Below are 144,179 nucleotides of genomic sequence, written 5' to 3' on the forward strand. Positions count from 1 at the left end.
TGTTCAATTTCTCCTAATCCTTAATCACAGTAGCAACCTGATCACTGAAATACTTCAAATAAACTGGGCACAGTGACAGATGCCTATAATCCCAACTACCTGAGAGGTCAAAACAGGAGAATGACAAGTTCAAGGCCAGCCTGGGCAACTTAGTGAGATCCCGTCTCAAAAATAAAATAAAAAGGGCTGGGGATGTAGCTCAGTGTTAGAGCACTTGCCTAGTATACAGGAGGCCTTGGGTTCAATCCCCTCTACTGCAAAAATAATTGAAATAGTTCAAATAAAATTGCTCGATAGAGTGAAATTAATCAATGTTGGTTGTGGCACTCTGAGAAGACTGATTAGATACATGAGCTGGGGTTTTGTAAGAATCTTGAATGATGGAAGGATTTTATAAGATGAAAAAAAGGTAAGGTCATATTTGTTGTTAGTAGAAAGAAGCAAAGCAAAGATTTGGACTTGGCAATCTCAACCCATCAGTGGCATTGTGAGCACAGACACCCAGATAGTGTGTGTCAAAGTATTTTTCTCTGGACCAATGTATGAAATGTATAGCCCTGAGTTCTATATTCATTCAGGACAGTGACTTTGCGTAATTTTTTCCTTTGGTTATCATGGATCATTCTTTTAGAAGACTCGTTATGATACTGAGAGTGTGCTGAATTGGCAAAACATCCTGAAAAATGTAGATGTACAATCAGCATGCTTTTAGGCAGGAATCATCTATATACAGCAGTATGTTTCTTTATTTTGAACAGATTATTAGGTCTTGCCACACATTTTTTTTTCTTTCTCAACTGCAAGTTTAAGCTATCTTTAGAAGTTTTCCTTGGGGCACCATTTTGGGGAGTACAGTGTTACTCCATATAAAACACTTTCTTGGTTAAAACAAGGATGAAATGAAATAGATAGTTCATGAAGACCTTCCCATTAAAGGTAACTCCAATGTTTTCAAGGAAAGTTTCTATTCTCTGAGAAATCTTACCTAGAAATTTAAGGATGGCAGAAACACTCCATCCTCCAATAACACAATAGGTCAGTGTTATTGAGCCTGGGATGGTATAAAATAATGACAAACACATCATGACTGATTATCACCCTCAATTCAGCCTCCCCAAACATGATTTGCATTATGCTGCTATGCAAAGAGATTTCATGGTTGACCTAGAACTGTTTAGATTTAAGATACATGCAGGAAAATATTTTGCTGTTTCTCAGGCAGAAAACAGTGGTATAATTGAAATCTAAGTTTGGCACATTTGCTAAACGAGAGTAGACCCTTGTTTCTAACCTTATAAGACCAAATAAACTTTTCTCCTGAATCCCTCACCATGATCAATTACTACAGTATCTCTGAGCAAGACTAAGCCAACAGACTGATTCTAAATGTAACAGATGATAGAAATCTCTGTGAAGTGGGACTAATTCAGTATTTTATCAAAGAATTTAATCCCTCTGAAGGAATGTTCCTGTCTCTTCCAATTTAACAATAATTAGAAAGGCATCTGTTAGGAGTATGCTATTCAAAATGTGAATATTTGACCCTAAAAATGATAGAGATGCAGTCAAAAATTTATGTATAGGATGTTTGGCTTATCGTTATTTATAATAGTAACATTTAAAATAAACCAAATGTTCCACAATATAGGTTAAGTTAATTAAGGTTCAGCCATACGATGGAATTCTATATAGCCATTAAAATGTTTTATAGCAATATTAACTGACATACGAAAATGTTCATGACCTTAAAAATGGTTACCAAACAGAATATTTGGCATGAGCTTCTTTTAGAAAAAAAAGTATATAAACATTATATATACATGGTTAATATAAAAGACTGTCAGAACCACATCAACAATTGGTCATGCTGGGTTTATTTTCCATTGTATTAAGGGAGAACACATCATAGAGAACTAAGGGGCACTTCAATAAGAAAGGGTTGGAAAGAATATAGGTTTGTATTAAATGATTTTGGGAAAGGTTTAAGTTGGTGGGACTTGCTTGGATTGGATGTCATCAGCAAGGAGAGATGATTTTATGATTTGGGTGTTTTAGTAAATCTTTATCTAGAAGGAGAGAAGACCATAACAAGACTAAAGCTATAATTTTTTAAAAAGACCAAAATAGTCATGGACATTAGCCAGGCTAAGTACCTGCTAGGTTATTTGGACAAGATTCATGTTTTGTCTGGGTTCAGATATGATTATGAAGTGGTCCTCATTTTGCCTTAATCCATCATAGTTACAAAATGCCCTTATCTGACGTTAATGTTTTGGGAAATGGTTTATGTTCAACAAAAGAATGCCAAAGCTTAGTTTGTGAGTGCTAGCCCAAGGCCCAGCTGATAATACAAGGTCATATCCTGGATGTCAGGGACTGATTTTCTTTTCACACACACATATAAAAAGAAGACTATAATTATAATTAATATCGTTTATTATATGTTTGTGATATTTTAGGTGCTCTATTCTAAGTGCTTTACATCTTCTATTCTATTTAAATCATCACAAAAACTCTGTGGGGTAGCTGCTATTGTTATTCCCATTTTCCAGAAAGGAAAAACAGCGTCATAAAGAGGTGAATCTACTCACCTGATGCCTCACAGATAGTAAGTAGTAGAGCAAGGATTCAACTCAATGGCTATAGGAACAATAACTATATTATATTGCTTATATGCACAAGTAATTATCATCAGAGGTTACCCTTGAAAGGTGGTGGGTATACCAGGATACAGCTGTTTTTGTTTCCTTCTTGTTATTTTCTAAATTATCTTACATTAATATTAATTTTAATCATAAAAAGTAATAATTTATTAATGGACTGATGAAAACTCTTTTCCCAATGTTACTGTCCCAAATTCAAACCCAAGTCTTTGGTGGTGGCAATACTCCCTCCCCTGAAAGTATGAATCAAAGGAGAAGAAAAATAGTGAGTAGACAATTTCTCCCTCCCTGTCTCATTCTCATTCTTTTCCTCTCTCACCCATCTCCTCTATACAATTTAGACAACATAAAGGGCATTGCCGGCAATAAAAGATAAAAAAGGTGGCAGAAGATCTATCCTCAAGAGATTCCCCCTGAATCAAAACAAGCAGAGTGGAAGTTCCCCCCCAATATACATAAGGACAGTTAGGAATGGAGTTGGAAGGACTAGAAGACAAAGTCTTGGTCTCAAAGGAAAGGCCCTTTATGTGTGGGAGGACAACACTCCCACCCCTGCCAGCTGAGCAATGCTGAGTGTCTCCTGCACTAAAATGCAGCCCAGGCACTGAGAGAAGGCACTTCTGCTCTTCAGCCTGTGTAAGGGCTGGCATTAAAAGGCCGGAAATTCTAGGGATGAGGTTGAACCAAGGCTGGGGGGGGAATCATTTGGAAAGACAAAGACTTCAGAATGAAAAAAGCTTCGCCAAAATGTTTAAGCATCCCAAGTAGACCTGTGAGTTGCTTTTCTTTCTCTTACTTTTGTCCCTGCGCTGGTATCAGTGCACATGAAACAGCCTGCTCATTCTATGCGCAGAGAACGATTTTAGGCCTCTTGATAGGTGCCCACCCACTAGCTGCCGCTGGCTCAGTCGCAAAGAGCTGGGCTCACATTATTTCTCACTGCTACCCCCACCCCCAGCCCTTACAAGCCCTTACATCTTTTCGTCTGCCCCGGCTGGGAGCCACGCAGAGCATTCACCCTGCCATTTAGCACCTCGGCTACTCGACGCTGGGTAGTTTCTCAAAGCGCGTGTCCTAACAGTCACTCGCGCTCGCCTCACCGCTTGCAGGGGCACAAGTCAATGAGGCTTTTCCCTCCGCGATCATCGTGAATCAGCAAAGCGCTGCAGAGCAGCGGCGTCTCAGCAAGCAGAAATTAAGATGCTGGGGGAAGGGTACCAATGGAGTGTGGCAAGGGAATTTCTAGCCCCTTTCACTGTGTCCCTTCTGAGGATGGCAATAACGGTGCGGCACAGGGGGATGTTGGCTGGAATCGGCTGGACTTTGGCTTCCTAGGGACCCTTCAAAATCAGAGAGCCCAGTGCGGAAGAGCGAGGAAAAGCAGAGAAAGTGAATGAGATTCTGGTAGAAGGACCAAGGTAGCGCAGGCCGGGTAGGGCGAGAGTGCCCCCAGAGTGGGCAGCGCAGCGGTTGCAGGTGCTGCTGAGGAAATGTAGGGAACTGGGTTTGGTATGGAGGAAGGGATAAGAGGATCAAAAAAGGAGGATTTCCCAGCCTGCGGCTTCCTGTTTCCAACGTGCAAGTTCCCAAGTTCAGTTTGAGAAGTGCAGGGCCGCTCTGCGTTGGGGAGTCTGGGATACGAGCCTTACAGACATGCCTCTCTGAGTCGCGTTCTCCCACGGTGTCTGTCAGTCTCTCTCTCTCTCTCTCTCTCTCTCTCTCTCTCTCCCTCCCTCCCTCCCTCCCTCCCAGCCTCCCTCCTTTCCTCACTCTCCTTCCTTCCTTTTCCTCCTTCCGTCCCTATTCCGACTTCCTACAGCTTTAATTAATATGCATGTCCATGCTCAGTAGTACGGGCCACACTCCAGGGGCCGCGCCTCCTGCCGCCACCACCTCCCACTGGACCCTTGGCATTGGGAGGCCAAGCAGAAGCAACCAGAGGCGTGGAATGAGAAGGCTGAGCGCTTGGAGCCTGAGGACCCCTCCTTGAGCCCTGGTCCCCACCCCACCCCCAGTCGGATAGGGCGCCTCAGTGACCCAGTCTCCGGGATCTGGCTCTGTTTGCTTTGCAGCGAACCGACCCAGGGGCTTGGAGCGCGCAAAGAAACGCGCTAAATTGTACCTGTGCGTGGCCGTTCCCGCCGCCGCCGCAGGTCTATCTCGGGCCGAAGCCGGCGCCCGCCTTCTTGGGGAATTCTCCCGAGGGGGAGTGCGAGGGGAACCACAGTGGCTGCCTGCTAGCTCACTGCTGGCGCGCACACGCACACGCCCAACTTTGCCAAGCCGTCCGCGCCCCCCGGGCTCCCCCGCGCCCCCTGCGGCTCGACACTCTAGGAGACCTGTATCTCTCCAGGTCTGACATGAGGCTTCCCCCCACACACATGCACACCCTCCGGTGTGGAGGAGTAGAGGGCGGGGTGAGGCTAAAAAGGGGCTCATCGCTACATACTCCCTGACCAGACCAGCATTTCTCAAACACTCTATACCCGCAGGGGCACCCGCGCCAGCCCCGCCGCACCAGGTCCCCCAGACCTGCCAGTGACGACAGAGAGAGGAGGAGGGAGAAGGCAGGGCAGAGAGCCCAGAGCCCGGGAGCCCTGGCGACAGACGGTTCAACCGACTGTCATTCAGCACTTTTATTATCGGGGAACTGGGTGGGAAGGTGTGTGTGTGGGGGGGCGTTTGCAAGCAGAACTGCCCACTCTGGAGAGACCCAAAATTAGGGCGCTGGAGAAAGATTCTTCACGGACACATGTGGGGTGATTATGCTTCAGATGCACACCCGGACCCTGTGGTCCCGCCGAAGCTGCAGTGTTGAGGTTTCTTACAGGGCTCTTACTTGGGAGGAGGCGTGATTTCCACGCTTGAGCGTCTTCGCTCCCCACCCCCTCTCGGCACCAGCCAGTGCGCGCCACCACCTGAGCCAGGGAGAGCCAGGGCGCACGCAGTCTTCAGCTTGCTCCCTTCTGCCTCTAGGGAGACTTGGCTCTAAGCGGGTCTGCCCGACGCACCGCCACCCCGTCCCCCGCAAAGGGAGAACTCTTTTACTTTTTGTTTGGAAAATACGGGCCATTTCTTTATTTATCTCTGGGTCTCCCAGGAGGAGGGCGAGGGAAGGGAGGGCAAGCGTGGCGGGCCGGGCCGGGGGAGGGGATCTTGAGGAGGGGAGGGGACTGGGTGTAGCCTGGAATTCTCTGTCCTCGTGTTCCTAGGCTAGCGCTCAGAGTCTCCTGGCAATAGCGCTGCCGCCGCTCCCCGCGCCACCCCGTCGTTGGCTTCGGGGGTCGGGTGAGTGGGGTCATGACGCGCCGCTGGGGCTACCCAGGGCCCCGCCCGCGCTGAAAAGAAACGCGGTAGCGCCGCCCGGAGCCCCCCGGGCGGGGAGGCGGCGGGGGTTGGGGAAGGTGCACGGGGTAGGGCGGGGTGGGGGCGGCTCGGAGGCCGCCAGGCTGGGGGGCTCTCCGGGCGGGCGCGGCCGCGGGCAGGAGGGCGTGTCTCCAGCCGGAGGGGACCCTCCAGAGGCGCGGCGCGGGACTCCCCGATGGTGGTGCCGCGGCTCCAGGAGAGCTCAGGGTCTTGCCTCCGCCGCCGCCGCCGTCGCCGCCGCCGAGGGCGCCACCACCACCGCCGCCGCCGCCGCCGCCGCCGCCCGAGCCCGCGCCGAGCGTGCGCCTCGCCCTCCTCCCGCGCCCGCTCTGCTCTAGGATGCTGCGGCAGGTTCTGCACAGGGGCTTGAGGACGTGTTTCTCCCGGCTCGGCCACTTCATTGCCAGTCACCCGGTCTTCTTCGCCTCGGCGCCGGTGCTCATCTCCATCCTGCTCGGCGCCAGCTTCAGCCGCTACCAGGTCGAAGAAAGCGTGGAGCACCTGCTGGCGCCCCAGCACAGCCTAGCCAAGATCGAGCGCAACCTCGTCAACAGCCTCTTCCCGGTCAACCGCTCCAAGCACCGGCTCTACTCGGACCTGCAGACCCCTGGGCGCTACGGCCGGGTCATCGTCACCTCCTTCCAGAAAGCCAACATGCTGGACCAGCATCACACCGACCTGATCTTAAAGGTGAGAGGGGGACGGGTGCAGGCAGCCTCCGCCAGCGCCGCTGTCGCGGCAAGGCTGGCACTGCGCGGGGTCCCAGCTGAGAGCGCCGCCTCTCCTATCCCAGGCGGTTGGTGCAGGGGCTCCCCTGCATTGCCTGCCCCAAGGCGGCCGCTTGGAGCCTCCCAGCCTACCCGATAGGGAACATCGGGGTCCGGGCCCGGCCCTCTGCGGCCACCCCACAGCTGCTGCAACAGTTGGGGCGGCGGCGGCGGCCACGGTGCTGTGGTCGGTGCGCTTGTTTTGGTCACAGCGGGCTTGGGGGCAGGGAGGCTTTGGAGTAACTGGGCCAAGGAGCAGCTGAACGAATGAGAAGACATTCAAAAAAGTCTTGCTACTTGACAACAAAATAGTCTGTTTGGCGGCGGCGGGGGGTGGAATGGGATTTAGAGACACCTCACCCCTTTCCTCAGTTTTGTTTTTTTTTTTTTTCCTCCTTTCCTCTAATCCCGAAGTGTTTTGGGAAAGGCTGCTGGAGGGGGATTGGGAGGGGCAGAGAAATTTGAAGCGGGCTGGTGAGAAAATGCCTCCCACCAAGAAAAAAAAAGTACGGTCTCAGGCGAGGACGGGAGCTGCCCTGCTGCCCTCTCCTCCAGGAGCAAGGTAGCCATATCTGTATTAGGGGGTAGGAAATGATGTTTGTAATTTGCAGTTATTTCGTTTTTCACAGTAGTTCCACTCCTCTGAAATGCAAAAACTTCCTTGGGAAAAGAGGAAAACAATCGATCTACTTGTATTTGTGTGCATTTGAGCGTCGGGTCGGGGTAAGGGGCACAGGCAGAAGGCTGAGGGCAGCAGCCAGGTTGTGTGGCTCTGAGAAGAGCACAGGAAACGGAGCAGCTGGTTAGAGGGTGACACAGAAATCCGTTGTGCCATCAGCCCAACCCGAGGTGGGAATCTGATGTGAAAAGTAAGGTTAATTGTGGTAACTTTCAAGAAGTTCCTAAGAAAAGCAGAGGAGTCAGCACTATACATGGAAAAGTAGAAACCTTGAGGAACAAAAGCCAAAACAGGTGAGAATGTTCCATCTGAATCCCTGGGGATTGTGAGGTTTGTTTACTTCAAGTTCTCCTCTGGGGAGGGCAGACAGGAACCAGTCCCAGATGTGATATTTGTGCCAAAGATGGAAGATGCTGCTTTTGTGTGGGTTTCTCTGGTCCAGATCTGAGACTAGAAACCAGTCAGATTTTTAGTCCACTTATCCCAAGGAGAGACTGCTAGTGAACCTAGGGAACACTATCTACCTCTTTTCCTCTCCAGGTAACTGCTTATCCCTAAGAGAAAAGCTAATTTTCCTCTATTATTTCCTTCCCCTGTTAACACATTATCAATCAGCAATTAGTAGAGAGAAGAATCTGGCTGGGGACTCCACAGAATTAGCACCTTCCACATTGAGTGGTTCATGATATTTTTAATGGCACAAAAATCATCACACACGTTCACTTAAAGCAGAACCTTATTAACATTAATCCTGAGATGTTTGCTTTTCTCATGATTATACTTTCAACATCAGAGTAGGGTTTTTTTCAGTACTTCAGTGAACATATTTTGACACACAGATAAATACTGCTCCAAATGCTCTCCCAAGAAATATGTAGTAGATTCATCACAGGCTAAAGGAAACTGTAATTTAGCCAGTTCTGACAGTTGGAAATGACCCATTTTTTGATCGATGATCTACTAAGTGATGTTTCTCTTTGTATTTTTTTTCCCTGAGATGCTTCCATTGGCTTTTTCCCCCCCTAACAAACCATCACGCCACTGTGACAGGCAGTCACCAGTCACATTCATTCTCAAGGTTAATGAGACATCAACAGGCATATCAAATCTTTTTTTCAACTGGATTCTTTCTCCCTATTTAATTTTGATCAGTTCAGGACAGAAAAGCTTATTATAAGAGAAGGTTGAGACTAGATAGAGTGAAGCTGGCTTTGCCTCCTTGTATAAAAGGCAACTTTAAAGGACAGTGGTCGAGTCAGTGGACTGTTTTAAGAAATGAGGTGCGTTTTTCATGTTCTAGATGTCTTGATAAAATCAAAATCAAGGCAAATAGCAGTCAGTACTCAATTCTAGCCAATGGCTCTGTGGTCAAATGAGTTCATACAGTTTATAAAAACCCATACTTATGAACCTAGGGAACTGCCTTCAAAATATGCATTTTTCTTTCTACATCCAACCCCTATTTTTGGTAGGTATAGAACAGGGGGATAGGAAAATGGACCTTCAGTAGTCATGGTAATGTAAAGTGTGGGAGTAAGCACTTATTTTTTTTTTCTCTTTTATTTTCCATTTGGAAACACGATGACTTGTCCTTTACAAAAAGTGTTAGGAGTGAAAGAGTCATTGCTACTGTATTACTAGGGTTATTCTGAAACTTTGTTGCTGGCATCAAGGACAGCACCAACAATTAACACTACACAAAACCCAGCAATCTCTGTTTTGTGGCATCACATTTGAAATAAAATGAAATGGTCAGAATATAAGCAGGGCTTGGGAGCTTTCTCAGGACTACCAAATCAGAGGAAGAAACTTATAGGGCTGTGTAGGGTACTTCACAGATAATGTTCCTCTCACAATGTTTTGGAGTTGAACCTATTCATCGAACCTACCCTTCTTAGGATATTAGTGTAGCTACTTGATGACCTAAAATAGACTGGGGGGGGGGGGTAATGACAGAAAATGAAAAAAAAACCAAGTTGACTTTTTATAAATGTAATTGAGAATATCACAGAAAAAATATTTGAAAATCCTAGTGATCTGGTTCAAAGGTGTATTCTCAAATTTGTTCAAGTAACACAATTATACTCTGATTCTATAATCTAGAATTTGACCTCATACTATGAGGGAAGTCACTCTCCCTAGCAATGGTTTCCTCTGAAGATTTCGGAGCAAAGATGTAATTTTGGGCAAAATGGATGGAACCTAAGGGTGCCGGTAAGGGTTCAACTATTAATTTCTGAACCTCTTTCAATAAGTGTTGATCTTCAAAGTCTTCATTTCACTAGAAAATTAAGTTTGGCTCATTATATTTTTGACAGAAAATCCACAGGGTTCATGTCATAGCAAATTTCAGAGTAGGGCCTCACAAGCTTTATGGATATTTTTTCATAATCAGCTAACATGAAATAGAAGATCACATTTATAATTGATCTGGGTTATAACCAAGACAATATTTGATTTATCCCAAAATCATATATGTCAAATATTGGTGTAGCTAACTCCTTATGCTTATATTATCACCTTTATACTACTTTTTAGGTTATAAACATATAGTATGTTTAGATGTAATATACTTGGGAAAGTGTCATTATCTCATTTTATAGATGAGAAAAGCATTCCTTAGAAGTTAACTGACTTATTCATGGAAAAAACACAAGGACAGAACCAGGACAGTGATACAGGGTTTTGGACTCCAAGCCTAGTGCTTTTTTTCACTATAATTCTCTGCCTTTCATATGATAAACTACTTGAATGAATTAAAATGTACATTTTTGTTACCCAAGTTAAATATATTTGACCCAAGTCTTGTATCCCATCCCACACTACCGTTCTTTCAGTGATCATTGGATGATAAGTATATTTTCATGATTTTGTCTGATGTCAATAAATTCTACATATAGAAATTTCAGATGCTCAAAGTAAAGCATTAGATATTTGTATTTAGCTATATACAAGATAGAAAGAATATTTACTGGAAAAAAATCACTGGGTATTTGAACATAGCTGTTTCCTATAGGCATGTTTTTCTTTAGCAGGGTCCAGGTGGATTCAAGTCCAGTGCATCAAAAAGTCCCTGGCAGATAGTCAATAAATACTTGTTGAATGGACCTTCCCTAGTTTGCTAAAACATTTATGTGATTATTAAATAAAATTATCCATAAACTACTTTAAAATATATTTTCAAAATGACATTTTTATTTTTACAGTTTTACTGGCAACTTTTAGGCTTTTTTTTTTTTACCAAGACACCATTTTCCATTCCTTGATAATATCTATAGGCATATCAAAACATAATTTGGTTTTAAAATTGGGTAGGAACATTTCCTTTGTTCAATGCCTTCTTCAGAGGATGTTTACTCCCAAACCAAGGGAAGGACACATCCTTACTAAGCAGATGTTCTTCCACGTCTGTTCAAATATCAAGTCTGTTTTATTTGTCCTTTACATTTAAATACATTAAATAGAATTAAATTATAAGCAAGATTAATAGAATTTAACTTGGAGTTATTTAAATCAGGCTTTCCAAGTAGGACAGCATAACTGCTAGCTAAGGGTCATGAAGACCTGGTAGCTACATTAAGATCCTAATATTTCCAAAAACTATCTGAACACTTTCAATTATTATGGCAATTCATCATTTCTTCCTTTACAATCTAAGTTAAGCACCTAAGCAACCTACCAAGACCCTGCCTCAAAATAAAATAAAAAGGGCTGAGGATGATGCTCAGTGGTAAAGAGCCCCTGGGTTCAATTCTCAGTACCAAAAACAAAAACAAAAAACAACTAAGTTCAGCAAATTCAAGCCTAGTTTTGAACTTAAATGCTTTTACATTTTTAAAAGATTTTAAAAATATAAAACAAAGAAGGCTATGCAGCAGGGTCTATAGGTGGCTCACAAAGCCTAAAATATTTACTATCTGCTTCTTTGCATACAAACTTCCCATGCTGAGTTCCAAAATTCCATTACTGGAGCCATTTTAGGATGTCAGTACTGATGAATTAACCTGGAAGGCAGTAATTCTCAGCTGGGGGAGGTCATTTTGCAATGCCTGAAGACAATTTTTGGTTGTCACAATGGTGGTGATGGGCAGGCTGTACTTTTGACATCTAGTGGGAAGAGGTCAAAGATGCTGTATGGTGTAGTGCACAGCATAGCCCCCAGAACAGATAATTGTCTTTCCTCAAATGTCAGTAGTGCCAAAGTAGAGAAATCCTTCTTATGTTTTTGTTTTTATTAGGATTTTTTCAGCTACATTGATTATGTAAAATTTAAAAATGCCAAAGAAAAAATAAATCTTATAGAACTTTGGGGACAAATATATTACAATCTCTAAGGTGATGCTATCTTTGGCAATTAGGCAGACACCATATTTTCCAATGTAATCTTCCCCAAGATGCAGTAATCTTGCTCCCTCTATAACTCTGTCCCTTTTGGTTTAAATCCTGCCTGCTATAGAAGAACCCAAGAAACTGAATGCAATCTAACTTATTGAATGGCAAAGCTGCTGAACTGACACAGGCCTTTAAGACATCTCAGTTAGCAGAGTGCCCATTATTAGCACACCTAAAGGCTCAATCTGTAGCAGTTGCCCACTTAAGACAGGATTCTTCTAAGAGTTTAGAAGACTACTGTGAGTGGTGACCTGTCAAGGGGGCAGGAGGCAACACTTTGTTGCCTAATCCAGCTGCTTTGCTTTTCTGAGTGTAAAAGGACAAAAGAAGAGCTTGCATCCAAGGAGCATGTTATCAAAGATCCTTGGGTTCTTAAAGGTCATCTCTGCAGACATTGATGCAGGAATCTGCTCTTAACATCTCAGGGTTCTTTGTCTGATGACAGGTGCTATGATGCCTTGGGCAGTCCAGTCTCTTCTGTGAGTTATTCAAGTGGCAGATACTCTTTTTAAAAAGATTGAGCCCAGACCTGAAAGGGCAGCATTTGTGCATTTGCCCAGCCAGTCAATTGCTTTTTACACTTTATTTTTGCACTTAGGGGAAAATTAAGAAGAGATTGAGGTCACTTTTCAGTCTCCTTTCATTTTATAGGAAGTATGTCCAAATAACATAAGTACAATTTCATTCTAGTGTTGCCTGACATTTAAGTACATTTCATTTATGTGACTAAGTATCTCAAATGCCCACCCCACTTAACTCATTTAGATTTGAGGATCAATCTTTTTCTTTATCCATGCAGGTAAACATTTTGGGCAAACACTGGTTATTCATTTAAACTGAAATTTCAGTATAAAGCCACAAGAGGAAGCCCAATTTTTTAATGACTCATGGTATCTTCATAGATGTCATATTAGAGTTAGGAAAGGATGATTATTTTTCTAAGTGGACACAAACTCTAAACCTCTCAGGATTCAACAGACCTATAAATCTCACAGAACAGTTGAGAATTAACTGGCAACACCTTATGATAAATAAGAGGAGAAGTAAGCTAACAGGATTTATTTGTTTTCTTCCTGAGAGTTTGCAGCATCCCATGGCACAGGAGCTAGGGCACTGTGAGATGCGGGTGAGCTGATCAACATTGAATTGTGGGATGTGCCATCTGGTATGTGACTTTGGGGCTCAGTATGAGCCCCAAGTGATACTTGAGATAGGCTTAAAACAGACTTTTGAAGTCACCTGCTTGGTAGCACATCACAGCAAGCAGGCCTGTCTGCAGCACTGCCTGTGTCTCCACCACATACCCAGAAGGCCACAGAACTACTGAGGAATCCTGCCAGACTGATTTAATGACCAGCAGGGGAGGTGAGTAATCTCTAACCTTTAAAAGACAAGGGGGAAAAAGGAAATCAACACCAGTTGTTATTTCATATGGGAAGCCCTGAATAATATGTCATAACATGTCATGCCTTCAACTTCAGAATTCATTTTTTTTTAACAAAAGAAGGCAACAAGGGAATAGATAAGCTATTTTTATCTTCTTGCTGTCTAAGAAAGTCTCTTGAGAATATTGTTTCTGGTATTTTAGAAGATCCCCATTGTTAGGACTTCCACTTTAGGTTTAACTTGCACCGAGTCAAGATGATTTATTTGAGTGTAAAGCAGTTATCTTGGGAGGTGATATCAGAAAATGCCAATAAAGAAGTGGGGAACTAAAAGTAGGGAGTAGCAATTAGCCCAACAGGAAGGAAATACCAAACAAACATCCACTGTGGGCATCCAGGGCTCATTCTCACTGGGACTCTGGGAAACACTGTAGAATAGTGTCTGAGAAATCCCAACTTATGGGTAAAGAAGCTGGTTATTCCCCAACTCCAGTCTATGTGTCTGCCTGTGATGGCAATAAATCACTGGCATTTCCATACACTGAATTAGTCCTTATGACTGGATTTTTTTCAATATTCAGACAGAGCACTACAAATGCTTGCAGTAAATAAGTCTGGCATGTAGAAGTGAGCGTGAACTGAGAGGATATGGGTGGAACCCTAAGAACATCTGTCTTAAGGGTCTCAAACCCAACCAGAGTTATACCTTTAGGAATTTAGGGCCAAGTTTCCAAAGGATATCCATCCTTCACTCTACTAGATGTCCACAATCCCATCTCCATGAAGCTAATAAGCATAGCTTTTATTTTTTTTAGTTTGACAGAAACAACTGGATGCTGGTTAAGATTATTCTAAACACATGGTTTTAGATGCCAAACCTCCACATTTGAGAGGCATATCCATTCTTTATGAATACAGAAGTCCGCACGTCCCCATCTCTTAGCCCCCATCTTCACACGTATACTGTTTTTGTTCTCCCTAGAAATAGACCCCCTCCATTTAAAGTCCAACTCACATGCTTACTACTTATGAGGCTTTCTCAGATTCATGTCTTTCCTAAATCTACCTGGTTTACACTTATATTCACATTCTTTAATGCTTAACTGCAGACCAATATATAATTTGCTATATGGTCATGCTATAGTTTCTCTTGCGCAAGATCACAAATTTTTCTAAGATAGGAACAATGTCTGATACTGCCAAATCTCTCCTAGACCCTAGCATAATGTGGAGTGTGCAGCAGGTGCTTAATAAATTGTTGCTGCTTGATGGCTTAGAGGATGGGAAATGTGTTCTCCTTCGCTATTGATTTTTTTGGGGTCAAATAAATGTTTTGCCTGGTAGCATGAACACATGATTTCTTCAGATATATCTTCATCTTTCATCCTTGACAAATCTTGGTTTCAAGCTTGTTGATAAGCATCCATTCTGGGCTTCCCTGCTGGCATTTACTTTATGAGGAGAAATTCTTAGAAAACCAAACACCTAACATCCTCCCTTCCTCTGGTTCAAGTTAAACTTGACCTTAGTCCCCATGTAAGAAGGGGGACCACTCTGCAGTTCACATAAGTATCCTGGAAGTCTGCTATTCATACTACAGAAGGATTTATTTGCTTGAAGCAAAATCTCAAAACATTGGGCCACACTCACACTCAAAAATAAACATGACACACACTTTAAAATCAAGGACAGATGGTTTTTCCAGCCATACCAATCAATGTTAAAGTGATCAGCATTCTGATGTTATTTAGCCCTGCTTTTCTTTAGAGTGAGCCCAGGATAACAAAAAGTATTGTCTATGAGGAGAACTTAAAAAATGATACTGGTACAAAGCCAGCATATGTCTGAGCTTAATGAACATACTAGAACTATCAATTTTTCAGCTTTGAAGGTGAATATTCTTTTGCCTATTTGTCTGTGAAGCTCTCCCACTGTCACTAATACCATGACTTTGTCAATTCCAACTGTCAGAAGAAAAAACACATCTCTGCTATAGAGCTATCAATATAAGTGCTCAAAATATTTTTATGATATTTAATACCTAACTTTTGTGAGATCTGAGTTGTTGGATTTTGTTTTTATTCTTGTTGTGGTATAACATCTAGGCAAGTGGTCACACTGAAAGAAGTTTGATTGAACTCAGACTTTTTAACATGCACACACATCCCTTGTTAAAATACTGATTCTGATTCTGTGGGCTTGGGGTGGGAACTTCCAGTCTGCATTTGTGTCAAGTTCTCAAAAGAGATGCTGATGCTACTGGTCAGCAGACCACACATGGAGTAGTAAGGCTTAAATTAGCTGTTGTGAATAGAACACTGGATTTGGAATTAAAACAACAAAGTTCAGGTCTCAGTTCTCCTAAGTATGTAACTTTGGACAATTCACCTCAACTTCCTGAGAAACAGGTTCCTCATTTGCACTGGTGTCACAGTATCTTCTTCACCGACTTAAGGTAAGGATACAATGAGATAAGGTATGTGAAGGCCCTGTGTAACCATAGCCTTGTGTAGGTTGTGTTATCATTATTACTCTTTGCTTTGAAAATGACAGTTATTTTCTCATGTACTAGCTCTTTCAGAATGTTTTTTGCCTGTTGAGTAAATACACATGTAAGCATTTTTTCTTTGATCCAACAGGCAATAATGGGTGCTCAATCTACATTCTCAGTACTCAGATTGGCAATTTGCTGGTCTTTTAATGACTCCATCTGAGGCATTACAAATGACTGGATTCATCCTACTGCTGAGCACACAGCTCCTCCTCCTTTATAAAGTTCTTAGGCAGGCCTAGATGTCAGTAGAGCCGAGCCCTTTGCATTCCAACTCCAGATAGTTTCTCTGTGCTCAGAAACTTGTATTCATGCTTGAAGGCACCTTGCATACAAAAAAGCCTTCAGTCCCTGCCCAGGGAAGTGCCTTTGGAATTAAAAGCTCTAAGAGGCTATATAGGCTGTGGTTTCAAGGTTCTCTTCACCACTATCTATAGCACAGCATGCCAGAAAAAGGGATTCTCTAGCAATTTAGGTGGGAGAGTTGATAATTCTCCTCTCTCACTTAATTTACATGACTACAGTGTTTCCCTGGGAAATCTTGCCCACATGAGTAGATCTACAAGCACTTCAAAGGGAAGAGTGTTGTCAGAATTGCCAGAGATCAGGAAAACCAGGCAAAGTGATAATTGTAAAGCCCTTTGAAACTAAAATGTTGTAAAAATTTGCTGACTGAGGATTCTGATCATTTAGGTCAGTGTGCTTCCCCCCACCCAACACTTCTCAAATTTTCTTTTTATAGGGTTCTAAAAGAAATCAATAATTAGGCTCAAAATTAAATCCATCAAAGAAGATTCCTCTGTCTACCTAGTTCTCTAAGCCTAATCTCCTCAAATACAACTAGCCTTAGTGTGAAGGTTACTACTGCTTCTCAAGTTTGAATGAGCTTCTGAATTTCCTGAGAATTTCTATCAACATGCAAATTCTGACTTAGTAGATCTGGAGCAGCAGGCCCAAGATTCTGCACTTTTAACATACACCCAGGAATGCTGTTTCCAAACCACACTTTGAGTATAGTAGTGGCTTGGTGGACCTGAAGAACTTTTCTGAAACTTTGTGTATCCTGCCTAAATAAATACTCAGTGCTATTCAGTTGCCTCCATAAACTAAAGCAGTGAGTCTCCAACTTGAGTGGCTAGCCCCTGAAAGGCCTATTTAAACATACACTGTGGGCTCCACCTTCACAGTTTCTGAGTTAGTAGGTCTGGTATGGATCCTAATAATTTTCATTTCTACCAGTTCCCTAAGGTGATGCTGTTCCTCCTGGTTGGTACAGGGACCACACTTTGAGAGCACTGCTGTAAAGCATCCTAGTAATTAGCTGCCAGGACTAATTCCAAAAATGCAGTCTCTCCCTGTAGAAGCTGGCCAACAGATACAAGCAGGGTGAAAAAGTTATTTGTTCAGTAGTTAATTCTGAACAGTGCTATAATAGCTAGTGTACAAAGGGTACTACATAAATCTGAATATTTGAAGTTTACAGAGTAAGGCAGGTATATTGCACAGAGGGATCTGCTCCATTGCATATCTCCAGGAGCTGGAGTTTGGGAGAAAGGGGCTAAGTAGAGGAAAGGACATGCTGAGATGGAAGAAATCACATCCCCTACTCACACACACATAGTAGATGTTGCTACTGTACCCACATACATGATTGCCAAAGTTTCCTTTCTTCCAGAGATTTCCCACAAAGTCACCTGCCATTTGCCTTTGCAGAAACTTCCTTTGAAGCAAACCAGAAGTCACAGCAGACACAAATCAGAACTATGTGTTGTGTTTCTGACACAGTGCCCCAGTTGTGTTAGAGAAAAAAAATTACTCACAGCACTTGTTAAAGAATGATAAGGCAGACTTTATAGAGAGAAATGAGGAACTTTGGCAGATACCCAGAGTAATCAGATGAGGAGTTAGGGGATTCTGGCTAAATGGAGTTAATTGCATTCTTGATAAAATCGGGAATTCTAAAAGCCAAGGCCTAAGTGGGAAGAGAGTTCAGAAGCTTGACTGGAGTTTGGTCAAAGACAGAGCCTTTGTCAGTTGTCAGAGGTGAGGTGTCCACAGGGACAGACCTGGTACCTAATATTCAGTCTAAACAACTGTTAAGTGCTATTGGAGATGAAGAAATTCAGTAAGTACTGGTTTGGGCCTAATAGAGTAAGCATTGCTTAGAACCACAAAATTCTCTGTTTTAAGGCAATAAACTATTAAAGTGTCCTTGATCAAGTCACTTAACCTCTCTGAAAGTCTCAATTTCCCTGCCTATAAAATGAGATGAGCAATAGATGTTATGAAACCCACCTAGTCTTCTCCATAACAAAGGTCTGCTCTCCAGGGCAGGGGACCTACCAGAGCACAATTCTGAAACTTTATCTTATAGATTCTTCCTAGGGCAGTTCCTTCAATCCCCCTGTCCTACCTAATGAGGTTTCAGGGATTCAAGGAAGTAGATTTAAAGCACTGCAGCCAGGAAAGAGAGTAGAGGACAGGATAAAACATCTATGCCACTGGAGAAGTACTTGTTAAGGTCATATCCCCAAGGTACAGGCCCACTAAAAGAATGAGATTACTTTGGAAGATTTTATAACATTTATTTGACTTCTTACACTTTACCACCATATCAATAGGGCTGAAAGAGCAATAGGATACAAATTCTCTAAGGAGGAACATGTAAGGAAGCCCAAAGACAAAAACAGGACAATATAGGAATTTGAATCATCTGGTACCTATAGCTACAACAAATACTAACTGCATCCTTATTCCTAGATTAGCAAAAGTCCACACTCTAAAGGCCTACTTATCTTTGTTCCTATTTACATATATGTCCAGCTTTGGAAAAAATACTTATTTTAGTTTATACAGCAGTGGGGATTGAACCCAGGGCTGCTCTGACCCTGAGATAGATCCCCAGCTCTTTTTTTATTTTTGAGACAGGATCTAAGATGTCCAGGCTAGCCTAGAATTTGCAATCTTCCTGAGTAGCTGGAATCACAGGAGTGTACCACCACACCCAGTTTAGAAAAATGATTTCTTTATAGGCATGCAAAAAATAATTTATATAGTCTGAAATACAAAGCATCAGAACCAAACTCAGATATGACACAGATGTTATAATTACCAGACAAAGAATTTGAAATAACTATGATTAATACATTAAGGGCTTTAGTGGAAAAAGTAGACAACATCAAGGACAGGTAATGTAAGCACAAAGATGGAAACTCTCAGGGTGAATGAAAAGGAAATATGAAGTTTAAAAAAAACATGGTAATATAAATGTGAAATGGTTTTGATAGACTCAACAGTAGATACAACAACCAAGGGAAGCATCAGTGAACTTGAATATAGGACAATATAAACTTCACAAACTGAAACACAGAGTGTTAAAAGAGTAAACAGAACTCAAGCAGTATCCAAGAAATGCAGGATAATATCAAAAGGTGTAACAAATAAATTATTGTAATACTAAAAGAAGAGAATGAAGCAATACACATATTTTAAGAAATAATGACCAAAACCTTTAAGATTAATGGCATACACTAAACCACTGATGGAGACAACTCAGAGAACACCAAGAAATGTAAATACTCAAAAAAACCACACAAAGCATATCATATTCAAACTACAGAAAACCAAAGTCAAAAAGAGAAAACCTTGAAAGAAGCCAGGGGGTGGGGAGAACAAGTTACATAGAGAGGAACAAAAACAAGAACAGCATTAACCTTGTCAGAAAAAAAAATATATGCAAGAAGAGAATGGAGTGAAATATTTGAAGTTCTGGGAAAAAAACCCACCAAGTTAAAATTTTATGTCTAGCAATGTCCTGCTTAAAAGTTAAGGATATATGTAATTTTCTGAGACAAAACTGAGAGAATTCCTGCAAAAAAATGTGTAAAGAAGCCATTCAGGCAGAAGGAAAATTATATAGAAACTCAGAACAAAGAGTATTGGAGAAGTAAATAAATGAAGATTAAAATAATTTTCTTAATGAATCTTAAAGCAAGAGTAGTAAGAATTTATTGAGTGATTATAACATGGACAGGTGCAATAAATGACAGTCATGGGCTGAGGCTGTAGCTCAGAAGCAGAGCGCTTGCCTAGCATGCGTGAGGCACTGGGTTCAAACCTCAGCACCACATAAAAATAAACAAAATAAAGGAATTCTGTCCATTTATAACTACAAAATTTTTTAAAATAAATGACAGTCATGTCACAAGGGATGTGAGGGAGGAATTGGAACCTCTGTTATAAGAGCAGTACATGTGAAGCATGTAGTATCATTTGAAGGTAAATTTAGATTAGGTATAAATGTGTGTTGCAAGTGCTAGGGCAACCACTAATTCTTTTAAAAAGAAGTATAAAATAAGTATAATGGGGCTGGGGTTATAGCTCAGCGGTAGAGCACTTGCCTTGCACGTGCAAGGCCCTGGGTTCAATCCTCACACCACATAAAAATAAATAAGATAAAAATATTATGTCCAACTAAAAAATATTTTAAAAAAGAAGTATGACTGATAAACTAAATGAGGAGATAATTGCTCAATTAAAATCAGAGAAGGCAGAAAAGGGGAGACAAATGTAACAGAACAATTATAATCACAGTAGATATGAATCCAATTATATCAAGAATTGGCTTAAAAGTGGATGGTATAAATGCACCAAGCAAAAGACAATGACTATTAGAGTGAATTATGAGAAAACAAGACCCAACCCTATGTTGTCTTCAGGAAACCCAGTTTATAAACATGAGAACTCACATAGGTTAAATGTAAAAGGACTGGGCACAGTGGTGCATGCCTATAATCCCAGTGGCTCAGGAGGATAAGGCAGGAGGATTGTGAGTTCAAAACCAGCCTCAGCAACTTAGCAAGGTCCTAAGCAATTTAGCAAGATCCTGTCTCTAAATAAAATATAAAAAGAGCTGGGGATGTGGCTCAGTGGTTAAGCAGCCCTGGGTTCAATCCCTAGTACAAAAAAAAAAAGTAAAAGGAAGCAGAAAGAGATATCACATCAATGCTAATTAAAAAAACTCAAGTTGCTATATTAATTTCAGACAAAACTAATTTCAGAACTAGGGAAATCATCAGGAATAAAGAAAAAAGCATTACATAATGATAAAGGAATCAATTCTCCAAAAAGATACAACAATTCTAAACATGTATGCACCAAAATACATCTATGCATCAAAATACATGAGGCAAAAGCCTACAGAAATGAAAGGAAAAATATATAAATCCACCATTATGATCCAACATACCTGTCAGTAATTGATAGAATAAGTAGGCAGAAAATAAAGTATACAGATGACCTGGGCAAGTAAAGGGCAGGGTGTCTACTACTCTGGGAGGTGTCATGATCAAACTTTTATAAGGATAGCACTTATAGAAGTATACAGATTAAATTGGAGAAACAAGTCATTGGAGATGAGGAGACCCCTCCTCCACCCAGGGAGCTGTTGTAAGCCTGTAAACAAGAGGCATGAAATAGGGTAGGTATAAAAAGAGAATGAAGATTAGACCACCCTTTTCCAAAACATGTTCTACAAAAGTTCCATTTGGTGCTACAATAAAATTGAGCTCTGGAGTAACTTTGGCAACAGTGCATGTTGTATCCTATTACATGTTAGCATATTAACAACTTTAGAAAATTCTTCTGTAAAGAAACCTATTTAACTCTTTCCTGTTTAGCATTTCACAAATTTATTTGATGTGGACATTTTTTTAACTTTCTTGGTGACCCTTTTTAACATTTCTGAGAACTTACAAATTTCAGAACATACACTAAAAATACTAGCCACAAAATAGGAAGATGGAATCAACAGTGAGGATTACCAGATCTGGGAGTAAACTAAGAGAAAGGGTGATTTTAGCTTAAAAGTTTCCCACCTGGGTGAGTACAAAGAGGGTGATGCTGTTAACCATAACAGGAAACAGGTGGAAGAACAAATTTGGAGGAAAAGATTCAGCTGTTGGATATATACCAGTTGAAATACTGCCATAGCTTGTATTTGCAAATCTTCAGGAGGCAGATGGAAATTCAGATCTGGAGTTTGGAAGAAAGGTGAGGTATTGATGTGAACTGGAGATTGATCAACATGAAGGAAAAGTCAAAGCATGGAAGTGGAATTCATTGCCCATGAAAAATTTATTTTAATGTGACAAGATGAGAAGTGCCAGAGTTGGAGCCTTGAGTAAAACCAAATGTATAAATAGGCAAATGAGAAGAATCAGAAGGACACAGAGAAAGCTAGGTGGAGAGACAGGAGGAAAGACTTGAGCCATGAACCTCATCACAGGAGAGAGGGAGGTTTCCAATCAAACCACAGATATTTACTGAACACCTTTGTTAAGCACATAATAGACATCTAGACTATATCCCAAAACGCAACCAAAACTCAACAGTGACTTCTGATAAATCTAATAACTACTTTTCCATCTTCATCTTCTTAAACTTTCAGCAGATATACATAGTTATTAATATAAAGTTAAAGGAGTACATAAAAATATTTGAGACAGTTAATCATGGAAGATTTCTGGGGGATTCCAGTAGGCTCCATTGAGGCCTGAGCATAGTTTCTACACTACTATACCTCAGAGAACTGTTATATCCTCCAAAGATCACACAGTCTTCAAATTCCATCATATAACTCAGTGGTTCTCAAGAGGGGCTACATGTTAGAATTACCAGAGGAATTCAAAAATATCATGCCAGACCTCACACTCATTGATTCCTATCCCATTGGCCTAAAACCAGGGTAATCTACTCCAAATGTAGTCCATCTACTGGCGGCATCAGCAGTATGTGTATCCCTAGGACACTGTTAGAACTGAAGTCTCTCAGGCTCCATCCAGACCTACTAAATTAGAATCTACTTTGTAATAAGACCCCCAGTTGATTTGTGTACACACAAAAGTCTGAGAAATGCTGAACTACAGCATGGTGTGGAGTGGAGTCCAACCATGGGCATGATTTTGAAGTTCCTGTAGGAGATTCTAATGTACAGAGTTCGGACTGACTCCTGGATAGAGAAGGAGATAATTTCACAACTTCATTAAGCTCTTATGATAAAATTTCATAGCATTCTACATGCAAAAAACATACATAAAAGCTGATGAAATCCAAATAAGGTCTGTTGTTGATAGTATTTTATTGAAATCAGTTTCCTGATTTTGATAATGTACTATGGTTATGCAAGATATTATCATTAGGGGAAGATGGGTGAGAGACACATAGGATCTCTGAACTATATTTGCAACTTCTTGTGAGTCTTACATTGTTTTCAAATTAAAATAGAGCATTTTAAGCCAAGAAAAAATCTTGCCTAAAATGAGGAGCAGCTGTTCATCATCATCTAAGAAATAAACAGGCTCCATCATTCATTGGGGGTGGGAGGCATTGGAGGATTTAAAGCAGAGGAAAGAGAACTTTGGATTTGTATCATAGAAAAAGAACTCTGATGACAGTATGGAGAGTAGACTTAAAGTAAAAATGATGACTTATGAAGCTGTTTCTGTCATTCATATAGGTTATAAAGGCTAGAACCAAATCAGCAACATGGAAATGGTGTAGGATAGGATGGATTTGAGATTTGGGTAGACAAAATTGATAAGATTTCAGAAAGGATGCGAGCATGAGCCCTTGCCATGATTTAATGGTGTGAGAGTGGGCCCAGGCATCAGAGTTTGAGCAGTCCTACAGGTAGTTCAAATGGGCAGGACTTAGAGGGGATAGATCAGAGGCTCAGACTGAGGAAGCAAAAAGTGTAGATTAAGCCTCACGGGTTTCAAAGCACCCACCCAGAATAGGAGGGGAGGGAGTCACAAAAATATAGCCAGGAAAAATTAGGGTAGCAGTCTTTCCTCTTAAACATTTTTTTTTATTTATAGACACAATATCTTTGTTTTATTTTTATGTGGTGCTAGTGCCAGGCAAGTGCTCTACCACTGAGCCAAAACTATAGCCCCCCTCTTACACTTTTTTATGTGGAAAAATTGTAAAGTTTTGAGTTAAAACGTGTAAAACTTCCTCTTCCAGGAAAGTCTTCTTTGGAGGTGGTTTGTGTTTGCTCCTGTGCAGCTTTCTTTGGAATCCAGCCATATGCTGCAACAGATATAGTGTATGGCTGTTCCTGTCCCCACCCACTGGGACAGCAAGACAGCAGGCTCTGCAAATCCCCCTCAGCACTCACTGCTGAGAATCCCTAAGGTGTTTTGAGAGTATACACCCTGCCCTCAGACTAACAAGTGGAAAGTGTCAGCTCATGGTTGATGGACTGTCATCTACTGGGTGATCTGCCAAATCTACCAGTCTCTACCTCATAAAAAAACAGTATGAGATTTCCTCACTGAGAGGTGCTTGCTGCCTATTGGCATCTTCCTTTATGCAGCTGTATGCAAAGCACTATGAAAATATTGCCAATTCAAAATGACCTGTTCTTGAGCATTTCAGTTTTCCCCATATGGACATTTTTGTCCCTTTGTTGCTTAAAAGGAGAAGTCACAAAATTTGCTACTGCCATTATAATAATGCATAAGAACCTCATAATACGTAATAAGCACATTATAGATTATAACAATTATTTGAACTGATTAAGTGAAAAAACATTAAGGTATAATTTCAGGGATACTATGGTGTTCCAGGTTCCTCTGACACAATGTCTCAGCTTTCTATAGTTAAGTTATTTTCAGGGTAATAGAGTAACACCTAAGCTCATCCATTTCTTAAATGAACCCAAACTTAGTTCTGAGATCTATAGGATCTATAGGTTGGTTTATGTTGATTCTGGTAAAGCTTCTTCAGTTTGGAGAGAAGAAATGCTAAATTGAGAATTAAAAATCTCTTGACTCCTAATTCCAATGTGCTATTCTTCTATTCTTTCTAGAAATGCTTACATTAATATCTTTCTGTGTATTCCCTTGAGAGCTGGGCTGGAAAAGCATTGCTATACTTTTTGTTGTTGTTTTTAAATTGCCACAGTATCTTTACTTTTACAGTCATAAAAGTATACATACTCACTTTAACAATTATCTATTCCCACATGTTTTGATTCCTCATTTGTTTGCTTTTGTGTTTGCTGTGCTTTGTTTCCTGAGTGTTTGAGAACTAGCTAGTACTTTCACTTCATAGCTTCTCAGTATTTAACTAGGTTTCAGGACTTGCAAATGGAAGCTGTTTGATGCATACTGATGTTGCCAAAGAAATAAGTATATTGGCTTATCAAGAACGTTTGTCTTGAGTGTTGTATGCCTATTCTTTGTATGAACTGTGCTGGGAGTGGAGATAGAACAAAGAATAAGATTCAGTTCCTCTTGTTAAAGAGTTGAATGAAGATGCCATTATAATATGGCAAGTGATGAACTATGTGTGTCCATACATAGGGCACCAGGGAGAACTTTATCTGCATTTACATGGAAGGCTTCCTGGAGGATGTGATGTCTCCACTGAGCCCATCACTCCTCATAAATACAAAATCCTAGAGGGAGGGGAGGGGACTATGACTTGGCTACTCACTCTGCAGCCTTTTCAGAAACAGTCCCAGTTTCTTATTAGTGCTGATTTGTAGCAGCTTCTCCCTCAAATAGAGGACAGGGCTCTAAAAAGTGCAATGTAGATTCTTCCTGCCTCACATCAAATAACTCACTGCAGAATATCATGTTTATTAAATATTGCCAGTGTACCTCCCACAAAAAGAGAAGTGCTACTTCTCAGAAATAATGTAACCCTTATATCATGACAGAGGCAGTTACTCAATAGCAATGACACCACCAGACAGTGAGGAAGAATAGGTGATTTCTAGGTATTAAATTAAAACCATCATGTGCTTCATGAACAGCAACTCATGGATGAACATGCCAGATCCATTTTGTGATAAAGATGAGGAAAATGTTCTTGGTACACAAAAGAGTACTGACCACCTGTGGTGGGCTTTTCTGCCAGATATTTTCTCTCTATTGTCTCACTCAAGGATCAATAGCACTATGAGATAGTAATTCAATTTTGATGATAGGGAAATTGAGGCTCGGGATGGATAAATTTCTCAAGGTCCACAGGAAGTGTCCTAGTTGGATATGAACACAAATCTGTATAACTCCAGCGTCAGGCTGTTTCTAGCATGCTGGGCTGCCTCTGGAACTCTTCTTTCAGTATTTCCAGTCAGTCTAGTCTTGAACTTGATATTCTCCTACAAATCAATAAGGTAAAGACAAAACAATCCAATAACCAAAGGAGAAAAAGGCTTGAATGGACACTTTGAAAAAGAGGATAGCCACAGAGCTAAGGAGCATGCAGAAGGGTGCTTAGCTTTAGTTACCATGGAAATGCAAATTAAAACCATAATGAGATACCAATGTATACCCACCAGAATGATAAAATTTAACAAGACTGATAATACCAAGTATTGATGAGGGTGTAGGGCAACTGGAACTCTCATATATTCCTGGTGGCAATGTAAAAGAATGTAATCACTTTAGAAAACTTAATCTAATTATATGCCCATTCTGTGATCCTGAAATTTCACCCCTAGATCTATATACCCAGTGGTGTGCTAGGGCTGCCCTCCTAAAATCTGATTGGGCACATCTCTTCCTAACTCATATCCCCTTGGTAACCTGAAATTTGACCATGGAGAGAGTATTTAAAAACACAAACCAGAGATATTTTTATTAAATAACTGATGGTTAAACATTTACCAGCACACCACTATATATACCTGAGAGAAATTAGGAAGTATATCCAGGAGTGTCCACAACAATTTTATTTATAACAACCCAAACCAGAAATAACACAAAAGGTCCACCAACAGGAAAATGGAAAAATAAATTGTATCTGCTCACAAAAGAATACTATACAGCAAAAATAACTAATTACTGATAAACAACATAGATGGATCTTATAGGTCATCACTTGAGTAAAAGATGACAGTTACAAAAAAATACATACTGCCTGATTCCAAGTACAGGAATCTCAAGAACAAGCAAAACAATGTTGATAGAAGTCAGAACATTTTTCCTCTCGAAATGGTGGAGGTATTAACTGGGCAAGGACATGAGGAGGCTTTCTGGGTGCTATGGATATTCTGTCTCTTGATCTGAGCAATGTTTATATGGGTGTGTACATATAAAAATGCATTGTACTGTACACTTTCGATCTGTAAACTTTATAAATTACACCTCAGTAATGAAAAATGTACACACACACACACACACACACACACACAAATTCAGTGAACCCTGTGAGTAAGGCAGAAGAGTTGTAATACCATCCCAGAGTACAGAGCATCCAACAATAGTGAGTACCAACAAGAAGAAAAGCAGCCTGAATTTTGGCAGACAAACCAGCTCAGTTTTACTGACATCCGACACACTGCCATCATGGAGACTTTCAACACCTGTACTGGCAACAGTGCCAATGCCTAGAGAATTTGTCTCCACCAGCACATAATCCCCAGGCACATCACTGCCTGGGAAGGAATCCAGTGAACACATCAGCTGTCTCTCCCACACACCTACTGCCATAACAGCAGAAATACAGAAATGTAAAGATAGGGACTCTCGTCCAACTTGGGCAATATGCCAGCATTTGCTGTCAACAGAGAACACTGAAGCTTGAGACCTTACCTACTGAGATTTCCCAGAAGGACGCACAGAGGCTTCCAACTATATTGCTAAGCTTTTTTCAAATAAGTAAAGTCAAAACCATGCCTGTTTCCTTTATTACCAGCAGGAGGAAAAAATGAGAGATGGTATCATTTCTCAGTTCTCCATTCTTGGCAGGATGCAGGCCTGAACCCTTCTTGAGGAGTTATGGTATATTCTTGTAATTAATATACCCATGATCCATCATGTCATCAGCTTTAAGCCTTATGAAAAGATTGGGCTATGCCTATCTATGAGGGAGAAGTATAGTTGATAACATCTGGCCATATATACTTATGAACTTGTTCAGGGTTATTTGGAAAAATATGGATTGTATACTGTTTTAGTCAGCTTTTTTTGCTACTGTGACTAAAGGACCCAACCAGCACAATTGTAGAGGAGAGATTTATTTGAGGGCTCATGGTTTCAGAGGTCTTAGTCCATAGAAGGCCAGCTCCGTTCCTCAGGGCTTAAGGTGAGGCTGAACATCATGGTGGGAGAGAGTGGCAGAGGGAAGCAGCTCACATCATGGTGATCAAGAAGCAAAGCTTCCACTCGCCAAATACAAATATATATTCCAAAGCCACACCCTAATTCCCACCTCCTCCAGCCACACCCTACCATTTCAGTTACCACTGAATTAATACCCATCAGGGGATTAATTCACTAATTGGGTTAAGACTCTCACAACCCAGTTGTTTTTCCTCTGAACTGTCTTGCATTGTCTCACACATGAGCTTTTTGGGGACATCACATCTAAACCATAACACATACCTACTATGTACATCATCAGAAACAAATGTGTCCACTGTCAAAAGATGTAGTATGAATCTCACAAGATCCTAACTTTACTCCCTAAGGGTTGGGTTTTATTTCCACATTAGTAGCTTAGAATATACAGGACATTGAGGAGTTGGTTTTAGACTGCTTTTGTATTTGAGGACACCTGGAAACTCAAATTCCACAGGCTTTGCACATTATTAGACATCGTCTTAGTTTGGGTTTCCCTAGAAGAAAACCCTGGAACAAGAAATCAAGTATAATCATTTTATTTGGGAGGTAAAAGGCAAGAAGGGGAACAGAGGATGAGCCACTGGGGAAGAAGCCTAAAAAGGTATATAATTAAGTAGTCCACTTCCATGAGCAACTAGAGCACAATCTCATTGGGGAAGGTCTGGGAACCAGTTTAAAACACACTCACCTCAGAATGATACTATCCGTGGGAAGGAAGTTGGTGTTTTCATATACCAACTCCCACCTGTCATTGGTTGAGGGCTGCTCCCAAGGAGTGTTAATTCCCTAACACTCTGGCCTGCCAAGCAGATGGCGAAGTCGGCTCTCTGACAAAGAAGTGTGGGTGCTGGCATTTGAAGTCAGGCAGGTGTGTTCTCAAGAGATAAGAGCTAGAGGATATGAACAAGGTGCCAACTGCATCTGCTACTGAATAACTTGAAACAACTGGCCAGAAATCCCTGTGTTTGTATGGTCTCTAGCTGCACTTTAGAAATGTACACTTTAAGAAATGAAAGGCCACACATCAGCTAAATTTGCACATCGATAAATCTGTAATTGATAGGTGGCACATTAAGATCCAAGCCTGGAAAATGCAACCCAAATGTTTAGCAAGTACCATGGAGCTGAAAGTTATCATCCAGTTTTACTCCCTGGTTTACTTCCTGGGTCAAGCTATCCAGATATATAAAAAGGTAGAGACATAAATCTGCATCCTTTAAGCGAGTATGACCACTATGAATCAGACCTTCATTTCACCAGTGAACTAGTTTTTGCATTAGAGATTTATTCCATCTCTCTGCCTCACTCTCCAGCCTTCCCAATGTAGTTATCACACTATAGGCAGAGTGATCTTCACAAGACAGATCTCATCCCCCTTTTAAAACCTTTCATCGGCTCCCAGTTGCCCACAAGACCAAATCTGTCTTCCAATTCAATACACAAGGCCTTGTGTGGTTTGAACCTTTCTTGCCTCTAACTTTCAAATTTCCTATCAGCCTAAATTACTTCCATTTACCCTGACATCTTTTTTCTGCCTCTGAGACTCTGTTGGTGCTAAAGCTTCCACATGAAACATTCTCCCCACCAGTTCCTCACATATGGATAAGCTTCTGCCCATGATTAACTCTTCATTCTTTGTTCCTAATTTACAAGTCACTTCCTCCAAGAAGTCTTCCCTGATGCCCACAAGTCTAGCATGGATGTTAGTAAACTGTACACCTTAGTAAACTGTACATCTTACATGTTAGTAAATTGTACATCTCCCATCTTAGAAATCCACACATTTTGTAATTGCCTCATGGTGTGTCTTTATCTCAAATCATCTGCATTCTCTGTGAGGACAGAGACATATTTGTCTTGTTCACATGGCTTAAGCTGTGATTTACTCATAGATTCTAAAAAATTTCATTGAATGGATGAACGAGAAAATCCTCCCTCATTTGACCCATTTCCTCTCCGACTTTTACTTCATTGCACTCCCATCCACTACTATTATGTACGATTATGTGTGCACATGCACACAGTAACAGATACCCACACTTACACAACACACCAACATACTAGACTCCCTGTACCCTATACCCATTAAGCTTCTACTATCATAGTACTATGACACTTCACTTTGTGGTTTGCCTGTGCTAACCAATTCTGACAATATACCTATAGTCTTTCCCGAGACTTAAGTTTCTTGAGGGTAAGATTATGTGTTAAATTCCTTTATATCCCCAGGGCTTACATAATTCCCAGCATAGGGCATACATCTAATACATGTAGAGTAAATGAATTGTTATTATAAATTGGTGATGAGGTACAGAAGACTTTCTCTAATTCTCAACAAGATTTATGTCTCTACCTCTCTGCCCTCCCACCTGCCCAAGGTCTGAGATCCAGCACAGACTTCACATCTATAAGCCTGACATTTTTCAACAACCAAATCAGCAAGTCACTGTCAGCATTAGAGCAAGATAGACTCACCCAGAGTGACATCTTTGGACATTAAAGCAATCTTTGCTCCTGGCTGTGTAAACCACTTCCAGAAGTCTCTGTCAGCGAAATAGCTGAATGGATGCCACCTGTTGATTCCAGCAGGGTTGGTGTACTCAGGGAAGGTAGATGAAATGTTTTGAGAGTTCTAAAGATGCACTTCACCTCTGCAATAGGAAGCAAAACTGGGCTGCAGAATAGCTGGATTTTGCAAAATATCAGAGCCTTGTCATGGAAGAAAATTGCAATGGTGAAAGAGTAGGTATGGTTGGAAGTGATTAGATACAGAAGGTTTTCTTTTCTTTTTTGAATGTGTTCTCTTTTTATTATAATTACCAAATCATATTAATTATACAAATTAGCGTGTTTCACTGTGACATTTTCATACATACACATACCATGCTTTGATCATATCCACTTTCCCTACTACCCTCTCTCACCCTGCTGTCTCTCCCTATCCCCCTAGTCCTCCTCCCTTTCCCTAATAGTTCATCCAGAAGGTAGAAGTTTTTCCAAATTCCTTTCCTGGGGTCCTTCATGATGATAGGGTAATTTCATGAGCAATATTCTAGGTTGCATTAGCAAATTAAAATATTATCATCCAAGGTCCACGTGAGGCATTGAAGAGACAAAGTCGCATCAGTTCTTATATCCTCTAAAACATCCACAGTTAGAACTCACATTCTATTTGCCTGTGTTGGTACCACTTTATGCTTGATATAACTGAAATTAATGGTGCCCTGTTGCACTCTCTTAATTATTCCAGTTTGATAAATTAGATGGCAACACCACCTATTGACAGCAGTACCAGTAGTGGCAGAATCTTCAAATGGACATGGCTTTTAATGGTAGGTACAGAGGAGTTTTTATATTAGTCTCTAGATTTGTGTATTTTTTAAACTTCTAAAAAAATACAATACACATGAAAAATTCAGACTGCCCTATAATTAAGCATAGCACATAATTATTTTAGTCCCCAATCTCCTACCTAAATTGTTTCTCTGCTCATGTACTTTTTTAGAGCATAGTCTAACAATATCCATTTGTCTAAAGAGATTAGCCATTTGTCTGCAGCATGGAAGCAACAGGACCAAATTCAATGTCATCCATTTACTTAAGATGTAAATGATATGCATGTAGCACAGTAGCCTTTGGGTACAAACGAAACATCATTCAATGTCACCAGTGAAAATATAAATCAGCAGTAAGGAACAAACCTTTTAGATTCCTTCTTTTCCAGTACATCTTTGTTGAGTTCCTTCTGTATGCCAAGTACTATTGTAGGTGCCTGGAATACAGGACTAAATGAAACAGACAAAGCCCCTGCCCTCATGGAGCATATATATTCTAGTGTTAATCTGCCTTTGTGGAGGGATGGATACTCAAGTCCTTTAACCCCCCTCCCAACTTCAGTCTGATGTTTTGCAATAAGTCCCCAAGCTGAGAGCCCTTTTTACCAAAACATCTGCAATTTTTTTTGTTCTTTTTCTTGTGTTTGTGGCTGTGGGGGAGGGGTAAAATAGGAAACATACATGATACAAAGGATACTATTTGGACTTATGTCAGTCTTGTATATTTTTCACATCTGATTTCATCTCCAGCTGGTTAAGCATGGCTGTCACTGGGGATTGTGGCTTTCTCTGTGGTTTTTATTATAAATATCTGGAATTTACTGGGCTTCTATGTGCAGTACAGGTCAGAATGTTGTTGCTTTTCCTAGGCTGCTTTGTCATATTTGACCCCTTGACTTTTCTATGGCAGTACCATATCATGCTATGATGGATCATGCTTAAACCTAATACCAGAAAGCAAATTTGCCAATATCCAAATGTCCAAAGCAGAGAGATTAAGAAGTAAAGTCTTTGCCAAAGAAACTCCCATTAGGGAACAACCTTCTAAGTCTAGCATTTAAGTCTGGGCTGATTGACTTATTAAATTTGTGACTGTGGGCAGGATTATTTAGGCTCCTTGAGGCTCAGTTTCCTCACCTGCAAATGAGGGTATAATATCTACCTCCCTCAGTTGCTGTGATGATTAAATAATAGTTGTAGCATTTTTTGCACAATGTCCAACACTTAGTAGGGACTAAATACCTTTTCAGTTTCCTCTTTTTTACCTACCATATTTCCCTGACTGTCTGAATTCCTTTAGTTGATGTGCACAACAATATAACTAGGGAACTAAGCTGAAGAACATGGATGGTTTGCAGACTGGAAACTTATGTTGGAATTAGGGAGTACCAACTTTTAAATGCTATTCACTTAAAATATTTATACTAATGCATGCTGCTAACTCTGTTTACCCCTCAATCATATGGCAAAATCTGTCACCTTTACATTTCATTGAATATACTTTTCAAAACAACTGAATAAGTTTCATTACTCAAAGGAAAAAAATGGGAGGGAGCACGGCAAAACAGAAGATCGAAATGGGACATTCTGTTTGTTAATTTTGATTTTGTTATCAAACATTTACTGGGTACCACTTGTGTGTCAGAGGCTACACTGAGCAGTTTACATTGAATTGCTTATTTATCCTCCAACAATCTTAATGAGGTAGGCACCATTATTGTCACCATTTTACAGATGAGGAAACTGAGGTGCACATCCACAAATGCCAAAGCCAAGATCTGAGCTCAGGAAGTGTGTCCATCAAGCCAATCCATTTCACTAATATTAGCACCTCCTGAAAGAGTCAAGGCCTTAGATTTGAGGCTCAGTTTGCTCTCTCAGACCTCTTTTCAGATCAGGAAAAGGAGAACAGCAGCTATGATACTCTTGTGATTTTTTTTTAAGGGTGTTGACTTTGTATAAGAACCTTGAGAACAGAGGGAAATTATTTCCAAAAAAATGCACTATCAGGCAATATACTCTTTTGTGAATTGCATCAAGTACTCATTCTTGTAAGGCTCATGGTCCATCACTCAAGATAGCAGTTAGTACATCATTAGGTGGATCTTTTTTCTTGTTTCTTCTTTCATCAGCTATAATTTTCATTGTTCTCAAGCTCGGTGCCCATTGAAACTTAGTCCTTTCAAGGAAAGAAAATGCCAAAGAGCTCATCCAGTGGAGACATTTATTCATATTTTTTCAATTTAATGTTGTTACTAATTCAGTTTTAAATATTTTGGAGAGATGGCCTATATGGATCTTTAAAAATATTTTCCATAGGCTTAAAAGTGTGCATTCAAATTATACAGGGGCTTATGCCCAGTGTGTACAACCTTGTTTACACTTGTGGAAAATGGAATAAATGATGGATAAGTAAGACTTTCCTAGCCCAGAACCATTGTCTTTTTCCTGAAAGCCTGCCCTGGTACACTAAACTGTCTCTTGAAAACCAAACAAAATTGTTTGATACACCTCTTAGGGAAGCTCAGTTTCTGACAAGACTCTTAGGGATACAGAGGGGATAAGAAAGGGAAAGAACAAACACTCACTGAAGGTCAATTAGATGAACCACATAAAATTGCCATTCCTGACCCACTTTAAAAAAAATTAGATGTTGGTGAACCTTTATTTTATTCATTTATTTATATGCGCTGAGAATCAAACCTGGTGTCTCACACATGCTAGGCAAGTGCTCTACCACTGAGCTACAACCCCAGCCCCTGACCTACTTTTGAACCTATAGAAAGGCCAATTTCATATGGTTTAATCCAATGCTAAACACCAGACCAGACACCTTTTTTATGTTATCATAGGGACTCTATGGGGTAAGGATTATCTCCATTTTACAGATAATGAAACTGAATTAAATGTATAAAGTCATTGTCTTACTTTGGTTTACCCTAGCAGCTTATCTGGAGTTAAGGACTCTATGCAAGTAGTGTATTTGGAAGACAATCTAAGGAAGCACTGGGAAGAGAATGGCCACGTGAGACAGGGAAGGGAAGCAACTGGTTATGAGGACTCTGTGGAAAACTGGAGCTTAATCATCCTAGGGAACTCTGGGAAACAGTAAGGAAACATGCTGCAGGGTTATTCAGCTTGGGGGGACATGTGAGCTGGGTTGTTTATATACACACTGTCTTTAGAAATAGGTCCAAGCTGCTAAGTATTGTGGTACTATGTTAATTTTCTAGTGTTTCCACATTAGGCTGGAAGTAGGGCTGATGTGCACTGAAGTAGAAGTGGGGGGATATTGAGAAGGCCCAGCCACAGTCCCAAAGCTAGTACTAACAAAGGAAGGGGTTGCACTTGTGACATTCTGACATTTTTAACCCATGTCCTTTTCATGAAATACAAGATGCTATCAAACTGAAAAAGAACGGGGGGGGCGGGGCTCCAGAACAATCAGGAATCAACACTAGATTATGTCTGAACAGATCTAAGACCACTAGCCAGAGGAAATACCATCCATGCTTCCTAGTGTGTAATAATAGTAATTACATTTACGTAGCCCTCTAGAGTTTACAAAATCCATTATATCCATCACCTCACTTGGCCTTCATCATGCCCCTAAGATAGACTTTAGTTCATTTCCGAGATTATTATACCCATGTGTTTACTTCACAACTATGGAGTAAGTGTTCCAGGCACTATTCTAAGTAATGAAGACAGAGAGATGGGCCAGACAGACACACAATTTAGCATGGCAGAACTCATATTCCAATGGAGGCATCAGAATAAAGAAACAAAGACACATAAAATGTAATGATATATCATGATTGGTTTGTGAAAAAATTAAAATGAAATGGTGATGAATGGTGTGTGTGTGTGTGTGTGTGTGTGTGTGTATGCATGCATGCATGCATGTGCACATGCTCTTGTGTGTAATTGGGGATGGCATCAAGGAAGATGATTCATTTATGCAGGGAAGTGAAGGAAGTGAAGACAAAAGTTTTGTAGGTTCTAGAGGAAGGACTTTCTAGGCAGAATCAAGAGCAAGAAGAGAAATGGGAACATGGTGAGATATGAGTCTGGAGAGGTCAGTGAGGAATATCCCACATTGGCCATAATCAGCACTTGGGTTTGGTTCTGAAAATAATGAGGAATTTTGGGGGGGGTTTACAGAAGAGAAGTACTATGTTTTCATAGACTCACTTTTTGTTTATCTCTGTGTATATGGCCAGCAAAACTCAGAACCAGGCCTAAAATGAAAGACTTCTGACTCCTGATGCAGTACTTCTATCAGATTCACAGTCATCTTGAATGTCTTTGGCATCCTGTTTTTCCTGCCCCTTACATGGTTGGTTTTGGTCTCTTGATCAAATCTTAAAACAGCTCTCAAGTGTTCCCCCTGCGCACTTAGCTCCTTTGATGTTTGACCAATCAATCTAATGTTCTCCCATTTCTATGAACATCTGGTTCTCTTAAAGCTATTCAGCAAAACTCATCACCCACAAACTTGCCCAACTACAGTTTAAGCTTGATCATAAAAGTCCAGTGAGGACATAGGGAGTTAAAAATTAACCATTCTAATCAGAAAACTTAACTTTACAGATATCCAGGCATCTTCATAATATCAAGAATTTTTTTTAAATTAATCAAGTTTCTTCTAGACTATGGAAATTTAAAAAAATTATCAGATCTGTGATGATTAACTGTATTGTCTTTCTCATTCAGACCAATGTGGAATCATTGCAAAAGTTGTAGTGAGATATTGCAATTGTATTTTTTCTTCACCATTACTGTTTTTTGTTTCTAAAATCTCAGGTTTATTTCTTTCAAATCCAAAGCTGCTTTCTTATTCCAGCCAAGGCTGCAAAGACAAACTCAGCATGTTTGAGGGAATTACAAATTGGGACTGTCTTAGATGCTTTTCAGTGTCAACACCCACAATAAGCATGTTTAACCCCACCCCCTGAAAAGTAAGGAGCAAACCAGAAGTGCTCCACTTTTCCCAGACCTGTACTAGAATTGCAGTATTGACAGAGGTAATGATTTGGCACTCAGGACACACGTGCAAAGGAAGAGTGTGGCTAGATAGTCACTTGTTTGGCTTTGTCCACAGCTTAAATTTGGTGTCCTCTGAAAATGTAATGTTTCAAAGGCAGAATGATTATTTCTGTTCACTTATTAAGGGATGACTAACTTGCTTTTGGCTGCACTACAAATGAATCACGGTAACAATCCCCAACTTGCGACTTCTGGTGTTCTGATGTAATGCATTTCTATTAAAAGAAGAGGAAAGAGAGTGGGTGAGAGTGAGATCATGCAAAGACAGAACATAACACCAAGGGAGCTAGCGTAATTTATGAACTGCAGAGACCAGATCCATCCACTTCAAGGTGTTTTCTTGTGTCCTAGGTGAGGATACCTTGCCAATTGGTACCTACCTGTATATAGTTGCAGAATCTAGAGCTAGATCAAGATCTGAAAGGATTCAGTGAAGAAACTATTGATTTAGAGGTGAAACACAGATATTCCTTGAAAGCATTTTGAAGCAATTTTGGTTTGGTATCGATTGGAAGGTAATATTTGGGGATAAATGATGTAGGCTTAGGAAGGCAAACCAACAATCTTCCTTTTTGTATTTTTTGAAATGCATGCAGCTTATTTGGAAGGAATAGAAGAAGGGGGGTAAGAAATGAGACAAGGAAAAGAAGGCAGGTGATGAATGCGATGTCATCAGGCTAACTCCCATTGGAGATGACCAGAGCTCCATCATGCTGGAGACCAATGGAACCCATACCTCCTCCAAGTCTTTCCCCAAAGTTGAGATTGCTAGGGTGCTTGAGACTGCTCCAGAGCATGCTAATTGCCCCCAGATGGGCAGAGTGGCCTTCCTGTCTCCCTTCTTCCCTTTTTAACAAGAAACAAATAAAAGAAAGCAGAAATATATTGTATAAGATCCTCTAACCTCACAGGTATTTTTCCTATGTTAATCGCCACTCAGGAGCAGACACTTCCTTCCTCCCAGATCCCTTCTGTACTCTCCTATACAAGGTGTCCCTGCTGTCTTCTGAGGAAGATCTGAGTGTGCCAAGGAGAGGCAGAGAGGAAATTAGACTCTGGCCTGTCGTGACCAGCAGCCCATACTGGCTTTGTCCCAGGCTCTGCCAGAAGGGGATTAGAAGAGCCAGTGCCTCCCCAGAATGGGAAATCACTCAGGGAAGGGAATCTTTTTCTTTTTTAAAAAGTAAATCTTTTTTCTTTCTGGGTTTTATCTACTATCAGATCTGTCATTGCCCTAAAAAGAACTTCAGTATGTCAGAAAAGCATACCTCAAGCAGCTGTAATGAGTATCAAATTGATATTTATGAAGTTAACTTTCTCTCACCCAGTAACTGATTGTATAGTTTGTGAATGTCATTCATCTTAGAATTATGTAGTGTTAGAACTAGGAGGGTTTTTCCTTAAAGATGACATAGACCAACCACACCTTTTTTTTTTTTCACTGATAAATCTGAGACTTGAAGTCTCAGTCCTGAAAAAGTAGAAGTCCTAAGGTCTAAGGTCTCCAACACACCCAAGGTAAAGACAGAAACCATATTGGAAGCCAAAACCTCTTATGACTGGATTCCACTATGTCCCATGGCCTTTTTTTCTTAGCAAGTCTGTCTAAAAAGTTTTATTTGGCAACTCCAGAGATTGGAAGGGAATGGGTTTTGAGTTTACTGACTTTTCTTATTTTCCTTCCAATCTCTGGAGTTGCCAATAAAACTACTATGTAATACTGCTGTCTAAAGATGAGGCTTGGCTGTTTGTATTATCTCTAGCCCTTATTAGACCTCAGATTGGCAGTATGGTTGGCTTACATACCAGATATTTTCACTACCAGTCATTTGAACCAGGTGGACTGACAATTCTTCATTATTCTTTAATTTCTCTTCATCCTCACTGCTGATTCTGTGTTGGTCTGGGGCTAACTTTTCTTCCGTGAAGTAAGGCTTAATTTAGAATCCTGTACCTATAATTTTGTTGATTATTTTGGCTTCCAATGTGGTTTCTGCTCTTTACTTTGGGTATGTTGGAGACCCTCTGTGGATTATCTGAAGAATAGCTTCCCTTTACTTACTGGGTCCTTTTAGGTGACTTATTGAAATTCTTTAAGCCACCGTTGTTCCAACTGCAAAATAGAGATTACAATTTAACCATTGCCATAGTGTCTTTGTATTGAAAAAGTTTTTTATAACATTATTGTATTTTCTATACCTTCATTTTATTTATTTTTATGTGGTGCTGAGGATTGAACCCAGTGCCTCACACATGTTAGGCAAGTACTGTACCACTGAGCCCCAACTTCAGCCCCAGTATTGAATAAGTTTTTAAAACTACATAGAAAATACTTAGTAGACTAGTTGGTATTACAATCATCATTCTTGAAGAATGAGAGAACAAAGAAGCTAACAAGCAGACTATGAACTCCCATTTTACCCCGTATACATATTGCAGAATCACATGCTTGAATCAAATGTATGAAATATGATATGTCAAGAAAAAAAAATAAATAAATAATAAAAAATAAAAACAAACAAAAAAAAAGCTAACAATATAAATGGTATGTTTAGAACCTTAGAATGGAATGCCAATTTAACCTGCAGTTCTGGCTTCTTTGGCAGTAAATACAAAAATAATAAAAAATATAATGATCAGTAAAAATAATAAAAAATATCATAATAAGAATTGACATTGATTGGACTTTACTGGTACAAAGTGCTTAGTGTTGTTTATTATTAGAATCTTCCCATTCTTTTGGACATCGTATCTCATGATTTTTAGTGCACAAGTGCAAGCACACTAAATTCAGGGAACTTATCCTATTATATTAACAACACAGATTTTATGAGTACTTATTGAATGTGTATTGAGTGAATACTAGAATCTAAACAGACAAACATAGATTATACACTGATTCACATGACAGATTCAAACCCTATTAATGGTCAGGACTATTTCCTTTGTGTCATTTTCCCTTTTTTTTCTGAAAGTCTCTTACTCAATTTAATAATAAGCTTATGTGAATTGTGGTTGTACATTTTGTGGATTATCTGAAGCATAGCTTTGATCTCTGACTTGCTTTTTCCCCTGTGAATATATCTGGTATATATTCACAGTTTAGAATATCTACTAATGTTTCTGCTGTCCTGATCAGGGCTCCTTTCGGAAAGAAAATCAGGGCATTCTAAAACCATGTACAGGCAAATGTTTAGGTAGTACATGCAGCATGTATGACTACAACTATACAGAGATGCAAGAGTGAATTGTATGCTTGATATGTATTCATGAGAACCAAAGATCAGAACTGAGTTGTTTGAGAAATCATAGAAAGGAGTCTGAACTCTCACTTCCCATTCCTTATCATCTCCTCACCTTTTATCCCACTGAAGAATACCACAGACTCCCCTTGCCCAATGAGAAGCTTCAGCCAACACCCCCTGTCTGTCTGCTTTGTCACTCTGCATCACCCTGCCACACAGAAGCAAGAATGACACACATCCTACCCACCACTCCATTGGAAATTCAAGGCAGCTGCATCTCACAGCAGCTCTGATGCTGAGAGTTAAGAAACCTTCCCTCTTAAATTTCAGTAAGGTTCTCATTTTCCAAGACTCCCTTCTATTGTATGATGGTACAGAGGTGAACATGATGTGCACTTCAGAGTATGGCCCCAAGGGTCTGTAGCAGTAGATCTGCAGAGTTGGCAGATCACCGAATAGTTTATAACTCCCCACTCAGCAGGGCATGGTCACCTTAGAGAATGGATGGAAAATATCCCCTTGCTATAATTGGGTTTAGCCCTGTGGCTTTACACCATCTTATTTGGCAATCTTTTTACTCTTGACATATTTAGTAATCACTCTAAGGGAGATTTATTACACTGCTCATGGGAACAAACAATGCACTAAATATTACACATATGCATGCTTTCAATACCACTCCTTTTCTAGTCTATTATGAATCTTTCCCCAAAGTCTTTCTTTTAATGCTAATCAAAACTCCCTCATATTTAAATTTAAATTCTTCTTCATTCTTCCTTCTTCCAAAATAACCATGTACATCTTGAAAATTTTTGTAATTAGCCTTTTTTTCCAGTACTGTGGATCAAATCCAGGATCTTGTTCGCTAGGCAAGTTCTCTATCCTATGTATGTACATATCTAGATAGATAGATAGATAGATAGATAGATAGATAGATATGTACATACATACACACATACATATCTATCCTCAATCCCAGGAACTTTTCAATCAAAATTTGTTGGGACATGCTTAAAGAAGAATAGATGAAAACACATTTTTTTCAGTCCAGAACCACCGAAAGACATATTGCCGACTATTAATCCCAAAAACAAAACCAGAAATTTACCATATAATTAGGGTTGTGAAAATAGCCTCTTAGGTATCTCTGGGAAGTTGGGGGGGCAGACAGAGATAGACATATCAAAATATTTCAGCTAAACATAATTCAATAAAGTATTTTCTAAACCTCAAATTTGGCACTCTTACAGAGATATGGAGGAAGGGGACAGTGAGAATTTGGATTAACAGCTCATTGCCTGTGCTAACTAAAGGACTTCGACAGCTGGTGCCCCTCAGACATTTTCAAAAAAGCATAATATCCCACTCACCCAGACATATGCACAGCAAAATATCTTAACAAGTTAATCAATCTAAAACATATTTGAGAGAAAATATATCCAAGTCATGGAGACACTAAGGGGAGAGTCTACTCAGTGCTAGGCACAGTCCTAGATGTACTCATTTACTTAACACTCAACTACATATCTGCCACTGACCTAATTTTGCAGACTGGCCCACATTTTACACAGAAAAGGCAAAGCTACCATAAGAATGACTAGCTGGCTGGTCAAAACAGCTAAATTGGGGACCCAAGTAGGTAGCTACAGCTTAAACAGTTACATGATGACATTTTAAAAGACAGCAATTAACCCTACCACCTCTATCTTCAGGGTTTTCTCAAGCCCCAGTTTTCTCAACTGTAAAATTAATTGTTGAGAGAATTTAAGGTATATAGCTCTAACACATGGTAGTAGTTCATTTAAGTCACTTACTCCCCCTCCACCACCACACCCATATTTTCTCATCTTTCAGTTAGATTACACATATTCCTACATATCTGAACTTTTAGGGGCAATACATTAAAAGCACAAATGCAGGAATTAATGGTGGCAAGAACCCTTATTCAGCTGCTGGCTTTGCTAACCTAGAGGTGTGTGCTAAGGGGCTAGAAAAGCACAGATTCTGGAGCCAGACTGCCTGATTTAGCCTAGCCCTGCCTCTTATTACATGTGTGACCTTAGCAAGTGACTTGGCTTCTCTTTGTCTCAATCTCCTCATCTGAAACATGAGGCTAGTATTCACACTACATTATAGTTATCTATAAGAATCCAGTAAGCTAATCTGCATAAAGACCTAGCACTGCAGTAGGGGCTATTCAACTAATGTTTGTATTCTCATATGTACTTTGATGGTAGACATATACATTATCTGGGCATAGTAAATTTGACAGGAAGCAATGGGTAGAGTAAATCCTACTGGGCTCTTTTAGTATGATTCCCATGATCCCAGCCAGCCTTTTTCAATTTTGTCTCCTTTCCCATATATGCAGACAAGGAGTACCAAAGAATACAAGGGCTCTCAAGGTGAAATTCTTATCTATTATGGTATAGAGTGATTAGATGAGGAGATTATTTATAGTTCCCAGCAGTGGCCTGGACTGCAGAGGAACTCTGCATTCAGAATTGTACCTTATTTTCTTTTTAAATCATGTTTTCCAGAGGAAGACAGAACAGGGGACCTATAATATTGTCAAACATTATAGACCAACTGGGTCACAAATAATAACGTGGAAATAATGCTGGTGCTTCGATGTAACACTTGTTGAACTTTAACTGCATCAGAACCCCTGGAGGCCTTGTGAAAACCCAAATCCTAGGATCTACCCTAAGAGATTCTGATTTACTAGGTCTGGAATAGGGCCTGAGAATCTTCATAAGCTCTAAGGTTATGCTGATGCTGCTGGTCCAGGGGCCACACTGTGAAAACCACTGGTCAAACATGTGTTTTGCATCCCTTCAACTCATTTCAGATCTAAGGTTTCAACATTTCATTTGTACATTTTGGCTTACAGATGGAATACATGATCCCCTCCTTCAAAAACACAAGGGAAATATTTGAACTCAGAGTAATGTTACTTCTTAATGTCTAATTTTATTTAATAAATACTGATTGTTATTTTTTTTCCCCATAGTTGCATGCTGCTGTGACCAAGATCCAGGTTCCAAGGCCTGGTTTTAATTACACGTTTGCCCACATATGTATCCTGAATAATGATAAGACTTGCATCGTGGATGACATAGTACATGTCCTGGAAGAGTTAAAGAATGCTCGGGCTACAAATCGGACCAATTTTGCTATCACATACCCGATCACCCACTTAAAGGACGGTAGGGCCGTATACAATGGGCACCAGCTTGGGGGCGTCACTGTGCACAGCAAGGATCGGGTGAAATCTGCAGAGGCCATTCAGCTCACCTATTACCTGCAGTCAATCAACAGTCTCAATGACATGGTGGCTGAGAGGTGGGAGTCCAGCTTCTGCGACACTGTCAAACTGTTCCAGAAATACAACAGTAAAGTCAAAATGTACCCTTACACATCCTCGTCACTGAGGGAAGATTTCCAGAAGACCAGCCGTGTGTCAGAACGTTACCTGGTCACCAGCCTGATCCTGGTAGTCACCATGGCCATCCTCTGCTGCTCTATGCAGGACTGCGTCCGCAGCAAACCCTGGCTAGGCCTGCTTGGGTTGGTAACCATAAGCCTAGCCACTCTCACTGCAGCTGGGATCATCAATCTTACTGGTGGTAAATACAATTCCACCTTCCTGGGAGTCCCTTTCGTCATGCTAGGTAATTACTGCCCTTCATTTTTCTTTTTTCTCCTGTTGATGGTGTTAACTGGGTCCCTAAAAGGTCAAAAATAGCCATATAACAATTTTGTTTCATTTATGCATCTTCATTGTGCTCAGAAGTCCTAGGATCCATTCTAAAAGGTGCTGGTCATCAGCAAGAAGCAACCCAATCTGATACATGTGCCAGAAACAGAAAGACTTGGGTTCTAGCCCTGATTTTCCATTAAATAGCTATGTGTATTTAGCAGACATTAATCTTCTCTGTGCCCCAGTGTTTTAAGTTGGGTTTCCTCAGAAGCAGACCCTGAAACAAGGATTCAGATACAAGGCATTTATTTGGGAAGAAAGCCCAGGAAGCACCAGTATGGCAGTGACAAAGTGAGACAGGGAAGGCAGACAGCTCAGATTGATGATCAGGTTACTGTTCTAGGCATCTGTGGCTCAGTCCTGCTGGAGACCTTTGGGAGAAATGGAAGAACACATCTCAATACAGGTCCTCCCCTGAGGGATGAGGAAGCTGTAATTTTTTTTAAAGAGAGAGAGAGAGAGAATTTTTAATATTTATTTTTTTTAGTTTTCGGCGGACACAACATCTTTGTTTGTATGTGGTGTTGAGGACCGAATCTGGGCCGCATGCATGCCAGTCGAGCACGTTACCACTTGAGCCACATCCCTAGCCCAGGAAGCTGTAATATTTACCCAGAAACCCTGTGTGTGATTGATTCATTGAGGGATACTACTCAGGGTAGTTAAGTCCTCAGCACTTCCCCCAGAAAAAGTAAGCACACTCCTGCAGCCAAAGAAAGCCCTCAGGTAACTCTGTAGCAAGAAGCTTTCATTAAGTGCACGAATGGTGAATGGGAGGACACATGGGTTAGGCACTGATAATGTATTCAACCCACAGTTTCCCCACCTTATGGATAGGGTGGATGTGAGCAGCAAACAGAGGACAGCAACATGTGACATCAATAGGAAGTTTTCTTCTCCCTGCTTTTACTACAAACTCAAGAAAATATTTTAAAAGTGATGGTGATGGTGTGTTTTCAGTATATTCGCTCTAGGGGGCCTCAGGAATTCCCTGACAGAGATAATGGTGAAAACAAAGTCACTGTGGTCATAACATCAGTTGCTTTGTCCATTCAGTAAAAGAGATGAAATGTCCACCCAGCCTGATAGCAGAGCTCCTTACAGGCCAAGGATTCAAGCAGTTAGCATTCTCCCTTTTTTGTGTCAACTTCTCATCAATTCCTTTAGCAAAATTAAAATGTCATTCGGAATTAGATACTAACATTACAAATGAAGTGGCATTTTTTGTTGACTAGGAAATAACCATGATTGAGTTCATTAGTATGCCTTCTGCGCTATTTTGGAGTAGTAGAAAAACAAAGAATTTTCTCAGGAAATCTCAACTGCTTTATGGTTAAGTGATAAGCAGGGCTGGTGGAGCTGCAAGGCCACAAAATTACATTCTGCCCTCTATGCTCTGTGGCCTGAGGGAATTAAGACCTCGTCAATAAACATATACTAGTAGCTTTTGTGGAAAGTGGGGCACTGTGTGAAGACTAAGCAGTCTGAGAATTTGCTAGAGCAGTTTACTTGTCACTGCCAAAAACAACAGAGAACAGGATTGCAGTACTTCTTCCTGAGTTCAGTCTGTTAAGAGGGCAGTATAACTTGCTTCTTTAAAATAATCCCAAGACTATGTGGGTCGATTCTGGAATACAAGGAGGTGCCTTGAAGAGTGAGTAGGACTGAGTATTAGTAGCTTCCACAGAGACTTGAGTCAAGGTTTAAATTAAGATGTTTTGTTCATGATTAGTCACATGCTTAAGTGGTTGGGGGGTGGGTGGAAGGATTTTAGCTTTTCATTTTAAAAATAGTGTTTTTTGTTGTTGCTTTTGCAGGAGGAAGATTAACAGGAATAAGAAAAGGGCGGGGGACTGAAGGGAGATAGTAAGGTTCTTAAGGTGAGGGGAAAAGAATGTCAGAGCTAGAAAAAGGACTATTGCTGCTGGCTTTATGACACTCTAGGTTGTTACCAGTGAGCTTAAAGCACATTACAATATTTAAAGCTTCTTAAAAATTAATTGTACTAAGTAAAATAAAACTATGATTAAAGTTTCTTAGAATTAATTTTAAATAAAATAGCTGTATTCCAAATTCTGAAAATGAATTTTATTATATAAAATAAATTGCAGTATTTAATCCTTCTTAAAACTTATCTTTGTACTTTTTGAAGTAGTTTGAAATATTTTAAGTAAAAAGCAACACAAAAAAATAATATGAGGGGCTGGGGTTGTGGCTCTGTGGTGGAGCACTTGCCTAGCATGTGTGAGGCATTGGGTTCAATACTCAGCACCAAATATAAAGAAATAAAGATCCATTGACAACTAAAAAAAATATTTTTTTAAAAGAATATGCAACACGTGAGACATCATTGGGATTGCTGGGGCTGCAAGGCCACAGATTTTTTTTTCCTATTCCTGTTAGGAACTCAGGGGAAGGTTATAATGTGGTGGTGATGGTATATTCACTCTGAGGGGCTATAGGAAATCCTTGAAACAGAAAATGGTCAAAACAAAGCCACAGTGATCATAGCATCAGTTGCTCTCTCTGGTAGTACTAGATCTGGAAAGGAGGTAAGAGACGGTAGAATAGAATGATGCTGTAAGCACAGAAGTGTCTTTTAAAAACAAGTCCAGAAATAGTACATAGCTCCACAATTCAACAGAGACCAAGTATCGCTGAACTTTACATCAGAGTTCAATTCAGAAAAATCAGGCATTTTTAGTGAAAGAGAACAAGCACTGCAGGTGCCTAATATTCCCTTGTTTGCAATTTGTGAGGAATGTTACATGCATTGATTGTGATGGCAGTTTTCCCTGCTGACAATCAGTGTGCAACCTTTCTGTACATTTTCAGCCCAAAGAGTTCTCAAATTACCCAGTCACAACATAAAAGGAAGCTATGCATTTTAGTAGCTAAGGCCCATTTGCAATAAATACTTTGTGTGATATAATGAGTGCTTAATATGTTCATAAAGCTAACAGTGCCTGGATTTAGGACGGTTGCCCTTCTAGATTTCTCAGATAAACTCTTCATTCTTAGAGTATGATTGTAAAATGAAGTACAAGTGAGAGCAGATTCATAAATGTTGTATTCAAGACCAATGTTTAGTTGTGCTTTTTTTTGATGATGATCTGTCCTAAAATACCAATAAAAAATTCAAATGACCAAGAATTAATGCAGTGGTAAGGGTTTTGTACAAGTCAATTAACTGTCCAATTTGCCTGCCCATAACATCATAAGTGCTATGCTTAATCTAAGCAGATTTAAGCAAAATTTCTTGATTTTTAGTACATTTTATAAATAAAATATCAAATCAAATTTATTTATGATCTCATTTAGGGGGAAAACTATCTTAGAAAAAGTCTCAAATGCAGACATTTTCCTGGCTGTCAATAGGTCTATAATAGATAAACATTATAGACTTAAAATTCCACAAACATTCTCAGTGTGATGCCGGTCACATAAGGCCAGATCCAGCCACATGCCAAAATGGCAATAGATTTAGAATGGAAAATTTTAAGACCACGTGTGTTATGCAGTATTAAGCTGACAAAATTCCAGAAGAAGAAAGAATTTGGATAAACTCTGAGAGTTCACCATAATGGGATATGATTGTGTGTTTCTAGCCAAGATGATACGTGACATCTCTGGCAATAAGAATATATCCTACACTGATGAATCATTTTGGCAATGATGTAAGCATAGATACATCATGATTTAGAATGTTTTTAATCAGTGTCATGCATATTAGACCATCCCACTTCTGCCAAAACCTCTGTCCAGATGAGTCACATCAGTTTATTTAGAGCTGAAATCCTAAAAGGTCTATAGTATTATAAATGCTCATTGATATTTTTTAGTTACTGTAATTTGGAGAAGAGTTTATTTTGTCTATGTTTAATATCATGCATAAAATAACATTCCTTTTTTCCAAACTATATTGATATCAGGTAGTGAGGTACTTAGAATTTGTAAATATATCACACATCATTTTAATTCATTATCAAATTTCCTTTAAATGATGAGAATTCACACCGTTGTTCTCCAGTTGAGTATGATTTAAGAAATTGGCATAGGTTTTGTATGTGCAAGCTCTCCTTATAGGCGTACTATTTCCATAGCTTTGCTGATCAGACACAAATCAGGAAAGGAATGGAATGTTAGAGAATATAGAAGAAACAGAAGGAAGATTTTTCTTCCTTGTGCATATGGAAAGTTTGTTGCTTCATGTACATTCTGTGTTGCTAAAAGGAGAGAACTGAAGTCATGGTGAAAGATAGTTTAGGTATTAGTTCCTAAGTGGTAATCTATTTGTAAGGGTCACTTTGCCTTTATTGAGATACAAGACCCTGGAGATCAGATAAAATAAAAAATACTACTCAAGCCCCATTTCAAATGTTTAGAAATTTCAAAGAACACAAATATCCAGGGGTGCCCTCTTCCTTCTTTATTATCTAACCAGTCCATACAGATTCAAGGATGTGAAAGGAAGAAAATGTGGATTAAGTGCTAGGAGAAGAATAATAGCAGGGAAATTTGGCTTCTTCCAGCTATTATACCAAGATTTGCTGTATTTTTAGCAGAAATCAAGTTGGATTCAGTTCTTTAAGACTTTGTTCTCATATTATGCCACTTGAAATATGATGCAGCATATGGAAAACATAAAAGTGGTTTGAGACTGGGTGTGGTGGTGCATGCCTGTAATCCAGTGATTCAGGAAGCTAAGGCAAGGCAGGATCACAAGTTCGAGGCTGCCCTCAGCAATTTAGTGAGGCCTGGCCTCAAAATAAAACACAAAAAAGGATTGGAGAAATAGCTCAGTGGCAAAGCAACCTGGGTTCAATCCCAAATACCAAAAACGGGGAGGGGTAAAAGTTCTTGTGTAAGAATTTAGGTCCACCTGAAAAACTGTATCTCTCAATTATTTTTACTCTAAACATAAGCAAATTTGGAAGTTTTTTTTTTTGTATTCTTATATATTCCTACAGTCAAGAAAAAGATTAAAAGAAGGGAGGGCAGATAATAATAAAGTTGGAACCATATGAAATTAACAGTATCCAACCGTTTTTGACCTAGAAAATTGGTACCAATAGGCAACCATTTTTGAACTGCAAAGATGATAATTTCATATGGTTCAACCTAATATATTATCATAAAAATCATTTTTGCAACAATGTTACTATCTGCATGACAGAAAAGTCCTCAATTAGAGTGCCATGGAAATACATCAATATAAATCAGTAGTGTCTAGGGAAAAAAAAAATTTATAAAGGTTTTGTTGTTCACTTTTTTGGTGTACATGTGGTTTAAAATAAGAGTAAATCCATACAATAATTTCAAGGTTTGTTTCCTATCTTTTTTAATAATGATCCATGGTTCTATGGGGTTAATTTACATGGAGATTGTGTGATCTAGTTTTGTGATTAGTTCTCACCCATTTATTCTTGTGCTCTACAAATCATATTATGGTGAGGTGGTGGTGGAGAGAAATGGATTTGGGGAAATAGAACAAAAAAAGGTTTATTGTTCCATTCCTAAACATAAACTAAGATGGAACCAGGATTGGAACACAGATCCAAGAAGGCAGAACTCAATTACGTACAAGAATGCCAAGGTATTTCGTCTTTGACCCAGGTCTCCTAGGTATTCTCTGGGTGGTCTGTGTACTTGGTCTTGCCCAGGGAATGGGGAAGTGGAAAACCTGATGGAGGCTATGCAGCAGAAAGCAATATCAGGGCACTAAGCTGATAAAAATAGACCATGAGGCAAAATACCTACTGTCTACATTTGGACCAGAATCTCAGAAATTCACAGTTGGTCAGTCTTCATCAGATGTGTCTACACGAGCTAACAACCCAAGAAAATTCAGTCATTATCAAGGAAAGCCTGAATTTCACCTAGTTATTACTCACCAAGAAACAAAATGTAGACAGATGGAATCAAAGAGAGGGATTCTAGTCCTTTCTCTGCATTGATTTGTGTAGCAGCATTAACATGCTCTGCCTCACCAGTAAAATAAATTTCACACCAGCCTCCTATTCATCTTGTGTATGTGTGTGCATGTGTGTGTAATCTGTGCATAATATATATTGTATTTCATATTGCTATATTAGATGTCCTATGTAATAAGATATGTAATTATCTCACATTATGCACTTATATTTTACAATGAATTTATAATATATATTATGCAGAACATAGTTTGAATGTTCAAATATAAATACTGTATATTTTTCTGTATATAGTATATGGTATACATTCAAGCATTTTATATGTAAATATATAGATTATGCTTGAATAACACATGCCATATATTCATACATTTATATATTTTATTTCTCCTATATGAAAAGTTATTACACAATGGCCACAGCATATATTATGGGCCATGTTTATACACACTAGTTTTGTATAGTATATATACATACAGAATCTAAATACTTCATCTTTAAACAAGGAAGAGCTATTAGCAAGTTTGTTTTTTGGACTTTTATTTGCAGCAATATAGTGAAGGAAAATCATTTTTCAGATTCAAACCCAATGCCATGAGGAGAATTATCAAAATGTGTCAAGTCTCAAGTAGAAAGAATAAGATGCATATATTCCCTCTGATGTGAGCATCTGTCTTTACTTAAGCAGAGTACACCTTTACTCTTACTCTTAACTGTGAGACAAAGCAGGCTACGATAAACCAAACAATTCAGCTTATAAAGTAAATGTTTATAACTGGCAAAGTGTAAATGTAACCCAATTAATGAACTTCTCACTGAAAACAGATGTTACTCAATGTAGACATATATACACTTTAAATTTCTTCTTGAAAAAACAAAATCATTAATTTATGTAGATGTCATTGAAAGAAAAGAATTTTATAAACATGAACTACTCAGTGAAGCTTGTCTCAGAATAAAATATGTTTTAAGCAGAGTTTGCTCCTGCATGATATTCTGTGGATTTTTTTAGAAAAAAAATGTAGTCATTTCATTTCCATGTGTGAAAATTTGGTACCCCCCAGGCATGCTATAAATAGCTTCATTGTCTCATGATATTAAATGTTTTTGAACTGAAACTGAGAGATCATCCATCAGCAAGCCATCTCACTTCACCTCCTCATCTTCTCAGCCATTCAAGCTGAGGAAATCCTGCGAGTAGGAAAGGGATTAAAATGTGCAGAGCACCAAAAGGCATCAATCAGCCTCTGTGCTATCTCTGTGTGAACTGGGGAAGGTGGGAGAATCTGAGCCTAAAGAAAAATCATACCTGCAAAATCCAGATATACAAACTAGATCAATTTGCTTATGGATATTCATTGACAAAACAAATTACCCAAACTGCCTCTCATAGCAAAACCATTAAATAAATTTAAAACGCAATTCACTTTATGAACAACTTTCCACAATCGTGTCTACTGGGTAAAGTTAGGTTAACTCTCGACTATTTGTTAGTGGATTCCTGCCTTAGTGGATTAATAAACAACCCTGAAGGTTTTGGCCAGACCCCAGAAGAGAGTCTGGGTGAAGAGAGAGATTTAATCTGTGAGTCTGCTGGAGAGTTTCCCTAAGTGACTGGAGGATTAGCTAGTTGAGTTTCTTCCACCAGCAATGTTAATTATCATCTGTGCTGTTTTTTTTTTTCTTTTCATTAGCTCCAAAGCCTCAAAGTTCACTGCACATACAGATACAAAAAGTATCTTTGAAAAGAAGAAAAATTATAGCTTGAATTCTTTAGCATTTGATTTTACTAGATGGCAGTCCCAAAGTCTACCTCTAATAAAATTAATAAAAGCAGTTTCCTTTTTAAAATCGTATTTCTGATCCAAGTTGTATCTGAACATTAGTGAAGAGCTCCATGATCCTTACCCCAGGGCCTGGCTAAAAGCCCATGATGCGTCAAAGCAATCACCCATGAATAACTAGAACTTGAATCTGTGAGTGTGTGTGTCTTAACGCATAGTGATATGCATGTGTTCCAATGTACATAACAATACAGACATTCCATGTAATAAAAATAGAAACATCCTGAATGTGCTTTTAAAAGACAAGCAAGTCTCTATCTTCAAAATTTGATAGATTACATATGTTTTGTTTAACAGTTCCCTTTGGCAACATATCAGCTTTTACTATGACTGTAAGAGGAGGAATATCTTGGGATATGATGGGTCCTGAAATCCTCACTATAATATAGTCTTTTACTCCCAATCTCTAGCTGTGACCTACCCCCTTGATAATGAGCTATGATTTCCATTACTACCATAGAGCCTCTGGTCACCAACATAAAAATCTACTTGGAACTTTGTGTTTAGGCAGCTTCCCATGCCTATCTCTGTAAACTCAGTTACTAGGAAATCCTTGTGAACAGACTTGGGACAGATGTCACAACTGATGCCTTGTGCCAATGATACAGGACCCTTAGTCAGATTTAACAGAGAATCTTATAGAGCTCCTACTTCATAGAAATCTACTAGAGTACAAAACAAACAGTAATACTTTTAAAAGTGCCTTTTTAAAGTGAGGGAAACAATAGTCAAACCTCAGAAAAGTATCTTCAGTCCACATGCAGTATGTTTGCCTACATCTATAATATTTGGCCTCAAAGTCCTGCCTGCTGGATTCCAGCTCCAAGGTTAAGAGTACTGTGGATAATGGAAATGCTGAAGGAGGGACCCACCATCTGAGAGAAGAAAGTAGAAAGGAACAGAAACTATCAAAATTTTCTTCTCTGTCTTGCCTTGACTGATTTGCCCAGTTTCTGGGATGGATGTTAAAGTAAGGGCAAGACTGACCAGAGGAAAAACTGTGAAGAGGCTATTCTGTGAAATTCTCTCACCTGCCATTTCCTTTTTCCCCCAGTGCTGGGGATTGAACCCAGGGCCTTACACATGCTAGTCAAGCATTTTACCACTGAGCTATATACCCATCACCACCATTTTGTCTTCACTCCTTCCCCATCCCCATTCTCTGTCTCATTTTTCAGACCTACAGGGAAGTTGCTTCAGTAGACCATTTCCAAGAGAAGTTTGTATTTAAAAGGATAGCTTTGAAGGCCAAAGGGAATTCAGCTATAATTCCCAGAAGAGCAGGTATTGGTGTGTGGGTGGAGGCAGTGAATAGTATGGAGGATAAGGAGGGTATTTCTCATGTCCTAGGGTTCTTGGAATGTGTCTCTCTTTGAGTTCAAGCCAAGAAACAGGGTCTTTACAGTTTAGTTTTCCTTTAGGGTGGTGGACTGAACTCTTCAGCATAAATACTCAGCTGTGAGCCAGGTTTAGTGCCAGCAAGGCACTCCAGGCTGTTAATCCCTAAGAGGTACCTGCAGCTGTTGGCACTCATCCCTCACATGACTGACTGAGCTACAGGATGAAGGTTCAGTTATGGCATCAGCAATTGTCCTAGAAATCCAAAGGGCTCTACTAAGACACTGCACATCTCCAGTCTGGGGTTTAGGGTATATATATATATCTACCAGAGAGGTGTGCTTGAGAAAAAATATCTGTACTATCAGGAATGGGCAGGGGGTCTTTGGTGGCAAGGCCAAGGATAAGCAGCAAATGCTGAGTGATCAGATAGAAGATTCTTTCTCGGGGCCTGTTCTTGGCTCTGTGAGGATCTGCACACATATACCTAGCAAGAGGAATGAAGGAAAGGCATTTTACCAAAAGTCCCTAGAAATAAAATTAGAATCCTCTTTGAAGCTACCCTAGAACTAAAAACATGCAGAAAGAGTCAGGACTCAATTTAAAAAAAAAGATCAAACTATAGAAGGACCAGCATTTGAAATGCAGCAACTCAAGAGACAAATTAATAGCCTATTTCTAACTTTCCTTGAGTTTGAGTATTTTCATTCTGGACCCTCACTCTTGTCATCTAATAGCTGTGTTAATTCAAATTTATGTTTTCAATTAACTTCTAAGATTATTCAACAGTGAGGTAAGAAAGGGATTCTTAGTGTGTTTTCCAACAAGACTCGGAGTCAGATAATGTCATCATAAAACATCACACTGATTTTAAAAAGGACTACAAAACAGATTTAGTTTAAATTCTACTATATGATTATTTTTAATTCTTCTATGTGTATCTTATCGTATTTAATGAGTAAGTATTACAGCCTTGTTTTAAACTACTCTTGTTTCTAGCAAGTAAAAACTACAAAAAGTATTTGCCATTTCAGCAGCTTCTTGAAGTGTGTTTTACCTTTCAAAGCTTACTTGTTCTACATGTCTCCATATTAAATGGTCAATATCATTTCCCCAGAGTGCTATGCCTCAGAAGTATTTTTAACTCTTTTTATCAACTCATTGCCAAGGAATGGTCTATTTGTAATGAAAAGTTAGTTGGTCCATCCTGCAGTGGAAACAGATTTAATAGTTTTCTCTCCTGAGAATAGACATTAACTACCTGAAACATAATTAACAACAGGTTGCCAGTCAACAAGTGCACTTTTTCCTTCATGTCTGACAGTTTATATGCCTCCAATTTAATAGAGGCCATGGTACTAGTTATGAAATTGATAGTCTTGACCTGAACTCCAAAAGTGGCTGTAAATTAAGATAAATGCCAAATCCCACTGAGGAAACAAGTCTTCATTACTATGAAATAGGCATTCAGGTTTGAGGTTAGGACTTCACAATAAGAATATAAATACCAGGCAGAGCACAAGAGAAGATGTGTGCTTGATTATTGTACACACAAGATAACAGTGACTCACTTCACTCATATTATGTTTGGCTGAATATTTTAAATTCCTTCTTAAAAACAAGACTATTGTACCACAGTGTAAAGGTTTTATTATCCTCAATAATGGGAGTGAATATGCCAAGGCATGGAAGCAGAAAATTAGATCTGCTGATTCCAGTGCCAAGACAGGAGTTATTGAAAGCTGCAACAGGTCAGTCTGGTGGGTTTTCCAGTGCTTCAGTGGCCTGGAAACCCAGAGAGGTACAGCATGGAAGTGTTTGGCTCCAGCTAGGAAAGGTGGCAGAAGTCATGTTAGATCTCTCAGGGAGAAGAATTGAGTCAGAACATGGACCCTTACTGTATCTCTGCTATTTCAGTGTTGCTGGAATACTAATCAGGGAGGCAGAGGCACTAAGCAGTTAAGGAAAGAGGTTACTGACCTGGCTCTCTCCCACAGAGGCCACTGCCAAACAGTACAGAAAAGCCAGCAGAGTCACTGCCTGCTTGATGTGTCATCTATGAACAACCAAAATTGATCAAACAAATCCCTAAAGACAAAATGCAAGTCATAAACCTTCAGTCTGAACTCTAATATAGGAGGGAGAGTTCATATGAATCTTGTTCCTTCTATATATTCTTCCCTCTTTCCTGTTCATTCAAACTTGTTCCTACTTATTTTGCTTCCCTCTGTTTCTCAGATTTATTGCTTCCTGCCCTGATATTTGGGGAAGGATAAAAAAAGAGGTTATGATTTAGTTTCCTGTCAAGACTCAAACTAAATACAGAGTCTCTTTCTCACTAAAACCCCCTATTTGGCCAATTTTAAAAGAAGTGATGGGACATTAACTCAGAATCCTCTGACCACTGCCTTCTTCTGTGCTGATGCCTAGCCAGACCTATGGGAGTAGAAAAGAATGATTAGTGTCCAGCCAAACTGTGCCAACAACCCTAAGCTATTAATGTATATAGTTCCCAAGAGACATACGGATAAGTCTATTCAAATTTCTATAGGCAAAGGTTCATCCAGCTTTATTAAGCCAGAAGGGAACATGAAGGAAGATTCTTGCTCCTCCTGCTGCCTGTTCACATCCATTGATGCTTATGATTCATCAAAGCACAGATCTCTCTCCCAATAGGACAAATCATTGGCATTTACATACCTGCCACCACCTGGGCATAGTTATATTTCTCATGATCAACTTGGTTCCCCTTTTAAAAGAGATTAGTTCTTTAAACTTTTTGCTCTGGTCTCTTTCTGCCCCCCTCAGGTCATGGACTATATGGGACTTTTGAAATGTTATCCTCCTGGAGGAAAACTAGAGAAGACCAACATGTTAAGGAGCGAACTGCAGCAGTCTATGCAGACTCCATGCTCTCCTTTTCTCTCACCACTGCCATGTACCTGGTCACCTTTGGCATAGGGGCCAGTCCTTTCACAAACATTGAGGCAGCCAGGATTTTCTGCTGCAATTCCTGTATTGCAATCTTCTTCAACTACCTCTATGTACTCTCGTTTTATGGTTCCAGCCTGGTGTTCACTGGCTACATAGAAAACAATTACCAGCATAGTATCTTCTGTAGAAAAGTCCCAAAGCCTGAGGTATTGCAGGAGAAGCCGGCATGGTACAGGTTTCTCCTGACAGCCAGATTCAGTGAAGAAACAGCTGAAGGAGAGGAAGCGAACACTTACGAGAGTCACCTATTGGTATGTTTCCTCAAACGCTATTACTGTGACTGGATAACCAACACCTATGTCAAGCCTTTTGTAGTTCTCTTTTACCTTATTTATATTTCCTTTGCCTTAATGGGCTATCTGCAGGTCAGCGAAGGGTCAGACCTTAGTAACATCGTAGCAACTGCGACACAAACCATTGAGTATACTACTGCCCAGCAAAAGTACTTTAGCAACTACAGTCCTGTGATTGGGTTTTACATATATGAGTCCATAGAATACTGGAACACTAGTGTCCAAGAAGACGTTCTAGAATATACCAAGGGGTTTGTGCGGATATCCTGGTTTGAAAGCTACTTAAATTACCTTCGGAAACTCAATGTATCCACTGGCTTGACTAAGAAAAATTTCACAGACATGTTGAGGAATTCCTTCTTGAAAGCCCCCCAATTTTCGCATTTTCAAGAGGACATCATCTTCTCTAAAAAATACAATGATGAAGTTGATGTTGTGGCCTCCAGAATGTTTTTGGTGGCCAAGACCATGGAAACAAACAGAGAAGAACTCTATGATCTCTTGGAGACCCTGAGGAGACTTTCAGTCACCTCCAAAGTGAAGTTCATCGTCTTTAATCCATCTTTTGTGTACATGGATCGATATGCCTCCTCTCTGGGAGCCCCCCTGCACAACTCCTGCATCAGTGCTTTGTTCCTGCTCTTCTTCTCGGCATTCCTGGTGGCAGATTCTCTGATTAATGTCTGGATAACTCTAACAGTTGTGTCTGTGGAGTTTGGAGTGATAGGTTTCATGACATTATGGAAGGTAGAACTGGACTGCATTTCCGTGCTATGCTTAATCTATGGAATTAACTACACAATTGACAATTGTGCTCCACTGTTATCCACATTTGTTCTGGGCAAGGATTTCACAAGAACTAAATGGGTAAAAAATGCCCTAGAAATACATGGGGTAGCTATTTTACAGAGTTACCTCTGCTATATTGTTGGTCTGATTCCTCTTGCAGCTGTGCCTTCAAATCTGACCTGTACACTGTTCAGGTGCTTGTTTTTAATAGCATTTGTCACCTTCTTTCACTGCTTTGCCATTTTACCTGTGATACTGACTTTCCTGCCACCCTCTAAGAAAAAAAGGAAAGAGAAGAAAAATCCTGAAAACCGGGAGGAAATTGAGTGTGTAGAAATGGTGGATATCGATAGTACCCGAGTGGTTGACCAAATTACAACAGTGTGATAGTGTCTGTTTGGTATATTTTCACCCTAGGTCTTATCAAGAGCAAAGAGATTGTGTTAATGAAACAATTAAATTCAAAGTTGTTCCCATTTTTAAGGACAAGAAACAGGCATTGCAAAAAAAAAAGTATAAAGGACAAGGGGGGTAATGGGTATGGCATATTTTCAATCTTTAAAACAAAAGGGTTGTAATAAGAAAGAATTTAAACACACATATTCTCTCTCTCTCTCTCTCTCACACACACACACACACACACACACACACACACACACACATACACACACACCCTCGGAGACTTAGAGATTCTTAAGCTAAGATGAAATAGAAGAAAGCTTATTAATGAGCAGGATCCTGTTTTATCCACTCTGCAGATGTCGCTAGTATTGTGATAAAAGCAACTGATTGAAAGGTCAGCTGCCAAGGCAGAAATAGCTTCAAGCATTATCTAAACAATGCTTCCAAAAACTTGTGCAGAGCAGTACTTCTCACCAGGGTCTATGGTTTGAGGTCTTGGCTGTCTCAACTGGATCCCCAGCACCTAAGGAGATGCTTGTGAAAGTTCTGACCAGCAAAAGCAAGCCAGAGCCTTGGAAGCAGACATGGTAGTGACCATCACTCATAAACTGAAATTGAATCACACTTAAAAATCATCTGGATGAGGCACTTTGGTTGTCTAGAATTAATTTATCATATTACCCCAATGATACACTTTTAATATTTGTATATTTTGTTTAATACACCTGAAAACCAATGATAACTCCAGCATCATAGAATTGGGACAATTCTATTTTGGAATATTTTGTCACTTGTCACCAAATGGGTCTGCTTTATTAGTTACAGATTTTGGCAGGGGGGCTATGGGGACATAAAACCACAGAGCCAAACTCAAATACCTGGCATGATGAGAAAAAGTGGGTGGCTACTGGAACCTAGAGACAGTATCTTCATTTTAATAACAAAAATATATAGCCATCTGGTACAGCTGTTTGTAGTTTGGCCCTATATGCATTTTTGCATGGATACCCAGAAACAACATCTGCCCACATATAGCTAAGGAAAGAAAAACAAACACAGGAATGGTTATCTACCATAGCTTCCAACTTACAGTAACAGTCTGCCTTTGCTATGAGACATGACTTCTCAGAGACATAGAGGGGAGGGAAGATCTTCGGTAATCCTTAAAGTCTAACACTGAAAAACTTTGTAGAAGTGCAGGGAGATAAAGGGACAAAAGGAAAACAGATGGAAATTACTGGAAAAGCGATCATTGATACAAGTCTATCAGTGACAGCAGTCAAATTTGTCTACTAACTGGCCATACCTCACCTCTCTGGTTCCCCCAACACACCATTTTTACTGCACCTCTACTTCATCATCAGGCCCTTCTATGCATTTACAAGCCCAGATATTTACATGGTTAACTTATAGTATCTATAAGAGAAACGGTTCATAGATTTAAACAGAAATGGTTTGACCTGAAGAGGATGTGTATGCTGCCCCAGACCCCTACATTTTTTCAATCTATAAAACTGAAGCTAAAACCAAGTTACATTTGAGGCAAACTTCCACAGTATTTTTCCCTTTTAGAGATGTAGCTTCTTCAGATATCTATAGTGGTAAGTATTTCCCCAAAGCATCTTACCTTTCTGAACTTTAGCAGACATGCTGTGCAAATTCCTCATCCTCCACAGAGGGGGAAACTGAGACTTAGAAGAACAAAGTAACTCACCCAGGTCATACCCTAGAGGATTTCCTCATTTCAGCATGCTGAAGACAGGAAGATCAATTTTAGGTTTACTCCTAAGACAGCTTTATCCCCCCGCCCCCTTGAAATACATTTCTAAGATAGAACATAGGACTTTGTTGGCCATAAGGCAGATATTTTTTAATGTTTTAGATTTAGGTTTACCATTGTCTCTCTAAATAGCCAAAAAAGAAAAAAAAAGCAAGCCCAAATGATTCACATGTAACAATACCACGTTGAAACCTGTGCTTTCTGTTTCATGTACTGTTCTCCATACAGTTCCAAATACTGTGCAAGGGATCGTAGCTAGTGTATTACACACTTGTTCAGTCTCCCCTGCAGACACACTAAGTGATCATACCAATGTGTTATACACTCAACAAGAAGATAATGAGCTTTAATCTGAGGACAAGTACAGTCCTCACAAAGGGCAAGTTTGCATTTGCATAACAGATCTTCAATCAATTCTCTCTCCTAGGGGCCTGCAACTGGGCTATTATTTATAAAACACAACTGAAGAGGGAATTGGTTTTATTCTTAAATCACATGTTGCTAAATCATTTTCTGAACAGAGTGTTCTAAATCAGCCATTGATTTAGTGTCAGCCACATGGAGCACCACAGCTTAAAGTGACTCCACAAAACTGACACAACACACACAACAATTAAGTGGATTTTGTTCAGAATTTAATCATTCAATTTGGTCAACCAGAACGACTTACTATGGAACTTTGGTTTATGACAGATAGTAGTTTTCCAACTTGATTGAGTCTCTGTATACCCAAGAATATTGTATTTTTAAATGAAGGGCATTTTCAAACTTGTCAACTTCTCTTTTCAGCACTTGAAATCAAGGCTTATGAAATTCTGACTGTGAAATGAATTTTTTCTATTGGGGGACTATGCATGCCAAGATTTGTTATTTATTATTAGATAATTATTATTTGTTAATATTGACTACTGATTATTGCTCTGACAGCATTGGTTTAGCCTCACCATGGAGAAGACACTTTAGAAGTATCTCAAAATCACATTTCCATAAAATTTAAGTCTTTACATCATGAAGTTTTATTTTTTGAATTGCTACAAAGAGAGAAGGAATTATTCCAGCAAACACTTGAAGTTTTTTTTTTTCCTTTATTTAATTCCAACCAAGACATTAATGTCCACTTTACCAAAGAAACTTATTTGGTTGGTTTTGAGTTGGTGTTTGTTGTTTGTTTACCAAAGAAAATATTCCACTCATCAGAAATATTTCTCCTGGTCAACTAAAAAACTGTGATACTTGGGATTTCTTGGCCTTCGTAAGGAAAATAAGAAAAGCCAAGGTAAGAGTTATGATACTCTCTCACTTCATGAAATTCATCAGAAGATGTAAATTCACAAGGAACTTGGGGTTTGCAAGAAAGAAAATGATACTTGAAACAGGGCATTGTTTAGTCCTCCAGCAATGTTCCAACAAGTAGCACTAGGACTCCTCAGGCTAAAAGAAGTACAGTTTATTCCAGAGAAAATATAGGAAAGCATCATGAAAAATTCCTCTCCATTGTTCCAGTCCATAAGTTTTGAGGTTTTTTGGTGTTTGTGGTTTAGTTTGTGAATTTTGTTTGTTTCTCTGTTTGTGTTTGCTTGTTTAGCACCTGTCTTTCCTACCACTTTTACCCCCTCAATCTTCAGTTAGAAATGAGATCATCAGATGCCATCCTCCATGGCCACAGTTATTTATACAACATACTGCTATCAACAAGACCCTTGAGAACCATTTTGAATAACCACCACCCAGTTGTAAGTGGCATTCTGGGACCATGACACTACTTTCTTCCAGCCTTAGAAGCAGATTTTGGAAATATCCCTCATAGGAACAGATGAGATGGAGCACTGCCTTATGGATGTGGTCTGAGGCAGAACCTCTTGGACACAAATGGTATTCTCATAGTATCTTTATTCCTTTAGATTCCATTAAAGTATCCCTGCAGCTTTCATAGTGCTTGTTCTCTATGAATCTCTGTTTTCTCATCTGTAAAATGGGGGTAATAATAGTAAATGTCTTTAAATTCAGAAAATATTTATTGAGTGCCTAATATCACCCATGTACTGTTTGAGAGATTGGAGACACAAGAGTGAACAAATCAGATAAAAAATAATCTGCCCTCTTTGAGTTGACATTTGAGTGATGTTTGCTGTGAGGATTAAGTGAGATGACACATGGAAAATACTTGTAGCAAAGCCTGGCAAAGAGAACTCAAGATGTTATTATTTTTAACTTGTCAATCTCACACAGTAGCACCAGGATGTAAAGCTAGAGAGATATAGATTTGGGACCACAATTAGGGCTATTTAAGGATGCAATAGGTTGCCACAAAAAAAAAAATTAGTTAATTCCTGGTCGTTTTAGGACATTCAAAATTAGGCTGGATCACCATTTAGTGGAGCAACTGTAAAGGAGGTGCAAGCCCTGGATGTTGGGGTTAGACTCTAAACCTAGAAAAATGGGATATAGGCACTTGGGGTAGGCAATGGGAATGGGACAGTACTAATTATTAACTATGCCTGGCTTGTCTGAAGATATTTGAATATTCTTTTTGGGTGATTTGCTTTTAAATTTTTGCTCAATAAAAAGTATCAGGTATTTGAAGACAAAGTTCTTACTTTTTAAAAGCATGGTAAAGTTGTAATACAAAGGAAAATATTAAATTAGTACCATACTGGATTAGTTGGCAAAGAACTGAGAATAGATAAAGCCAACACATTGCAGAGTTCCTCCCTGTGGTGGTTACAACTGTTTATTTCTGTTTCATGCCAGTTCAGGATAAAGGAAAGAGGAAAGTGAATGAGCTAGAATCTGTTCACCTGAATAGGCAGTCTCAGGATGTCCTCCCCAGCCTGCCTCACATCTGCCCCACTCCCATCTGCCCAGGTGATCTGTTTGATGTGCTCTTTGATATCTATGAGGGAGCCATGCAAGGAAGAGGAAGTGAGATGACCAGAGAGCTGTGGTCTCTACAGATTTTTTAGTTATATTAAAATTAGTACCACAAGAGTTCAGAGGAGGCTGCCTGGTAGGGAAAGAAGGCTTTTTTTCAGAGTACAAAGAAAGCAATGTGTACCAAGGAGGCAACCTGCAGAAGAACCTTGGTGGAAGGAATGATGTTCATGTGGAATCTGCCAGCTTCTTCTCCCTCCAGAATGTTGACCCCAGATGAATTTTTGGATAGAAATAAGCCTAATCCCCCCTCCACTTTTCACATGAGAAAACTGAAACCTAGAGAAGTAAAATTGTGTTCAGAGCTAATTAGAAACAGATGCAGGACTGTAACTGAAGTCTAGTTCCTAGTCTGTTCTTTCTCCATTCTGCCACTTTACTGCCAAATTCTATGTATCTAAATTTGGAAGTTTAACCTAGGAGTCATGAATGAGTTGTGGGAGGGAGGAACTCAGAGCTCCCTAAAATTAAATATATACAAAAAAGTGTGTATATGTTCAATATGTGCATTTTCCTAAAGAAAGGGTTCATAGATTCCAAAAGAGGTCTGTGACCCAAAAAGGGTAAAGACCACTGTCCTAAATTAATAAAGACCTCATTGGGAGTGTGATCCTGGTGTCCTCATTTTGGATAATAGGCAGTTAAGAACTTCTCAACCATCTTTTCTCCAAGGAGCCAAAAATGCTTCCAAATATAGGTTTCTTCATGCCAAGCCCAGTACCTACTTCTGTTCATTTATCTTTTACTCATTTTTTCACTCATTCATTTGTTTATTCTGCAAACATTTTCAGTGCCAGTTTATGTTCCAGCACCAACTAAACATGCTCTCCAGGGTAGGATCAGGATAGGACCCCTCTTGCACTGTACCCTGTTGATAGGAAGAATACCAGGCTTCATTCTCACTGTTATAGGAACCCCTGCCACAAACACAGAGTGGGTCAGCCAACAAAATCAACATATAAAAGTGTGACCTGTCAAAAAAAAAAAAAACAGGGATAAAGAATTTCCAGGTTATACAGTTACATTCTACTTGGCAGAAGCATACCACTCCTTGGAAAGCTGCTCTCAAGCAAGTTCTATTCTGAAATGTGTACACCAGGCATACTTACTTGCACATACTGGTAGTGTGTGCATAAACAAGAAGAGAATAAATCACATTTATCTTGATAATACTGTAGTGAGAAAGTAAAAAGTCATGGCCATAGACAGATGGATACACTTAAACACAGATGTGTCTTGGACACAGATAAGCAAATAGAATCCCAGTTCTCTTGATTACTAGTCAGAAGCTAGATATACTATAGGTTATAGCAGAAGCTGGAGAACAAATGGCTCTACCTTTACCAGTTGGCTCTGCTTCTGGCATAACTTTAGGCACAATGGCATCCACTTGAGTTTGACCTATGGCAAGCCAGAGAGAATCATTGCCTGGCCTTCCCTGAAATACAAAGGACTCATAAGTGCCACTTAAACCACCCTCTGCCCATCTATGATAAGGGAAGACTTCTACTGAGATGAAGGAGTATTAGTCCCACTTTGTAGCATCTGATATGAGGTTTGAGAGCTTTATTCATTGGGATCTACTAAGTACTTTGTCTAATTCCTAGAAAATGACAAATATAACCCATTTCCATTATCTATTCCAGGATTATTCTTGAGGAAAAAATATAAATTTCTCTGTCAAAACAATATCCTTGATTTTCCAGGATAAATCCTGAACATGTTTGGCTCAGTCTTTCAAATATTTATTCTTTAAATTAACATCTTGCCAAAATTACCTTTGCTTGCTGTCCCAGAATCAACATGGCAGTTGACATGATACCTCCCAGGACTATGGATGACAATGTGAAACTGGTAATGACCAACTGGTTCTACTTCACATACACAAACATGCACAACACATACACACAAGCACGAATATACAGATATGCAAATATGCACACATACATGTGTGTAGAACACACCTATAGCACACATATACACATACACATATGTACATAGACATATGTATGCACATTTAGCACACGTGTCTGTACACATGCATACCACCTTTTACAATCTGCCTGACACATATGAGACACATTAAAATGCCTTGGCAGACCCTGTGCTGTGTTTTTTTTGGGGTTTAGTAGGCCAAGGGCTCTTATAGCTGTCAGCAAGAAACCCTAAAAATTATCTTACCCTACTATTTACTCCCTGTGCATGAACATACCTGAGAATAGCCAAACAATATACTCTAAAGGAAAGAAACCTGAGAAAGTAAATGTGCCTTGCAATTTACAAATTGTTAATGAATAGTTTCATAGTGGAAAAACTGCATTTGATGGAATTTTCCAAGTCAAAAGTAAAAAAAGCAGAGACTCAAAACCACAGAGATCTCACCCAAGGTCTAGAATTACAGAAATGTATCTGGAATTTTTGCTTGGTGATACAGAGAAAGGGAAAAGGAGTGGGGAGGTAGGAGGAAAGACATGTGGGGGGGTAGTCACTCCATCTTGGCAACTCTGGCATAGAAAGGAATGTGTATTTGCCATTTATCCCTAGTATCAGATTGTTGAGAAAATGAAGGAGATGCCATCAAGGGAAGCCTGCTGATTTTACATCAGTTTAGGAGAAAAAATCACTCAAGCAACAGAAGAACTATCCAAGACCAGAAATCTGTAACATACACACAAAGTTGGGGAAATGGACGTCCAAAGGAGCCCTAGTGCAGTTCCTAAAAGTTTTAGGCATAGAGTGTGGCAGGAAAAATGTAATTAGTGGGCAGCTGAAACCAATCAAATCTGTAGGAAATGCTTAAGTATATGAGCTGAGAATAATGGAGTTGTTTGGTATTCACTATCGGATAAAGATATAAAACCTGAATCTGTATTTTTGTGAATAAACCAAAAGGAATCCACATTTTCTTTTGAATTATTTATTGACACATAATTCCTCCTCAGTAACTTTGTCAGAATACACTCAGGTTCTCTTCCTATTGTGTTTATGATCCCATAATTTAACAACCCTACTATTTGTTGTACATTTATACTCCAGCATAAAGCCATGAACAGAATTATTGAATGCCAGGCCTGAACAAGGAAGAATTCAGTTTGGTTTTAGTGATTCCTTCGTCAAATTTCTCTCACTTATCTAAATGTGCAAATGTTTCAAAGCTGTAAAAAGTGCATTTACATAGCCAATGCATTTACTTATTTTATCAAAACTAACTTCCACCAATAAATTAACAACAAAATAATCCTAACAGTTCCTTTAGCAGTACAATGCTAATAGGTGAGAAAGCAAAATGGAAAGAGCTTATACCAAATATTTAGTAATGCTGGGAAAAACTTCATCCTAGTCATAAAATAATTTAAATAACAAAATGTGACTCTTATTGTCAACAACAATGAAAGAAGTTCCTGACATGGCATATTATTTGGTACAATTTTGGACTAAATCATAATAAAATGTTAATTTGCCATCCATGAGACCATAAGATCATAAGACCACATCTTGTTAATTAGAGTAATGATTAATATAGTATTCAGGAATCTTACTATCTATTTCTCCATAAAAGACCACAGTTACATTTTCCAGTTTTCAGTTAGGTTTCTTCACACCAGGCAAATAGGTGATTCTGTAGTAATAAATTATTTTTAAACTAGGAAGCAGTATTTAAATGCTAGAGTGCATAATTAATTCAACTTGGTCAGTTCTGAAGCAGGTAAGCATAAAACCATACTGGGAAAAATAATGCAGTTGCACCCCAAGATTGACAAATTGATTCACATGACTTTCATCCATGGCAAGCAGCACCTACTGAGATGGAATTTAATAGAAAACTTATCCAGAACAATTTCCCACAAAAGTTAAAATACTTCCTAATAAGGAGCATTAATAAACTATAATTTTTATCTAAGGTCAAGAGATGGCTGGGTGCAGTGATGCACACCTATAATCCCAGCAGCTCTGAAGGATGAGGCAAGAGGATTGCCAGTTCATAACCTGCCTCAGCAACTTAGAGAGGCATGAAGCAAATTAGCAAAACCTTGTCTCAATATAAAGTAGTAGGGATGTGGCTCAGTGGTAAAACACCTCTGGGTTCAAGGCCTGGTACCAAAGAGAGAGAGAGAGAGATAGACAGACAGACAACATTTTTGGTGACCCTCTACTTCATCATGGCAATGCTCTTCTTTCTGTACATTAACAAGCCAAGATTATATCCTGACGTGCAGTATCTGCAGGGGGAATGATTCATGGATTTAAAAGAAATGTTTTATCTGAAGGCTGTATATGCTGCCCCAGATCCCTGCATTACTTTAAATCTATAAAAATGAAACTAAAACCTGATTACATTTGAAGCAAACATCTACAGTATTTTTCCTTTTAAAGATATTTAAGAAAAATCAATGTAATAAAAATGGCTAACGCTTCCAGAAAAAAAAAATCCCATATTTTGTATTACTTGAGCTTTTCTGCTGCCTGAAATATTTATTTACATCATTCCACACCTACACAGAAACAAAATCAGCAGGGAAAATCATCCCACTGATTATTGGCAATCCCAGTTTCTCTCCATCTGACCAGCTTTAACCAGAGGGCAATATTTCATGCTTACACATGGAGTGTATACAGACTGTGATAGCCCATGCTACTTAGCACACTAAACCTGGGAAATGGCTCATGCAAATACAGTAGTCCTTCATTGACTATCTTTTCATATTAAAATCTCTCCACCAAAGCATCCAATTTTCAATCTTGGTATTAAATTCCCAATATAAAGGTTTCAAACGTACTGCTTCTGCCTTTTCTTTTGAACCTATTTATTTTTAATTGACATATTAAAAATTGTATATATTTGTGGGATACAATGTGATGTTTTGATATATGTATGCATTGTGAAATAATTAAATCAAACTAATTTGCATATCTGCCACTTCACATACTTATCCTTTTCTTTGCTTTCACTTTTTCATGCATGCTTCAAATCTTCTCACAGACACACACCAAAGAGTGAAATGGCAGTGAGCTAGGGGAATATCTCCTATTGGATTTTTTCCATTTCTTTCTTTCCTTATGTACAGAGAGTTCAGTGCTCTTTAACAGCAATTAGTATGTGTTCCTGTTGTTTTGTTTTGTGTTTTCCAGATGAGCAATCAAAAAAAAAAATGTGTATATGACTAAATGTCCTACAGATTGAGGTTTGGGGGTTTTTTGTTTAGCAGCAGATGTCTTTTTATAAACCCTGCATATGGTGCCTAAAGATAAGCTAAAGATAGCTTAATGGTCACACTTCTGTCTCTGGAGAAAGAAAAGAAAAACCCATTTCCTGGCCTTAGTTTAATACATAATCTCAAATGAAGCAATAAAATTATAGCAGGAAGCAAGCACCATATGTGCCTATATGCCTGGGCTTACAGAAAATCAGTAGAGGCCTAAGAAAGAATCTGACCTCTGTTTTCTACAGATTTTGCTTTTCTGTGAGCATTTAGATTGTGGGGGAGAGGAAATGCTGAGTGTGCATTAGTTTATAGGTTAAAACCTATATGGAGAGGGAGGAGAAAAATATAGGAAAGGAATAGCAAAGCAGTATATATTCATGGGTGTCAAAGCAATTGTTGAGGGCTGGTGAATGTATTTTCTTTTTTAGCTCATTTCACGGGGCTAACTGAATGGATGAGTGATTATCACATCACAAAGAAAGACTGACTCCAAAATTGTATGTTACAGGTCCCAAATTATCATATTGATCTAGTAATATAAAGGATTGGGATGATTTCAGATTTTGTCTCAGTAGTACTGAGCTAGAACTCAGCAGCTGGGAATTGCAACGAAGTCGCACTCATACTCCTGTCTGTTAAAGTCCTTATTTAGCCCATTTCCATGGAAACTGAAATCAGATATCTCCCTCCCCCTCTCTCTCACATACATACCCCTTCTAGACAGGATAAAATTGTCTAGAGTTTGGGGGCATGTACATATGTAAGCATAATGTGTAAGAATAATTTCTTGGTGGACACTTTCTCATCAGTGATATCTTTCCAACAAATGGAATAAAGGGCAATCCAGGCTGACTTCCTTTTTCAGAAGCCAAAACTGAAATGCAGATGAAAGACCCAGGTTATAAAAGTAAGTATATCACACTAGGCCTTCATTACCAATTCCTTGGGGCTTTTCATAACTACATGTTCAATTAATTGAGCTAAACGAAATATTTCATGGTGAGAAGACATCCACAAAAACTAAATTTAATCTCTTGAATTTTTGCCTATTTTGCTTTACTCTGAAGCATCGGCATTTCCCTAAATAGCCCAGAAAATAAGGGATAAGAGAAAAGAGAAAGTGATTGAATTCATTTTAATTTTAACCTATACTTGGTTACATTTCCATCCTAATGGAAAAATAATATGTGCACAATCCAGATTTATATTGTTATTTTATAATATATGATTCCATATAGTTCGCATCTCCCTTGAAGACAGGCCAACATTCATGTTACTATAAAAGGACACTGATAAAAACTATAGTAAGGTTGAAAGAAGAATGAATACTCTCCTTTTCCATCTATCTCCAATGAGGTCTTTAGGAAACCTGGAAGCTTTCTATAAATGGACAGTTTTTGATAAGTGTTAGATTTTATTTCCCATTTTGCCTCTTTTTTTCCAGGAGAAAAGATTAAATACAGGGTATTTTAAAAGAATTTTTCATGTTAAAATGGACTGTAGGTAATGATTTTGGTCTTGAATTAGGTTCTTTTTACCAACCCCTCTTCAAAGTTTGTGAGGGTTGCAACTTAAGATGTATTTAGCTTTTGCTGGAACCCAAACCAAGAAGAAGAGCTATAGGCTTCAGCTGGCAAAGATCAAGAAAATAACAAGATTTTATCTTAAATATAAGTATTTTTTAAAAACCTCACTGCAGCATGTTCTCATTTAGGCTTCATTTTGAATGGATAGTCTCATAAAAAGGTCAGGGTGCTGATAATCTATATTCAAAACTGGAGCAAAGACAACCAATAACTATATTTTTAAAAGAAAAAGTGATTTAGAATTAGAAAATTGATAAATGGTAAAGTCTATATTCAAAGCTACCACAGGAGACAGTGATTTTATTTTGTCAACTGAAAAAGTTAGGAAAGTGGAAAAATTAAAATTTCTCATTCTAAGGCACACTTCAAAATGCCAGGCCCTGCCCTCTTTGCAACAAATGATATCTCCCTCTAGGGGCTTACAATGAGACAACATTTCACCATCTACATGAAAAAGCTTCATTTCTGCAGAGAGCATCTGACTCACAAAAAATATAAAACAAAACCAAAAATTTCCTTGAGTCACAGCACTTAAATCTCCAAGTTTAAAACATTCATTAAACAGGAGCTGTAAAAGAATGTGCAATAAGGACCTATCATTACAGCTTATGCAGGAACATAGATGTTGAATCTGGAATATGTAGAGTGCCTTGAACTTGAGACCATCAAATAAAGGATCCCAAGCTGTGATATCTGTCTGCATTATATGAATTAAGAAATAAAGAGTTATTAGCACAAGGGGTACACAATTCTTCACTTGACCTTGAACTACAGGAAAAATTATTTTTAAAATGACCCAAGAAACCCCAAAACTTGGAAATAGTACTGAATGTGGTTAACAGGCATTGGCAATTGATGTTCCATGACTAAAAAGTAAATTTTAGAAAAGACCTCATACTACCAAATAATTTATGTTCATATATACTCTAGTCAAATGCTTAAACCTTAAATAACTATAGTTGTAGTTCTCTGAGATTCACACCCCAGCATTCCTTTTATGAAAGGAAAAGTAAATCTGGAAATTCAGCAACTTAAGAAATATAAATTCATAATCTATCTTTATGTTCAATCATTTAAGGGTCTGAGGATTTCCATTATTAAAGCAATAGGACATCTTTACAATGAAAATATTTTGATCATCATAATTTGAATGTTATTCCCTATCTCTAGAAGTACTCCTCCCTATCCCTTATTCTTTTACTACTTCGGATGGCAAAAAAAAAAAAAAAAAAAAAAAAAAAAAAAAAAAAAAAAAAAAATCCTTAGGCTTCAATTAATTTGGATCAAACACTCCCCATACAAGCTTTTGATTATAAGAATTCCTGGGTTCTATTCAAGCTGGCTGATGCCCCTTCCATATTAATTCTATTCTATGCAACAGCAGCTACAGGACACAATTATAAGCTGAAGTATTGTGACACTGTGTAATGTCACACAATCAAATTCAATGTTCAGTAAATAGATACCTGCCATTTTGCATTTATTAATATGGATTTAAAAATAAAGCAAACAATTAAAAAAAACAAGTAATGTGTGTCCCTTTTGCATTACTTTCAATCTGGCAAAGGGAAGATAACAAACCATTTCAAAATGTCTGGCCATCACACATCATTAAAGACAAAGCAGAGACTGAGTTGAAGAGTTAAAAATGTGTAATCTGCCAGCCAAGAATCTTCTTATGCAGGTATAATAATATAAGCATTTTTCAGAATTTGGTTCATAAATGTCTTGCAATCTGTTATTGGCATAATAATGTGAGCAATGAGTGTCTCAGAATGAGTCTTTCCCAGAAGCAGACTCAGAGACAAGATGTGTATTCAAGCAGTTTATTTAAGTTGATCCCAGAAATATCTTCAGGGATGAGGGAAAGTGATACTTTGGGAAGGGAAGGAAGACAATAAGGGATATGTTAACCAACAGGTTACTTCTGTGGGGCCCAATCCCATTGGCAACTTTTTGGAATAGTCGTGGAACATGCTTCAGTTTCACCTGAGGATGGAGAAAGCTCAACTGCTAACAGACACTGGATGAGAACTCCTTATTAATGCACCTTATTAATTCTTCTTATTAGTTCTCTGAGACACCATGAGTGTTGGAGCTGTAGGGACTTAAGGCAGGTAACCAGTCTGATTAGGGGCTCCAACATAATAAGACTACTAACAAAAGACTAAAAACTGGTTAATATTAAAGAACTAAGGCTATAACCATGGTCAACACAAATGATGATCTTGACCCATCAGGTACTCAGGAATGCCGCAGTCTGGCTGGGCACAATTCAGGAGCCACTTGTCAAAAGAAATGAACTTTATTTTTAGAACCACACATGCCAAACAAAACCGCTCCTCAGGAAAAACCCTCAGAGCCCAACTGCCACCACAGGCTTCCCACAAGCCTCTCTCTCAACCACCAGCCTCCCCACCTCCCACAATCCTCCTGCTCTTGAGGCCGATTGGCTGGGTCATGTGGGCGGAGCCAAAAAAGTCCCCCAATGAGCAGCTCCGTGGTCTGAAAGGGCAGGGAAACAGCCCAATGAGCATCACCGCAGAGGAGCCAATCAGCTAGATGTTGCTGGGGCTGCTGTGAGCCAATCATCAGCTGGCAGTCTGAAAGGGTGGGGAAACAGCCCAATGAGCATCACCGCAGAGGAGCCAATCAGCTAGATGTTGCTGGGGGCTGTGAGCCATTCATCAGCTGGCAGTCTGAAAGTTTGCTGGGGCCCCTTCGGCTGTGGCTCTCAACACAGGAAGCCAAATCATTCTGAGGTATGAACAAGACTAAGAAACCAGGTGCCTGGAGAAAAGCCAGGTCTAGGACCAAGAAGACCTCTAATTTTAGGTTTATCTTTCTATGTACAAGAAACTTCAAATCCGGAGCTGTACTGATAAACTTTGTCAATTGGCTGTCTGGGGAAAAGGGTGCAAAACCTGTTCCAAGCTACTCATAGTTTAGTATCTGACTTGTTAAATTCCTGAAAATTTAACAGTTGGCTCTCACAGACATAAGCTGGCTTCAGCACACCGTGACTGCCTATATCTCTCCACCCAAAACAAAGCCAGTATTTCAGGTTTGAAGGTTCATCTGATTAGACAAAGAAGAATGAAGGGAATGGAGAGGGGATGGGAATAGGAAAGGCAGTAGAATGAATCAGACATAACTTCCCTATGTTCACATATAAAAATACAACCAGTGTAACTCCACATCATGTACAACACAAGAATGGGAAGTTATACTGCATGTTAGTATGTTAAAATATATTCTACTGTCATGTATGACTAAAAAGACGAAACAATTTTTAAAAAAGAAAGAAATTGGCAGTTTGAATAACAAAGGACTCAGGACTGTCATAGGACTGACTGTTCTACACCACCAAGGGTAGACAAGAAAACCCTTCAAACATAGTTCTCTAAATGCACTGCTTGTCTGGGAACCACCACTTCCATGCGTGGCCATCATCTATTCTCTAACTCTTTGCCATCCATCCTTCTTCCTGCTTCTTGGGATTTACCTCTTAGCATCTAGGAGGCCAAGATCCCCCAGACCAACAGAGCAGGCACTATTCTACTGCTTCTTCTCTCTCATCAGGCATGGCACTACTTTATTCATCTTAATTTTTGCACTTATTTTTTCAAGTAAAAACTAGAAGACATACAGGTGTACCATTTAATGAAGAGGTGACTGCAAAGCAAGAAGCTGTAAAATAAATCATAGGAGTATCTTATTGTCAAGAAGGGCAAATCCAGTTCCTCTGTGGCTTCTGCCCCTTACTGTCATTTCTCCAGTACCCACAATGCAGACCAGTCCTTGCTTTTGAGATACTTCTCAATAAAAAAGTAAGTTAGCTGTTAGTGAATGTCCAAGTCATAATATATGCCTGTAATTCTATACCCCAGTACTGGAAAAACTACTCAAATGGCCTGTACTATGGCAGTGAGTGGGTCATCAACAGTATTTATCTATATGAAGGCCAATATATTATAAGGCCATAAAAGATTTCTTCCTTTAGGGGATTCTTTTTCTATGTTTTTTGTGTGTTTCACTTCAGATCCTCACTTGCCTTTCAAGTTTGATAAATGGAGTGGCTTGTGGTCAGAATTGTTATTGGCCATCAGCAAAATTTAATAGCACTCAATTAATTTTTAGGAAACAACAGCTTCATTAAATGCTGAAGTCTGCCTGAATCATTCACCTGTACAACAGAGGTGTGCCTGGAAGCTGATGGTTTGTTTTTGTTTTACTACAGTACAGCAGGCTGCCCTGACATGACATATTCCACCAAAGGAGAGAAAGCTAATTCAAGAAAGACCTGCACCATGGAAGTACTGTATGTTGTGTATTTATTTGATCTCATTCAGATTTATTTATCATTTCTAATGTATGAGGAAACCTTTTTTCTATTTTAGCAGTTTTACTATATTACAATTGGCACCAATTAACTGTACATATTTTAAGTGTTAGATTTGATATATTTTGGCATATGTACACACCCATGAAATATCACCAAAATCAAGAAATGAACATATTCATTACCCCAAAAGTTGAGGAAATATTTTTATATCAAGAACTATAATTCTACAGATTTCAATTGAATGTTGGTTTAAAGAGAAGACAATAGTACAAGTCATGTCTAAATATAAAATTAGTGACAAGATAGCAATTCATCTGGCCAGTATCAAAGACAGTGATTCTTAGAGTTACAAAGTTATAGCATACTTTTGTTTATTTAGTTTTCAATGGCTTCATATTCTGCCCCAGAATAGCATAGTTTTTTCTTTTTTAAAAAAAAATCAAATTTTATTTTTAACTATTTTACAAAACTCTCCTTACACATCACATAGTGTTTGAAGTTTCAAGCACGTCCAAATATCTATGGTGTATAATTTAGGCTGTTAGTTGTGTTTATTATACATGAACTCTGTCTCCATCCTTTGCATTAACTGGATCCCCTGCCTCAAATACTTTTTGGTGTCTCTGAGACTTTAGTTTTTTTCTTAACTACATTAAAATTTATTTTACTTTGAGAGGTTTATCTTTTTAAAATTCTATAACATACTTCAAGGTCAGTGAAAGCTTCAAGATCATAATAAAATCTAGAGTGAAGAATTGGTGATTCAAAATGTTAATAATTAAATAATACAAATTGAAACTAGGTCAACATTTTTAAATTTTCTATGCCTAAAAGTAGAGTTTGCCTCTTCTTTTTTAAAATATTTATTTATTTTTTGTTGTAGTTGGACACAATACCTATTTATTTTTTGCATGGTGCTGAGGATCAAATCCAGGGCCTCACATGTGCTAGGTGAGCACTCTACTGCTGAGCCACAACCCCAGCCCAAGTTTGCCTCTTCTTTTTTTTTTTTTTTTTTAATTTTTTATTGTTGGCTGTTCAAAACATTACATAGTTCTTGATATATCATATTTCACAATTTGATTCAAGTGGGTTATGAGCTCCCATTTTTACCCCATATACAGATTGCAGAATCACATCAGTTACACATCCATTGATTTACATATTGCCATACTAGTGTCTGTTGTATTCTGCTGCCTTTCCTATCCTCTACTATCACCCCTCCCCTCCCCTCCCCTCCCCTCTTCTCTCTCTGCCCCCTCTACTGACATTCGTTTGTCCCCCTTGTATTATTTTTCCCCTTCCCCTCACTTCCTCTTGTATGTACTTTTGTATAACTCTGAGGGTCTCCTTCCGTTTCCATGCTTTTTCCCTTCTCTCTCCCTTCCCCTCCCACCTCTCATCCCTGTTTAATGTTAATCTTCTTCTCATGCTCTTCGACCCTACTCTGTTCTTAGTTACTCTCCTTATATCAAAGAAGACATTTGGCATTTGTTTTTTAGGGATTGGAGTTTGCCTCTTCTTTAGAGCATTTTTTTAAATAAATCACCCAAAATTTAGCAAGAGCTGTGCTTCTCAAACTTTGGCACAAGAATCACTTGAAGGGGTTGTTAAAACACAGATGACCACAAATAGGTGAGTCTACATTTTGTGACAATACAAAAAAAAAATCCAAACTCCTCACCTTTTCTCATGGAGCATAATAAGGGCCCCCCTAAAATATCAATCTCAATATTTCATATCATTGTTATCATTGTCATGAGAGCCATAAGCATGCATCTAGAGACAATATTCACATCCACTTAGGATTGGAAAGTATGACAAAACTAAATTCAGGTTCCAGAATCAGCCATTTAGGTTAATGCTATAATCCCAGGTAGCAACTGACCATTTGTTTCTCGTCAATCCACTTTGTTGTCACCAATTAACAAACACCTATTCCTTAATTTAGGGCAGAAAATGCTGTGGACACAAGAATATTACCTAGGAGTATGGATACTCCTTAGGAAGAAGTAAACAAACCTAGATAATAATGCAAGCAGTGTGAATCCAGGTTGCAGAGTGAAAAAAAAAGTCAACCAGTTATGCATTCACTCTCTAATTTGTACAACTTGATTAATTTTTCCTTTACCACAGTTCCACTTAATTAACTGATTAGCATGGGTAGGGAGTTGATGAGGAAATAAAATGGCAATAAGCAATAGTTGAGTTTCTTATTGACAAGGCAGGGAATAGGAAACAAATATTTGCCAGCACCTCCAAGTACCAGTCTTGTGTTCATTCCATAAACAGTTCAGCCCAAAACTTGGTATATTTGTTATTTTCTCCATTTACATACAAGGAAATTAAGGCTCAGGAAGCTTAAGTAACATGCCAAGATTACTGTGCTATGAAGCTTCAGATAAAATCATGCTATTTCAATAATCAATAAAATCATGCTATTCCTCTACAAAACCCCTTCTAGGGCAGCTTTTCTTACTAAAAACTAACATTTACTGAGTGATTTCTGAGCATTTGTATAGGTTGTATTTCAATGCTCACAGCCCTATAAGATGGGCACTAATATTATCCTCATTTTACAAATTAGAAATGTGAGATTCTGAGAAGTTAAGCAATATGCCCAAAATCACATAGCTAATGAATGGTTGTGCTGGGATTTGATCCTCTGCAGTTAAGATATAGACCCATGATCCCAATTACTACTACATGTTACATTGGGTAACAGAACAGACAATCTGGGAATTATTAAAAACAATAAGTTGTCTGTAATACACCACAAATTATAAGAACTTGAGGCTTAAGAGTACTCTGAGTGTGGCACTGAATGAAGAGAAATGGGGTTAATCTTGGAAGACTTTTGAATAAGTAAGTTTTTGAATGGGGTGGGACAAGGCCCAAAGACAGAGGAAGGAGAACATGATATTTGGAGGAATATTAAGAAGATAAGGAATCTTGGTTAAAGAGGTAAGACAAATTTGGCTTCATGAGAAATATTAACTGAAGTAGAATACACTATTGTGGCATCTAAGGAGGAGCTATTTTAAGACTACAAACTATCCTGAAAAACAAAACATTCACCACTATTCCACCAAAATGTACCCCAGTCAGTTTATACACTGTGAAGTGACTTTTCAATATGAACAATGGTTTATAAGGAAAGGAACCACTCAAATTGTCTTTTTAGACTTTCTCTCTTCTCTATGGGGCTATTTAGAGGAGTCTGCCTAGGTTAAGAATATGCTGCACTCTTCACTGGAAGAATCACGATAAATGTTCAAAGCTGTAAGGCAATTCATCAGAAAGAGCATGTATCTTTGGGACCTCTGATATGACTATTAAGAAGCAGGAATTTCTAACTTCCCTGTCATTCTTCTCCATTGTTTGTAATCCCAATTTACACCTCAGGAATGTAGTCTCCAATTTCATTTGAGTACTCATGAGGCAATTACCTTCCTCTTAACCTGAAATATTTGCATCTGTAGTGCCCAGCTTCAAGAGATATAACTACCATAGTTCCAGTGGCTGAGACAGAAAATCAAACTCAATGAGGAAGAAAAAAGAATGAAAACATTATGCAATGTACACATGAAATAAGGGAGTATGGAAGGCCAAATACCTAAAGGAGATGTTTTTTGTTTAATAACAAACTATAAACATAAGAATTCAGCCCAATTCTAGACCCACTACAATCCGTGGTTAGGATTTGAAATACCCTCAAGGCTCATTTCAAGGTTTGGACCCTAGCTGGTGACACTATTGGGAGGTACTGAAAACTTCAGAACAAGAGGCCTAGTTGGAAGAATTAGGTTACTGGGGGCATGTTCTTGAAGAATAAGCCTTGTGCTTGTGAGAAGTTTCATTCTCCCATACCCTCTCTGCCATGATGTTCTGACTCACCATAGGCCCAGAAACAATGAAGCCCAGTGATCATGGAATGAAATTTCAGAAACCATGAACCAAAATAAATATTTCCTCCTTTTAAGCTGTTTCACTTAGATATTTCGCCACAGCAACAGAAAGCTGACTAACACAAAAAAAGTTGGTATTGAGAAGTGGAATTGTTGCTATGACTACATGTGATCATGTAGTTCAGAAGCCTCTGCAACTGGTTTGCAGGAGGAATCTAGAAATGTTTGGAGAAGCAGATCAGGGAAAGTTTAAATGGTTATAAACAGAGCTTAGGTGATTCTGGTGAGATGTTAGAAAACCAAGAATGCTGACAGGAATGTGGACAGAAAAGTCTATGCTGATAAGGTTTCAGATTGAAATGAGGACTCTTTTGGAAACTGGATTAGAGGACATTCATGTTACATTCTGGCAAAGAACTTGTATACATTGTTCCATATCCTGAGGCTTTGTGTGAGGCTGAGTTTAAAGGCCATGGATTCATTAATCTGACCAAGGAAATTTCAAGGCAGCATAACATTCTGTATGTGGCATGGGTACTGCTGGCAGCTTTTTAGCCATATTTATAGTGAGAATCAGGAGCAAAAAGCAGAGCAGAAAGATTTGAAAAACTTGCAGTTTAGCCAGAAAAGAAGCATGAAAGTTGCAGTCAAGGAGGGTATGGTGACTAAAAAGATAAGTGCCATTAAAAAAAAAAGTCAAGTACCTTGCGCCAGAACAATAGGAAAGATGCCTTGAGGGCATTTCAGAAATCAGCAAGATCCAACTCTCAGCCCCCGCCCCCAGGGTCACCTAGGAAGTTGTTTCCCCAGGATGTTTCACTGTTTCCCCAGGATAAGTTTCACTATGTTCATCATTCTGGTACTCTGAGGCCACTGCATTCATGTTCCAAGGGGGCCCATCTACTGCTAGAGCTGGTAGCAGGCTTTGGCACCATCCATGTGATATTGGTTTTGTGAGCATGTAAAATGCAACAGTTGTTGGGTCACAGAGGTTTCCACCCAGATTTCAAAGGATGGCTTGGGAGGCCAAGCACTGTATGGCAGAGTTAGAATCCCTGTGGGAAACTCCTGAGAGGGCTATAGGAGAAGCTATGAGAGTGATGCTATAGCTGCAATGGATATCTCAGGAAGTTAGAGGTGCCAGGAATGTGGAAAATCTGACAAGGAAAGCTGCAGGCAATGTGGACAGAGCCAGCTCCAGGGAGTTGCCATGTGGACTACAGCCAGAAAGGATTTGGGGTTGGGGCCAGCACTTACCAAGCCCTTTGGAGCTCATATCATGCCACCCACTATATGGCTCAGATGCCAGACATAGAGAAACAGGACTTAGTGTTTGTTCTGCTGGGTTTTGATCTTGCTTTGGTCAGCTCCTTCCCTAGTAATCCCTTTTAGAATGGGAATTGTACCCTGTGTCATTGTATGTTGGAAAGATGTAATATGGTTTTTGGATTTTACAGGGACTCACAGCTCAGAATTTGTCTTGAGACTGAGAAGAGATTTTGGATTATACTTTTGAGTAATGCTGGAACTGCTAAAAACTTTGAGAACTCTCCATGATGATCTGAAAGCATTTTTCATTTTGAGATGGGCATGAACTTTCAGGAACCAAGGGCAGAATTTTATAGTTTGGATTTAGAATATCCCCCAGAGGTTCATGTATTGAAGACTTAGTCCTAGATGGTGGCACTATTTGGAGGTGGCAAAAACACTATTAGGAGGTGGAGCCTAGTTCAAGGAAGTAGGCCATTGGGGGCATGTCCTTAAAGGATATATCTTGTCCCCAGCCCCTTCTTCACTCTTTCTCTTTTTACTTCTAGCTGTCATGAGGAGAGCAATTTCACTTCTCCATGTCCTCTCTGCCTCACCACAGTCCCAGAAATAATAGAGCCAAGTGACCATGGATTGAAATCTCTGAAACTATGGGCCAAAATAAATCTTTCTTCCTTTTAAATTGTTTTTCTCAGAATTTTTTTATCATAACAATTGAAAACCAACACACATACTGTTCTGTTTTCTCCTATAGAACCTAATTTGTCCTGCCCTGAAACTGCTTTTGCCCTTAAGAAAATACATATACATTTTTGGCTGGGACAAAAGTTGCTTTAGTGGCAAGATCTCCTTTTCACAGACTGATCTGCCATTTTGACACATCACCTCCATTTCTGGATACTGTTTGCTCCCTACTCCATGACTGCTAGACTAAACCAGTTTACAATTTGTCTTTACTTTTCATTAAGAATCCTTTATGTTTTAAAGTCTTGTGTTTTAAATATTTTCCCCTCTTAGTCATAAGTTTTGGCTCATGTTTCACAAACCTCTTATATGGTTATTGGTCTATTAATATTTTCTTCTCTCTAACCTTTTAAAGCTATTTTATAGCTCATTTTAATTACAATATCTAACTGTGAATTTGAGTTTTTAACCAAGCTTTCTCACTACACATGAGTATTTTGCCATTGTAGTGGTTTTTAAATATGTCAAAAAATTATTTTATACCCTTCCATTTGAAGGGCAGATGGGATGGGGTTTAGCTCAGTGGTAGAGTGCTTACCTGGCATGTGAAAGGCCCTGAATTCCATCCCCAGCACTGCAAAACTGCCCCTCTTCCTAGAGTGTGGGCTATATTTAGTGACTTGCTTCCAAAGAGTAGAATAGAGCAATAGTAAGATACATGACTTTTCAGACTACTTCATAAAAGGAATCGTGGCTTCTACTTTGCTCATTTTTTCACATCTCTTGTTCTGGAGGAAGTCAGTTGCTATGTTACAAGAGTATTCAAGTCTCCTGACTACAACCAACACTGACATACCAGGCACATATGTGAGCTATGATGGAAATGTATTTTCTAGCATCATTGAAATGTTCAGATGATTGGAGCCTGAGCCAACATCTTGACTTCAACTTCAAGTGAAACCCTATGGTTGACAGACTCTTCTCTTAAACTCCCTTACAGCTATATTTCCATCATGCCTCTTCTTAGCATAAATTTTTGAGTGATTCAGCACTGTCTGTAAAATCAAACTTAACATGGTATACAGACACTTCATGATCTATTTTGCCTGCCTGTTCAATCTCAACTCCTAACATCTTCTCTCATATCTGCCATTAATTAGCCATGCCAAATATCATCACTGACCATGAACACATCATTCATTCTCCCCTCAAAAATAACAGCATAAGCTAGTATTCATTGAGTGAACATTAACAAAATGCCAAGGAAGGTAGTACACACTGGAAATATAAACATGAATAGACACAATCCCTGATCTCAGAAACAGTGGGATGGGCAGACGGAAATGTAAATTCTTTACTATAATGTTTTGAGATAAACACAGTACCCAAATGGAAGGGTACACTACAGAATAAGGAATGGTAATAGCCAGTGAGTCCTGTAATAAAGTCTGGCATGTGGCAGGTGCCTAGTAGGTATTTATGAAATATAGGAATTAATTAATTAATCAATGTTTACAGTAATTCTTGTGTGTGCAACCATACTCAAATGGTACTTCTTTTTTAAAAAAATATTTTGTTAGTTGTAGTTGGACACAAAACCTTTACTTTATTTATTTATTTATTTTTATGTGGTGCTGAGGATCGAACCCAGGGTCTTGCACGCACTAGGTGAGCGCTCTACTGCTGAGCCACAACCCCAGCCCTCAAATGGTACTTCTTATATGAAGCATTCTCTGATCCAGGCCCCCCAAAAAAGCTATGCATCCTAGCCTTGTAGCATCTTTGTTATAAGCTTTTTAACCTCATTTTTAGTGCTGTCATATCAATTTATTATTATTATTATTATTATTATTATTATTATTATTATTATTATTATTTCTGTGTGGTCAAACTGATCCATATTTTTCCTTAATGTAGTAGGATTTTAGGGGAAAACTAAGGAAATACTTTATCCTTTCCAAAATTTCAAAATTATTTCCTTCTGATAATTACATGGTTGTTTATTTTTCACATTTTAATTTTGAATGCATCTGGAACTTATTTTTCTGAATGGTATGAGGAAAAAACCTAGCTTCTTTGTTTATTTTTTGAATATCTGTTCTCAAGTGAGGTAAAGTACAGAATCCAGGTTGAGCTTTAGCAATCCTAAGAGAGTTGTGCTCAAAGAAGAGTGAACCATAATATGAAGAGGAAGAGAAGAAAGAGGATGAAGATGATGTGGAAGAGGAAGAAGACAAAGAATAAATGGCTGTCCTGTAATGATACATGTGTGAGTTTTCATGCAACTGTTTTGCTAAGAATGTGAATTCAAGTGCAGCTCAAATTAGCTCCAGTATAAAAACTGTACAGCAAGGCATGGTGGTGCATGCTTATAATACCAGCAGCAACAGAGGCTAAGGCAGGAGGATTGCAAGTTCAAAGCCAGTCTTAGCAACTCAGCAATGTCCTAAGCAACTTAGGGAGACCTTGTCACAAAATAAATCATAAAAAAGGGCTGGGAATGTGGCTCAGTAGTTAAGTGCCCCTGGGTTCAATCCCTGGTACCCAAAAATGAAAATAAATAAATAAACAAACAAAAAAATAAATAAATAAAAGCTATACAGGTTTTCATATAGTTGATATTATTCTTTGTGGAGAAAATACTTTTTCAAAATGCAGACTGTAGCTTTTTGAATGGCTACAATATGCACTTATCTTCTAATGTTGAATGTTCCTAAATATTTAATCATTTCTTTAATTTGTATATGGTAGCACAGCAAATGAGTAGGCATTATTATTAGTAGTAAATTTTAGGTTTCCTAGGGGATTGCATCTGTGTTATTTCAAAATTATAATAAAATTATGTGTATCACTTCTAAAAAAGAAAGTTGATTTCACATAAAAAAATTAATTAGCAGAGTATCATTCATAATTTGCAATTATTTCTCCTTCAGAAATTAAATTACTAAAGGAAAAACAAATTTTTTTTCCAAAAGGGCAGTCAAATCTCCTAACATTATTTAGTGAGCTATCTCATTTTTATTTTCAGATCAGTTCACGTGTTTAGCTACATGCATTTATAGGTAAGTGTTCAACATCAGCAGATTTAGTTTTAGATATTGCCTTTTTTTTTTCCTCTCTTAAAGCTCAGGTCCTTTGGGTTATGGGAAGCCCAGAATAAATTTAGCAAGTTTATCCATTACACACTGCATTCCATATAGGTAGATGGTCTTATTATATAATCCATTTGTACCAGGTAATACTCAGTAGAAAGAGCACTTACATAGTGTTCTCAATTGCTTTTCAAACTGCTCTGAAAATATACCAGACACATAATATAGAGTAATGAAAAAGAAATTGCATTGATATTGGAAGCAACTACAATGTTGAACTACTTTAAAGTCACACTCTTATCTTTAAGAAAAAAATCCTAAAGGTTTTCTTTATTTAACTATCCAGAGAAAGCTTCCTATTCTCTAATAAAAGTCTTCGTTTTTTAAAACTTAAAAGTCTTTAATGTGCCTAGAATTATATATCCCTAGCTAGTTCATTCTTCCCTTCTTTTCTAAAGAATATCATTATGTTTTCTCTCCTCACAGCTCAAATTTTTTTTCTCCAGTCACACTTTCATTTATAAATTTGCTTCTTACACTGAAACAATAAAAACAACAACAAAATCAGATGCAATTAGTATAGTACATCATCAAACTTATCAAATTCCACATACAATTTCTCTCTACCTCCCTCTTGCAAAGCCTGTGTTGTCCTTGTTGCCCATCTCCACCTTCAGGTAGGATTCTGTAAGCACTTAAATTCTTTTCCTTCTCTTCTTTTTTTTAAGTTATGTGTTTTTAATTCTGGTTGGACACAATACCTTTATTTTATTTATTTATTTTTGTGTGGTGCTGAGGCTCAATCCCAGTGCCTCACACTTGCTAGGGGAGCACTGTACTGCTGAGCCACAACCCCAGCTCCTCCTTCTCTTCTCATTTTTAAATCTCTACCGATTAATTCCTGTAGGTTTACTAAAGCAAAATAATATTTCTTATTCATTCTTAAAAAGAATGACTTTGGGTCGGGGCTGTGGTTCAGTGGTAGAGCACTTGCCTCACATGCATAAGGCATTGGGTTCGATCCTCAGCACCACATACAAACAAAGATGTTGTGTCTGCCAAAAACTAAAAAATAAATATTAAAATTCTCTGTCTCTCTCTCTCTAAAAAAATAAAATAAAAAGAATGATTTCACATTGTTTTATAGCTACTTCCCCAATTTTCTATTTTACTTGATAAGAAAAGTTGCTAAGTGAAATGCCTCTATCAATTATCTCCTTTCTCCTCTGATTCTATAATTTTTTATTTGTTCTTTTTAGTTATACATGACAGTAGAATGTATTTTGACATATCATTCATACATGGAGTATAACTTGCCATTCTTGTGGTTGTACATGATGTGGAGTTACACTGGTCATGTATTCATATTTGAATATAGGAAAGTTATGTCCAGTTCATTCTACTGTCTTTCCTATTCCCATTTTCCCTCCTTCCCTTCATTGCCCTTTGTCTAATCCACTGAACTTCTATTCTCCCCTCCCTGCCTTATTGTACGTTAGCATCTGCATATCAGATAAAAGTCTTCTTGAAGGAAGACTTGTCCAAAGCAAATGTCCATGAAATTATGAGAATTTATAAGTTCCTATAATGTATTCGGTGTGTTAATTATTATATTCAGAAAATAGTTCCTGGAAATATACAAAGATAAAAATAATCACAGGACTAATTTTTGAACATGAAGAAATATGTATTAAGATAAATATATGCAATTTTTTACCCAATGCCTAAATGCCAAGATTTTTACAATCAATTAATGAACACAAGCCAACAGAAAAAAAATCATTCAATGATAAATAATCAACAGACTTCAATGGGCTGGTTCCACTAGATCCTGAATCATACCCAGTTTCTTTACATCTATTAAGACAACTAAAATTAGTTTGGTCTCTAGGACAAAAAGGACATAATTCTTTGGGATTCTAAGTATAAAAAGAGTATAAGGCTCCACAAATCCAAACATTTTCACATGTCTGATACATATGGGTACTACTATTTTTCATATGTGTATATATGCTGTTTGTTTAATAAAATACTCATTTAAAAGTAATTGTGAAGCCAGGTAGGCATGATGGTACATACCTGTAATCCCAGTGATTCAGGAGACTGAGGCAGGAGGATCACCATTTCAAAGTCAGCCTCAGCAACTTAGTGAGACGTTATCTCAAAATAAAATAAATAAGGGGCTAGCATTGTGGCTCAGTAGTAAAGTGCTTGCCCTGGGTTCAATCCTCAGCACCACATTAAAATAAAAAATAAATTAGAGGTATCTATCCAACTACAACTAAAAAGTAAATATAAAAAAAAACAAATAATAAAATAAAAAGGGCTGGGGATGTATCTCAGTGGTAAAGCACCCCTAGGTTCAATCCCCAGTACCAAAAAAAATTAACTGTGAAATTGCAGTAGTTCAGTAATTAAGTATTTTTTTAATTAGCCGATTAAGATTTCTTTAAGTTTGAAATTGTCAATTTAAAGTTTACTGAAAAAATAGTTTCTATCATTAATAATAATGTATAACATATTAGAAATTGCTAAGAGAGTAGATTTTAAATGTTCTCATTACCAAAATGATATGAGAGATAATGGATATGTTAATTAGCTTCATTTACACATTCCACAATATATAGTATATATCAAAGCAACACATAATAAATATGGTGGTATTCACTCAGCAAATGGGCTGGTCTGGAGGGTCAAAGATGATTTTACCCACATATTGGGCACCTTGGCAAGTATACCTTAAGGTTGGATTTCAAAGGAATCATCAAACAAAGTGCCTACATGTAATCTTTTCATCATTTTGGTCTTGGAGTATTGTACCTCACATATAGTGGCTCAGAGCTCCCAAGAGAGTGTTTCAAGAAGCAATAAGAGGAAACTTCCAGGTTCTTATGCCTGAGTCTGGAACTGAGAGTGTCACTTTCATCATATTCCAGTGGTCAATTAGTCCACAGGAATGTCCCACATTTAATTATGTCATCTCATTACCTTCTAGCCGCCACAATTCTGAGGAGAAACTAGCTTTTAATCTTATTGAGGATTCCTTGTACATGACAAATTGCTTCTTTCTTGCTGCTTTCAAAATTCTCTATTTGCCTTTAGACAGTTTGAGGATAATGTGTCTCAATATGGATCTGTGAGCTACACTGCTTGTTCACTGTGCTTTTGGGATGTCTTTCATCAAACTTGTTAAGTTTGGGGCCATTATTTCTTCAAATATTCTTTCTGATCAGTTATCCCTCTCCTCTCCCCTTAGGACTCCCTTGATGCCTACATTGGTTCATTTTATGTCTCAGTATCTTAGGCTCTGTTCATTTTTCTTCATTCTTTTTTATTTCTGTTTCTCAGACTGGATTTTATCAATTGACTTATGTTTAAGTTTACCAATTCTTTCTTTTGCCTGCTCAAATCTGCTGCTGAATTGCCCTAGTGAATCTTCATTTTAGTTATGTTACTTTTCAGATCCAAAATTTGTTTGGTCCTTTGTACATTTTCTATCTCTGATGCTAACATTTTTTGTGAGATATTGTTCTTCAAGATTCCTTCAGTTCTTCATATATGGTTTCCTTTAGCACTTTATATTTAAACCAGTTGATTGTAAAGTTTTGGTTTTTTTTCTAGTAAAATCAATGCTTAGGTTCCTTCATGGAAACTTTTTATTAGCTTCCTTTTCTTGGGAATGAGCCCTTTTCCCCATATTTCTTTGTGAATATAATATATTCTTATTAAAAACAGATACATTTTTATTGAAAACAGTTTCAAATGTCATAATGTCTCAACTCTAAACAAGACTCTCCTCCCAACATAGCATTCATTATTTCTCTTATTGTGGCTTGTTTGGTTGGTGACTTTTCTAACCTTTTTAAAAATATATATTCTGTATTCTTTTTCATTTTCAACCACTAAAATCTGTGTTATATAAGTTAGTGTTCAGCTTTGGTTTGAAGGAGTGTCCCCTAAATGGCTGTAGCCACAACAAAGAGAGGGAAAGAAAAAAAAAAGAAAGCCCTGAGCCCCGAAATTCTCTACTCTGCCATTTTTGGTGCTATCTCTTGAGTTATTTTTTTTAATACTGGTTATAATTTTAGAATCAATTCTTAGCATTTGAAGGAGCTAATCATCAACCTAATCACCAACCTAATCATCCCACCTGTAGATTACATAAAAAATGTTCTTTAGAGTATCCTAGCAGCCAGGTGTGGTGACACATGCTTGTTATCCCAGAAGCTCGGGAGGCTGAGGCAGGAGGATCATGAGTTGAAAGCCAGCTTTAGCAAAAGCAAGATGCTAAGCAACTCAGTGAGATCCTGTCTCTAAATAGAATACAAAATAGAGCTGGGGATGGGGCTCAGTGATTGAGTGCCTCTGAGTTTAATCCCTGGTACCAAAATAAATAAATAGATAGATAGATAGATAGATAGATTGATCGATTGATCGAACATCCTAGCTAATACTAACATCCATAATTACTGGGGGATTTCTATGTGCCAGTAACTTTTCATTTTAGTCATCCTTATAATAATGTGGTAAGATAAATACTGTTATCACTTTTTTTATTTTTGCAGCATAGAAAACCAAGCTCCAAAAAGGTGCAGCAAATTTCACTAGTTCATAACAGGTATCAATAATTGGCTGACCAAGAATTTCAACCCAGATTTACTTGACCTTAAAGACCATAAAGTTTTTTCTTCTGCCATACTAGATTTAAATTTTTTATGGACCACTTATGCAAGAGACAGCTCATTCTAATCATTACACCTCAACTGGATACATTTTCCTTATGAAAATGTATACCTCTGGTATAATTTGTTTTTCTTAATATTTTTAGTTGTCAATAGATCTTTTATTTTTTTATTTATTTACATGTGGCACTGAGGATCGAACCCAGGGTCTTATTCATGCCAAGCAAGCACTCTACCACTGAGCCACAACTCCACCCTATTTGCTGGAGTGAAAAGAATGATTTCCAGTAACAAATGATGAAAATAATTAAGAGCCATAAGGTCCAAAAGATACCATAAGGTTATTTTACCAAAAATTCATTTTCCCAAGACACAAACCACTTTAAATAGGGTAGGATTTTTTTTCAATGTCCCAACTGGATTCAAGCCAAAACAATTTTCATTTACTTTTTTTAAATATTTATTTTTTTAGTTGTAGTTGATACAATATCTTTAATTAATTTGTTTATTTTTATGTGGTGCTGAGGATTGAACCCAGGGCCTCGCCCATGGTAGGTAAACGCTCTACTGCTGAGCCACAACCCCAGCCTTCATTTACTTTTTTAACCAGTAGGTGGACAAATAAATATTAAACAGTTCTTATGGGCCTTGGTGGTGCAGTAGATACTATAGAGATAAACAGGTAAGTAAAATGCATGTTCTGACCTTAAGAAATTCATAGACTGATAAGATAGACAAATAATAGCAGTATATAATAAGTACAATAGTGACACTGACAAAGTGTTGTAGGGAATTGCTAGTTTGATTGTATTAACAACATTCAAAATGCCATTTGTTCTTCTCTGGATAGGTATTATACTTCCTTATCCCATTGATGAGTGGCATGATTTCTTGGAGTCAATAAAATATGAGCAGAATTGACATACATTTCTGCTTGAACAGTCATTGTTTGGTTTCACTATACTTTCTTTTCCCTATGTCAACTGAACCACAATATTCCAAATAAAAGCTGCTCTACCATCCTGGTCTCAGTAAAGATGATTTGGAGAGTAAGCACAACAGACCTGAAATGGACATGTAACATAAATGAGAATTAAACTTAAGTAATTGAGATGTGGAAGTCATTTGTTACCGCAGTATAACCTGAGCTATCCTGACTGAAACAGTTACTAAGAAGAAATAATTTCCAGGGGGAGAGGGAAATACAAGTGAAAATTATAAAGAATGTGACATACTGAGTTGGACATTAAAGATCTGAGTAACAGTAGGCAAGGAAAAGGTTTTCAGAGCAGATATTCTGGTGTAAGCAAAAACTTAGTGATATGGCTATATATACTGTGGTCCTCCATAACCATGAGTTATGAATCCATGGTTTCAACCAACTGTGAACTGAAAATATTTGAGGAGAAATTGCATCTTTACTGAATACATACAGACTTGCTTTTCTTGTCATCATTCCCTAAGTAATATGTATGATTATTTAGATAGCATTTCTATTATATTAGGTATTAGAAGTAATCTAGAGATTAATTAATGTATAAAAAAGGATTTACACAGGTAATACACAGATACTACATCACTTTATATAAAGAACCTGAGCATCTGAAGATTGATATCTGCAGAGAGTCCTGAAACCTAGCCCCCATGTATATCAGGGGACAACTTTATATTATGTAAACAAGTTACCCACCACAATAACTTGCAGAAAGTATGCTAGAACCATATATTAAAGACCCACTTGCCATGTCAAGAATATAAATGTTATCCTGCTGCTACTGAGGAGCCACAAAAAGGTTTTAAAAATGTCAAGTATAAAGCTTTGGCTATCTTTTGATATTTATGATAAGCTCACCTGCAATGCTATACACAAGGACTGGCACAAAAAAAGGTAACTCTGTGGGGTCCTAAGACTAGAGGTAGGACAAGAGGGAAAGCAATGGAGAAGACCAACTCTAATGATGCTTGAATTATTTAGTCTGTAGTCAAAATCAGTTTGAAGGTAACCGAAAGTAGAAAGGCTTTTTGTTGCTTAAAGCTTAGAACCCCTTAAACTGAATAGAGGCTAAATGATACACCACTGAGTAATGGAGGTTGAAATGGAGTCCAAACAGGACTGTAAGACACTTGACTCAGCTCAAAAGAGAACAATAGTAGAGGGGAACAATATTAAGTGGCCAGTACTGTACTATTTCCAGGAAAAAAAAAAGGCCTCAGGGCACATGGTGAGCTTTAAAAACACTCCAGATTTGGCTCTGAATGCAGAACATGTGAAGAAAATAAAAACAGGGCAGAGTGGGAAGAAGACACAGTAACTGACGGGCATACTAAAAGAAATGTGTGCTGCATGCCAGGCTTTAGGCTTGGTAATAATTTTTTCTTTTCTTGTTCTATTTTATTTCTTGATTAAAAACTAAATCTAAAATAGCCCTTAAATCTGCCTGCTTCTTACCAAGTTTTGCTCACTGAATTGAGACAGCTTGTTGGTTTCTCTTGGCATATTATACAATGATTATGTATACAAAGCTATCTGAGATTTTTTTTCAAAAACCTATTCATCATATTAAGGACTTAATATTTCAGTGAAACAAAGATACTACAACCAATTTTAGAAGGAACGCTACATAGGTTACTCACGTAAATGCAAAATAAAAATTCAACATGGATGCCAAATGTCAACCCAGTCTATTAATGAAGTTCAGTCAAAGTCAAGTTACCATTTTCCTAGAAAAATATATCCTCTTTGGAGCAACGTTTACTATGCATCAACTGTATAGTCAGTTTTTTCACATTCTTTAAAATATCTTACTGTGTTTTGGACTATCCAAAACAATTAAGTGTGCTCCTATGCTTTTTCAAAACTACTAATTGATACTGAAATGAGACTTTCACAATATAGTTTTGGAGGCCACTCAGCATAGAGCTGGGTACATGGTGCATGCCTGTAATTCAAGTGACTAAGAAGCTTAAGGAAGGAGGATCACAAGTTCAAAGCCAGTCTTGGCATCTTAGTGAGGCCCTAAACAATTCAGCAAGACCCTGTCTCAAGATAAAAAATTTAAAAAGGGCTGTGGATGTTGCTCAGTGGTTAAGTGACCCTAGGTTCAATCCTTAGTACCAAAAAAAAATGTTGGTGTTTAGCTCAGTAATAATAGTATCCCTGGGTTCAATCCCCAGTATCAAAACAAGAAGAAGAAGAAATAAGCTATTTAGCCATAGAATCTTCAGAGTCCAGGCATTCTCTGAAAAAACAAACATAGTAACCTACAAGATAGGAAAACCCTACCTCATTCTCTTCTCTTTACCTAACTTTTACTTTTTTAAAAGATAAAATTATGATAAGAATACGTAACATGAGATCTAACCTCTAAACAGATATTAAAGAATGCAATCCAGACATAATATTGTATTCCAGGTCCCTAAAACTTACTCATCCTGCATAACTGAAATTTTATACCTATTTATTAGAAACTTTTCATTGCCCCTTCCTCTCAGCCCTAGCAAACAACAATCTATCTTCTGTTTCTTATAAGTTAAGACTATTTTAGAAACTTCATATAAGTGGAATGATGTAGTAATTATTTTTTTGTGCATGATTTATTTTGCTTAGCATAATGTCCTTAAGCTTTATCCATGGTGTCACATACTGCTGAATTTCTTTCTGTATAAATTTGAATAATAGTCCACTGAATATATATGTCACATTTTTTTTTTATATGTCACATTTTTATCCAATCATTTATCAGTGGACATTCAGGTTGTTTCCATGATTAATCTATAATTAATAGTGCTGCAATGAACACAGCAGTGCTGATATCTATTCAAGGTCCTACTTTCAATTATTTTTGATACTCAGAAGTGAGATGACTGAATCATATGGTAGTTCTATTTTCTAAAATTCTGTAGAACTTCTATACTATTTTCCATACCCACCAACAGTTAGAAGGGTTCCAATTTCTTCACTCCCTCACTAGCACGTTATTTGCTGTTTTCACAATAGCCATTCTAACAGGTGTGAGGCAATATCTCATTGTGGTTTTGATTTGCATTTCCCCAATGACTAGTGATACTGAGCATATTTTCATATACCTGAACTCATCTGAATGTCTTTTTTGGAGAAATGTTGATTCAAGAGCTTAGCCCATTTTTAATTGGTTTATTAGTTGTTTTGGTTTGGTTATTTTCTGATTTTGCTATTGAGTTGTAAAAGTTCCTTATACATTTTGGAAATTAAAATTATCCCTGTTTGGATATGGTATGATCTTATAAATAGAAAACCCTAGTAATATAAAAATCTTAGAACTAATAAGTAAATTCAGTAAAGTTGCAGGATATAAAACCAACCCACAAAAATCAGCTACCAAAAAATCAGCTGTATTTATATATACTAATAACAAAATTAGGAAAACAATCCCATCTCTAACACCATTAAAAATAAAATGTTTTAATAAGCATAATGAGGGAAGTAAAAGACTTGCACATTAAAAACTATAAAACATTTATAAAAGAAATTAAAGGCACAAAACAAATGGAAAGACATCCTGTGTTCATGGGTTCGAAGACTTAATATTTTAAAAATATATATACAGTCCCAAATAATCTACAAATTCAATGGAATTGCAATCAAAATCCCACTAGTAGGACTTAGGATATAACTAACTCAATGGTGGAACACTCGCCTAGCATATGTGAAGCCATGAGTTCCATACCCAGAATTATAAAACATGAATTTTTAAAATTCCAATTCTATTTTTTGCAGAAATAGAAAAAAAAATCTTAAAATTCATATGAAACTACAAAGAACCAAAATCCAAACAATCTTGATAAAGAAGAGAAAGGCTGAACCCTCACGCTTCCTAACTATGAAATGTATGACAAAGCTACAGTAATCAAAACAATATGATACTGGCATAAGACAATGGAAAAAAATAAAGAATACAGAAACAAACCCAACTGATCTTTGATAAGGGTGTTAAGACTATACAATGAAGAAAGAATAATGTCTTCAAAAATGTGTTAAATGGGCTGGGGTTGTGGCTCAGCCATAGAGCACTTGCCTAGCATGTGTGAGGCCCTGGGTTTGATCCTCAGCACCACATAAAAATAAATTTAAAAAAAATAAAAGCATTGTGTCCAACTACAACTAAAAAATAAATACTTGGGGCTGGGGGCTGGGTCTCAGTGGTAGAGTGCTTGCCTAACATGTGAGAGGCACTGGGTTCAATTCTCAGCACCACATACAAATAAATAAAAATGAAGGCCCATCAACAACTTAAAAAATTTTTTAAATAAATACTTAAAAAATGTGTTAGATATCCACTGGATATTCACATGCAAAAGTATACTACTGGATCCTTATACCATGCATTTAAAAATCACTAAATATCTAAAGATTTAAATTTAAGATCTGAAACTGTGAAACTTCTAAAAGAAAATATAAGGGGAAAGCTTCATGATATCATATAACAGGGACTTGGAGAGGCTGCCTTTGCTAAAAAGCACTGATTCTTCTCTTGGTCCTGCAGATGCCCAATGGGTAACTAAAAGCAGGATAAAGCTTGGCATTTCTGCCCTCATTTTTTATCTGTCTCTTTTATTACCTTAAACATTGGGTTAGATTCCTGCTCATCTCTGCATGTAGGTATGTTAATCACTTACAGAGTGTTAAGCTAAAGCTTGATAATTTGCCCCTTCCAAGGCTGAAGATACTAAGATAAGTGTAACTAAGGTATCTTCAATAGATTGTCAACTGCCAGAATTTACTATATCCTTCTCCATACCCCTGAAGTGGTCCCCTGAAATCTTTTTAAAACCTTCATTTTATTTATTTATTTTTATGTGGTACTGAGGATCAAACCCAGTGCCTCACATATGCTATGCAAGCGCTCTACCACTCAGCCACAGCCACAGCCTGCCTAGAATTCTTTATTCATTGTCCTACCCCTTCAGGAAGATCACTCCCATGGTAAGGTCCCATGATCAGACTGCCCCTCACCAAGCAGAAGCACTCATCTAATGGGAACCAAATTCCCCATGCTTCCAAGATCATAAGTCTAATTGATAAACATCCTGTAAAGCAAATGAAGACCACCCCCTGAGCAGCTGGCAATTTCCTTGACATCAATAAGACTTTGTGTGAACGGAACTGATATAATGATCAACCAGACCACAGTTTGACCAAGGCTGCTTAATTATGCATAAATCTTGCCCCGCTTTTGTCACTGTGACCAAATGACCCGACAAGAATAAATTTAAAGGAGGAAAAGTTTATTTAGTGCTCACATCTCAGTAAATAGATAGCCAACTCCATTCTTTGGGACCCAAGGTGAGGCAGTACTTCATGGCAGAAGAGTGTGGCAGAGGAAAGCAGCTTAGAACATGGCACCAGGAAGCAGAGAAAAAGAGAGCTCTCCTTCCCCATGGAAAAATATATATACACCTAAAAGACGTGCCCCCCAAATGACCTACCTTCTTCAGCCATACTCTACCTGCATACAGTTACCATCCAGTTAATCCCTGTCAGGGGATTAATATACTGATTAGGTTAGGACTTTCATAATCTGATCATTTTACCTCTAAACTTTCTTGCATTGTCTCACACATCACCTTTTGGGGGATACCTAATATCTAAGCTATAACAACCCCTGCCCCAATTCTTCCTCTAAGTATGCCTAAAGTTATGTATGTATACCCAAAGATAGAGCTTAAGACAGGACTGTGACTTCACTATTTTCTCAATATGGCTATATTGATTAAAGTTCTTTCCTGCTTTTCACCATTACTTCTTTCACTTGGTTTCTGGGGAAAGTAGCCATATCTGATTTGTTTGCCCCCCTAGAGTTAGGCCCCAATTAGTAACAATTAGTCTTGGCAATGATTTTATGGATATCACATCAAAAACGTAGTCAAAAAGAACAAAATAGACATGTGAGACTATATCAAACTTAAAACTTTTGCACAGCAAAGAAAACGATCAATAGGGTGAAAAGTCAAACTACAGAATGAGAAAAAATATTTGGAAACTAGTTTGTACTAGTTATTCCTATCCCCTCTGAGAAGCTTTTTCTGGCCGAAATGGCTTACATATATTGTTCTCTTTCAATAGAATTTGTTTATACCTTGTAATAGCTAATTTTCTGTATCAATTTGAGTGGGTCATAGACAATTTGAGTGGGTCAGATTAAAATTTGTTTCTGGGTGTGTCTATGAGAGAGTTTCTGAATAAAATTAGCATTTTAGTGGTAGACTCAGTAAAGTAGATTGCCCTCTCCAACATGGTTGAGTATCATCCAATGGATTGAGGGCCTAGATAGAACAAAAGGCAGAGGAAGGAGGAATTGACCCCTTTCTTATCACCTCATTGCTTAAGCTGGGATGTTTTATAGCATCTCCTCCCTCACACTTGGATTTATATCATTTCACTCCCCTGGTTCTCAGGCCTACAGACCCAGAATGAAATTACACTACTCATTTTCCTGGATCTCTAGCTTGCAGATGGCAAATCTCGGGATTTTTAAGCCTTCATAATCATGGTGAGCCAATTCTATATAAATAAGGAAATCCTACTGGTTCTTTTTTCTCAGAAAACCCTGATTAATAGGTACCATCTATCTGAATTTACATTATTTTCCTTATGATTCCACATAGAATCCTAACTCTGTAATGACAGCTAACTTAGATAACAGATATGAAACTCTTGTCTCACAAATAAGTTAACAACTATTTAATGCTCTTTTATATTTGGTCACAGTGTCCAGAAGGACACTGATGAAGTGTATGTGGGTAATATAGAAAGTGAGAGAAATAAATACAAAGGCAACAGAATATGTTTAAGACATTCAAAAAACTTTAGTAAACTGACAACTTGGACTTATAAATTATAACTTGAAACTTGATAACTTTGTTATATAGTTTAGTGATATTTAAAGGATAAATACTTAGTTTGAAAATAAAGTAGTCCTTGGTTCCCATCTCATTAATTTATTTTAAATAATATTTTAATTTATTTTAGAAGTTCAAATAACATTAAAGGAGCCCTGAGATTTTTATACTTGTTTAAAAGAGAAATGGATTGAGGAAAAAAGGTTGAGAAATATTGCTCCACGAACTTACCTAAGTTTGAACTTTTAGTAATAAGATAAAACAAAAAAATATCCCTTGTGTCTCTTCAGCTTGACTCAAATGTTCACCCCTGAGATGCCTGTCTATAGACTCAAAAAACATTTACCCCAAGAAGAGCATGCCACCTGCCACTTTTCAATCAGCAAAACCTACCACAACCAATTAAGTGCTTAAATCTTCCCAAGGGATTTCCTTTTTGTGTGTGTGACTGAGCATATAAACAAGCAGACTGATTCTGATGTTCTTCCATTTTAGAATCTTCTTTTAAGAGTGATAGTAGAAGCTTGGTAGACAGTTTAATTACTCACCCTCCGTCTTCGACAGCTGCTCTAAGCACATTTCCCTCTACTACACATAAAAACAAATACAGAATGATTGTTTGACTTAGTGCCTATTTTGCCTTCTGTCTCTGCAACCCTATTAGGAGGCAGTTGTCTCCCTTCATATGTGTATCTACACACCTCCTTTAAGGAAATACAGTTGTAACTATTCTTGGAGAAAGCCTAAGATGTATTTATTGTCTTTTAATACAGAGCCTTCCTATGTAAAGAAAGAGAAGATTTTGTATAAAGACATGTACAAACTATTTACTCAAACAAAAAAACACAGAGGACAATCATTTATTTCTTTAGGATGAATTAATTCAGCCATATCTAGTGTTTTGAACTATTTTCCCATGAGTTGGCTTCAGTGAAGATATTTGCTTTGATATTTTCTTTTTCTTTATTAATGTTGGGGACCTTATAAGAAATATAAGCCCCTAGGAAAGTGAAGCGATAGTTTCCAAAAATCTGAGCAGTTATAGTAGCCACTGAAGATGGTGCCAGGTTCTTAACTGGGATCTACTGGTTAAAAAAAAAAGAAAAATAGGGTACATTGAGAACTAGAGTTCATTGTAAAGGTAAACAGGGTCTGGGACAGGAAAAACATTAGGATCAAGGAAAATCTGGGGATTGGTTGCTATCTTCTCCCTCAGAGGCTACATGATTTCTTCCTAATGACTTCTGTGTAGCTCTCTGAGTATATATTTCCTCAGAATCTGGCATTCCATGAGGCTTCCTAGCCACTGATTCTAAATCACGAGGGCTCTCTATATACAGTCTCTCAGTCTCAAGTTCCTGATGTTAATTGACTTATATTTCTCAGTGTAGATTCCCAAGACAGAGAATCTGATAGACCAACAAAATATTTTCCAGCCAGGCTATAAGTCAGATACACATTCCCTTGTGTTATCAACTCTGTGCTAAGAGGTCTCAGAGTCAACCTGACCTGTTTAAGAATATCCCTCCTTGAGGGGTAATGAGTGAGGCCTTTCCCTTAAAAGGAACTTTAAGACACAGTTTAAAGAAAAATAGCAGACAAAAGTTCTCTCTGATGTGTGGGTGAGGTGATGGAAATTGGAAAAACAGTTAAATGAATCCATATCTTTCCCATGTTCATATATGAATACATGATCAGTGAAACTCCGCATCATGTACAACCACAAGACTGGGGAAGTTATACTCCATGTATGTATAATATGTCAAAATACAGTATACTGCCATATATAACTAAAAAGAATAAAAAATGAAAAGAAAAGAAAAATGGCAGAGAAGTTAGTTCCAAGCTCTCATTTCCTCCAAGAATATCCAAACTTTAAGTAGAAACTGTCAAAATCAATCATGTCCAAACTTTGGAAAACAAAGGTTTACAGCAATGAAGCAAATACTGAATCAAGAAAAATAGCAACTTCAAAACAGTAGGATTTGTACTTGTCCTTATCCTAATGCCTCCCTGGCACAACAGTAGTCTTAGCTCATGTTCACAGCATGGGATTCTGCTTGCTAGTTCCTGGAGGAATAGAGCAAATATTATTTGGAAATTATGGTTTAGGTCTATTCAACCTGTGGCAAGTAACTGATACAGGTATTTATCTCTGTTTAACTGATTTAGACTCAACCTGGAAAATCAGAAGGCATCACTCAAAAATAGTGCAAGCCCAACTAACAAACAACACATCAACACCTACAGCAAAAAGTTATTGTCACAATATACAATGGACTGCCTAAAGCCTGGGAGTAAAAGCTGAGGAGAGCTTTTATGTAGGAGATAAAGCAACACACATACCCAATACAAAACACATACTCAGAAAAAAAAATTGAGAAGACCCTAAGCTTTTACCTTGGCCTGAATGACATCTATTTAAGTTCAGTGTAAGCAAGGCTAAGTGTGGAAGAAGAACCTTGGAACAAAGGCAATATAAAAAGGCTAAGATAATTTTTTCATGTATGTGTGGTGGTGTTTGTTTTTGGTTTCGCTTGTTTATTTGGTTGGTTTCAGCTCCTGTAATTCAAGAAATCTCTGCCAGGGCTAGGGGTGCAGCTCATTAAGAACACTTGGCTAGCATGTGTAAGGCCCTGAGTTCTAATTCCCAGCACTGTGAAAAAAATCACTATCAACTTCAACGTAGTACTGAAGTACTAACAAAAGTAATCAGACAAGCAGAAATAAAAGGCATTCAAATAAAAAGGAAGGAAGTTCACCTATTCCTGTTTGCTGATGACATCGCCTTATATGCAGAAAACATTGAATACTATACACATACCTCTTAGGATTAATAAATAAAGTAGTAGAATAAAAATTCAATGTACAAAGATCTGTTGCATTTCCTTTTGCCAATAATAATTTATATGAAAAAGAAATCAAGAAAATAATACCATTCTGATTGCATCAAAAAGAATAAACTACTTAGGAATAAATTTAACCAAGAAAATCTAAGATCTGTATTCTGAAAATGATAAAACATTGATTAAATACATTGAAGAAGATAGAAATAAATGAAAAGATATCAGATGTTCATGGATTAGAAAAATTAACATTGCTTAAAAGTCCACACCACCTGAAGTGATCCACAGTGCAAGTTCTATCAAAATTCCAATGACATTTTCACAGAGATACAAAAAGCAATATTAAAATTTGTACAGACCCACATAAGACACCAAATAGCCAAAACAAACTTACAAAAGAAAAATAAGTGAATGCATGACACTTCCTGGTTAACAAAGCTATAGTAATCAAAACAGTATGGCACTGGCATGAAAACAGATACATAGAACAATGGAACAAAATAGGAAGAAGAAGAGTAAACTTTATCACAAATAGTCAAATAATTTTAACAAAGGCACCAAGAAGATAAAATGGGGAAAGAATAGTTCAATAAGCGGTGCTGGGTAAACTGGATATCCACATGCAAAAACCAAAAATGGGACCTTTATCTTACACCATACAAAGCATGAACTCAAAATGTATTAAAAAAATCTAAAATTAAACCTGAAACTGTAAAACCCCTAGGAAAAAAAAATATAAGGGGAAAGTTCCTTGATATTGGTGTTGACAATTAATTTTTGGATATCACACCAAAAGTTGAGGCAATAAAAGCAAAAATAAACAAGCTGAATTGAATCAAACTAGAAAGCTTCTGCACAGCAAATGAAATAACAGACAAAATTAAAAGGCAACCTGTGAGTGGCTGGTGTGGCTCAGTGGTGGAGCGCTTGTCTAGTACCTGCAAGATGCTGGGTTCTATCCTCACCACCATACAAAAATAAATAAAATAAAGGCACTGTATCCAACTACAACTAAAAATATATATTTTTTTAAAAAGGCAACTTATAGGGCTGAAGTTGTGGCTCAGCGGCAGAGCGCTCACCTAGCATGTGCAAGGCCCTGGGTTCAATCCTCAGCACCACATAAAAATAAATAAATAAAATAAAGGTATTTTAAAAAAGCTTAAAAAGGCAACTTTTGAAATAGGAAAAAACATTTGCAAACCATATATCTGATAAGAGAGTATTATCCAAAATTTATAAGAAACCAAAACAATTCAATATCAAATAAACCAATATCCCAATTTGAAAATGGGCCAACATCCTTAATAGACATTTTTCTAAGTAATATAAACAATTCCAATAGTTATATGAAAAGGTACTTAATGTCACTAAACATCAAGGAATCAAAATGAAAATCACAATGATATATCACCTTATACCTGTTAGGATGTTAGATGGCTATTATAAAAAAGACAAAAGGTTACAAGGATTGGTGAAGATATAGATAAAAGGAATCTCTTGTACACTGTTGGTGGAAGTGTAAATTGGTATAGCCATTATGGAAAATAATATAGAGGTTTCTCAAAAAGTTAAAATAGAACCACCATAAGACCCAGAAGTCACTCTGCTAGGTATATACCTAAAGGAATAAAATTATCACCTTGGAGAGATATCTGAACCCCACATTCATGGCAGCATTATTCATAATAGCCAAAATATGGAAATGACCTGGGTATCCACTAATGGGTGAAAAAAGATACATGGCAAATATACACAATGCAGTATTAATAAACCTTAACAAAGGACAAACTGCCATTTGTAACAACATGGATAAGCTGTAAAGCATGCTAAGTGAAATAGGCCAGACACAGACAAATAACATATTTAATTTTAAGTCAAATAAATAGAAGCAGAGAGTAAAATGTTTATTTAGAAGGCACAGAAAGGGGAGGAATGACCCAGGCATAGCGGCACATACCTGTAATTCCAGCAAGCCAAGAGGCTTAGGTAAGAGGATCTAAAGTTCAAGACCAACCACAGCAATTTATCAAGACTCTCAGCAACTTAGTGAGACCCCTCTCAAATAAAACAAACAATTTTAAAAGGGCTAGGAATGTTGCTCAGTGGTAAAGTGTCCCTAGGTTCAATCTCTAGAACCAAAAAAAAGGGAGGGAAGGAAATGTAGGCCAAAGGATGTGAATTTTAGGTAGGATGAATAGTTTGCAGTATGCTAATTATAGTTAACAATATTGTATTGTATATTGAATATTTGTTGAGAGAGTGAATTTTAGTTGTTTTTAGCACACATGTAAAAGTTAACTATGGAAAGTAATTGAAATGTAAATTTGACTGTGATGATTATTTCACTCTGCGTGCATGCATGCGTGTGTGTGTATGTGAAAATATCATGTTATACAACTCAACTATATACAAGAAAAAAAGAAAAAGGAAGGAAGCATATGAATGAGGATGGATTTCTGCCAAAATATGAGCTAAATTCAAGTCAAGGGACAGAAATTTCAGAGTATATACATACCTATGAATATATAATCTTCACAAAAATAATTTAGAACACTTACTAAATAAATGGACTACTACAGCCTTCAAAAACAACAATAAAACAACAACCCCCAAGGAAAGGGTAGAATCTGATTTTCAAAGTTGTAAAATCACAATATTCAAATGTTTGGTTTTCCACAAAATACCTCAACAAAGAAATAGTAAAGTATGGACAATGTAAAGGAACAAACTAAATCTCCAGAAAGCATCTCCAAAGAAAACAGGCACGATAAGTACTAGGCAAAGATTTTAAAACAACTGTCTTAAAATATTCCCAGAGAGCTAAAGAAAAAAATAAAGAAATAAGGAAAACAATGTATAACACAGTAAGAATAGCAATAAATATATAAAATTATAAACCAGAGGGGCTGGGGTTGTGGCTCAGTGGTAGAATGCTTACCTGGCATCTCTGAGGCATTAGGTTCGATCCTCAGCACCACATAAAAAAATGAATAAAATAAAGGTATCGTGTCCATCTACAACTAAAAAAAATTTTCAACAATTATAAAATAGAACCAAACAGGATTCCTGGAGCTAGAAATATAATAAATGAAATTTAAAATGCACTAAATGGGTAAAAAAGCAAATTTGAGGAAATAGAAGAAAGAACCAGTGAAATGGAAGATACAGCAAATGAAATTATTCAGTCTAAGTAGAAAGAAAAAGTATTGAAAATGAACAAAACCTACATGTCCTTTGCTATACCATTAATCAAACCAAGTAATGTATTATTAAGGAGAAGAGAAAGAAAGGAGCATAAAGAATACTTGAAGAAGTAATTACACGTAGCTTCTTGAGAGGCTGTGGCAGGAGGATGGCAAATTTGAAGTCAGCTGCAGCAACATAGTGAGACCCTGACTCAAGATAAAAATTAATAATGGCTTGAAATATAGTGCAGAGTAATGCTGGGTTTAATCCCCAGTACAAAAATATATTAAAGAATATTTTAAGAAATAATGGTCAAACACTTCCTAAATTTGATGAAAACATTAAAAGTACACATCCAAGAAGCTCAACAAATTGCAAGTAGAATAAACTCAGAGACCAACTCAAGAGAATATAGAAAGAAGGAAGAAGTGATTAATCATGTATAAGGGCTCTTCTATGAGTAAACAGCCAATTTATCATCAGAAAAATGAGACCAGAAAGCAGTCAGATGGCATACTAAAATGTTGAAAGAAAATAAACTATTAAAAATGAATTGGGTATTTGGTAAAATTTTCCTTCAAAAATGAAGAAATTAAGACATTCCTAGATAAAATAAAAATGGAGGGAGTTCATTATCACTAGACCTGCCCTATAAGAAATGTTAAATGAAATCCTTCAGTCTGAAATTATAGGACACTAGGCAATAACTTAAAGCCTTATGAAGAAGTAAGGATCTATAGCAAATCTAAATATGTGAGAAAATTTAAAAGCCGGAATTACTGTACTTTTGATATATGATCTCACATGTATTTTCTATAGGACATAAAATAGGCATGCATAAAAATAATTATGTCTATGTTATTGTACATACAATGTATAAAGATTTAATCTGTGACAACATAAAGAGTGAAGATGAATCCATACAGAAACGGTTTTTGTATTCTGTTGAAACAGAGTTTGTATCACTTTGGACTAGTTTGCAATAAATTTAGGATGTTAAATGAAATCTCTATGGTAACCACTAAGAAAGTATCTAAACATTATACACAAAATAAAATAACAAGGGAACAAAAACACTTCATTACAAAAAGCAACTAAATACAAAGAAGGCAGTAATAGAGGAAATGTGAAATAAAGAAAGTATGTGAAGCACAGGAAAGAAATAGCAATACATATGTAATTCTTACTGTAAATTACTTCAAATATAATGAGTTAAACTCTCTAGTTTAAAAGTGAATATTGGAGAGCCAGGGTTGAGGCTCAGTGGTAGAATGCCTGCCTATCGTATATGAGGCACTGGGTTCATTTTCTGGCATGAAAAATAAATAAAGTAAAGGTATTATGTCCATCTACAACTAAAATTTTTTTTTAAAAGATGGACATTGGAAAATATCAATTAAATGTAGCATTAAACTATATGCTCTATAAGACTCACTTTAGATCCAAGTATGCAAAGAGATTAAAGTATTACAAGAGATAAGGTTATTACATATTGATTTTTTTTGAGGTGGGTAAGTACTGGGGATTGAACTCAGTGGTGCTTTTCCACTGTTACATACCCAGTCCTATTTATTTACTAATTTAGGTACGGGGACAGGGTCTTGCTAAATTGCCAAGGCTGGCATCAAACTTGCTATCCTCCTGCCTCAACATTTAAAGTGGCTAGGATTACAGGCATGTGTGTCCACTCCAGGCTTTCACACTGATAAGAATTCATCAAAAAGATACAACAATTGCAAACATATATGCACCGAACTAGAGAGCTTGGAAATACATGAAGCAAACATTGATGGAATTGAAGGAAAAAAAAAATATATATATATATATATTGACAATAACACAGTATTGAATACACCATTTCAATAATAGAAAGAACAACTAAAGAGAAGACCAATAAGGAGATAGACAAATACTATAAACCAATTAGACTTAACAGACATGTAAAGAACAGTCCACCCGACATCAATGAAAATACATTTTTCTCAATTACACATGGACCATTCTCCAGCATAGATCATATGGTAGGCCACAAAACAAGTTCCAAAACCTTCATAAGGACTGAAATTATACAAACAATTTTTTCTGACAAGAATGGAATTAATATAGAGATCAAAAATAGAACAAAACCTGAAAATTAACATATGTGTAGAAATTAAATACAATCTTTGACAACCAATGTTCAAAGAATAAATCACAATGGAACTGCAATGCTATAAACATTAGCACACATGTATCACTGATTTTAGTTTTTTTGCATAAATACTAAGGAGTGGGATAACTGGATCATATGGTAGTTTCATTCTGGTCTTTTGAGGAATCTGCATACTACTTTCCAAAGTGGTTGTACTAATTTGCAGTCCATCAACAAGGCATGCATGTAACTTTCTCCCACACCCTCACCAGCATTTATTGTTATTTGTATTTTTAATGATTGCCATTCTAACCGGATTGAGGTAAAAAATCTCAATGTAGCATTGATTTGCATTTTGCTGACTGCTAAGGATGTCAAATATTTTTTATATATTTGTTAGTCATTTTTATTTCTTCTTTTGAGAAATGCCATTTAGTTCATTTTCCCATTCATTAATTGGGTTACTTAGTTTTTTTAGTGTTAAAGTTTTGAGCTCATTATAAATTATGGATATTAAGAATGAAAGTGGGCATATATGAAAGTACAACCAATGAAGCTCCACATCATGTACAACCACAAGAATGGGATCCTAATCAGAATAAGTTATGTTATATCAAAATACACTTTACTGTCATGTATATATAAAAAGAACAAATGAAAAATTAAAAAAAATAAAAGTGGGGACATTCTACTGAACTTATAAAATAAAAGGACTATAAGAGAATTTTATGAACAATTGTATGTCAATTAGATAATCTAGAAGAAATGGATAAATTCCTAGAAATATAAAATCTACCAAGTCTGAAACATAAAGAATAAAAATTTTGAATACATGTATAACTAACAAAAAAATAGAATTGGTAATCAAAAACCTCCAAATAAAGAAAAGTTGTAGACCTGATGATTCTCCTAGTAAATTATACAATACTTTTAAAGACCAAATATCAATTCTTCTTAAACTCTTAGAAAATATGGAAGAAAAAATTATATTTCCTGGGGCTGGGGTTGTGGCTCAGTGGAAGAGCACTTGCCTAGCACATGTGAGGTGCTGGGAAAAATCCTCAGCACCACATTAAAATAAATAAATAAAATAAAGGTAGTGTGTCCTACTACAACTAAACATATATATAAAATATACTCCCTAATTCATTCTATGAGGCCAGTATTGCCCTAATACCAAACCCAGAGCAGGTAAATGGAGTTGGAGAACATCATGCTAAGCAAAGTAAGTGAATCCCCAAAAAAAACAAAGGCCAAATGTTTTCTCTGATAAGTGGATGCTGATCCATAATGGGAGGAGCAAGGAAAGATTGGAGAAACTTTGGATTGGGCTGAGCAGAGGGTGGGGAAGGAAGCCGGTGTAGGTGGGGAAAGATAGTGAAACGAGATGGACATTATTACCCTATGTACAGGTACAATTGCACAAATGATGTGACTCTACATCATGTACAACCAGAGAAAGGAAAATTTGTGCTCCATCCATATAATTAATAAACAAATAAATAAACTAAATATATAAATAAAAATAAACTACAGACCCCTATCCTTTATGGATATTTATACAAAAATCCCCAAGAGAATACTAACAAATTGAATTCAGTGACATATTAAAAGGATTATATACAATGATCAAGGAGAGATTCAACATACAAAAATTCATGTAATATACCACATTAATAGACTGAAGGGAAAAAATGATCATCTCAGCTGTGTGTAGAAAAAGAATTTGACAATATTCAACACCCTTGAATGATTTTTAAAAATCAGCAAACTAGGAAGACAAGAAACTACTAGCCATAGTAAAGCCCAAATATAAAAAATCAACAGTTAACATCATACTCAATGGTGAAAGGCCAAAAGCTTTTCCTGTAAGATCAAGAACAAAATAAAGATGACAAGAATGCCAGGACCATTCAACAGTGAAAGGATAGTCTTTGCAACAAATGGTGCTAGAAAAACTGGATATTCACACACTAAAGAATGAAGTTGAATCTTTCCCTGACACCATAAATAAAATTAACTCAAAAAGGACCAAAGATATAAATATAAGATCTAAAACTACAAAACTTTTTTAAAAATACAGTGGAAAAGATTTATGACTTTGGATTCAGTGATTATTTTTGGATATGAAACCAAAGGCACAAAGCAACCAAAAAGAAATGCACATATTGGACATCGTCAAAATTTTAAAATATTGTAACTCAGACTCGAACAAACTGAAAAACCAACCCAAGGAATGTGAGTAAATATTTGCAAATCACATATCTGATAAGGGATTACTATCCAGACTATGTAGACAACTCCTAAAACACAACAACAACAACAACAAAAAAAAAACAACCTAATTCAAAAAAAGGACAAAGGACTTGACTAAAAATTTTGCCAAAGATTACATACAAATGGCCAATAGGTACACGAAAGGGTATTCAACATCACTATAATTAGGGAAAAGCAAATCAAAATACAATGAAATGCTACTTCACACACATTAGGATGGGTACTATAAAAACAAAACAATTTTGAAAACAAGTTTTGGCAGAGATTTGGAGAGACTGGAATCCTTGGAATGATAAGAATGTAAACTAGGGGGCTGGGATTGTGGCTCAGTAGTAGAGTGCTCACCTACCTAATGTGTGAGGCACTGGGTTGGATTCTTAGCACCCCATATAAATAAGTAAATAAAATAAAGTTCCACCAATAAAAATATTATTTACAAAAAGAATGTAAACTAGGGCAGTTATGGAAAATAGTATGGTGGCTTCTCAAAAAATCAAACATAAAATTACCATTTTATCCAGCAATTCTCCTTCTGGGCATATACCAGAAAGTATTAAAAATGGGCACTCAAAGTTCACAATAACATTATTTGCAAGAAGAATCAAAAGGTAGAAACTGGAGTTGGGATATAGCTCAGTTGGTAGAGTGCTTGCCTCGCCATGCACAAGGCCCTGGGTTCAATCCCCAGCACCACACACAAAAAAAGTAGAAACCACCCACATGTTCATCACTGGATAAATAAACAAAATGTGGAATATGCATACAATGTAATATTATTTGGCCTTCAAAAGGAATGAAAGTCTGAGATGTGCTATAACATAGATGAACCTTGACAACATTATGCTACATGAAGTAAATGAGACACAAAAGTACAAATATTGTTTGATTCCAGTCATATGAGATACGTAGAGTAAACAAATTCACAGAGGCAGAAAGTCAAACAGTGGTTAACAAGGGTTGGGGAAGTGGAGAATTGGGAGTTATTGTTTAATGGGTACAGATTTTCAGAACAGGTTGATAAAAATGTTCTGGACTTGGATAGTAACAATTCTTACACAACAACATGAAAATACTTAATGTTATTGAATTGTATATTTAACAGTGGTTAAAAATGGTACATTTTATGTGTTTTGAACCACAACTTTTTAAAATGTAAAAGCACTTTTTTAAAAAAACTAATATAAGAGGCTTCCTCATATTTTTGTCTACACAGGTAGCCAGACAAAATTAAAAGATAATTTTGGTAAAGTACATCTTTCTCCATTCCAATGCACAAAACATTATTTTAGATTTGGCTTTTCTGTACTGATCCACTTTTTTCTGAATAGGCCTCTTCCCTGAACTATGTACTCTGGAACATTTAGAAAAAGGTGTCAAACAGAGAAACCAATATCCTTCAGCTATGTCTTTATAAAATAGGCCTCAATCCTGGGGGGGGGGGGGGGGGCGTGGAACCTACATTTTTTTTTTAAGTATTAGCAAATAGAATGAACACTAAATGGAATTTAAGAGACTCTCAATCTGTATTCACTATCTGTGTGATCCTGAATGTCATATGATCATTTAGTGCCTCAATTTCCCCATATGTAAAATGTACATACTTTCTGTCTTATCTATGAAATTAGATTTACTTAATGTTCAGAGATATTTTGGAAGAGCTTTAAAATACAGAGACATAGAAGACTATCCAAATCTTATATAGTAATTTACAAATTCACCACATATACAATGTCTTATATAAGGCTGGTCTTGGCAGGAAACAAATGGCACATTCAACAGGAGTACTTAAGTAAAGTTAATAGAAGGACTATTTGCAATGATAGGGACGGGGTAAGAAAAGACAGCAAGGGATGGTGAATCACTCTGCAGGTATTAACAGTAGAAAATCAATAACACTCTAAGCCAAAATCTCCTTTTAATACAAAATACCTAGAAATTATGAAAAAACATAACAAACTTCCTTCTTTAAATTGTTTATGATAAGTCATCTAGAGATGATTTAATGTGCACCAGAGGTTTGCATAGTTTGTATGCAAATACTATGTTACTTTATTTATGTTATTTTGCTAATGCAAAACAGAAGAAAACTTTTTAAGTTATACATGACAGTAAGATGTATTTTGATATGGCATACACATGTGGAGAATAACTTCCCATTCTTAGAATGGTACACGATGTGGAGTTACACTGATCGTGTATACGTATATGAACATAGGGAAGTTGTGTTGGATTCATTCTACTATCTTTCCTATTCCCATCTTCCCTCTCTTCCTCCCATTCCTCCATGTCCAATCGGGTGAACCTCCACTCCTCCCCCACACCTACTATGAGTCAGCATCCACATATCAGAGAGAAAATTCTGCCTTTTGGGAGGGGATTGATTTATTTCATTTAGCATGATGGTCTCCAGTTCCAACCATTTACTGGTAAATTCCATAATTTCATTCTTCTTTATGGCTGAGAAATATTCCATTGTGTATATGTGCTACATTTTCTTTATCCATTCATATGTTGAATGGCACCTGTGTTGGTTTCATAGCTTAGTTATTATGAATTGAGCTGTCATAAATATTGATGTAGCTGCATCACTATAGTGTGCTCATTTTAAGTCTTTGGATATATAACAAGGACTGGGATAACTGTATCAAATGGTGGTTGGTTCCATTCCAAGTTTTCTGAGGCATCTCCATACTGCTTTCCAGAGTGGTTGCACCAATTTGTAGTCCCAACAGCAATGTGTGAGTGTATCTTTTTCCCCACATTCTCACCAACATCCATTGTTACTTATATTCTTGATTGTTGCCATTCTGACTGGAGTGAGATGGAATCTCAGTGTAGTTTTAATTTGCATTTCTTTAATTGCTAGAGATGTTCAACATTTTTTCATATACTTGTTGACAATTCGTATTTCTTCTGTGAAGTGTCTGTTCAGTTCCTTTGCCCAATAATTGATTGGGTATTTGGGAGGTTTTTGGTGTTAAGTTTTTTGAGTTCTTTATATATCCTGGAGATTAATGCTCTATCTGATGTGCAGGTGGCAAAGATTTTCTCCCATTCTGTAGGTTCTCTCTTCACATTCTTGATTGTTTCCTTTGCTGTGAAGAAGCTTTTTAGTTTGGTAAAAATCCCATTTATTGATTGTTGATTTTACTTATTGTGCTTTAGAAGTATTGTTGAGGAATTCAGTTCCAAAGCCAACATGATGAAGATTTAGGCCTACATTTTCTTCTAGTAGGTGCATGGTTTCTGGTTTAATACCTAGGTCTTTGATCCACTTTGAGTTTTGTGCAGTCTGAGAGATAGGGGTCTAATTTCATTTTATTATGTATGGTTTTCCAGTTTTCCCAGCACCATTTATCGAAGAGGCTATCTTTTCTCCAATGTATGTTTATGGCACCTTTGTCTTAGATGAGATAACTGTATTTATGTGGGTGTTTCTCTGTGTCTTCTATTCTGTACCATTGGTCTACATGTCTATTTTGATGCCAATACCTTGCCACTTTTGTTACTAAGCTCTGTAGTACAATTTAAGATCTGGTTTTGCGATGACTCCTGCTTCACTTTTCTTACTGAGGATTGCTTTGGCTATTCTGGGCCTCTTATTTTTTCAAAATTAATATCATGACTACTTTTCCTATTTCTGTGAAGAACATCATCATAACTTTAACAGAAATTGCATTAAATCTGTATATCGCTTTTGGTAATATGGCCATTTTGACAATATGAATTCTGCCTGACCAAGAACATGGGAGATCTTTCCATCTTCTAAGGTCTTCTTCAATAAACTTCCTTTTAAATTTATGCTCAAGCTTGCAAGATAAATCACAGGATCCAAAATGAAGGAGGAACTGAAAATAAGAGTCCTATCTATGTAAACCAACTCTAAGGCAGCTCTGATAATTTTTCAGGTCTTGATTTTAAAAAGTGGAAGCTGTTGCCTTAGTCTGTTTTCTGTTGCTATTACTGAATATCACAGACTGGGTAATTTATTAAACAATAAAGGTCTGCCAGGGGCAATGGTGCACACCTGTAATCCCAGTGGGTTGGGAGGCTGAGGCAAGAGGATCGCAAGTTCAAAGCCAGCCTCAGCAACAGCAAGGTGCTAAGCAACTCAGTGAGACCCTGTCTCTAAATAAAATACAAAGTAGGGCTGGGGATGTGGCTCAGTGACCAAGTGCCCCTGAGTTCAATTCCCCGTACCCCTCAAAAAAATAAATAAAAGATTTATTCAGCTCACAGTTCTGGAGGCTGAGAGGTAGTAATTATGTATCTGGTAAAGGCCTTTTTGCTTTCAGAGTCCTGAGGCAGTGCAGGGCACCACATGGCAAGAGGTCACATTCAACAGACAGAACCAAACTGCTTTCATGACAGATCCACTTTCAAGATAACCCATTAATCCATAATGGACTGCCCTCATGATCCAATCAACTCTTAAAAGTCCCACCTGGTCCCACTTCTCTTTTGAATCCAGGTGCTTAACCACTGAGCAACTTCCTCAGCCGTTTTTTATTCTTTATTTAAAGACAGGGTCTCATTGTTCTGACTTCCTGTCCCAGTTGGGTAGATGAAGCCCACCTTTATATGGGAATATCATTTCCTACACCCTGAAGGGCTAATCCCACCGTGAAAGGTGAATTATAAAAACCCATACACATTGTCTGATGTGGCCCATTTTCTTGAGTGGCAAAGAAAAAAAACTCCTCCAAATTGATAATTAGACTTGCCTTGACCTAGATTTTGAGCTTGAAATTATATCCCAACATGGTTTATAAACCCCAAATCAAGAAATTAAAAAATGGTCATAATTTAATAATATCCTATCTCAAAATTTATGATAGGGGCTGGGGTTGTGGTTCAGTGGTAGAGCACTAGCCTAACACATGCGAGGTCCTGGGTTCGATTCTCAGCACCCCATAAAAATAAATAAATAAAATAAAGGTATTGTGTCCAACCACAACTAAAAAATAAATATTAAAAAAATTATGAACACAATTTTTCATATCTCTGTATATAAAGTATATTCACACCAATTCATGTCTTCATACATGTACTTTGGATAATGATGTCCATCACATTCCTCCATCAGTGCCAACCCCCTGACCCCTCCTTTCCCCTCCCACCCCTTTGCCCTATCTAGAGTTCGTCAATTTCTCCCATGCTCCCTCTCCCTATGCAACTATGAGTCAGTCACCGTATATCAGAGAAAACATTCCTCGCCATTTGTTTGTTTTGGATTGGCTAACTTCACTTAGCATTATCTTCTCCAACTGCATCCATTTACCTGCAAATGCCATTTTATTCTCTTTTATTGCTGAATAATATTCCATTGTGTATATATGCCACATTTTTTAATCCATTCATCTACTAAAGGGCATTTAGATTGGTTCCACAGTTCAGCTATTGTGAATATGTGTAATAAGAATTGTGATGCATTCCGCTGTTATGTATTTAAAAAATAAAAACAATTTTTAAAAAAACTGATGATAACTATTTAATTTGAGGTTCTTTGGGTCATCAATATGGCCTGGGCCCAGCTCATTTTGGCTATGCTCAATGGGCTCAATCATGGGAGTATAACCAACAACTGAATTAGCTGGAGAGATGGTTCAGGTAGGATGGTGTGCCTTTGTAGATATTCTCCTTCAGACAATACTAAGTTTTAATGGCAAGGGTCCGAATAAAACAAGACTAACAGTGTAAGGTTCCTTGAGGTCTAGGCTCAGATCTGAGTCAGTTTTGATTCTGCTACATTGTATTGACCAAAGAATGTCACAAGGCTAACCCAGGTTCAAGGGGCAGAGAGGTAGTTTCCACCTTTCAACAAAAATGTGGACACACTTGCAATATGGCACACCATACCTGACCCTTGATGATATTAAGTGAAGTAAGTCAGAAATAGGACAAATGCTGCATGATTCCACTTATTTAAGGTATCTAAAATGGTCAAATTCATGCAAGTAGAGAATAGAATCTAGTTACCAGGAGCTACAAGGTGCTAATTTCTAGGTTTAAATTTTCAGTTATGTAAGACACATATTTCTAGAGATATGCTGTACAAAAGTTTGCCCATACATTGGAATACTATATGGTACATTTAAAACTATTTTGAGAAGGTAAATCTCATGTTTAATGCTCTTTACACAATATAATTTACATAAAATGGAAAAACAGAATATGGATTCAGGCAGGGGGAAAATGCATGGCTACTTTTACATTCTACTAAAATGAGTAAGAACAAGAAGACATAAATTCCAAGTGTGCATGTTTTAAAAAAGGATATGAAAGCTAACCACAAAGAGTCACAAAAAGGGTTAAAACCTTCAAATCTACAAGGATATAAAGGAGAAATAAATTAAATCTAAAATTAAACAAAAACAAAAGCCAAAAGGGCTTTTGTTTTGTAAGACCAGACCTGTCTTACAAGAAATACTAAAGGGAATTCTCAAGCTGAAAACGAGAGTGCTGATTGGTAAAAATATAAAATTCACTGGTAAAATACTCAAATTCAGGATATTCTCATACTGTAATGGTGGTGTATAAATCACTTATGTCTTTGACATAGTGGTTAAAAGACAAAACAATAATAATACCTACAACAACTTATTAAAGCATACACAATATAAAAACATGTAAATTTTGATACCAAAAAATCTAAAATGATTTTAGTGCTTCAGTGAGTGGTACAGCACTTGCCTGTCATGCACAAGGCCCAGGTTTAAATCTCCAGTACCACACAGAGAAAAATCTAAATGCAGGAAACAGGGAATAAAAGTATAGATATTTATTCAATCAAATTTGTTATCAGATGAGATGGACATCATTACTCTAGGTACATGTATGACTGCACATATGGTGTGACTCTACATCATGTACAACCAGAGAAAGGTAAAGTTGTGCTGCAATTGTGTACAATGAATCAAAATGCATTCTGCTGTCATATATACCTAATTAAAATAAATTAATTGATTTTAAAAATATCATCAGCTTAAAATAGCTTACTAAAAGATTTTTTGTTGGGGTGGGGTTGTGGCTCAGTGGTAGAGCATTTTCCTAGCACATTTGAGGCATTGGGTTCAATCCTCAGCACCACATAATAAATAAAATAAAGTTATTATTAAAAAAAACACAGTATTTTTTTAAAAAGGTTTTTTGTAAACCTCATGGGAACCACAAACTCAAAACCAACATAACCTTCCTATCTTTATATATGAATACCATGACAAGTGTCACTCCACATCATGTACAACCACAAGAATGGTAAACTATACACCATGTTTGTATAATATATTAAAATACACTCTATTATCATATATATATATATATATAAAAATACGAAAAAATTTAAAAATATATAATAGATACATAAAAGATAAAAAAGTAAGAAATCAAAGCACATAACTAAAGAAAATTAACCTAATCACAAAGGATGATAACAAGAAATAAAAGAAAAAATAAGCTAAAAATGGCAGTGAGTCCTTACATCCCCGTAATTATATTACCTTAAAATTTAATGGATTGAGCCAGGCACAGTGGTGCATGCCTGTAATCCCAGCAACTGAGGAAGGTGAGACAGGAAGGTCCCAAGTTTGAGGCCAGCCTCAGCAATTTAGTAAGGCTCTAAGCAACTTAATAAGACCCTATCTCAAAATAAATAATAAAAATGGCTGGGATTATAGCTCAGTAGGAAAGTGCCCCTGGGTTAAATCCCCAGTACAAGAAAGAAAGGAAGAAAGGAAGGAAGGAAGGAAGGAAGGAAGGAAGGAAGGAAGGAAGGAAGGAAGGAAGGAAGAAAATGAAAGAAAAAACAAAAGAAAGAAAGAAAATGAAAGAAAAAAGAAAAGAAATTCATGGACTAAGTTTTCCAATCAAGAGATACATGGTGGCTGAAAGGATGAAAGATGTTAAACTATATGCTGCCTCCAGGACATTAATTTTATTTTTAAGGACTCACATAGATTAAAATGAAAAAAACAGACAAAGATATTCCACGCAAAAAGGAAACCAAAAGAGAGCAGAGGTATCTATATTTCCTGTAAAATGAAACAGAGAAGGTCATTATAAAGGAGTAAATTCATTAAGAGGATATAACAATTGTAAATATATATGTACTAAAAATTCTAATAAAAGTCAGTAAATTAAAGGGGATGGAGAATTGAAAAATAAATCTAAAAACATATTACCTCAAGTAAAGACATTGCTAGAGAATAGGTATAATATTCAAGTAAGGCTCAAAGCATACAAATAATAACACATATTGTTTACTCTATATATTACTTACTTCTCATAAAATTATTTAAAACTTAGAAATGAAACACCAAATAAAACAGAGGAGGCACACAATAATGTTTTGGCTGTCAGTTGAAATTAGGTGATGGGCTTTTTGTTGCATTATACAATTCTCTCTAATTTGGATTACTTTTGAATTTCTTTGAATTTTATATTTTTATTAGTTCAATATAGTTTTATGTAATTGTGGGGCTTATTTTGACATATTCCTAAATGCTGTAACATAGTTTGTTCCATTCAATCCCCAATGCTACCTACTTCTTTTCCTTCCTCCCTTCCCCTGATTGCCTTCATTGGTCTTCCTTCTATCAACTTATTTTTTAATTGGTGCATCATAGTTATATATAAAACTGGAATTCATTGTGATATTCACAGATGCACATAACCAAATTTGGTCAATTTCATTATACAATTCTTCCCCTTTCAGAATCCCTCCTCCTTCCTCCTTCCCCTTCAGTCCCTATTCTACTGTTCTCCCTTCTATTTTCACAAGATTTCCCCTATTTTAACCTCTTATTTCTTAATAGGTTCTTCATGTGAAAGTCAACATTATACCCTTGACTTTCTGGGTCTGACTTATTTCACTTGGCACAAAGTTCTCTAGTTCCATCCATTTACCAGCAAACAGCATAATTTCATTCTTCTTTATGGCTAAATAAAACTTTACTATACATATATATACCAAACATACCCTACACACTTTAAAATATGTTTAAGATTTTGATGACAAATTACTATACCAAACAACTGTTTAAAAATGGACAAGTCTTGAAACAGCTGGGAAAATTTGATTATTGTCTGGATATTAGATACTATTAAGAAATTTTCACTAATTCTATTAAGTATCATAATAGCATGATGGTCATGTAAAAGAAACAAGTGTGACCTTGGTGATGCATACCAAGTTATTTCAACTGAAACAGCTTGATGTTTAGTATGTTCTTTAAAATATTCAAGAAAAATTTAAAAAGGGGGTAGAGGACTAGAGAGGAAAATTAGATTGATTAAAAATGTTGACAATTGTTAAAGCTGAATAAAGAATAGATGAGTATTCATTATACTCTATAAATTACTTTGGAAGATTTTTAAAATTTTCTCATGGTAAGTTTGTATATGCCATATTATACTAAAATGTTATAATTGGAAAAATCTAGAGGTAGGTTCATAGACACCCATGTTTCTATTTTTTTCTATGTCTGAAATATTGTTTAATGCTTAAAAGCTTAAAAAAATATATTAGAAAGAAAATTTTACACATTTCTCATGTGAACCTTACCAGTTTCTCACAAATATTTCTGTAATACTACTTTTCCTTAAAAGCTAAACAGAAGCCTACACATTCTGCAAAGTAGATTTTTAAAAACAGCTTTATCTTAGAAATAGTTCATATGTCCCAGAAAAAAAAAAAAAAAAAGAAACCCAAGACCTCAGAATTCATTTCTAAACTAAAATGTATAACAGGAGACTCCTAAACTTGTTTTCCCTTTGTATTTCCAAAGAGCAGTCATGCCCTTTTAATACAATGCCTTCTTTATCCCCAAAGAATTCCTGCTGCTTAACATCTCAGTGGAACCCTCATGGTGCTAAGAAGTATGGTAAATAAAATATGCTCCCCTTGGAGAAAAAGTGTTTGTCCATAAGAAGTAATTACCTCTTGGAGCCAAAATACACCATTTCATTCCCAGAAGACTATGCTGTGTCCTATCAAAATGCAGGACCACATTTCTAGGCTCCCTGTCAGGAGGCCCAGGTTTCTCTAATACACAGGTGCTAGAAGATCCATGGAGTGAATGCAGCAACCCTCCATCCCTCCACAGCCCATAAAGGAAACAGTGAAAGAAGACCTCACCACATAGGTTTATTAATACATGGCTTTGCTGTGAAGTGATTGCAGTTAATAGGGTGCTGATACATACTGAGTGGGACTATCAACACCTCGATATTTGCCCAGGCCAGGGCACATAAGGAAAAGATCACTAAATAGTCCCTTGCATAAAAGTAGAATTGATAATCATCCAGGAAGATAGGTAAACATACAAACAATATGAGAAAGCAAGGGAACAAACCACCCCAAACAGCCCAGAAAACTTCAACATCTTCTGGGCACAGTGGTGCATGCCTGTAATCCCAGCCACTCGGGAGGCTGATGCAAAAGGATTGTAAGTTCAAAGCCAGTCTCAGCAACTCAGCAAGAACATGTCTCAAAATAAAACACAAAAAGGGCTGGGGATATGCCTCATGCCTCAGTGGTAATGTGCCCCTGGGTTCAATCCCTAGGACAAAAAAATAATCTTCAACAACTGACCCATTGACACCACAGTGTAATAAATGGCACAGAAAGAATTTAGAAGATTCATACTTAAAATATCCAATGATCCAAAAGAAGATGTAAAGAATGAACTTTAAAAAAACTGAAAGATCATTTAAATAGAGATTCTAAAAAAGAAAAAAATAACCCAGAATTCCTGAAAATGAAAAACACAATGCATCCAATTAAAAATACTATCAAAAGCATCATGAATAGTTTAGACTAGACCATGAATAGTTTAGAGTTTGAGGGCAGACTCTCAGGCTTTAAAGACAAAGTATGTAATCTTGAAAATTAAGTATACAATAAACATGTTAAAAGACCATGACCAGAATATTCAAGAAATCTTGGATAATATAAATAGACTAAATTGTTTGTGTTTGTTGCTATTGTTATTATTGTTTGGGATGGGGGACTGAACCCAGGAGTGCTTAACCACTGGGCAACATAACCCAAACCTTTTTATTTTATTTTGACACAAGTTCTCACTAAGTTGCTTTGGACCTTGCTAAGTTGCTGAGGCTGGCTTTGAACTTGCAATCAATCTGCCTCAGCCTCCTGAGCTGCTGGGACTGCAGGCATGCATCACTGTGCCCTGAAAGAGAGGGGAAATTTAAGAATCATTGGCATAGACAAAGGCATTGAAATACAAACTAAAGGAATGTACAATCTCTTCAATGAAATGATTTCAGAAAAATTTCTTTTTTTTTAATTTTAAAAAGAGTAAAATATTTATTTTGGCTCATGATCTCACAAGTTTTAGTCACTTTGCCAATTGCTCTTGGCCCATTATGAAGCAAATATCATGGTGAACAATGTGAGATGGAGTAAAGGTGCTCATTTTATTGAAACCAGGAAACAGAGAATGAGAAGAAACCAAGAACAAGTTATATTCTTCAAGGCATACCCTTCAGGGACCCTCTTCTTCCAGCTAGACCCTACCTCTTAAAGTTTTCATCACTTTCCAATAGTGCCACCAGCCTAGGACCAAACCTCTGTACATAAGTCTTTGGAGGCCATTTCAGATCCAAACTACAACACCATTTCAGATTTTCCAGTAGTGGTTTCTTTGTATAATTTTTCTAGTGTTTAAATCATTATTTTGGTATGCAGTTTCAAATTGCATCTGTTCCAATGAGTCTACAATCTGATTATTTTTTATGTTAAAGATTTAAGTTTGTGCTAGAGTTTCTGGCACCTGTTTGGAAAGATATTTTAAACATTTAGAAAGATCAAGATTCTTGGGCTTCTAGCTCTTCTGCATGAAGATGTGGAGTAGATTATTTAAAACATGAGTTTGGGAGCTTAATTTAAATAGAAGTATTTGATGTATATGTGATTGTATGTGATAGTGGTAGATGTTGTTGAAATATTGGAATTTTAAAGAGAATCAAAACAATAAATGAGTAGAATACAAATAGGAAATGAGAAAAGCAGAATCAAGGAATCACCAGCATTTGAAAGATGGGAATAAAGGTAGAATTTTAAAAGTGATTGTCGGGTATTAATGGAAACAAGAGAGAACTTCAAGTCTAGACATGTAAAATTTCAAAAGACAGGGAAATGCAAGCATTGCAAATTTTTCCTTAAGGCTGATAAAATGTGATCCAAAAGGGGTCACCATATTTAGCAGTTGAGAGATAATTAATGATTTTAGTAACTACAGAACTAAACTCTTATACAAGTAGAAGCTGGAGTTTGGTTGATACTGAAGTGATAGAGATTTCAAGAACTGAAGATAATGAATGCATTGATTTTTACTTCATCTTCATTGTGTCACAATTCTGGTGCAAGAATCAAACTTGAATAACTTACTATCTTTTTTTTATTCGTTGTTCAAAACATTACAAAGCTCATGACATATCATCTTCCATACATTTGATTCAAGTGGGTTATGAATTCCCATTTTTTACCCCAAATACAAGTTGCAGAATCACATCGGTTACACATCCACATTTTTACATAATACCATATTAATGACTGTTGTATTCTGCTACCTTTCCTATCCCCTCCTATCCCCCCTCCCCTTCTCTCTCATCTTCCCTCTCTACCCCATCTGCTGTTGTTTAATTCTCTCCCTTGTTTTTTTCCCCTTTCCCCTCACAAACTCTTATATGTAATTTTGTGTAACAATGAGGGTCTCCTTCCATTTCCATAGTTTCCCTTCTCTCTCCCTTTCTCTCCCCCCACTCGTCTCTGTTTAATGTTAATCTTTTCCTCATGCTCTTCTTCCCTGTTCTGATCATAGTTGCTCTCTTTATATCAAAGAAGACATTTGGCATTTGTTTTTTAGGGATTGGCTAGCTTCACTTAGCATAATCTGCTCTAATGCCATCCATTTCCCTGCAAATTCTATGATTTTGTCATTTTTTAGTGCTGCGTAATACTCCATTGTGTATAAATGCCACAGTTTTTTTAATCCATTCATCTATTGAAGGGCATCTAGGTTGATTCCAAAGTCTAGCTATTGTGAATTGTGCTGCTATGATCATTGATGTGGCAGTATCCCTATAGTATGCTCTTTTAAGGTCCTCAGGGAATAGACCGAGAAGGGCGATAGCTGGGTCAAATGGTGGTTCCATTCCCAGCTTTCCTAGGAATATCCATACTGCTTTCCATATTGGCCTCACCAATTTGCAGTTCCACCAGCAATGTACAAGTGTACCCTTTTCCCCACATCCTCGCCAGCACTTATTGTTGCTTGACTTCATAATGGCTGCCAATCTTACTGGAGTGAGATGGTATCTTAGGGTGGTTTTGATTTGCATTTCTCTGACTGCTAGAGATGGTGAGCATTTTTTCATGTACTTATTGATTGATTGTATGTCCTCCTCTGAGAAGTGTCTGTTCAGGTCCTTGGCCCATTTGTTGATAGGGTTGTTTGTTATCTTATTGTTTAATTTTTTGAGTTCTTTGTATATTCTGGATATTAGGGCTCTATCTGAAGTGTGAGGAGTAAAAATTTGTTCCCAGGATGTAGGTTCCCTATTTACCTCTCTTATTGTTTCTCTTGCTGAGAAAAAACTTTTTAGTTTAAGTAAGTCCCATTTGTTTATTCTTGTATTTAACTCTTGGGCTATGGGCGTCCTATTAAGGAATTTGGAGCCCGACCCCACAATGTGTAGATCGGAGCCAACTTTTTCTTCTATCAGGTGCAGAGTCTCTGATTTGATATCTAGCTCCTTGATCCATTTTGAATTAACTTTTGTGCATGGCGAGAGAAAGGGGTTCAGCTTCATTTTGTTGCATATGGATTTCCAGTTTTCCCAGCACCATTTGTTGAAGATGCTATCCTTTCTCCATTGCATGCTTTTAGCGCCTTTATCAAATATAAGAAAGTTGTAATTTTGTGGATTGGTCTCTGTGTCCTCTGTTCTGTACCATTGGTCCACCCGCCTGTTTTGGTACCAGTACCATGCTGTTTTTGTTACTATTGCTCTGTAGTACAGTTTGAAATCTGGTATCGCTATACCTCCCGATTCACACTTCCTGCTTAGAATTGCTTTTGCTATTCTGGGTCTTTTGTTTTTCCATATGAATTTCATGATAGCTTTATCTATTTCTACCAGAAATGCCGTTGGGATTTTGATTGGCATTGCATTGAACCTGTAGAGAACTTTGGGTAATATCTCCATTTTGATGATGTTGGTTCTGCCTATCCATGAACAGGGTACATTTTTCCATCTTCTAAGATCTTCTTCTATCTCTCTCTTTAGGGTTCTGTAGTTTTCATTGTATAAATCTTTCACCTCTTTTGTTAGGTTGATTCCCAAGTATTTTATTTTTTTTGAGGATATTGTGAATGGGGTGGTTTTCCTCATTTCCATTTCAGAAGTTTTGTTGCTGATATACAGGAATGCCTTTGATTTATGTGTGTTGATTTTATATCCTGCCACTTTGCTGAATTCATTTATTAGTTCTAGTAGTTTCTTTGTAGACCCTTTTGGGTCTTCTAGGTATAGGATCATATCTTCCGCAAATAGTGATATTTTAAGTTCTTCTTTTCCTATTTTTATGCCTTTAATTTCTTTTGTCTGTCTAATTGCTCTGGCTAGTATTTCAAGGACTAAATTAAATAGAAGTGGTGAGAGAGGGCATCCCTGTCTTGTTCCAGATTTTAGCGGGAATGCCTTCAGTTTTTATCCATTTAGAATGATGCTAGTCTGAGGCTTAGCATATATAGCTTTTACAATGTTGAGGTAAGTTCCTGTTATCCCCAGTTTTTCTAGTGTTTTGAACATAAAAGGATGCTGTACTTTGTCGAAAGCTTTTTCTGCATCTATCGAGACGATCATATGGTTCTTATCTTTAAGTCTATTGATGTGGTGAATAATATTTATTGATTTCCGTATATTGAACCAGCCTTGCATCCCAGGGATGAATCCTACTTGATCATGGTGCACAATTTTTTTTGATATGCTTTTGTATTCGATTCGCCGGATTTTATTGAGAATTTTTGCATCTATGTTCATTAGAGATATTGGTCTGTAGTTTTCTTTCTTTGAAGTGTCTTTGTCTGGTTTCGGGATCAGGGTGATGTTGGCCTCATAGAATGAATTTGGAAGAGCTCCTTCTTTTTCTATTTCTTGAAATAGTTTGAAAAGTATTGGTATTAATTCTTCTTTGAAGGTTTTGTAAAACTCCGCTGTATACCCATCTGCTCCAGGGCTTTTCTTGGTTGGTAGTCTTTTGATGGCTTCTTCTATTTCTTCCTTTGTTATTGGTCTGTTTAGGTTGTCTATATCCTCCTGACTCAATCTGGGCAGCTCATATGACTTAAGAAATTTATCGATGTCTTCACTGTCTTCTATTTTATTAGAATATAGGGTTTCAAAATACTTTCTAATTATCTTCTGTATTTCTGTAGTGTCTGTTGTGATATTGCCTTTTTCATCCCGTATGTTAGTGATTTGAGTTTTCTCTCTTCTTCTCTTCGTTAGCATGGCTAAGGGTCTGTCGATCTTATTTATTTTTTCAAAGAACCAACTTTTAGTTTTATCAATTTTTTCAATGGTTTTTTTTGTTTCAATTTCGTTGATTTCCGCTCTGATTTTAATTATTTAATTGTCTTCTGCTATATTTGCTGTTGTTTTGCTCTTCCTTTTCTAGGGTTTTGAGATGTAGTGTGAGTTCGTTTATTTGTTGTTTTTTTCTTTTTTTGAGGAATGAACTCCAGGAAATGAATTTCCCTCTTAAAACTGCTTTCATTGTGTCCCATAGATTCCGGTATGTTGTGTCTGAATTGTCGTTTATCTCTAAGAATTTTTTGATTTCCTCCTTTATGTCTTCTGTAACCCATTGATCATTCAGTAACATATTGTTTATTTTCCATGTGATGCAGGATTTTTCCTTCCTTCTTTTTTCATTGATTTCCAGTTTCATTCCATTATGATCAGATATGGTGCATGGTATTATCTCCACTCCTTTATATTTACTAAGAGTTGCCCTATGGCATAATATATGATCTATCTTTGAGTACGATCCATGTGCTGCTGAGAAGAACGTGTATCCACTTGATGATGGTTGATATATTCTATATATGTCGGTTAAGTCTAGGTTATTGATTGTGTCATTGAGTTCTATAGTTTCTTTATTCAGCTTTTGTCTGGAGGATCTGTCTAATGGCGAGAGCGGTGTGTTGAAGTCACCCATAATTATTGTGTTGTGGTCAATTTGACTTTTGAACTTGAGGAGAGTTTGTTTTATGAATGTTGCTGCACCATTATTTGGTGCATATAAATTGATAATTGTTATGTCTTGTTGGTGAATAGTTCCTTTTAACAGGATATAGTGTCCTTCTTTATCCCTTTTGATTAACTTAGGTTTGAAGTTGAGTTTATTCGATATGAGTATGGCCACTCCTGCTTGCTTCCGAGGGCCATGTGAGTGGTATGATTTTTCCCAACCTTTCACCTTCAGCCTCTGTATGTCTTTTCCTATCATATGAGTCTCCTGAAGGCAGCATATTGTTGGATTTGTTTTTTTGATCCAGGTTACCAGCCTGTGTCTCTTGATTGGTGAGTTTAGTCCATTAACATTTAAGGTTACAATTGAAATATGATTTGTACTTCCAGTCATGTTTATTTATTTATTTATTTTAGTTTGGCTAGTTTTTACTTTTTGGTTGTTTTCCTCCGCCTTTACTGAGATACCTCCCGCTGTTGGTTTTGGGCACTGTTTTTCCATTCCTCTTCTTGTAGAATTTTGCCCAAAATGCTTTTCAGTGCTGGTTTTCTGGCTGCGAATTCTTTTAGCTTTTGTTTATCGTGAAAGATTTTAATTTCATTGTCAAATCTGAAGCGTAATTTTGCTGGATACAGTATTCTTGGTTGGAATCCATTATTTTTCAGAGTTTGAAATACATTGTTCCAGGATCTTCTCGCTTTCAAAGTCTGTGATGAAAAATCAGCCGTTAACCTAATTGGTTTACCTCTGAATGTAATCTGCCTCCTTTCCCTCGTAGCTTTTAATATTCTCTCCTTGTTCTGTATGTTGGCTATCTTCATAATTATATGTCTTGGAGTTGGCCTATTATAGTTTTGGATGTTTGGGGTCCTGTAGGCTTCCAGGATTTGGCAATCCATTCCATCTTTCATCTCTGGGAAGTTTTCTAGGATTATTTCATTCAATAGGTTGTCCATTCCTTTGGTTTGAACCTCTGTGCCTTCTTCTATCCCAATGACTCTCAAATTTGGTTTTTTGATGAGATCCCATATCTCTTGGATAGATTGCTCATGAGATTTAAGCATCTTTTCAGTGTTGACTATATTCTTTTCAAGTTGATAAACTTTGTCTTCATTATCTGATGTTCTGACTTCTACTTGATCTAGTCTATTTGTAATATTCTCGTTAGCGTTTTTAATCTGGTTTATGGTTTTTTGCATTTCTAAAATCACTGTTTGGTTTTTTTTTTAAGATCTCTATCTCCTGGTAAAGCTCATTCTTTGCAGTTTGAATTTGTTTGTTTAGTTTGTTTTCAAAATATACTTTCAATTCTTGGACTTGCTGTCTCATGTCTTCTCTAAAATTCCATTCCATCTGAGTTAGGTATGCCTGGATTTCTTTCCCTGTCCATGTTTCTGATGCTTCTAGGTCCTCCTGTAGATTTAAGTTGTCCTGCATTATCTGTACCCCTTTTTTCCCTTGTTTTTTCATGTTGTTCATGTTACTTTCCAGCTCTGTTTGACTGCTTTGTAACTGCTTTCTCCTATACATTTGTTTTGGCTTTGTTTATCTCTGTTGTCTCTCCTTTGTGGTGGGAGATTATGCCTATAGATGTTGGGCTTTATTGTACTTTAGAGCTGATTCATTCAATTTATAAAGGGCTTCCGGATTTTGTATGCATATAGTGATTTGTTTTTTGTTCTTAGGACTTTAGATTAGGTGCTATGAAGGTATAAGGGTTAGTATGTCTTGGCTACTTTAGAAGATTGCTCTACTGAAGGGGGATACTAACCGTCAATTGGATCAGGGTGTTGGTAGTAGCTAGGTATTTAGGAGCACTATAGACGGCCTCGAAACATTCACCTGTTTGCATTTAGACAGTTACACGAAATGGAGGATGTAATGCTTGGGATGAAAGTTGGGGGGAAGGGGAAGGAAGGTGCTCTTGAAAAGAAAGAAGGAGGGGGAGTTAGATAGCATAGAGGAGAATGGAAAGAACAATAAAACTTGGAAGGGGAGAGAGAGAGGGAAAAAGGGAGAGAAAAAATAAAATAAAATAAGAAATAAAATTAGGTCTTAGAGATCCATTTTCTTCTCTTCCCGTAGGCAAAGCTGTGCCCTCCGGGCTGAGATTTGCCCTCAATGTGTCAACAGCAATCCCTGTAAGGCGGCTCCTGGGAGCCTCTCAATCCTGTTGGTCCAGAGCTGTTTCACTTCTACGGCCCCTCCTCCCCTTCCTCCTGCCAGCCAGCCAGGTCCTGTGCACCGGAGGAGGTTCTCCAAGGATTTGGTTACACTTTCAGCCCCTCTGGGTGCTCTATTTCCCTAACGACTGAGCACTCTCTCTGTCATTCATCTAAGCCCCAGTGCTGTGGAGCTGTGTTCTGGGAGTCAATAGTTTAATTTTTCCGGACCCCTTTGGTGGGCACACCTTCGGAATCTGGCAGCTAAGACCATTGGTGTCGCCGCTGGTGGTAATGGGAGTTGGGGGTCGAGGATCCCCTCTGCTTCCCTCAGCCCCTACAATCACGACAACTCCGCTGGCGGTAGGAGGAGTTGGTGGTCTGGAGTGTCCTCTGTTTCCCTCCGCCCCTACTGTCACGCCCTCTCAGTTGGCGGTTGGGGGAGTTGGGGGTGGGGAGTCTTCTCTGCTTCCCTCCGCCCCTACAGTCACGCCCACGTCACTGGCAGTAGGGGGAGTTGGGGGTCGAGAGTCCTTTGGCCCTTACGGTCACGCCCACGGAGAGATTTTGAAGTTTCCCGGTTGTTTGTATCTGATGCGGGTGGGAGTCACACACCTGCTAAAGTAGATTCCGCTGGGAAGGAATCTCTTTGGCCGAAATTTGGTGACTTCCCCTCTCTGCTATGGCGGGCCCCTGGCTCCTTGCTGGAGTGTCCGAAGAGAGGGGTGGAACTGGCTTGTCTCTGGTCTGACACAATCTCTGGTTTTAGTTCCCAGTTTGCTATTTCATAAAGGCTTGGTTAGATTCCCTTCACGTTGTCTGGGGGGGGGGGAGCCGTTTGCCAGGTGGGCTGGGCCGTTCGCAGTGGGGGCGGGGCCGTTAGCAGAGCTGGGAGGGCGCGGGCCGTCTGCCGGGCCAGGTGGGGACCCTTCTCGCTGCGCCGGGCCGCTGGGGGCCGCCTGCAGAGCCAGGCCGGCGCTGGCTGCGGGTGGGCCGCCAGCAGAGCCGGGAGGGCGGGGGTCCGTTAGCCGTGCGGGCGGGGCCGTTAGCAGAGCCAGGAGGGCGCAGGCCGTCTGCCAGGCCAGGCGGGGACCCTTCTTGCCACACCGGCCGCCGGGGGCCGCTTGTAGAACCGGGCAGGTGGCGGCCTCGTGGCTAAGAGCCAGGCGGGCGGGGTGGCCGATCGCAGAGCGAGCGGGGCCACCAGGAGAGCCGGGATGGCGGGGGCTGTCTGCCAGGCCGGGCAGGGACCCTTCTCGCCGTGCCGCGCCGGGCCGCCGGGGGCCGCTTGCAGAGCCGGTCGGGCGGTGGCTGCAGGATTGGACCTCTGCACCCGCGTGGCCAGCCAAGATTCACTTGTCTGGGACAAACTGTCACCTCTAATAAACTTACTAATTCCTGGCAGGTCTCCTTTCAGCAGAATTTTGCTAGAAGTTCCTCAGTAGGTAGAATGTAGCTGTTTTAATGGGTATTTCTGATCCGGTTAATGTGGAGATACTGAAAGTGCTGCTTCTTTGCCGGCCGCCATGTTGGATCCCCCAGAAAAATTTCTAAACCTTAGGAACAAGATTGAAATCCAAATACAAGAAGCATTTAGAACTCCAATAGGCAAGGTCAAAATGTACCCTAAATAATTAAAGTCATCTTACCACAAGGATACATGATCATGATTATAGCAGCACAATTCACAATAGTCAAACTATGGAACCAGCCTAGATATTCATCAATAGATAAGTGAATAAAGAAAATGTGGTATAGATACACAATAGAGTTTTATTCAGCCATAAACAAAAGTGAAAATTATGGCATTTGCAGGAAAATGGATAGAGCGAGAGTCCACCATGTGAAACAAAATAAGTCAAAATCAGAAGGTTAAAGGTCATATATTTTCTCTCATATGCAGAAGCTAGAGAGGCAAAGGGAAAACAAAGATGGGAGTAGATCTCATAAAAGTCAAAGGGAGATCAGTGAGGGAAAGGAATCAAGGGATAGGATGTACAGAGAGAGGGGGAAAATGCTGGGGAGTGATATTGGCCAAATTATGTTGTTATATTGTATGCACATGTGAATTAGAAAGAACAAATCCCATCAACATGGACAACACTAATGCACCAATTAAAAAATAAGGATAAAGGGCTGGGGTTGTGGCTTGGCAGAAGAGCACACCCCTAGCACATGCAAAGCGCTGGGTTCAATTCTCAGCACCACATAAAAATAAATAAATAAAATAAAGATATTGTATTCAACTACAACTAAAAAATAAATATTTTTTTTAAATGAGGAAAAAAATGATCCTCTCCAAGACACATTATATTTAAAATGCCTAATATACAGAACAAGAATAGAATTTTAACAGTCATGGGAGGAAAAAAATAGGTAGGTCAATTAGAAATTCAACCAATCTCTCACCACAGATCCTAAAAGCCAAGAGGGCTTGATTAATATATACCAGCCCCTGAAAGAATATGGGTTCCAACAAATGTTACCATATCCAGCAAAACCATCCTGTAGAATTGAAAATGAAATTTAAAAAAACTTCCATGATAAGCAGAAACTGAAAGAATTCATAACCACTAAGTCTGCACTACAAAACACACTCAATGAAATATTTCATGCAGAAGAAATGAAAAATAAAAATCAGAGCCAATATAGAAATGAATCTGAATAGAATAGTCAGTTAAATGAGAATCAAGTCTAAATTAAGCATTAGAAATAACTTAGTCAATGGCAATAAATAAAATCAATTCTGAATGTAAGTGGTCAAAACTCTCCAATTAAAATACAAAGATTGGCAGAATGCATTAAAAAGTGAGACCCAACCAAATTTTGTTTACAAGAGACTCATCTTACAGGCAAAGACATCCACATGCTGAAGGTGAAAGAATTGGAAGTTTTTTTTTTTTCATTTATTTTTTAGTTGTAGGTGGACACACAATATCTTTATTTCATTTTTACATGGTGCTGAGGATCGAACCCAGTGACTCACGCATATTAGGTGAGTACTCTACCACTGAGCCACAACCCCAGTCCAAGAATGGGAAGTGTTACTGGGCAAATGGAAAATGAAAATAAACAGGGGTACCTACTCTCCTATCACACAAAATAGAGTTCAAGTGAAAATTAATCAGAAGAGACAAAAAAAGTCATTTCATGCTGGTTAAGGGAATAATCCAACAACAAAGTAAAATGATTGTAAATATTTATGCCTGACAACAGTGCATCTACACACATAAAACAAACCCTTCTCAATATGAAGCAACAAATAGACCACAATATGACACTAGGTGATTTCAACAAACTTCTCACCATTAGATAGGTCATCCAGACAAACAACAGGTGAAAACTCTTCAGAATTAAAAAAAAAAATCTATTAAATAAATGAATTTAAGAAACATCTATAAAATATTTCATTCACTGACAACAGAATTTACATTCTTCTCAATGGCACATGGAACATTCTATAAACAGATCATAATGTAGGGCACAAAGAAAGTCTTAGGAAAAAAAAACAAAAATATAGAGATAATTTCTTACACCATCTCAGATCAAAATGGAATCAAATTAGAAACCAACAACAAAATTAAGAAAAAAAAAAAGAAACCATTTTAACACCTGGAAATTAAATATACACGTCTTAAGGGGCTGGGATTGTGGCTCAGCGGTAGAGCACTTGTCTAGCACGTGCGAGACCCTGGGTTCAATCCTCAGCACCACATAAAAATAAATAAATAAATAAAGGTATTGTGTCCAACAACAACTAAAAAAAAATTATGCAGTTCTTAAAATTTTTTATTTGTTCTTTTAAGATATACATAACAGAGTGTATTTTGACTATACATACATGGAGTTTAACTTCCCATTCTTGAGGTTGTAGAAGATGTGGAATTACACTGGTTGTGTATTTATATATGAACATAGGAAAGTTATGTCAGATTCATCCTATTGTCTTTCCTATTCCCATCTCCCCTCCCTTCCCTTCATTCCCCTTTGTGTAATCCAAAGAATTTCTATTCTTCCCTCCCCCACCCCTTATTGTGTATTAGCATCTACCTATCAGAGAGAACATTCGCCCTTTGTTTTTTTTTGGAACTACCTTATTTCACTTAGCATGATGATCTCCAGTTCCATCCATTTACTGGCAAATGCCATAATTTCATTCTTCTTTATGGCTGAGAAATATTCCATTGTGTATATGTGCCACATTTTCTTTATCCATTCATATGTTTAAGAGCACCTGTGTTGGTTCCATAGATGAGCTATTGTGAATTGAGCTGTCATAAATATTGATGTGGCTGCATCACTATAGTGTGCTCATTTTAAGTCCTTTGGATATATATAACAAGAATTGGGATAACTGGGTAAAATGGTGGTTCCACTCCAAGATTTCTGAGGAATGTCCATACTGCTTTCCAGAGTGGTTGCACCAATTTGTAGTCCCAACAGCAATGTGTGAGTGTACCTTTTTCCCCACATCTTCGCCAACATTTGTTGTTACTTATATTCTTGATAATTGCCATTCTGACTGGAGTGAGATGGAATCTCAGTGTAGTTTTAATTTCTCTAATTGCTAGAGCTGTTGAATATTTTTTCATATACTTGTTGACCATTCATATTTCTTCTTCTGTGAAGTGTTTTTCAGTTTCTTTGCCTAATAATTGATTGGGTTATTTGGGGGGGGTTTGGTGTTAAGTTTTTTGAGTTCTTTATACATCCTGGATATTAATGCTCTATCTGATGTGCAGGTGGCAACGATTTTCTCCCATTCTGTAGGTTCTCTTTTCACATTCTTGTTTGTTTCCTTTGCTGTGAAGAAGCTTTTAGTTTCCATTTATTGATTGTTGTTTTTACTTCTTGCACTTTAGAAGTTTTGTTGAGGAATTCAGTTCCTAAGTCAACATGATGGAGAGTTAAGCCTACATTTTCTCCTAGTAGGCTTAGGGTCCCTGGTTTAATGCCTAGGTTCTTGACCCACTTTGAGTTGGGTTTTGTGCAGGGTAAGAGGGGTTTTTTTAATTCATTTTTTAAAGATAAATATTTTTTTCATTTATTATTTTTATGTGGAGCTAGGATTAATCCCAGGGCCTCACTTGTGCTAGACAAGTACTCTACCACTGAGTTACAACCCTAGGTCCAGAGATACAGATTAAATTTCATTTTGCTACATATGGATCCAGTTTTCCCATCAACATTTGTTGAAGAGGCTCTTTTCTCCAATGTATGTTTTGGGGGCCCTTTCTTTCCTTTTCTTTTTTCTTTTGTTTTCTTATTTTTTAAATTTTAATTTATTATATATGACAACAGAATGCATTTCAATTCATAGTACACATATAGAGCACAATTTTTCATTTCTCTGGTTGTACACAAAGTAGAGTCACACCATTCCTGTCTTCATACATGTACTTAGGGTAATGATGACCATCGCATTCCACTGTCTTTCCCACTCCCATGCCCCCTCACTACCCCTCCTTCCCCTTTGCCCTATCTAGAGTTCATCTTATCCTCCCATGCCCCCCACTCCCAACTCCATTATAAATCAGCTTCCTTAAATCAGAGAAAACATTCCACCTTTGGTTTTTGGGGATTGGCTTACTTAGCATGATACTCTCCAACTCCGTCCATTTACCTGCAAATGCCATGACTTTTATTCTCTTTTAATGCTGAATAATATTTCATTATGTATATATATCACATTTTCTTTATCCATTCATCTACTGACGGGCATCTAGTTTGGTTCCACATTTTAGCTATTGTGAATTGTGCTGCTATAAACATTGATGTGGCTGTGTCCCTGCAGTATGCTATTTTTAAGTCCTTTGGGTATAGACCGAGGAGTGGAATAGCTGGGTCAAATAGTGGTTCCATTCTTTGGGGCCTTTTCTAGTATGAGATAACTATATTTACAGGGTCTCTGTGTCTTCTATTACATTGGTTTTCATGTCTGTTTTGGAGACAATAGCATGCTGTTTTTGTTACCTATGTAGCATAATTTAAGGTCTAGTATTGTGATGCATCCTGCTTCACTTTTCTTGATAAGGGTTGCTTTGGCTATCCTGAGCCTCTTGTTTGTCCAAATGAACTTCATAACTGCTTTTTCTTTTTCTATGAAGAATGTCATCAGAACCTTAACAGGAATTGCATTGAATCTGTATAGTGTTTTTGGTTCTATGGCCATTTTGACAATATTAATTCTTCCTACCCAAGAACATGAGAGATCTTTCCATCTTCTAAGGTCTTCTTCAATTTCTTTCTGTAGTGTTATGTAGTTTTCATTGTAGATATCTTTCACCTCTCTTATTAGATTGAGCCCCATGTTTTTTTTATTTAAGCTATTGTGAATAGGATAGTTTTCCTAATTTCTCTTCCAGCTGATTCATCACTGATGTATAGAAACACAATTGATTCATGGGTGTTATTTTTATATCCTGCTACTTTGCTGAATTCATTTATGAATTCTAGACATTTCCTGGTAGAGTTTTTTGGGTCTTCCAAATATAGAATCTTATGGTCTGAAAATAGGGATGGTTTGAGTTCTTCTTTTCCTATTTGTATCCCTTTAATTTCTTTCCTTTGAATAATTTTTCTGGCTAGAGTTTCAAGGACTATGTTGAATAGAAGCAGAGAAAGAGGGCATCCCTGTCTTGTTCCAATTTTTAGAGGGAATGCTTTAAATTTTTCCCAATTTAGAAATTATATTGGCCTTGAGCTTAGCTATAGATACCTTTTAAAAGGTTGAGGTATGTTCCTACTACCCCTAGTTTTTCTAGTGTTTTGAACATGAATAGATGCTGTATTTTGTCAAATGCTTTTTCTACATCTATTGAGATAATTGTATGATTCTTGACTTTAACTCTATTGATGTGATGAATTATGTTTATTTATTTCCATATGTTGAACCAACCTTTCAGCCCTGGGATGAACCCCCATATGATCGTGGTGCACTATCTTTCTAATATATTTTTGTATGTGATTTGCCAGAATTTTATAAGAATTTTTACATCTGTATTCATCAGGGATATTGGTCTGAATTTTCTTTCCCTGATGTGTCTTTGTCTGATTTGAGTATTCAAGTGATAATAACTTCATAGAATAAATTTGCAAGGGTTCCCTCATTTTATGTTTCATGGAATAATTTGAGGAGTATTGGTGTTAATTCTTCTTTGAAGGTCTGGTAGAAGTCAGCTGAGAATCCATCTGGTCCTGAACTTTTCTTTCTTGGCAGGCTTCTGATGGTGTCTTTAATTCCATTGCTTGAAATTTATCTATTTAAATTTCCTATGTACTCCTGATTTGATTTGGGTAGGTCATATGTCTCTAGAAATTTGTTGCTAGGTGCGGTGGTGCATGCCTGTAATTACAGTGGCTAGGGAGGCTGAGGCAGGAGGATCACAAGTTCAAACCCAGTCTCAGCAAAAGCGAGGCACTAAGCAACTCAGTGAGACCCTGTCTCTAAATAAAATACAAAATAGGGCTGGGGATGTGGCTCAGTGGTTGAGTGCCCCTGAGTTCAATCCCTGGTACCAAAAGAGAAAAAAAGGAATTTGTCAACATCTTCATGATTTTTCTTTTTTATTAAAATATAAATTTTCAAAATAGTTTCTGCTTATCATTTATATTTCACCAATGTCCATCATAGTATCTCCTTTTTCATCATAAATTTTAGTAATTTGAGTTTTCCCTCTCATTCTCTTCATTATCTTGGCTAAGGGTTAATCAATTTTATTTATTTTTTCAAAGAACCAACATTTTGTTTCATTGATTTTTGAATTTTTTTGTTTCAGTTTCATTTATTTTGGGTCTGATAATTATTTCCTGTCTTCTACTGCTTTGGGTGTTTATTTTTCTTTTGTTAGGGCTTTCAGTGTAATATTAGGTTGTTTATATGGTGATTTTATATTATCTTAATGAATGAGCTCAATGCAATGAACTTTCCTCTTAGAACTGCCTTCATAGTGTCATAGAGCTTTTGATATGTTGTGTTGCTATTTTCATTTAACTTTAGAGTATTTGTTTTATTTCTCCCTGATTTGTTCTGCTATCCATTGGTCATGCAATAGTATAGCATTTGGTCTCCAGGTGTTAGAGTAGCTTCTATTTTTATTTCATCATTGTATTTGCAAAGGGATGTTTCGTGGCCTAAAATATTGACAATTAGAGAAGAATCCATGTGCTGCTGAGATAAAATATTCACTGATGGATGAAATATTCTATATATGTCTGTTAAGTCTAAATTATTAATTGTATTTTGTAGTTCTATAGCTTTTTTATTTATTTTTTGTTTGGAGGATCTATCCAGTGGTGAGAGAGGCTTGTTAAAGTCACCTAGTATTATTGTGTTGTGGTCTGTTTGATTCTTGAAATTGAGATGGGTTTGTTAATGTGTAAATATGCTCCATTGTTTGCAGCATAAATATTTATGATTGCTATGTCTTGTTGATCTATAATTCCCTTAAGCAATATGTAATGTCCTTCTTTGTCCTTTCTGATTATCTTTGGCTTGAAGTCCACTTTATCTGACATGAGGATAGAAACCCCTGCTTGTTTATGACAGCCATGCAAATGATATGTTTTTTTTTAATCTTTTTACCTTCAGTCAATGGATACTTTTGCCTATATGGTGAGTCTCTTGGAGATAGCATATTGTTGGGTCTTGGTTTTTAACAATCTGTCAGTCTATGGTTTTTTAAAAAAATATATTTATTTTTTAGTTGAAGTTGGACAAAATTTCTTTATTTTATCTATTTATTTTTATGTGGTGCTGAAGATCAAACCCAGGGCCTCACACGTGCTAGGCGAGCATTCTATCACTGAGCCACAACCTCAGCCCCCAGTCTATGACTTTTGATTGATGAGTTTAGGCCATTTACATGCAATGTTATTGTTAAGGAATGGATTTTAGTCCCTGTCATTTTAATTTATCTCTGGATTTAATTTAAATTAGTTTCTCCTTTCACTAACACTTCTTCCACTGTGGCTCCTCCCTTTGCTGGTTTTCACTTTTATTTTTCACTTATTCATAATGAAATATTTTATTCAGTGTGTTTTTTAGTGCAAGCTTTTTAGCTGTGAATTCTTTTAACTTTTGTTTATCATTGAAGGTTTTTATTTCATTTTTACTTCTGAAGTTTAATTTTCCTGGGTATAATATTCTAGGCTGGCATCCCTTTTCTTTCAGAGCTTGGTATATATTATTCCAAGATCTCCTAGCTTTTGGAGTCTGGGTTAATAAATCAGCTGAGATCCATTTGTCTTGAAATGTGACCTGTCATTTTTCTCTGGAAGCCTTTATAATTCTACCCTTATTCTGTATGTTAGGCATTTTCATAATAATGTGTCTTGTTGTGGGTCTGCTATAATTATGCATATTTGGGGACTTGTAAGTCTCCTATATTTGAATTTCCATTTAATTATTAAGGTTTGGGAAGTTTTTCAATATTTAAATAATATACTCTTTTTTTATTTTTTTGTGTGTTCTAAATTTTTTTTATTGGTTGTTCAAAACATTACAGAACTCATGATATATCATCTTTCATACATTTGACCAATTGGGTTATGAACTCCCATTTTTACCCCAAATACAAATTGCAGAATCACATCGGTTACACACTCATATTTTTACATGATGGCATATTAGTGACTGTTGTATTCTGCTACCTTTCCTATCCCCTACTATCCCCCCTCCCCTCCCCTCCCATCTTTGCTCTCTACCTCATCTTCTGTTGTTCAATTCTCTCCCTTGTTTCCCCCCACTTTCCCCTCACAACCTCTTATATGTAATTTTGTGTAACATTGAGGGTCTCCTACCATTTCCATATGCTTTCCCTTCTCTCTCCCTTTCTCTCCCCCCACTCGTCTTTGTTTAATGTTAATCTTTTCCTCATGCTCTTCCTCCCTGTTCTGTTCTTAGTTGCTCTCTTTATATCAAAGAAGACATTTGGCATTTGTTTTTTAGGGATTGGCTAGCTTCGCTTAGCATAATCTGCTCTAATGCCATCCATTTCCCTGCAAATTCTATGATTTTGTCATTTTTTAGTGCTGCATAATACTGCATTGTGTATAGATGCCACATTTTTTTAATCCATTCATCTATTGAAGGGCATCTAGGTTGGTTCCACAGTCTAGCTATTGTGAATTGTGCCACTATGATCACTGATGTGGCAGTATCCCTATAGTACGCTCTTTTAAGATCCTCAGGGAATAGTACAGGAAGGGCAATAGCTGGGTCAAATGGTGGATCCATTCCCAGCTTTCCCAGGAATCTCCATACTGCTTTCCAAATTGGCCTCACCAATTTGCAGACCCACCAGCAGTGTACAAGTGTACCCTTTTCCCCACATCCTTGCCAACACTTATTGTTGTTTGACTTCATAATGGCTGCCAACTTCATAATGGCTGCCAATCTTACTGGCTGCCAATCTTACTTAGGGTGGTTTTGATTTGCATTTCTCTGACTGCTAGAGATGGTGAGCATTTTTTCATGAACTTGTTGATTGACTGTATGTCATCCTCTGAGAAGTGTCTGTTCAGATCCTTGGCCCATTTGTTGATTGGGTTATTGGTTATCTTATTGTTTAATTATTTGAGTTCTTTGTATATTCTGGATATTAGGGCTCTATTTGAAGTGTGAGGGGTAAAGATTTGTTCCCAGGATGTAGGCTCCCTATTTACTTCTCTTATTGTTTCTCTTGCTGAGAAAAAACTTTTTAGTTTAAGTAAGTCCCATTTGTTTATTCTTGTTATTAACTCTTGGGCTACGGGCGTCCTATAAGGGATTTGGAGGCCGACCCCACAGTATGTAGATCGTAGCCAACTTTTTCTTCTATCAGACGCAGTGTCTCTGATTTGATATCTAGCTCCTTGATCCATTTTGAATTAACTTTTGTGCATGGCGAGAGAAAGGGATTCAGTTTCATTTTGTTGCATATGGATTTCCAGTTTTCCCAGCACCATTTGTTGAAGATGCTATCCTTCCTCCATTGCATGTTTTTGGCCCCTTTATCAAATATAAGAAAGTTGTAATTTTGTGGATTGGTTTTTGAGTCCTCTATTCTGTACCATTGGTCCACCTGCCTGTTTTGGTACCAGTACCATGCTGTTTTTGTTACTATTGCTTTGTAGTACAGTTTGAACTCTGGTATCGCTATACCTCCCGATTCACACTTCCTGCTTAGAATTGCTTTTGCTATTCTGGGTCTTTTGTTTTTCCATATGAATTTCATGATTGCTTTATCTATTTCTACAAGAAATGCTGTTGGGATTTTGATTGGCATCGCATTAAACCTGTAGAGAACTTTGGGTAATATCATCATTTTCATGATGTTAGTTCTGCATATCCATGAACAGGGTACATTTTTACATCTTCTAAGATCTTCTTCTATCTCTCTCTTTAGGGTTCTGTAGTTTTCATTATATAAATCTTTCACCTCTTTTGTTAGGTTGATTCCCAAGTATCTTATTTTCTTTGAGGATATTGTGAATGGAGTGGTTTTCCTCATTTCCATTTCATAAGTATTGTTGCTGATATACAGGAATGCTTTTGATTTATGCATGTTGATTTTATATCCTGCCACTTTGCTGAATTCATTTATTAACTCTAGCAGTTTCTTTGTAGAACCTTTTGGGTCTGTTAAATATATTATCATGTCATCCGCAAATAGCAATAATTTAAGCTCTTCTTTTCCTATTTTTATGCCTTTAATTTCTTTCGTCTCTCTAATTGCTCTGGCTAGTATTTCAAGAACTAAATTGAATAGAAGTGGTGATAGAGGGCATCCCTGTCTTGTTCCAGATTTTAGAGGGAATGCCTTCAGTTTTTCTCCATTTAGGATGATGCTAGCCTGAGGTTTAGCATATATAGCTTTTACAATGTTGAGGTAAGTTCCTGTTATCCCTAATTTTTCTAGTGTTTTGAACATAAAGGGATGCTGTACTTTGTCGAATGCTTTTTCTGCATCTACCGAGATGATCATATGGTTCTCGTCTTTAAGTCCACTGATGTGGTGAATAGCATTTATTGATTTCCGTATATTGAACCAGCCTTGCATCCCAGGGATGAATCCTACTTGATCATGGTGCACAATTTTTTTGATATGCTTTTGTATTCGATTTGCCAGGATTTTATTGAGAATTTTTGCATCCAAGTTCATTAGAGATATTGGTCTGTAGTTTTCTTTCTTTGAAGTGTCTTTGTCTGGTTTCTGGATCAGGGTGATGTTGGCCTCACAGAATGAATTTGGAAGAGCTCCTTCTTTTTCTATTTCTTGAAATAGCTTGAAAAGTATTGGTATTAATTCTTCTTTGAAGGTTTTGTAGAACTCTGCTGTATACCCATCCGGTCCAGGGCTTTTTTTGATTGGTAGTCTTTTGATGGCTTTTTCTATTTCTTCCTTTGTTATTGGTCTGTTTAAATTGTGAGTGTCTTCCTGACTCAATCTGGGCAGATCGTATGACTTAAGAAATTTATCATTATCTTCACTATCTTCTATTTTATTGGAATATAGGGTTTCAAAATACTTTCTAATTATCTTCTGTATTTCTGTAGTGTCTGTTGTGATATTGCCTTTTTCATCCCATATGTTAGTAATTTGAGTTCTCTCTCTTCTTCTCTTCGTTAGCATGGCTAAGGGCCTGTCGATCTTATTTATTTTTTCAAAGAACCAACTTTTAGTTTTATCATTTTTTTCAATGGTTTTTTTTTTTTTTGTTTCAAATTCATTGATTTCTGGTCTAATTTTAATTATTTCTTGTCTTCTACTACATTTGCTGTTGTTTTGCTCTTCCTTTTCTAGGTTTTTGAGGTGTAGTGTGAGTTCATTTATTTGTTGGTTTTTTCTTTTTTTGAGGAAAGAACTCCAAGAAATGAATTTCCCTCTTAAAACTGCTTTCATTGTGTCCCATAGATTCCGGTATGTTGTGTCTGTATTGTCATTTGTCTCTAAGAATTTTTTTATCTCCTCCTTTATGTCTTCTGTAACCCATTGATCATTCAGTAGCATATTGTTCATTTTCCATGTGATGTAGGATTTTTCCTTCCTTCTTTTATAATTGATTTCCAGTTTCATTCCATTATAATCAGATATGGTGCATGGTATTATCTCCACGCCTTTATATTTACTAAGAGTTGCCCTATGGCATAATATATGGTCTATCTTTGAGTAGGATCCATGTGCTGCTGAGAAGAACGTGTATCCACTTGATGATGGTTGATATATTCTATATATGTCGGTTAAGTCAAGGTTATTGATTGTGCTGTTGAGTTCTATAGTTTCTTTATTCAGTTTTTGTCTAGAGGATCTGTCTAATGGCGAGAGCGGTGTTTTGAGGTCACCCATAATTATTGTGTTGTAGTCTATTTGTCTCTTGAACTTGAGGAGAGTTTGTTTTATGAACGTTGCAGCTCCATTGTTTGGTGCATACAAATTGATAATTGTTATGTCTTGTTGGTGGATGGTTCCTTTTAACAGTATATAGTGTCCTTCTTTATCCCTTTTGATTAACTTAGGTTTGAAGTTGATTTTATTCGATATGAGTATGGCCACTCCTGCTTGCTTCCGAGGGTCATGTGAGTGGTATGATTTTTCCCAACCTTTTACCTTCAGTCTGTGTATGTCTTTTCCTATCATATGAGTCTCCTGAAGGCAGCATATTGTTGGATTTGTTTTTTTGATCCAGGTTACTAGCCTATGTCTCTTGATTGGTGAGTTTAGGCCATTAACATTTAAGGTTACAATTGAAATATGATTTGTACTTCCAGTCATGTTTATTTATTTATTTATTTTAGTTTGGCTAGTTTTTACTTTTTGGTTATTTTCCTCCCCCTTTACTGAGATACCTCCCGCTGTTAGTTTTGGGCACTATTTTTCAATTCCTCTTCTTGTAGTATTTTGCTCAAAATGCTTTGCAGTGCTGGTTTTCTGGCTGCGAATTCTTTTAGCTTTTGTTTATCGTGAAAGATTTTAATTTCATTGTCAAATCTGAAGCTTAATTTTGCTGGATACAGTATTCTTGGTTGGAATCCATTATTTTTCAGCGTTTGAAATACATTCTTCCAGGATCTTCTCGTTTTCAAAGTCTGTGATGAAAAATCAGTCGTTAACCTAATTGGTTTACCCCTGAATGTAATCTGCCTCCTTTCTCTCATAGCTTTTAATATTCTCTCCTTGTTCTGTATGTTGGCTATCTTCATAATTATATGTCTTGGAGTTGGTCTATTATGGTTTTGAATGTTTGGGGTCCTCTAGGCTTCCAGGATTTGGCAATCCATTCCATCTTTCATCTCTGGGAAGTTTTCTAGAATTATTTCATTTAATATGTTGTCCATTCCTTTGGTTTGAATCTCTATGCCTTCTGCTATCCCGATGAGTCTCAAATTTGGTTTTTTTATGACATCCCATATCTCTTGAATAGATTGCTCGTGGGATTTAAGCATCTTTTCTGTGTTGACTATATTCTTTTCAAGTTGATAAACTTTGTCTTCATTATCTGATGTTCTGACTTCTACTTGATCTAGTCTATTTGTAATATTCTCGTTTGAGTTTTTAATTTGGTTTATAGTTTCCTGCATTTCTAGGATTACTGTTTGATTTTTTTTAAGATCTCTATCTCCTGGTAAAGCTCGTTCTTTGCCGTTTGAATTTGTTTGTTTAATTCATTTTCAAAATATACTTTTATTGCTTGGACTTGCTGCCTCATGTCTTCTCTAATATTCCTTTCCATCTGAGTTAGGTATGCCTTGAGTTCTTTCCCTACCCCTGTTTCTGATGCTTCTAGGTCCTCCTGTAGAATTAAGTTGTCCTGCATTGTTTGTACTCCTTTTTTCCCTTGTTTTTTCATGATATTCACATTACTTTCCAGCTCTATTTGATTGCTGTGTTTCTGCTCTCTTCTATAGATTTGTTTTGGTTTTGTATATCTCTGTTGTTTCTCTTTTGTGTTGGTAGACTATACCTACTAAAGTGGATGCCGCTGGGAAGGAATTCCGACGGCCGAGCTCCAGTGACTTCACCTCTCTGCTATGGCTGGCCCCAGGTTCCTTGCCGGGGTGTCCGGATGGGGGGGGTGGGACTCGACTGTCTCTGGTTGGTTTCAGCTCCCAGTCGCTGGCGGGCGGGCGGTCTCCAGCCGCCCAGTCACGCGGGCAGCTGTTGGGCGATAGGTCGCCGGTGGGCAGGCAGTCTTCAGCCGCCCAGTCACGCGGGCAGTGGGCCGGCTGTCACCGGTGGGCGGGCGATCTCTAGCCGCCCAGTCGTGCGGTTGGTCGCCGGCAGGCAGGCGTTCTCCAGCCGCCCAGTCACGCGGGCAGCGGGTGGACTGTCGTCGGCGGGCGTGCGGTCTCCAGCCGCCCAGTCACGATGGTCTGGCCTCTAGTCCCCTGGTTTCTCCTGCTAGTCATGGTTTCTCCTGCTAGACCAGATTTCCCCTGAGTGATGCCTCTCGGCAGTTCAAACTGTACTCTGGGCCTGCTGTTTGTTGGGTGTGGAGGGTGTCTATTGGGAACCCCAGCACTCTATTGTTTTGATTTTTTCCGCTTGCCCCTCCCCCAGCGCTGGCTAGACAGGTTTCGTTTTCGCCGCTAATGGGAGGGGGAGTTGAAGGTCAGGTGTCTCTAGTTTTCCCCCCGTCTTTATGCAGGCTTGCTCTGATAATCCCACCCTCGGAAAGCCTAGGAAAGATTTTTATGCCAATTCCCCGCTGTATGGGAGCTGAGCTAAGTAACACACACCTGTTTTATTGTTGCAATCTGTCGGAGAGTGGCGGTGGTTACTTCAGCTCTCCAAGATGGTGGCCGCTGGTTTCCTTGGTGGAGTTTCCGTTGTGGGGGATAGAACTGTACCACTTCCTTCCCTGTCTGAAATCCCAAACTCAGTCCGGGGCTCAGCCGGCAGGATTCCACAGAATCCGCAGCAACGTTTCTCCCTGCTTGCTGGTCACTTCTCGGTGGTGCCCCGCCGTCTGTAGCCGCAGGGCGGGCCGCGCGGATCAGTCAGCCCCCAGTATGATTCTACTTGCATAAAATACAGCAATATGAGGGCTGAGGCTGTAGCTCAGTGGTAGAGTGCTTGCCTGGCACATGTAAGGCATTGGGTTCAATCCTCAGCACCACATAAAAATAAATTAATTAAATAAATAAAGTTATTGTATACATCTACAACTAATTTTTTTTAAATAGAGCTATAAAGGGAAAGGGCAGTGGAGAGGTAGCAGCCCTCCCTGAAGTGGCTATAACTACTCTTGACTCCTCTGTTCTTTGGAGTCTGGCACAGCCTGACAAAGACGGCAAAGTTTCCAGGAGGCAGCTCAAGCGGTTTTAGAGGTTTCAGAACGACTGCCACTTTGGGCCTCGGGCAAGGCAGCACAACATGGCGGCAGCATAAGGCGGAGCTAAATAATATACTCTTAAATAAGGAATGGATCTTAGAAAAAATCAGAGGAAATTTTTTAAAAATTCTTAAAAACAAATGAGATTACTGATATATCATATCAAAATCTCTGGGACAGTATGAAAGATGTTCTAAGAAGAAAGATTATAACATTGAGTTCCTATATTAAAACCAAAGAAAGATCAGAAATAAATAATCTAATGCTATGCCTCAAGGCACCAGAAAAGGAGGAGCAAACTAATTCCAAAATCAATAAAATTTATGAAATAAATAAGATCAGAGCCAAAATTAATAAAATTGAGAACAAAACAAAATACAAAGGATTCACACAGTGAACAAATGATTCCTTGAAAAGATGAACAACATTGATAAACCCTTAACCAAACTAACAAAAAGAAAGAGAAGACCCAAATCAATAAAATTAGAGATAAAAAGGAGATATCACCACAGACACTTTTGAAACCCAGAGAATCATTAGAAACTATTTTCAAAATATATAATCCAGTAAACTGGAAAATCCAGAAGACACTGACAAATCTCTAGACATACATGATCTGCTAAAGTTGAATCATGAGAATAAAAATCTTAAACAGGAAATATCAAACAATGAGATTAAAGCACCAATTAAAACACTTTCAACAAATAAAAGCCCAGGACCAGATTAATTCTCAATTGAGTTCTACCAGACCTTTAAGGAACTAAAAACAACCCTCCTCATATTATTCCATGAAATACAAAGTGAGGAAACACTGCCAAATTCAATGAAGCCAGTATTACACTGATATCAAAACCAAAAACACATCAAGAAAAGTAATCTTCAGACCAATATCCCTGATGAACATAGATGCAAAAAAATCCTTAATAAAATATTCAAACTGCATTAAGAACACATTAGGAAGATAGTACACCAGATGCAAGGTTGATTAAATATACACAAATCAATAAATGTAATTTACCACATAAATAGAGTTAAAGTCAAGAATCATATGATTATCTCAATAGATACAGAAAAAGCATCTGACAAAGTCCAGCACTCATGGTTAAAACACTAGAGAAACTAGGGATAGAAGAAACTTACCTCAACTTTATAAAGTCTATATATGACAAACCCAAGGCCTGCATCATACTGCATAGAGAAAAAACTGAAAACATTTCCTCTAAAATCAGAAACAAAGCAAGGATGTCTACTCTCACCCTTCCTATTCAACACAATCCTTGAAACTCTAGCCCAAGTAATCAGACAAGAAAGGGAAATTAAAAGGATATAAATAGAAAAGATGTCAAATTATCTCTGTTTTATGATGATGGAATCCTAATATAGTGAAGACCCAAAAACTCCACTAGGCTTCTAGAGCTCATAAACAAATTCCACAAAGTAGTTGAATATAAGATCAACATACATAAATTAATCTCTTTCCTATACTCCAATAATGAATCAACTGAGAAAGAAATCAGGATATATACACTATTCACAACCACCTCAAAAAATAATACTAGGGAATAAATATAACCAAGGATATGAAAGACCTCTAAAATGAAAACTACAGAACATGAAAGAAAGAAATTTAAGAAGACTTTAGAAGATGGAAAGACTTCCCATGTTCTTGGACAAAATAATTAATATTGTCAAAATGGTGATATTTCCAAAAGCGTTATATAGATTCAATGCCAATTAAATCCCTATCAAAATACCAATGGCATTCTTCATAGAACTAGAAAAAAACATTCCTAAAATTTCATATGGAAGAAGAAATGACCAAGAATAGCCTAAGCACTGCTGAGCAAGAAGAGCTACACTAGAAGCATCACAATACCAGATCTCAAATTACAATACAGATATAGTAACAAAAACAGTATGATATTGACATCAAAACAGGCATTAAGACCAATGAAACAGAATGAAAGACACAGACAAATCCCTACAGATATAATCATCTGATACTTGACAGAGGTATAAAAAATATATGTTGGAGAAAAGAGCCTTTTGAACAAAACAGAAAACAGGATATCCCATATGTAGAATAATGAAACTATATCCCTGTCTCTCACCCTGCACAAAAAGTTAACACAAATTGGGTCAAAGACCTAGAAATTAGGCCACAAACTTTGCAACTGCACAAACAAGTTTAACAGTCCAACATATTGGCAGAGGCACCAACTTCTTTAACAGAACTCCAAAAGCTCAGGAAATATAACCAAGAATCAATAAGTGGGATTGCATCAAATTAAAAAGCATTTGCACAGCAACAGAAATAATTAAGAGTGTGGAGAAAGAGGCTACCAAATGGAAGAAGATCTTTGCCAGCTGCTCCTCTGACAGGGGATTAATATCTAAAATGCATAAAGAACTCAAAAAAACCTGACACCAAATAAATAAGTAACCAGTTAATAAAGGGGTAAAACTAAACAGACACTTTACAAAAAAAATACAAATGGCCAGTAAATCTATAAAAGAAAGTTTGACATCCCCAGCAATCAGGGGAATGCAAGTCAAAACTATATCCCTCTCCATGTGTAATGGAAATTATCAAGAATACAAACAAAAATAAATACTGGAATAGGTAAACTCATACATTGTTGATGGGACTAAAATTTAGTACAGACACTTTGGAAAGTGGTATGGATATTCCTCAAAAGACTAGGAATAAAATCACCATAGGACCCATCTATCCCACTCTTTGATATTTATCCAAAAGAACTAAAGTCATCAAACTATAGTGATAAAGGCATATCAATGTTTATAGCAGCACAATTCACAATAGCCACATTATAGAACCAATCCAGGTACCCATCACCAGATGAGTGGATAAATAAAATGTGGTCTATACATACAATGGAGTTTTACTCAGCCATAAAGAAGAATGAAATTATGGCACTTGCTTTTAAATGAATAGAACAGGGAAACATGCTAAGCAAAATAAGGCAGACTCAAAAAGTTAAGGGTCAAATACTTTCTCTCATATGTGGAAACTGAAGCAAAATAAGGGGATAAAAGGGGAGTCCCAGGGACTGGGTTGTGGCTCAGTGGTAGAGCACTTGCCTCGCATGTGTGAGGCCTTGGGTTCGATCCTCAGCACCACATAAAAATAAATAAATACAATAAAGGAATTGTGTCCAACGCAACTAAAAAATAAATATTTCTTTTTAAAAAGGGGAAGTCTCATGAAAATAAAAGAGAGATAAGGATAAGTGGAGTAGAGGTAAGGGATTCAGTGGGTGGTAGGAGGGATAGGAAAAGCAAGGAACTACAGAATGAAATTGACCAAGTTATACTATATACACATATGAATATACCACAGTGAATTCTACATTTATGTATATCTATAAAGCAACAATAAAAATAAATAAATAAACAGTATAATAGAGGAAGGCTAAAAGGATGAGGGAGGAAGAGAGGGAGAGAAGAAGCACTGAAGATTGAAATGGAACAAATTATAATCCAGACATAAATGGATATGTCAAAATGAACCCCACTATTATATATAATTATACTGCATTAATTAAAAAATACTAAAAACAAATACAAATATGCCATTAAACACAATCAACCACTGGTTATAATTGTGTCCAATAAATACCCAAATGTTAGTAAGCATTCAAAGGCTGAAGTATTCAAATAAGGCACCTTGCAATAAGTGTTTCATTAAATTTTGTTTGAATTCAGTGAGAGATTTATAGAAATATATATTATTGATCAAGATTCTACAAAGCTGTACTTATGACAGTGGCTCACACCTCTATACCTCTAAACTTCCTTTTGTTACATATCATTTACATAGTGGGCATTTGAGTCTAAGAAACTTAAATCAGTGTCTACACTCTTAAATACAAGCCCATGTTATCCCAGAATAAACAGTGAGGCATGCTATTTGTCTTATGATTAATATTAAATAACACTTTCAGAATTGTCACTGATGATAAAAACAATTTAGTTATACTTGTATTTTTTAATATTTATTTTTTAGTTATAGTTGCACAGAATACCTTTATTTATATGTGATACTGAGGACTGAACCCAGGGCCTTGCACATGCTAGGCGAGCACTCTACCACTGAGCTACAACCCCAGCCCCAATATGCTGTATTTTTTTAAAAGCTGCTGTCTTTAAAATAAAGCAGGTTGCCATTTGGTTATCCCTTTAAGTTTTAAGAGTAGGAAAAATTCATGTTTAGTGCTTAAGTTAATTTTTCTCAGACCACATTTTCCCTAAAGGCCTAATCTATCTGCCCATAATTTATCCTCCAAGTCCAATCAACTTGTTGAACATGATTGCAACTCTATTTCTCTTTTCCTTCTGAACACTTGGGTATAAATATTTGAGGCAAAGAGAGATGCTCTATTTAGCTTCAGAACTATAAAGTTCCTAAAGATGCTTTATAAAAAATCAGACAATAACTATACTTTTTATTTAAAATTGAAAGTTATCTGAAAGGTACATAAAAGTGTGTATAATCAGACTTTCTTTTATTGACTACTCACATCAGAGAAGACTTAAGGGAACTGTTACTTCAGAATTGGTCTATAATAGAATACACTCTAGACATTTTTCACATTTGTTTTCCCTTCAGTTTCAATGTCATCTAATGCCTTCCATGTGCATATTAAAACTTTAGATGAGAAAAGAAAGCATTATAG

General features: G+C 37.5%; 1 protein-coding gene across 1 annotated transcript; it reads left to right on the forward strand.

Annotated features, from left to right (window-relative positions):
- The first annotated feature begins 6,368 nt into the window (after window positions 1-6,368).
- Window positions 6,369-56,910, forward strand: Ptchd1 (patched domain containing 1). Its single transcript, XM_027927452.2, has 3 exons — window positions 6,369-6,719; window positions 42,583-43,243; window positions 55,256-56,910. The coding sequence occupies exons 1-3, from the start codon at window positions 6,369-6,371 to the stop codon at window positions 56,908-56,910; spliced, it is 2,667 nt and encodes an 888-aa protein (XP_027783253.1).
- Window positions 56,911-144,179: the final 87,269 nt, after the last annotated feature.

The sequence above is a fragment of the Marmota flaviventris genome, chromosome X (assembly GCF_047511675.1).
Source record: "Marmota flaviventris isolate mMarFla1 chromosome X, mMarFla1.hap1, whole genome shotgun sequence".
Taxonomy (NCBI): Eukaryota; Metazoa; Chordata; class Mammalia; order Rodentia; family Sciuridae; genus Marmota; species Marmota flaviventris.

Bases quoted from the DNA above. Each gene is read 5' to 3' on its own strand.
- Ptchd1 (XM_027927452.2), top strand. From the start codon at position 6,369: ATGCTGCGGCAGGTTCTGCACAGGGGCTTGAGGACGTGTTTCTCCCGG. The intron at 6,720-42,582 runs GTGAGAGGGGGA...TTTTCCCCATAG, and splicing joins ACACCGACCTGATCTTAAAG to TTGCATGCTGCTGTGACCAA. The intron at 43,244-55,255 runs GTAATTACTGCC...TGCCCCCCTCAG, and splicing joins AGTCCCTTTCGTCATGCTAG to GTCATGGACTATATGGGACT.